Source organism: Haemaphysalis longicornis, unplaced genomic scaffold (assembly GCF_048455015.1).
Source record: "Haemaphysalis longicornis isolate Haplotype H1 unplaced genomic scaffold, Haemaphysalis longicornis Haplotype H1 scaffold_9, whole genome shotgun sequence".
Taxonomy (NCBI): domain Eukaryota; kingdom Metazoa; phylum Arthropoda; class Arachnida; order Ixodida; family Ixodidae; genus Haemaphysalis; species Haemaphysalis longicornis.
The window spans coordinates 92374212-92518390 of NW_027526460.1; positions in this window are offsets into that span (position 1 = coordinate 92374212).

Sequence of the window (144179 nt, forward strand, 5' to 3'; positions counted from 1 at the left end):
GGGGGGAAGGCGGTGGGGGCGGGGGCAGTGGGCCGACGGGGCTGCCATCGCCGCTGCGGTCGTCGTCCGGACGGTCGCTGCCGAGGGGGCTGCTCGGCCTCATGCACGTTCCGCCGATACCCCGGCACATGGATCCAGAAGTCAACGGTGAGCGCGGCCTTGCCAGGGCGAAAGCGCTCACGGCCGTGCACGCGGCCGACACGGACGCGTTCTACGTGGACGCGGCCACCTACCCGCACCGCAAGGGCACGTACGCTGTGGCCGTGGTCGCGGCGACCTCCGGGGAGCTGTACACGGCGGGCAGCGTACGGGCCCAGGACCCGAAGCAAGCGGAGGAGGTGGCCATTGCGCTGGCCCTCACAAACCCAAGGTGTGCCACCGTCCTGAGCGATTCGCGAGGGGCGGTGCTGAACTATGCCACGAACAGGGTGGGACCGTGCGCGCTCAGGGTGTGCGGGGCCCTGCCGCGGAGAACAATGCCGGTGACCATCAAGTGGTTTCCGGCGCACGTGGGCCCGGTCGGAACCGGAGCCAACCGCAACGAGGAGGCTGACCTAGCTGCGCGCGTGCTGACCAGACACGACAGCGCGGCACCTGGCTCGCCTCCCAGGCCTGCGGGAGGCGAAGGGGAGGACAAGGGTGAAGGGGAAGAAGAAGACGAAGAAGCTGAAACGGCGGTTCCAATCACCACCTACTGGGAGGTGCTCGAATGGTACAGGGAGGCCGCAGTGTCTACCCGCCACCGCACCGTAATCTCAAGCGCAGAGAGGCAGTGATCGTGCGACAGCTACATGTGCGGGCAATCTGGACACCGGTGTTCGCTAAGCACGTGTGCCCCGAACTCTACCAATCGGACGCGTATGTGTTGTGCGTGGGTGAGAGGGCCACCATGCAGCACATGCTATGGGGTTGCGGACAACAACCAAGGCAAGAGACTACTAATACGGACGAAGTGACCGTGCTTCCACCGCGCATTGAGTGCGCGATCATGAGTGCGGACTGTGGGTTACAGAAGATGGCTGTTCAGCTCGCGCTCGCGGCCATCGAAAGCCAGCGGCCGAAACCGACGCCTCCATCTCCCGCTAGGGGGGTGCGAAGTAATAGGCAGTAGGTTTGCCCATCCAACGGGGGCTTGAACGCAGGCCAATAAAGATGTTGTTTCTCTCTACCCGTTTCACTGACGTTGCGTAACCACGCGAGGCGTGGTCCACGTAAAGGTTACGTCGGACCGTAATGTTACCTGCTGCGCGCACAGGACACTGGTAGCCATCAGTAACGTCCCATCAGATACGTGATGCCAGCTACAGCGGCTAACACATTCGTACAGTGGCGGGACGGGTTCAGCGAGCGTGACTTCCATGCGCCTCTAAGGAGGGTTCGCTTTCACGCCTCCATACTTCTGCAGCCGTCAGATACGTTTTCCCGAGTCAGAAAAGAGCAGCAGTGACTGCGTGGAAAAACAACACTAATGGGACAGCCAGTGCCGTTTGTGCCAGTCACGCTAGCGCATTGGGTTTGAGAATAGACAGTTTTAGTTGATCGTTTTCTACGCTCCGCTCCAGTATCGGCGGCCCGCTCAGCGCAACCGCAGCCAATGCCGAACGCGGCCAAGCGCGCCACGCAAGCGCAATGGCGCTTCCGCTTGCTATCTGAGCGCGAGCGGATCGTGAAAGACTAAAACTCCCTATTATCGTGCCTTTGCAAATGGAACTTAAAAATAGTACTTTAATGTCGACCTTTCAACCGAGTGAAGTCGCGTTTGTATTGCGACTGTAGACAGTTTTAGTTCCGCGTGCGCACAGTTCACGTACGCAAACCTGAAAAGTATAGGAAGCCTTCACCCATGCAGTTTGAAATCCTTATGGTTACACGGATACAACGCAGCCCGCGAGTAGGGCGCCTGGATGCACACGCTCACCGCCCATTGCCGCGCGTTATTCCTAGCGCCATCTACTGAGAGTGGCATGCACTGCTGTAGCCACAAGTGATCTCGGTAGCCCGTTGTTACGCTACGTCGTCATAACGGGCCAGAAACGTTACGTCGTCAGGCTTAACAGCTGACATATTGCCCTTCCATCGACAAACTGTTTTTGATTGAAGCATTGAGTGAGGGTGAATACGAAAACTGAAAGCGAATTCAACAGCTTGGAACACGATATTGCACCTAGGGGGAACTGACAGTGCTGTCATGGCTGTGAGCGGGAGGGCTAGGCGCGACAATGTTGGTCAACTCCACGTACGAAAGCGACGTACAGACCAAAACGTCCAAATCCTAATCTCTCGTACGTTCGTGAGACTGGCGGCGAGAAGTTGCGTTTTGCGAATGTGCACTCGTAATTCGTTTACGTGAAGCTTCTACGTTTCTGAAACTAAAACTGTCTAGCATTTGGGCACGATACATGGCTCGGCCAGTTGATTCATAATATAGTTTTATAATTCTACGGTTTTATGATTTTAGGTTCATAATTCTGTAGCAACTCGGCTACCTCATCTTCCGCCAGTTTTCTGTTGATCCCATCACATGGAATACGGTATATTCGTGACTCTTACATCCGACGGCAAGATACCGTCAATTATTTGCTGTTTTTTTTGCAGCCACCACTTGTACCGGCTCTACCACATAAGGTAAGCTCCTTTGATCAGCCTTCTGAGGTTCCCTCACGCAGTGCAGTTCCGTACAGTCGCTTGTCGGAGTAGCTTCAAAGTACTAAGAGGAACATTTCTCTAAAAACTAGTCACCACTGGGATCGTAACAACTATGACCGAATGTGCGTGTGTTCTGAGGATGCACTCTGCAAGAACGCCGCTCGATTGTAAACCTACGCAGCTGCAATAAATCAGCACACAACGTATTGAAGCAGGCGCAAGCGAGGTGCTTCATTACATCAGGACATTACACCGTCTCTTTGGCATGCCATCTTGGGCTTCCACAATACCGAGCGTCCAATCAAGGTTTAGCTAAGTACGGGGTAAAGATTCTGTACCCTATATTATCAACCACCCATTGTCGACCACCAAAGTTTTGATGTGTTTTCTGCCTATTCATATAACCCCGTTGTGCAATCATTGATATTTCAAAGTTAAAATTTCGTACAACGTCAGTAGACTCTTTCTTGCACCAAGCAGGGCGTTCCAATTACCGTCCAAAACTGGCGGTGTGCAGGGGATATAAAGTTGGCTTAGAAGATTCGTGGAGGACATTGCTGCTACAAAAAATTTGTTTGCTATCCCTTGGACAATTTCTTGAAGGAACAAATTTTGCTTTTGTAGTAGTATCCCTCCGCATGGCTCTATTCTTAGAAGGGCAATTTCACGCCAAATGGTTTATCCTATCGTACGCTATGAGACATACTGAAATTCCCGTTTGGAAAGCACGCCAAGCTTTAGAAATGCGCAATAGCTGCACTAGTTGAGTGATTTAGGAATTCTCAGCAAACTTATGGACCCCCTTTCGGAGACAAATACTGGCAAAATTACAAGTGCTTGAGCCGCTTCAGTAGAAGCAGTAGTAGGTCGTTGACAGGTTTTGTAGAAGCTCTGAAGAGGCTTTGAAGAGGTCGAAAGTTAAAATTGAGATGTGATGTCTTTGGGAGTGAAATTTGTTTTAGATGCGACTGCATATCATTCACTCGACTTGTCCCTCCATGCGGCGTTGTTGTCCGTCCACACCTCTACCCCTACACTAAAAAAATAGTTAACGGCGCCAGGTTTCGATCCCTCGTCCCTGTGGGCGGAACGCGAGGTACATGGTGCTCTTCCCACTGCGCCACAAAACCGAAACAGAATCAAATGCTACGAACGCGCCTTATATCCTTGATTCATTCAAACTACGTCAAGATGCTACTGATACAACGCATGGTGGGGCAATGATTAATTGCTATAATAGACAACAAGCTCGCACTTACACCAACAATGATGGAGTAAAGGTCGTTGCGACAGCGAAGCCCGAAGCATACCGCTTAGAGAGATTGACCAAGATTGGCCAATAAAACATAATAATAATGATGAAACATAAAAATCATACATGTTCCCGACACGTTTCAAGCGATTTCAGAATCAATCGAACGGAAACACCAAGTGAACCCCACGATGCGTCGCATCTACACAGGGTTCCCCTCGCGGTGAGGTGGGCGCAATTTTATCCAAACTCCTTGAGGAAGGAAGATGATCTCGAGCATTACGCACAATATTCTTTCAAAGCCTGTATGTGTTGACTTGAGGGTATTGTCCCTTCGGTAGAGGATAAACTACATGGGCTGTTGTCTTGGTTTAAAGGGGCCATGAAGACAACAAAAAATACTTTGCTTAATTTGAAAGAACTGAACTTCGGTAACTTACCCAGCTGCATCAAAGCCACAAAATAAGTTTTTGAACCAGAAGGACAGAAGAAAATTCGGAGAGCGTTCAAATTTTGCGCTGAAGAGATTTCTTGTAGACAAGAGTGACATCATATGGGTCAGCATTAGAAACATTTTTATTGGTGGGTCCACTGCATGTTATCATTCAAGTGATGTGATGAAATGAAACTAGAGGCCCCACTACAATCGCCCAGTCATGTGTCTTGTGATGGTATAGACCGGCCGGCGGTGCCATTGGCCCAAACAAGACTCTGTGACGTTATACAAAACTGCCGGAAAGTGGCTAGGGAGTCGACACTGCTTCACATGTTTTCTCCATTATCTCCATTCTTTCATTGAATTTTGCGACAGGGTTTGTACCGTTGTCACCGCAACAAAGCAGTCTTTTTAATTAGCCAAACTTGCATTTTGAGTTCCTTCCCCCTTAATCTTGTAGCCAACTATGTTTTATTGATCCGCGAATGAAAAAAAAAAACAGTGCAAAAACTGGGACAACAAAAGAAAGACACAACGCAGGCACTAATGTCAACTACAGTAATTATTGCATCGACTACAATATGCACTTGACAAGAACAATGAAAAAAGGCGAAGGAGGGGTAATAGGAGGGAAGGGATGTGGGTAGGAAGAACAAGTTAAAGAGCGAAAGGTGAAATGGAAATGACCGAAATGAATGGTTGCATAAGCTGGGAAAATTCAGTACGGATAAACAGAAGCCAATAAGCGGAAACTTAGGTCCTTTAAATAAACAGAAAAAAAAATTTTCTGCCGCACACAAACTAAGGGTACCGACTTTTTTATTGTCGAGGACTTCTCGCGATATACGCGGTATTACAGAAAGAAACTTATCGAATTCGCTAAACGCCCAATCATAAATATATTAGCTAATTGGTTTGAAATATGTTATACTGAACGATTACTGCTAAACTTACCGGGAAAAGGAATACCTTTTACATAGCTATTTCATCTTTGAAATTTCGCATCAGTACCCCTTCGAACTCATGTGTAATCGATTGTTTTAATCATTTGGTCTTTAGTAATTTAGGCAGTTGAATGGTCTCTGTAGGATCAACGTGGTAGCTTGTTGGTCCATCTCATTGCAAAAGGGGCCGGGTAGGGGTGCCAAAAACAATAAAAAAACACCTACTCAGGGCGATTGGCCACTACGTTATTTCAAAACCGCAAAGCGCACGAATACTAAAAAATGACACTAAAGAAACCTAAGCTTTGACAAACAACTGAAAATCATAAGAGATAATGCAATATAAAAAGATGTCATGAACAAAATTGCTTTCAAGATGTTTTCTGTGCCGCTGTAGGAGTTGTTTTTACTGCAATACCTTAATTATCATCGTCATCGTGATCAGCACGTAAGCACTCAACAAGACGAAGGGGAGCTGGTGACGCCGCACAAATCACCGAAAAAGCTGTTTTGTGAGGGCGTACCCTATCCATAGCGACCAACCGAAGGTTTCTGAAGGGACCCAATTGTCTTTCTAGCCAAGCACATCCTAAGTCGTTTCACACGAACTACCAGGGACCGGGACGACAAACCCAGCGTTCTTGCAACAGCTGCCTTTAGGTGAGTGCCGAAAATATGTAGCACGATTGTTACATTCGCATCAGCTGTATCTGGGATTTCTAGCGTGGAGAACTCTTATATTTGATAAGAGCTAAGAATATGGCTTCACCAAACGGAAAAGCCTTGATTCATTTTTTTTTAATGGAGTGTTCTGAGCGAAAGATTGCTATTTGCGAAATACCAATCTTCCATCTGGCTTAGACGGACAGGCAACCTATTTTTGTAGAGTGTACGCACTCTTTCAGATGAAACGGCATCACTTGAAACACCATGAACGAAAACGGTTTCGTTCATAGAGCACTATAGCGTTTGAAAGCGGAACTTTTAGGTCTATGTGCCTCACGTATCTGCAGAAAGAATTCTGGCAACCGTGCAATGAGCCGTGCGGCAACGTAATTTTAACTGTACTCGAGATGACAAAGAGGAATTTGAAAACTTGTCCCCAACTAAAGCAAAAAAATCTCCGGCCGTCTCGACAAACTTGAAACCCGGGTAGGAGTGAAGCACGCAGTGTATAAGTGTATTCAAAGATTGTAAGACCCTCTCTTGCGACAAGGGTCGCGCTTATTGGGCGCCGGAGAAGCGCTGGTGGGAGGAGCGATTGCGCGCTTGCTCAGGCGATGGCGCCCTCTCTTCCGTTGAACCGGATTTAAGCAATTAACTGAGCGACATACTGACAGTAAGTGGTCTTCGTGTCACACGCCGCAGAATGCGTTCTAGCGCGAGGCGTTGGAAAGCGTATGTCCCGGTGTGTTCTTTTTGTACGCGTTTTTGCCCATGGAGATGAAATGTTGAAGCGGCGGGCGTGGAAAACGAGTGTCCCGGTGGTTTAGTACCGTGATTCTATGACACGCCAGGAGACGCCGACAGCCCGAGTCGTTAAGGTGTTCCCCATAAAATAAGGTGTGGTCTTTTTTACTTCTTTAAGCAGTTTTTAAATCGCACCTGGAGAACGACGAAATTGTTTGTATACTTACGGAAGTGTCGCGTAGACACTACTATGCCCCAACTTTGAGTTTAGTGTCGCAAAAAAAAATTACTTCTGGCTTTTTGTTTAGAAATTCCTTGTGGGTACTCCTCCATATATAACCTTGAATTTCAGATGCGCAAGAGGAAATGGGCTACAGAAAAACTGGTTGTCTGTCCCTTTTAAAGAACGAGTGTTCTACTGGCATGATCAAAATATTAGAAGTTTGTGCTTAGAAATCATTAAAGTTTTGTTGTCGAATGAGGAAAAACCGCAAAGGGATATACGTAGAAATACCCTGGCTACCTGTATCACAAGAAAAAGAAGTCGCCCTATACTGAATGATGCATTTGAGTAATCCAATATCGTAACATAACCCCTTCAAGGAACTGAAGCGCCAATTGCTGAATCGGCTCTCACTTCTTGGATGTTGCAAGTTGTGGATACTTTACTGACCCCATTGGCTTTTGCCATCATCGAGCGTTGTTTAAATTAGTAATCTATTACTTGCAGAAAGATTTGCCAATGGCGGGAATGCCCAAAAAGGTGGCTGGTGTCACTTTTCTTCCATGTGGATCTAATCAAGCTCTAATGAAACGTTTCCCCCACATAATGATCACAAGCTCACAGGATATTTCGGATGATCTCATTTTATACCGTTACTGGGGTCTCGTCACTCTGCGACGGCTTTGGAGCATGGATTCATTAAGCGGTAGTGATGCCAGCGTTATGGTCGACCCCAAGTATGTTCAACCTAATCTTGACTCGCAGATGCATTTGGGTGACTATCATCCTCAAATCTCCAGGCTGCATTAGGTTACTTTCCCACGACCTATTTGTGTCCTCCCCGAACTAAAAGTACCCCTCTCATGAACAAGTTATACCTTCAAGGTAATATCAGGACGTTTCTTGCCATGAAGTGAGAGGTAATCTTTTCGCAAGATAAAATGGCGTTTCTACCCGGTAGGTCGACGTTCTTGCACTCGGCAGCTCCGTGGAGTACACTGATTCGGACCAAACTGTTCATACGTTGCATTAGTTGAGAACGCGTTAAAAGAAATCTATAATTTGATATTCTGCTCTGAAAATTGCTTCTTTGTGGGACCGTGATAGTCAGCTAGTCAACCTGGAAAATACCGGAATGCTTACTCTATCCATCAGTCCGTATTTGATTGCAGCAGGTTTTGTTCGAACGAATTTCTCAAGTAGGCCTTGTATTCCTTTGCTTGTAGTCTCACGCCAGCGCCTCGTCGGCCGATTGCTGCATTTGTGGGGAAAGCATGCCAACCATGCAGTTTCTGGCGCTGTTCTTCTCGGTGGTGAGCCTGTCCCAAGCGTCGACAGTGAACAAAAGTAACAGTGGCCACGGAGGCCGCCGCGCAATCAAAGACGACCCCACACCGGACACCGCCTTCATCGACCCTCCCAAGGTGCCGCACACTCGCAGTGACTTTGCCGCGCGCTTCCGATCTAAACAACAGAAGCGCACACGGACTGTTACCAAGCGAAGCTGTATCATGGGCGTATTTGTTCCCTTTACGGAAATGCTTTCGGAACGGTGTAAACAAGCGCATCTAGCACTTCAAATAGTCCTAACAAAGTATTTCAGCAAAAAATTGCTGCTCTATGTGCGTAAAATAACTTAGAAACTTGCTCCAAATAATTTTCGCTTTCCTGCCTTAGTAGTCGTCGACCGACGGATTTACGTCATTACAGCGGTGTAGCCGCTGTTGGCGGGCTTTTCTTCATTAGCAGCAATGAATGCATTAGATAGAAACCTTAAAAAATCGCACAAGCAAAGCATAAACGGTAGGTGTATCTGCTGCGATGAGCGAATCACGCAGTTCCGCTGCGTGCTGGCGAGAACTATAGCTTCCGCATTGCCTCGAGTCCCGAAGGAAAAACATTTATCGAAAGTGTTGCAGCGTCCCTTTAAAAAAATCGCAACGAAGGCAAACACGGAAACTCAACGGCGTATCTGCCGCGATGTGCAAATCATGCAGTGCTGTTGTGCGTTCCCGATAACTATCTCTTTCTCAGCGTTTACACCCGGGAGGGAAAAGTGAAATCGTGTATTGGCAGGATTTCAGCGTTAGTTGATATGCCGGGAAATGCCGACAATTTTGACAAATCACAACGGGATCCGAGGAACAGGACCATTTTTTGCAAGAATGAAGCAAATTATTGCAGAGTGTAGGTAACCGCCTTTGGCGTTCCTTCACAGCCGTACTACTGTAGTTGTGTAGAATTCGGCTTTTTGCGCGTTGTAGCAGCACTTCGGCTGTGATTCGCCCCATGGTTGTTCCCCGTATATTAAATTACTACCAGGCGACACTGTAGGGGAAATAAGTAAACATGATGTACACAAGGGCGTGCTAAAGCCTGCATTGAATGTCAGGTTAAATTGATTGACTATGAGGTTTAAACGGGCCTTATAGGCTTCTGAACATCACAATTTCACTCGCGCAAAAGCTAGAGTGCTCCTCCAGGTATACCAAATATTACAGACCTTCGTAAAGCAAGGGCCCCACAAACACGTAAAAAATAATCATCGCCTTCTTTCCTTGCGTTCAACCCGATCGTCATCGCCATGCTGCCCCACTCTGACGTGCGGCAGAATCCTCTGACGCAGCCTGTATGACGCACGAAGCATTGCAGTACGGCGCCGCTATTGGAGGGCCCTTGAATGCTGTAGCCAATCACTGTTCCCGAATTTTGGGGAAACGCAAGTGCGGTTCCGGTGAGCGGCGCTACGGCACCGGCAGCCCTGCATACCTTAGTATGTATGAATGTCGATCGTCGCCATCGGTCACCTTAGCTTAGCAAAGTTTGTAGATATGGCGCGTCCTTTACAAGGTACGAATGACGCAGAAAAACACGCAGGGTCTCCGAAGCCGGGAACGCCGCTACATGCATGACATCGGCAAGCATTCGCCTGCACCGTTGACAAGCAGACCACTGTGCAGTGTATGCACGATACAGCATACACAAGAGCAGCTAAAACCTGTAACCGCCCGCCACGGCTGGACTGTTACAGAAAAACAGTTTCAAAATGCGTGAAAGGGGTGATAGTTCCATGAAAGACTGCGCAGGTGATCGTCGTCGGAGAAGCCTCGAAAAGCGGTGTCTGCATAACGGCGGCGAATCCAAACCTTTTCTCCGATGTCGAAGGAACCAGCTAGCCATTACAGCGCCGCATGCACAAACATTAGCGGGCCGCTAGTCATCGGTGGCAATCTTCAACTACTGTCGTTAATGAGCATGTTGTGTTTGAAACCACCTTATCTGGCCTTTAAGTGCTCGTTTCCATTATTATGAAACTGACGTGCCGACGCGAGGGCCACGGCTGTACTGCGGTTCCATGCGGGCCGACCACCGACTTACCCCGCTGAGCGGTATGCGGCTGTAGTAGGTACAGCTTGGCCGTCGTCTGCTAAAAAACAAGCGTAATGTAACGCCGAGCGGAGCCAGCGGCTCCGCGCATCTCGATCGAGCCGTGTTTCTCTAGGTGGTCTTGGGCGTCGTCAGTGACGTCATAGCTTCCACAGTGCCTTGGAGGAACGGTGAGAGGGTAAATGCTCCAGGCCTTCTTGTAGGCCCTTTTTATTGAACGATAACTCGGCTCATACTCAATGCTTTTAAACCATTTTTGCGGCAGGACGTTCCTTGGACAGTACTACAGCGATTGCACACGTAAAATCGCAACCTGTGCAACCCTGTTTAGGCACCCTTTAATGCACCGATGCTGCACAGGTGATGAGGGGTACTGTAGAGGAGGTCTCCGAAAATTTTGACCACCTGGGAATCTTTAATATGAGCCGAAAACTCGAACACAGGGGCCTTTCTTTTGCTCTCATTTTGCTCTCGTTATGGCCTTTGTCCGACATAAGCAATACGTGGTTGCCGCAGCTGCCTGTTATAAAAGTGATGTCATATAAGGCCCAGGAGGATAAAGAAATACTAAGCGTTTTAGTGAACGTGTTTTGTGAAAATTGGGGCGTGTTTGAACGACGTGCGAAAGGACATTGCACTACTATCAGACCATTGTCTCGCGTGGTAAGACAGGCACAGCGGCCGGACGTGGCCCACTGACGTGTCATTTTCGCAGTAAGGGTATAACATGTGGCCCCAAGCCTATAAAGAAGCCGCACAATAGGGAACTTTTAATAATGGAACGCGCACCGCTTGATTCGATGCAAAGTCTTTAAGGAGAGAGGGAGAGAGAGAAACAACTTTATTGAATAGTCTCCTGCAGAGAGAGCAATCAAGGGCTCCGCGGAGCCAGCCTTCTCTCCGAGGCGGCCGCTCACGTCTGTAAGGCTGTGCCCGTTCGGCGTCCGCCGGTTCGGCGCGCGGCTGGTCTCCGGCGAAGTCCCATCGGACCCCACGTTCTCGCCTACCCCCGCTTCTGCCTGGCAAGTGCTGCCTCGACCTGCTGGCCGCCTCCGCCGGATTGCGAGTACAGTCCCACAGAATGTGAGTCAAAGTTGCGTTCGTAACCGCGCACACACTGCACAAGGCACTCTCATAAGCATCCGGGCACACGTGTCGCCCGCCAGCGCCGGCGTGATCACCGAGTTGGTCTGGATCTGGCGGTAGAGCACTGCCTCCTTTCTAGCTTCGGGTGTGGTGGTGGCCTGGTCCGACGGCATTGCCGGTACCATTTCAGGATCTCGGTGTATTCGACGAGAGGTTCCTGGTGAATGCTGTCTTTGCTCGGTCGCCGGCGATCCGCTGGAGAGACGAGGGAAGTGGGAGGGGCCGCCGCGCGGTGGGTGAGCGCGCGCGCGGCGGCGTCCGCTGTCTCGTTTCGGCTGGGGTGACCGCCCTTATAGTTGTTATTGCCTTCCCGTGTGTCCGTGTGCGCCGGGAACCACCGCAATTATGTGGCCGGCACCGCTTTGTTCACTGCACTGCACCGCACATTCACAGCACTAGCACCGACGCTATTACGCGTGTAATTCACAATCGCCGAGCGGGAGTCACTCAACCCTGTCGTGCATCCGGGGTCCGTGAGGGCCAGAGCAATTGCGGTCTCTTCCGCGTGCCGTGCCAACGGTACGCGTACACTGCAAGCACTGTACACCTCCCCACTGGTGGCTCGCACCGCCACCGCGACGCAGCCTCCGGGTCTGCCGGGGTACTCCGCTGCGTCCACGAAGAGGGCGCCGGTGTCGCCGGCGTACAACTCCATGCGGACCTGGGCTCTAGCAATTCTCCGGGCTCTGTTGTGCTCCGGGTGCACGTTCCGGGGAACCGGAGTGATCCCGAGTCTCTGTAGGACACCTTCTGGCAGTTTCTTCGAGTCGGCGTGCCGGGCCGCACGGTCCGCGAAACACAGCCGTGCGAGAATGATACGACCGGTTCGTGTGGTTGTAAGATGTTCGAGCTGGGCCGTGCGCTGCGCCTCGCTGATTTCATCGAGCGTGTTGCACTCCGAGTGCCAGGAGTTGCTCCGTGCTGGTACTGTTCAGGAGTCCCAGTGCCGCCTTATACGTTTTCCGGATGGCCGCATCGATCTTGTTCCGTTCTTGCGTCTTCCAGTAATGGTACGCTCCGATGTAGGTTACATGGCTGACCGCGAATGACTGGACCAGCCGGAGCAGGCTGGCTTCCTTCATTCCTTGGTGTCGCGTTGCCACCCGCTTGATGAGGCGAGTGGCCGTCCCGAGTTTGGTGACGAGGTGGTCTGCTGTGGCGCCGTTGCACCGGCTGCTTTCCAACGTCATCCCGAGGACGTGGAGCGCGCTCACCTTGGGTATGATCGTGTCGTTCTTCGTCCGTATTGTAATTGCCGCAGAGTCCGCCTGTCTTCTGCCTCTCATGCCACGTGAAACCCTGTATCTTAGCTCCTACGAACCTTTTGTTTCTTTTGGTCTTGGCGCATCTCGAGCTCTTTTGTTTTAGCGTTTGCTTTTTATCTCGCGTTCCTTCGGCTGAGTTATCGGACGCTTATTGGATCGTTTGCTATTGTAAAAACGAATCCAACTTGTATTTTTATCAGAAGTACTCTGGCAAAATAGTTTTGGACTCAAATATGCTGGAATAATGGTGACTTAGTCTTCTGCCGGCTATGCCACCTAACACCCTTTCTCCTTTTTACACATCACGTTCTTCCCCTTCCTTGTTACTCCTATCATGATTAATACAATGGAATCTTCTCAATTCAAATAATTTATCGACCGAGGGGTATAACGGGTAGAAATGATCCCGGGTGGCCTAGTCGTTACTCTATCAGAAAACTGTTACCGAATCAACACGCTCGAGTTTAGAAGGGGTTCAATTGTCAAGGCTTGCTTTTCTGTGGCGCACGGTCTACGCGCCAAACCTACCTTGTTTAATTCGCATGCGTGCTGATGTTAAGCCGAGAGGTTTAATTTGGCCGGAGGTTTACGCAGTTGAAGGATCCAAACAGTGGAAACGTGCATTAAACCTAGAGGTTAAACTGGGTAATATTAAAATGGGTCAAAATGGTCGTAGCGAGGATTTTGCAAGCGGATGTTTCCTTCAACAGTCTTGGACATCGCAATTTTCAATTCCAAAACGCATACGTGTGCCTCCGACTTGGCTATGCGTTCTTAATACGTACCCTTTGGATCCACATATACAGTGTTTTAGTAACGTCATACTCATACAATACATACTTTATTACATCGATTTAATGAACTCACAGTATTGGCTTTGTGCACATTGGCCATTAAAGCGATCGCGCCATAAATATCTAGATAGTACTACTACTAGTTTGGCGTATGAATTTAAAGGAGGGTTGGAAAGTGGGTTTAAACCCCGTTTCTGGAATACGCCACTGGCATGCGGCAAATAGGTAATCTACCCCGATATCGCAAAAAGCGAGCCTAGTTTTCTTACGGCCCTCTCTGTTCGTATCCTCAGGTGGCCGAATTCAATGTTCATGGAGAACTGTCGAGAGCTGTTCGACAGTCGGACCCCTGTTATCGAGGAGAGGACGCCGCAGAAGTGCTTTTAGACTATGACACCTTTATTTACACATTCGATCAGGCCATCTTCAAAGCCACAATTAGGCGGCAAAATGTAAGTGACTGCAGGATCATCAACGCCGAAGTCTACGCTCGGTTCCTCTTTGCCGATTCAGCGGACGCTGAGTACTCGTATCTTCCCCTTCTCGACCGGGGACAAGGTGAGTACTGTCACTCCATGGGATATACAGTAGATTAGAGTAGAAAAGACATTTGATCGGCCGAAGCTACAGGCCGAGCATGTCGACTGCCTGGGCGAACAGTATGCGCTTTTCTTCTTCCCTTTATAGCCAAAGCAGTCGGTCCAGGCGGTGATCAAAAGGGACAGGGAGGGATACGAGTCGGAGAGCTGAACCACCGGGCAGTGAATAGGCAATGAGGTAAATCAGGGTAGACAGTGGAGCAGTTTGGAAAAGAGGGGTCGGATCTATAGCGATACAGGAATAGGCAGCAGGGAGTGATCAGGGCATTTATTTGGATGTGCCGGAGGAGTCGAGCTTCCGTTACGGAGAGTGATGGGTGAGGACGCGACGCGTGTAGAGGCGTTTGTGTAGACGGAGATGAAGGTAGACCTCCTTGATGGTACGGCGAAGGGAGAGCCTTCCATCGCCCTCTGAGGGCGCGGCGAGGGGATCAACGGTGTCCGGTAAAGAGAGTTCGGGCGGAATGATGCGCCAACTCATTGCCGTCCATCCCGGAATGTCCATGGACCCAAGGAAAACGATGGATGGCAGTAGAGCGAAGGCTCCTCGTTAGATCTCCTGTTGAAGGACAGAAGGTTGTCGGCGATTTTGTCTTGGTATAATAGGGGCGTGAGAGTCAAAAAAGACTGTATTCTGGGACGGGAAGAAGAGAAGAAAAGGAGTGAAGTGCATGGGAATGTCGAGAAACTCAAGAGACATTGATTCAGGAGGGTGAAGGTAAGGGCTGCTAGTGTAGGTTTATGCTTCAGCAAGGTGAGGTTTTTACAGAGCGTAACCGAACGAGTCTCGAGGCGCCACAAGAAGGCATCTGTGCAAGCAATTCTATGGGTCAAAAAAAGGGAAGAATGATGCTGCGAGCCGCATGACGACGACCTGGATGAAGGGCAGGGGATATGTTTGAGGGGAGAGGGATAATACAAAGGTTGGGCGCCGAAATTGCATTGGGTTGAGCAATGGGGGAGACGGGAATAGCAGATATACCCGCGTTAACCAGTAACCATTGCCCATGACGTGTAAGAGAAAGCGGAGAAAGCTGGGAATCTCGATGGAGATTGAGGAGAGAGCGAAGGGAATGAAAGAGGCCGTGGCAAAAAGCTTATCTGTAAAAGTGGTGAGAGGGAGGTTCAGAGCGGCCGTGTATAGTCCCAACAGGGCGGTTTGAAGGGTATTGAGTTGCGTGTTGGTAAAGGAGATGTAAGGGATAAAGTACAAGAAGGTTTTGAGGGCCAGCCCATGAGCAACCCTGCAGGCATTAGCTTCATGAAGACCCGCTCGTGGAGTGACCATACGACGCAGAAGGTGGGTTACCGAGTGGCACGTCGCGATGCCGCTGTGTAGGGCTTGTATGTTCTTGGCTGCATGCTTAGGAAGCCAAGAACGTTGCATTTGGTGGGGATGGGAATGGTAGAACCAGAAATATGGAGAGATGAGGGAATTGTGGGCGTGCTCGTAAGAGGAAGGATTGAGAAGGAGAAGCTTGAACTTTTCCGGAGCAGTGGAAAGACCAACCGCGGTGAGAAAAGAGTCGACGAGATCCAAGCCAAGTTGCTGAGTACTCTGCACGTGACCCGAATAGCCAGACTAACACCAAAGGGTGATGTTGTCGGCATAAAGGATGTGATCAAGATCAGGGATTTAAGCTAGTTAGAAAGCGAGAGCAGTCATAGCAACATCGAAAAGGGTGGGGAGAAGAAAAGCACCCTGAGAAGTACCTCGACTGATGTGGTGGGGGTCGGACAGATGGGTGTCGACTTGAAAGTGACCCACTCGGTGAGAGAGGAAGGAGCAGAGATAGGAGAAAATGCGGGAGCCGCAGGACATTGTTGCAAGTTGTGACAGGATATGGTCATGGCACACACCGTCAAAGGCTTTCTGGAAATCGGCGGTCACCAGAGCTGGATTTGGGTGGGGGTGGAAGATAGAAAGGTGTGCTGGAGAGGCAAAAGACATCCTGAGCACAGACACGGCGACAGAATTCGATGAGGAAATTACAGAAGAAGTCCTTCTTTTTGAGAAATTGAGGGAGGTGAGTCAGAGCCATACGCTCAAGGGTCTTACCAATGCATGACGTGAAGGGTATAGGTCGAAGGTTAGCGATGGAAGGAGGTTTTGCAGGTTTGGGAGTCATGTTAATAAAGGAAGAAGTCCAGGAGCTAAGTAGGGATTTGCTGTCCCAGGCTTGATTAAAAATCTGTGGGAAGAACTCTTTCGCATTATCGGGGCGCTTGTGGAGAGCCGTGAGTGCGATGGTGTCTTCCCCCAGAGCAGAACGCCTGGCATTTGCAACCAGGGCCACCTCGACCTCCTGGAGAGTGAAAGAATTAGGTTCACCCGAGTAGTCTACATAGCAAGGAGTAAGAGGGGAGGGTAGATAAAGAGGCTAGTTGGTTAAAGAGGTCGGAGGCTGTTCCTACAGCACGAGCTTTAGCTAAAGTGGGAGCAAGCGTGGGCATTGTGCCTTTGAAGGATTTAAAAAGAGACCATGTCGATCATGAGTGCAAAGCAGTGTCAAGATTGTCGCAGAGAGCAATCCATCGCGAACGTTCGGGAGAAGCGCAGTGGGCAACTATCTCGTCTCGCGGAGCAGTGATTCTGGTAGTGAGCTCAGTATTTTTGGGTTGGGAGCGAAATGAGCGCTGCAGTCGTTTATCACGGCCCCAAAAACGGAGAACGTGAGGGTCAGGGTCATGCACTGGGTGACGGATGTGAGCACAGCGACTGCTGCTCGAAAGGGCCGTGGCAATGCCCTACGTCCAGTCGTCATGCGACTCAAAGGGGTGAGAGGCCAGAGCCGTGCGGAAGGCCTCCCAGTCAATATTAGTGACGGTGAGAACCTGCGGGATGTGGGAAACGGAGATGGAAAGGTGAATCAGGAAGTGGTCGCTGAGGAGGATTCCTGCTGAGACCGGCAACTGAACTGAAAGGGGCCCCCGAGTGAAAGAAAGGTCGTGTGTCGTGGGCCGCTGTGAGGTAGTGCGGGTTCTAGTAGGGAAGCCAGAAGTATTAATAACGGCTAGGTGGCGCTCCTGGACAAGACATTGGGGAAAGTGGCCGGATTTGAGGGTCGGTGGGTAGCCCTAAATAGTGTGAGGGGCATTCAAGTCACCCCAAAGGAGCCAATTGGTGGTGGACGGAAGTGAGTGCAGGATCTTGCCTTGCACGCTTAAAAAAGAGGAAGGTATTGAGGGGGCTGTAGAAAAAGAGGAGGGCTGTGATTTCAGAAGGAGGATGATAGTAGACCACGCTGAAAACATCTTTGAGAAGGGTACAGGGTATGTCGAGTGGTTCCACGAGAATGTCGCAACACTCAGCGTGGTGCGCGTACCGGCATGATAGGTGCGGTAAGCTGGGATCCTAGGCGTGGCCCGGGCCTCTTGTGTCAGAATAAAATGAGGCAAAAAGTGGTTATTAAGGAGGTACTGATGGAGAGAAGTCTTATTGCGTAAGTTTCGCCAGTTCCGCTACACCACCGCCAGACGCTCAGCACTGGTCATCTATGTAAAGGTGGATGTAGAAACGCGGTCCCTTTTCTTAGCCGAGAAGATTGATTCTTGTGAAAAAGTAGCAATGGAACCAAAGGACTTGAGTTGCTCGAATTGGGCATTCAGCGAGGCAAGAACTTTGAGGATGGAGGTTTCAAGCTGAACCAGTCGAGTCGGCGTTGCGGTGGACGGGATTTCGACTAAGTCTACCAAAGGCATGAATTGGGTGGTAGAGGGAGCTGTGGTGAACGTGGCAAGGGGGCTCATTGAGCTGCGTAAGTTGGGAGGTAAGAGAGGTGGTGGTTGTTTGGAGTGTTTTCGTAAGAGACCTAATTTGCTGTTGCAATTCCTGGGAAATGCGCTGCTGCTTACGCTGCGAGCGTTCAAGCATCGTGAGCCGGAGATCGAACGAGTGACGGCTCTTCTCAATCAAGCACGGTGAGGGTATAGCATTGGAGGAAGCGGGTGGTGGCACCGGCGGTCCCTTCAGTTTAGCAGCACACGAGCCCGGTGGGGATGTGACCGGTGAGTCAGATGCAGGTTTAGAAGACGGAAGAAAAGGTTGTCCTGCGTGATCCGGCGCAATTCTATGCAGCGTTCAAACGCAGGTTTAAGCACATTCGCGTTGCTTTTCAGCGTTGAAACCAATTCTTAGATGGAATTTAAGGAATTTATGGCATAACGCAATTAAATCCTGATTTTTCCTGTATTTTAAATTCGTTTAAATGCTGTTACGTAAATTTGAACCGGTTTTATCTATCATATACGAGTTTCCTGACCATTGTTTCACAACTTTATCCACCGTGACTTCATGATACGATATGATACGCCGGCAACCCGATCCCCTAAGGTGCTTCACACCTAAAACGATAGTTTTTCTGGGGCAGCCCAAAGAAAAGAATTTCAGTCTCTTTGTCTGTCGGCCCGTCCTTCGATTAAGCCGCTTGACAAAAAGTTAGAATGGAATGTTGGGAAAGGTTATATAGGCAAAACTTTTCCAAACCCACCAAATCCCAAAACACGTCATGGTGTCAAGATCGCTCAGCAAAAAGAACATATTAAGGTGTATTTGAGGCAGAACATAAATAAATAAATAGTATTTTATTGTTCTTTTAATTAAAAATACATGGCTGATTGTTTTTTGTGGTAGGAATTAAGGAAAAAAAGACGCGTTGAAGCGTTGAAACTGATATTTACCCCGAAAATACATTGAGAACATTCGACGGGTATGAACGTGTTGTGGCTCTTCAGGTTCTTTAGTAACGAAAGTTTTCATTAGATTGTGCACGAGCTATGTAACACGCGAAAATGGAATTGACTTCAGCCAGCTTCTGACGTGTGTGTCGGGAGACAAACCAAACAGGAGAGGTAAGAGCATAAAAATGGGCGGGGTAGAGTGGATGTATTTATGTGGCAGGGGCAGCAAAAGACTATTATCTTTCGACAATATTTGTGGCGAAATGAGCAGTAATGCCACCAATTTCTTTTTGGTTCATGTTGTTCGTGCTGAAGATCGGCTTGGAATGCCTCACTGACCCAAGCCAACAAACAATGCAGCGGCGGTCATGTATAAACCTGAAGCTGTCAGAGAAACTTTCATTGTTTAGGATATTACGCAGTGTAAATTATAGTGACCACAATTGTGCCGTGATGTTAATTAGCAAGGGATGAATGATGCTCGTTAATTAATAAGCAAGGGATGAATGAAGCCCTCCTACCAGCATGTCTGATCACAGTTACGCAGCTTTGCTGACCAACCACCTTGCAAGGGCGGAATGGCCATGCATTTTTTGAAAGTCACCGAGGTGTCTTACAAAAGAGGCCGTTGTAACGAAATATAATTAAAACGATTACACAAAAATGGCATGTGAAAATAAATGCATAAAACCTGGACTACAAAGGCACCCAGGTTACTAAAAAATAAATAATGGTGAGATAAAATCAGACAGACGGTGTTATTTAGAACCATAGTTTTCCATTATTAGGCCGCGCGCAAAAAAAAAACCAGTCATCATCATCATCGACCTAAAAAAAGCACTGCAGGACTCTGGTAGAACATAACAGCTGATGCCAGAATTCAATTTACTTGGTGGCAGCGAATTAGTAGGGTAGTGTTTATAGCTTATGTATTAATGACCCTCCTGAAAAGTTCCGTACATATGGAAATATGGGAATACGGAAAACTTTCCTACAAGAACACAAAGACGCAATAAAACACGGAATATTTTTGAGAAACACACGTGAACAAAATAGTGCATACTTATCCAAACATTTGACACCGATTTTATGTCTGTAAGTTTACTAGAACCGCCAAATCATTGTCCGTATGAATTCCATATATACGGAGTATACGGAAAACATACGGAGGATCATTCTGCGTATTGTTGGTGATAGAAACACGAAACCTGTGCCAAACGTTTTTATAGCGCACACTAATGTGAGTCCTGTTTTTTATACTAACATCTACTTTCGGTGTGCTTGGGGACGGCATAATCTGTATGAACTCCGTATTCCCATAATTCCGTACATACCGAACGTTTCAGTACGAGGGTATGACGTCATAATGGCACAGAGGTGGCAAAAACATCAATACTTATGTTATTAGGCAATCTATAAATGTGAATGAAACATATGCCAGCGTCCGCATGGTGAGGCAGACGCAGGTAGCAGGGAGGGTAGAGGAAGACGCAGAAGAGAATAATTGTAGAGTTCGTCTACACCCCAAGAGTACTAAGCGCGTACACACAAAATAAGCCTAGGGCCTATTCCTAGTGTTTTACACCGTGCGTGAGGCCATAGGCGCTTTTTTTCGATAATAACAGTGGGCGTGATGCAGTTCAAGCCTGTTCGACCGTCTGCTGCTGAAGGTTGTGCGCCACACAGCGGTGGGAGCAGGTTCCCAGAGCCTCCGTTGGCCTCGCAGAAATCGCTTCCCATGCCAACCGTAACAGGGCTGAATGGTCGCGCAGAACGGGTTCCTCTCGCTTTCGTTAGGAGAAGGAGGCTGACGTTTAGATGCCGATTCCCGTGAACGAACTTCATGATTTGCGCAACGACGGCGCCGCCGTTATTCGACCAGCGGCGCCCGTTGACGTTCAAACCGACACAAGGGAGCCACTGCTGTGGTGTTCCAGCACATTTCACAATATGTGGAACTGCACTTTTTTATTGTAAGTGTTCTTGACTCTGCATGTGTGTGAAATTTGCGTCCAATCGCACAGTGTTCAAATCCGTTTTTGAAGAGGGCATGATTTAATGAGATTTTTTGCTCTCAAGGTGTCGACCAGGTCCCGTTTGACGGTGTTTACACGGGGCAGTTCACGAAGTTTCGTGGTCCGGGCAGATACCAGCTTTGTGTATCCTCCAACGGCTCGCCCAGAACTATCATGACGAGCGATCCCATCCCACAGCCATACCATCTGTGGTCTTGGCAAATAGAAGGTAAACACAACGCACTTATCTTATTGGTTCACTACGAGTGAATTGCCTCTCATGTCTGATGATTAGAAATACTCATCGCGCCAGGCCATGCGAAGTAACCCTAAGTAATGAAACGAAAGCAAAGTGGCCTAACAGTGTTCAGACGAGGCCAAATGAACATAAACATGGGAGAGATCCAATCTTAACCAAGTAAATGCCTTAGGCTTAACACATCTAAGCCTAGTTATGATGAGCGAATGCTGAAGCTATGCACACGGTGTCCGGGGAAAGTTTGTCTGTGCTGAAGCTTTCGCAGGCCGCTGGATAGCAATATTTACTGCACGATTGGAATCCGCCTTTCGCTTACGCTGAAAGGCACGCACAGACAGTCTAGCCGGTGGGCCACCGATGGATAGCCTGACGGTCCGAGCGGCGACAAAGCAGTCGTTCACTTGATTGATTGCGGGTTTAGCGCGCCGACGCTACTCAGGCGATGAAGGGCTCCGTAGTGGAGTGCTCCGGATCAATTTTGGGAACCTGAGGATCCTTAAGAGGCACCGAATCCTCGAACACACGCGGGTTTTTGCTTTTTGTTTCTATCAGAAAAGCGGCCGCCGCGGCCGGGAATCGAACCCGCGTCCGACAAGGCAGTCGTTACATTCTCAATAGTCACGTGGTCCAGTTGCGCTGACACGCATGCACAGATCGCCCAGTCGGCGCTGATCCGTGTGATCGAAGCGATAAAAAAAGCAGCTTCCGCGCCGGGGGTTGGAGGTCACTAGCGATGCGATGAATCACCTTGAAACATACAGCGTTGTTTCGCTCTAGAAATAAGCTAAATTGTTGTGACGCTAACTCAGACCAATAGTGAAAATGTAACCAGTAAAGTAGTATTAAATTTCAAAGCAATTATTAAGGCAACGAATCCAGTAACTGCACCTACAGATCGTTTGGAATAGTAACCGAACTGCAATGCCAAAACTATCCGACAAATTAATAGAAGCTAAACCAGACGAAACCTATAAATAAATTGGACAGCCAACTACCAATCGAAGGAGAGAGAGAGTGTGTTGCGGGGTCGAAGGGAAGACGAGCTGTTTCTTCCTGCACCTCTCAAGTGGCTGTTTTATTTCGCTGGCGAATAACCTGATGCAGTTCGTGTGCCGACTCAGCTGCGTGAACGGGCGAAGCCGAGCGGGCAAAAGATGAAATGTGACATGCAAGGTGTTTTCGGTCGCATGATGAATTGTTGCGGTCGCTGCTAACATAATTCCGATGACGAGCAACCACAGAGCTCACTTTTAGGCCACCTCTGGTTTCCGTAGTTTTGGCGGTTTTACGCGTCGAAGCTACACCTGGGTTCTAGGCGAGGTGTAGTTGAAAGCTCGAGAATACTTTTCACCATCTGGGAATCTTCAGCGTGGGCCGATATTTCGATACATGTGCGTTTTTGCTTTTCGCTCCACCTGAAAAGTGGTCGCCGTGAAGCGAACGTGCGTCCTTGCGCTCAGCAGTACAATATGCCTTACACCATGAGCCACCGAAGCCCGTCCTTTGTTTTGCGCCCATGCGAAGATAAGGAAGAACTTTTTTTAGTCTTCCTGAATGAAGTAAAGGAATTAAGGAAAGGAAAGGAATATCCTCGCACTTTGCTGAAGGTCTAGTTAGCATCGCCTGAAAGAAAGGGCACACGCGTGTTTCCGGCAGATAAGGATATCGGTATAGCACAGTAACGCTATACCGATCACTGTTGAGCACTGCATGATTGTAACTCCGCGCAGCAAGTCGCTGCAGCGTGGTGTAAACAAGCCAGGGTTGTGAGCAGAATCAAGGTAGTTCGATGAGAGTTGTACAGAGCCGGACCAAAATTCGTTATTAGAGAGTTTTAGCATGTCGCATAGCGTACGCTACGTTAGCGGTGACACCTACCGGGACCCGACTGCGGATGCACGCGTTCGTTCCGGGGACGTTCCACCCATACTGGAGCGAATGTGTAATGGCGCATTCATACTGGATGGGCGGCCGACCGTGCTTAGATTCTAACTGGGATTCCAACCAGCGCCGCTATCGTAGCGTTCTCAACCCGCAATGCTGAAAATCTTGAACGCGGCAGTGTTGTTATACTCATTGGGCAATTTTCGGTGGGCAGAAGGCCTTCACAGCTCCCCTTGTCCTCAAGCGGTTCTATCGCGGCCGCACTAATCAAGCGTTCCCGAGATGACGTCATCACCGCTAACCAGAAACGATGATTGGCGATGCCAAATGCGAGCGCCCGGCTGGAGCTAGAATCGGGTTCAGCGGCAACTGGAGAGTTGTAATGCGAATGCGTTCCGGAAGACTTGCCTGCAGGAATACGACGGTGAAGAATAAAGACAGCATGCGCCTCAAGCTCCCGACCTACACAACAAATGGCTGCGGCTTAGCTCCGATAACCTTGGATATGCAAAGCAAAAGCTTGGATTAGTCTGGTTGAGTCTTGGTTTCGGTTTCTTAACCTTTGATTTAGCTGTATTGCCGACCACGTCTGAAAGCCGTTCTGTTTCGTGCAACGCTCACAGAAAAAAGGCGGGCGAACGCGGCGTTCATTCATGGTGAATGCACCGTTATCTTCGCGGGGCGTGATACGAGTCACGTTGCCCGGAATTACATAGCGCCGTATGCATGGGAGACTTCTTGGGGTGGTCGGCTGCCTCGGCCATAGCGGCGGTGGCGACCGCTGTGGGCGCCCGCAGGCGCCAAAAGCGGGCCCTGTGAATCACGCGATGCACTTCGAGGGGTGTGACGCCGGGAATGTGTCTACGGTCAAGAGGCCATTTGCGCATCTGTCACGAAATCGCTCGAAGAAAGTAGTGAAGATTTGCTTTAAAAGAAAACATCTATGTTAACATTGTGGTAACAAATGGTGCGGGAAGAAAGCGTGCCTTCCGGAACGTGTCGGTGATAAGCTACAAAGCCGGTCAGCTGACTGGACCAATCGGGGTCAGGCGAGGAAATTCGGCCGCTATGGTCGGTTATCGTGACCACGGCTAAAACCTACCGGGCGACTTCGGCTGTACTGGAGAAATGTGATGAGAGACAGAGAGAGAGAAAGAGGAGCACGCACTATCACGGCAGCCTTGGGTATCTGGACTGGCTTTAGAATTTTAAACGCGCATCTTCATGCTCAGCCCATATGAAATCCTCGATCCAATCGAACTTCTATCGCAAGGTGAATACGGACGCCTTTGTGAGCCAACCGAAACCTATCAGAGTGCGATTCTGGCGAAATCTCAATGCCTTCATTACTAAATTGCTGAATTTGGTGCCACGACCCTTTACTTCGTTGGAATTAATTCGATGCACAAAAAGATTAAAAAGTTGGTTGCGTGACTTGTTTTTGCTTTTTTGTTTCGCCTGGATACAGACTTTGAGAAGACACACAGCTCCAGGAATGGACCACATTTCTAATAGGATGCTTGTTAACCTTGACGACCCGTCGCTCTTGGAGCTTACCAATTACTTCAATAATATCTGGAAGGAAGGAACAATACCTGAGGACTGGAAGACCGCGGAAGTTCGGCTGATCCCGAAACCAGGAAAACCACCCAGTATAGAGAACCTCCGGCCCATATCTCTTACTTCGTGCATGGGAAAACTCCTGGAGCATATCATCCTCAAAAGACTTCAATCCTTCCTCGAAGACACGGGAAAACTGCCCCCAGAAATGGTGGGCTTCCGACCCCATTTATCAACGCAGGATATACTGCTCCAGCTCAAAGAAGAAGCAATGAGACCCGCAACTCGTAATTCTCCGACGGCTATATTGGCACTGGATTTAAAGGGCGCTTTCGATAATGTAAAACACACGGCCATCCTGGAGAAGCTGAACACCCTGGACTGCGGAGTCAAGACCTACCAGTATGTCAAGTCTTTCCTCACAGATCGGAAAGCCATACTCAAAGTAGGGGACCACACCACGGACCCCTTTTCAATAGGAGGACGTGGAACTCCCCAGGGGGCTGTACTATCTCCCCTCCTCTTTAACATTGCTCTCATAGGACTCCCTGCACTACTTAATTCTATTCAGGGTATAAATCATGGTCTCTACGCGGACGACATTACCATCTGGTCCACCACGGGTTCAGTGGGAGCAATGGAGGAGCGCCTACAGGAAGCAGCGGACGTAGTAAATGGCTACGCAAGGTCATGCGGGCTGAGCTGCGCCCCTCAAAAATGCGAACTATTGCTCGTGTCTCCAACTAAACAGAAAGCTTCAGAGACACCCACCATCGCCATACACATAGATGGGCACATTATCACCCCTGCTCAAAGCATCAAGATACTGGGCGTCACCTTTCAGGCGGACAAGAAAAATATCATAACAATCAACAAGCTCGATACCATGACCGAGCAAGTCACACACATGCTCAAGCGCATAACAACTAAGGCAAGGGGCATGGGTGAATCCGATACACTCCGACTCGTGCAGGCGTTCGTCATCTCGCGGATCACTTACGCAATACCCTATGCTCTGCTCTCAACAACGGAATTGAAGAAACTGGACACCATTATACGAAAAGCCTACAAGCAGGCTCTGAGCCTACCAGTCAGCACCTCGACAGACAAACTGCTTCGTCTCGGACTCAACAATACAGCTGATGAACTCATAGAGGCACACCTATCCCATCAGAGGGCAAGATTAGGCACTACAGAAACCGGCAGATCCATCCTTTCGAGACTTGGACTATCGATTCCGCTTCAACACCCAACACCCGAAGTCACAGACATCCCGCATGATATCAGGCGCCACATTACAGTACCTGTGCTACCGCGAAACATGCACCCAGTGCATCACGCCGACCGCAGAGAAGCAAGAGCCCGTGCTATCTCAAAGCGGTATGGAAGCCATCCTGCCGTGGCGTACACGGACGCGGCCCTCTATCCCGGAAGGCGGGCCTCAGTAGCAACAGTTATTATAGGCCAAGAGCACCGCACCAGCGTATCACTGGACCGAGCCAACCCTCTACTCGCCGAGGAAGCGGCCATTGCCTTAGCGCTTACCCAAACTCAGGTTGAGACCGTAATTACTGACTCTCAACAGGCTTGTCGCAACTTTTCCAGCGGGAGAATACACAAAATTGCACTTAAAATACTTCAACAGAAGCCACTAAGAAGACCCGCCAAGATAATCTGGGCGCCTGCGCACATTGGACTCTCAGGGAACGAGATTGCCCATCTCACAGCTCGAGAATTGACCGGCCGAGCACCTGAAGAAGAAGATCTGCGTCCGCTTCCTCTAGTCTCGTTTCATGACATTACAACGCACTATCGGCTCCAAAGACAAACGTACGCCCTACCGCACAAACAACTACCCAAGGGTCACGATAGAATACTTCGTGCCCTGCAAACTAATACTTACCCCCACCCTAGCAGAAACCACCACATAGCCCCCACCCTGTATCCCCATTTGTGCCTCTTCTGCGGGGAGTTTGGAACACTTTTTCACATGGTCGGCGGCTGTACACAAAGCCCACCTGACCCACCCAATCCCTTCCACACCTATGAGCTTTGGGAGAGCGCCTTGGCCAGCTATTCCCTCGACGTCCAACGCAAGTTGGTATGGAGGGCAGAAGACGCGGCCCGTGCCAATGGACTCCTGGAATGAGGAGGCCACCCTAAGGACTCTTTAATAAGAAACAATAAAAATGTTTAGTCTCTCTCTCGCCTGGTTTAGTAGTAAGTGATCTCATATTGAGATGGAATCAAATGTGCGAGGATACATCTTGGGAAAAACCCTACGCAAAGTTTGCCAGTAGAAGAGCTTTGGGAAATTATTACAACGGGTGCTAGGCTTCTCAGCACAGCGCTAATGTTACCGATAGTACGGGTGTTCCTTTGGAAACTTAGGGGCTCTTGTAAAATTTATTATGAGTAGGAACGGCTCGTTATGTTTTTTGTGGCTAGAATATAGAAACTGTGCAATATCAGTTACATTCATTTTTCCCCAGAACTTTCTGCATCCAAACCTTTATTTGCCTTCTCACTCATGATGGTAACAGTCCTTGTAGTTCGGAAACTATCATTTGATTATAATGGAAGTTCTATGCCAAAAAAGAAACGTAAACCCTAAACTCATTATGGCTCGTGAGTCTTCACGCAGACCTCCTTTGACGTGAACTAAAGCAGAGTTTCTTAAGAAAACTCGGTAAACGCGGTTAATCTTTCCATAAACATAGCACTACAAGCTTTCCCATAAGTGATAAAATACAAAATGATGTTTATTATTAGTACTTGCGGTATATGACCTAGCATTTCATTCAGTAAATCGTTAAGTCTGTAGGCGGTATAGCGGAAAGTTGGTTCACGATAAAGACGCAAAAATATGATGTAAGCATTGTTTGCCGTTTTTGATCGACATTAACCATATAATGCCCCAGTTGCACACAGCGCAGATGCAAATAAGCTAGTTGTTAACCGATGGAAATAGCTGCCGTAATGTCGCAGCACCGAGTATGTTTCTCTCAGGGGATAAGCACACGTTGTTGCGCAGTCTTCTCGGTAGCAATCACCCCAAGTTGCGGAGTTTTATCGCGAATATGGACCAAACCACTGAATATCCGTTCTTATTCCGCTTGGATTACTGCGAACATTCTATTGTACAAAAAATGCACGCATGCAAATCGTTAACATGGTTAACAAGTGAACCTGTAACGTGCCGCCGGTGTTTTTGTGTGACGCGTCTGCTACCCATTTCGATGTAACGTGCTGCAGGTGTGTTCTATCGCCACGTTGAAACTGGACCTTCCTCGCAATGCTACGAGAGGGAGTCTTTTTCGTTCCCTCAGGAGCTCTGATCCCACTTGCCAGTGTCGGTAGATGCGCTAGCGTAGCTACGTCATCTAAAAACCCAGCCAGTCTCCCTTCTCTCACGTATAACGCATCTCCAACCTGGGTTTTTTTTTGCGCATGCGCGTCGGGTCGCTCCGGACGAAATTTCTGCGTACACGGGACCGCTGGATTTGCCTTTTGCCTTGCCGCAAAGAGTTCTGCTTTAATAGCGTGGTGCGCGGACAGTGATAGGGTTTCAGAATGGCCAAGGTACTTGCACGTCAAGAACATTGAGCACGTAGGAGTTGAAAAGAGGGCTGTGAGGGCATCGTGGCGAGCATATGGGATTTTATCAGGCGAATAACAAAGCGACATCATTTTTCAGGAACCGGGGTGATGGGAGAACTGGTGCACGGGAGAAAGGCAAGGCCTCGCCATGTAGGGCCCGCTCTTCGACAGCATGTCTTCTCTGGGCGGCCCACAGGGAATTTCACTTTGGATCTGGACATAATTGCATTTAGAGTTGAAGCGGATCTGTACGAGGATGATGTTCCGCCTGCGCGAATCAAAGACTTGAGGGCGACACCGAAGACGAAATGGAGCGCCGACGGCCGACCGACTGTCACCTTCCAATGGACCTGTGGGGGAAACCACGGCTATGACGGCACAGGTCGGTGGCGGCCCGTTTTTATTATGGTGGAAAATAAGTTTTGCATTTTAACAACGTGGTGTGCACTTTTAAGTATCAGAGACCGAGTTTGCGCTATGCGCTGCTCAACGGTTGCTTGTATAAACGGTCCTGGGAAAATCCCCCGAGAAGTTAAGTTTGCTTGTGTTTTCTGAAGGCTCCGGATCGTGTATCACTCGTGTTAGCGTATCTTTCTCCGCGTGGGTTTTTTCGTCTTGTGACGCGAACTACTGCGACAGGATGGTCACCATTCATGCGGTGACTTCCGCACATAGTCAAAGCTCTTCTCAGCCTACACCTGTTCTACTCCCGTGGCGTCGCTTGCACCTGTCACGCGGCACTCACGAGTCTGATCCTCGTTACATTCTGACAGAGGGCCGGGTCGTAGCTGAAGTTCCCATCAAAGCCACTTCAAGGAGCGGCGATGGGTGCACCCGTTTCGGGGACAGTCGCCAATTTGACGATGGGGGCAATCGATGTGCCTTCCCTTTTATCTTTTGCACCGCAACCTGGAACGTTCTTACGCTTGCAAAAGAATAGAGTGCTAGAGTCGTTCCACATACAAAAGACAAAGCATGCGCTTAATTGGAGCGCTGGAAATCTAGCATGACACTACGCAAGTACTAACTATTTAACCATCTGCAAACTGCTGGCTGTCCGGAATAACTGCGCATTGTACGACATTTTTAAAGTTTGAATTATTCCTTGCCTACGTACCAAGGATTTGACATCGCGATGAGGGATTCCTGCCGGATCGGCTACTACTGTCTGTCAGGCCAAGTTGAATCAATGCCCTACACTTACAAACGTGAATATTGGGGGAGTGAAAATAACATCCTCTCCAAACCTCATAGGGACATGAAGGTTTATGTTATTTTTTAAGAATGACGATCATGGATGACGAAATGCTATGTCCTTCGCGCCAAATCATGTCTTTGAGCAACCGCCGGGGTAAACATTGCATTATTGCGGCGAAACGTTTCTCGGAAAAATTTAACGGGACAGAAACGATTTTGGATGAGTGCACATCCTCTGGCTCATAAAAAAGCCAGCTTTTGATTTAGAGGGTAACCACAATAAATTTCAAAATAAATATCTGGAAATAGTTTTAATTTTGCACTAAACTTTCAGAAGTCTGAAACTTCCATGGTAGCGGACACTACCGTACGTATGCAAATAGCAAATTGGGTTTCAACGCGTCGTTCAGGATCAGCATAAGGGGGTTTGAAGAGTGCACTTTCCTGTTGTTTTAGCTTGGGAAAGTTTTTGAATGCATAATTTCACGTCACGTGACCCTAAAAGTGTTATCGCTGGGCTTACTGTCATGGTTGGTAGCATTTTTTCTGGCAGCGTGCTCATGGGTAGCAGCTCTGAAAGTTCCGCTTTCAAGCGTTCTATGGCCCTATCAGGGAAACCGTTTCAGTTGAAGGTGTTGTTAGTGATGCCCTTGTATTTGGAATAGAGAACCAATACTCCACAATAATTGGTCGTCTGTCATTTTAAATTCCTGCTACTTGCTTTTAAATGCAGAGCATTTATTTAAAATACCTTACAGGCCCCTGTTCAGGGCATTGAGTAAGGGGGGTAACAAAGGAAAAAGTTACAGATCAATCATCACAAAATCACGAGTTAAAAAAAACATCAGAACAACTTATGACAAGGTTCGCAATACACGTGCAAGTTCGAAAACGATAAGAAAAGGAAAAGTCAATATCATATCGCACACACGTAAACTGCGCACAAACATTGCAAGTATACTGAATGCTAACACGCTAGTAGGTAAACAGGAGAACAACCAAAGATACCCAAATATGCGCAGACGAATAGCACCAATCAGTTTCTGCAGTCTCGAGTATGCACAAGGGAAAGATAACAGGAAAAAACGCAGAACAATACTTGCGCACGTAAAGAGACATTGTCGGCATGAAATGTTCGTACTCAGGCACAAAGTGCGACACTGGCAAAAAAAAGAAAGAAAGAAAGAAAAATAGAAAGCCCAAGCTAAGACAGATTGTTTTGATCTTCCAGCAGAGAAAAAAAAAATTGGAGGAAAAAAAAAGGGATACAGGACACGGCAGAAAAAAAAATGCGAAAACAGTGGCAAGACCTTATTGCAAAAAGTGAGTGAGCAGTAATTGACGGAAAGTATTGTTGTCTGATACTGATGCGATGCTGTCTGGAAGATCATTCCACAAACGTATGGCGCGAGGGAGAGCAGATGAGTTGAACGAATCAGTTGAGCCATATAACCGCGTGAAACTGAGGTGATTATGCAACCTACGTGAAGTAACGGAAGGAACATCAAGGTGAAGTGGGGTTTGTCTATTGCTGTATACGTATTTGTGAAAGAGGCAGAGAAGGGAAATGTCGCGGCGAGTGCTGAGCGGTTGAAGTGAAAGGTTGTGCTTAATTTGAGTTACGCTGCTGTGGTAGTCATGATTGCGTGAAATGAAACGGGCCGCCCTATTCTGAATCGCTTCTAGCATATTAATTAAGTAGTTGTGGGGAGGGGACCATATAGAAGCGGCAAATTCTAGCTGTGGGCGGACGAAGGTTTGATACGCTAGTTGACGGACGTGAGGGGGACAGCTATGTAAATTACGGCGAAGATATCCTAAAGATTTGGAAGCTTTTGCGCTTATGGTGGCAATGTGGTGAGACCAGGAGAGATTGGGAGTGAGATAGATACCAAGGTACTTATAGGAAGATGCCTGTGACAGTGGGTGGTTATTGATAGTATAGCGATAGTTAGAAATGTTTTGCTTGCGCGTAAAGGAGATTATTTGGCATTTTTCCTTATTCAGTGACATTAGCCATTTTTTACACCAGTCATTAATTTGATGAAGGTCGTTTTGCAGTGCTAAGTGGTCATCGGGGGAGGATATAGGACGATAAATTATGCAATCGTCTGCAAAAATTCGCATGCAGGATGAAGCGTTACTTGGCAGATCATTTATATAGATTAAGAACAGAAGAGGGCCGAGAACGCACCCTTGTGGTACGCCAGAAGTTACGGGGGAAAGAGAGGAGGGGGAATTGTTAATTACAGTAAACTGATGTCGAAATAAAAGAAAGTTACGAAGCCAAGATAGGGTTAAAGAGTCCAATCGGAGGGCAGACAATTTAGAAATTAGACGGAAATGCGCTACACGATCGAAGGCTTTGGAAAAATCGAGGAAAATACAGTCAGTCTGAAGGTTATTGTTCATGTTGGAGTGCAATTCTGTTGTTAGTTCTAGAAGCTGCGTTTCGCAAGAGAAACCTTTCCTAAATCCGTGTTGGTTGTGAAAGAAGAACTTATTAGATTCTAAGTGTCGGAAAACATGCGAAGCAATTATATGTTCAAGAATTTTGCAGCAGATACAAGTTAGAGAAATTGGACGGTAACTTTCGGGTGAATGCTTATTACCAGATTTAAAAACAGGCACTATTTTACCAATTTTCCAGTCGGAGGGGAGTTGACCTGTCGCTAAGGATTGCTTGAAAAGGTGATACAAAATGTTAACAGAAACAGAGGCGGTGTTTTTAAGAATTTTAGAATTTATATTGTCAACACCTGCTGAAGTGGACAGTTTGAGGTTATTAACTAGATGCGAAATACCTTCGGCAGTTATTTCAATTGGTTCCATGTATGCGGTGTCAAGTTCTGGAACGTATGGTACGTTAGTATGGTCTTCGAGGGTGAAAACAGATGAGAAAAATGCGTTAAATGCTGATGTGCAATGACTATCTGAGAGGGGAACATAGTCATCGTCTAGCAGGGATATTTCTTGGCCATCATGTTTAGGGGAAATAAGGGACCAGAACTTTTTAGAATTTGATTTCAAAATGGACGGTAAATCGACAGAGTAATATTTATGTTTGGCAGCCTGTACGGAGGAACAGTAGTTTTTCATGAAGTTTCTATATGCTTGCCATGCAGAAGGCGTGTTATGGCATTTAGCTGCGCGGTATAAACGTTTCTTTTTATTTCTAAGCTGCCGGAGAGATTTCGTGAACCAGGGGTTCGATTTATCATTTTTTACTTTGATGAGCGGCACATACTGATTAGTCAAAGCACATAATTTATCTCTGTACAGCACCCAGTTATCATTTACTGAACGATGGTCGAAAAATGGTAGGAATGTGTCAGTGTAAAATGTTTCGAGTTCGGCGTTAATTTGGTTGTAGTTGGCTTTGCTATAATCGCGAATTTTTTTGTGGTCAGTACCGGAGAACGGTAGCGGAATGTTGAGGGTTACTTGAAGGAGGCTGTGGTCGCTGAAACCATCTATGTGCTGTACGGGACCTACCGTTTCAGGAGCCGTCGTAAGAATTAGGTCGAGGATGTTGGAACCACGCGTAGGTTGATTCACAATTTGAAATAAGTTAAAATCTAAGGCAAGATTGATGAATTCTGTAGAAGAGCTGCAAGAGGAAGACAACTGATTCCAATCTATTGCGGGAAAATTGAAGTCACCGAAAATGTAAATGGCACCGGAGCGACATAACTTTGTGGCCTCGGTTAAGCTACTGCGCAAGTCGTCAACAAATGAATGGCTACAATCAGGTGGACGGTAGCAATTGCCGATAAGTAAGGTGGTGAACTTGGTAACACAGGCTACCCAGATAATTTCTATGTCAGAGTGTACATTTATTGCATATGATTGCACAGTCTTTTTTATTGCAAGAAGTACACCTCCGCCACGTCGATTTTTACGGTCGTTTCGGTAAATGTGGAAGTCATTATGGTCAGGAAAAATTTCATTATCAGTGATATCAGGGTAAAGCCATGTTTCGGTAAGGGCAAGAATGTCGCATTCACTGTCGTCTAGGAACGAACAGACTAGATCCCGTTTCGGCATTAGACTACGTATATTAGTAGATGATATCGATAATGTTGGAACGGTTTGAAGTGGAATTTCATTCGGATCTTGCATGCACTTGTTCAGATCTAGCTATCTACTTGTTAGTACAACTGCATCAGTGTTGATGTCATAGACGTAAGTTTTTTTATCAATGTGCAGGCGGTCAACTTTTACTATGAATGGCTTGTTTTGAGTCTTGGCAAACCCCACCAATTTGCGCCTAGCCTGTCGCGTCGCCAGCGAAAAATCTTCGCCTATGGAAAAAGTCGTTCCTTTTAGTTTTTTTGCAGAGGACAATATCTGTTGTTTGTCTTTGAAGAAAGTTAGTTTTGCGATAATGGGTCTAGTTTTACCCTCTGTAAACTTGCCGAGCCTGTGGACGCGTTCAAACTGCTGACTGGTCGTCTGAACTTCCAGTCGTTCAGAGCAGAAGGTAATTATTTTCTCCTCTGCCTCGTCCCATTCCTCCGCATCGCTATCGTCAATCCCAAAGAAAAGAAGATTTGAACGACGTTGCCTATTTTCAGCATCGTCACATCTAGAAGTGATTTCAGTCAGCCGATCGGACACTTTAAGCAGAGCATTTTCACTGGGTCCTTCGCTGTTCTTTCGCAAAGCTAGCATTGCCTCGAGGGCAGCGATTTTAGCGTTCAGTAATTTGATTTCATTTTTAGCAGTTTCTTGCTCGCCGCTTAGCCGCTTCATATCAGCTGACATCGCAGCGTGGTCAGTTTCAAGTTTTTTCAATGATTCTAATGCTGAAGTAAAGGCATCAGCTTCGGCTTTGCTCATTGGCCCCGGGTTCGATTCGACATCGCCCGAAAGCATGAGCAATGTTTTCAAGACGTCAGAACACAGGTAAGATACACGCAGTAATCGCTTCAAAATGTCGCAAAACTCTGGTGGGCACGACACCGCAATAAGACATGGATGACTACACTTGGTACAGGAAGCACCCTTCATGTAACTAACCTGCAACATCAGTGGGCGTAAGTGATCCATCCCAGATGCGGCGCCGTACCCAAAGTAGGCGGCTGATGGCTGGCGTTTATATGCTTCCCCGGTGACGTCACGTGCTGATATGGACGTTCCGCGTTGCCAGATTGAAGCGCTCGTTTCGTCGAAGTTTGGCATCGGGAGGGTTGAAGTCGGCCAAGCAAGAGGCAGGCGGTCGGAAGCAGTCAGCTCGCAGGATCCGGGGACCCAGGAGCAGACAGCCCAGGTGACCGCAGCCTGCAACATCAGTGGGCGTAAGTGATCCATCCCAGATGCGGCGCCGTACCCAAAGTAGGCGGCTGATGGCTGGCGTTTATATGCTTCCCCGGTGACGTCACGTGCTGATATGGACGTTCCGCGTTGCCAGATTGAAGCGCTCGTTTCGTCGAAGTTTGGCATCGGGAGGGTTGAAGTCGGCCAAGCAAGAGGCAGGCGGTCGGAAGCAGTCAGCTCGCAGGATCCGGGGACCCAGGAGCAGACAGCCCAGGTGACCGCAGCCTGCAACATCAGTGGGCGTAAGTGATCCATCCCAGATGCGGCGCCGTTCAGTAACTCACGATGTCACCCGCGTTGGCGTCCGTAGTCCGTACGCTCACTGCGCATGCGCGTCGAGTCGAGGCGATAGCGAACACTCTGTCGTGAGGGGGATTGGATTGGATTCGAACACTCTCTCCCGAGGGGCATTGGATTGGATTCGATTGGATTGGCTTGGATTGGATTGGCTTAGCTTAGATTGGATTGGATTTGGATTGGATTGGATTAAAGTGGATTGTGTTGGATTGTGTTGCATCATAGCCGCGGCACGTTGCGTATAGCCGCGGCAGACGCGCTGGGGCCGGCGCATGTGCAGTACTCTCTCTTCCGCGGTTTCCTCTCCTTCGGGCGCGCTGCGCATTTAACCGCTATGCCGTTCTCCGGCGAAGCAACATTCGCGCTTGGCTCAAACACCTAGAGTCCACGCCGCTTTACAAGTACGCCAACGTCGTCGACTGGGACCGGCATACGCAGTCCCCTCAACGTATATAGCGGCGGAGCGCGCGTTCGGAATTCAGTCAAGGGCGTCTTTGCTTGGCTTTCGCTCGACGTGACGCTTTGCTTGACTCAAGTAGATGCGACGCATTTACTCGAGTTTCCCCCGTGGGAAGATGCGGGCGGCTTTTCTGCAATTTATTTGCTCCCACAGCTGCAGCCTTGGAGCTTCGCGGTGCCATCGACACAGACGAATTAGACCTGGAGTTCCAGAACGCTCCTCTGGTGGACGCCAAGTATGACGTGGTGAACGGATCGCTGACGCCCCAGCCCGCTCTCACGGAACAGGAGGTCGAAGTGGCCGTGCCCTACGCTCTACTGAAGGAGGCCATCACTGCCGGAAAAAACTTGATAGAACTGCACTTCTCCATTTGCACCAAATCATCCACGAACATTTATTCAATGGTACGTGCACCGACCAAAATTGGTGTTGTTTCAATTCCCTTATTTAAAGTGCATCTCTATTAGCACCTCTGTTTCTGCCCAGACTGGATATTTTGTTTAAATTTAGAGAAATCCTATTTCGTGAAATTTGCCCAAAGTTGGCCTTGCGCCGAAAAACACCAGCTATTATATCATCATCGTCATCATCAAATCTAGGCAAATGTGCCCTACGTAGAGAACCTTTTACTAGAGCCAGCCATGGAACTGTTAATGTTTCAGTCTTCGCATAGTCAGCGCGCATTGCAACCAGAAGGTGCTATTTACTGTCAGCGGTATCGCGTAATGAAAATGTTTCGTCTCTATCTGAAGATGCAATTGCCCGACTGAATAAATGTCTCAGAGATTCATCAATGCCCAGTCGGAGCTGATGCAGCTAGAGACGTTGTATTTAGGGACCACATTCCGATCAAGCTGTATACATAGTAGCGCACTAAGGTTACACTTTAGGAGTGTTTACACCGAAAGAAGTAAACGAGGCTCAAATGTGTTTTCAAAAGTTTGTGATTATCTCTCCGCCATATATCGATATCGATTTGGTTTTCTTCTGCCAAATGTTAATCCATACGAATGCTACCCATACAAATAACAAACCACTAAGATGCAAATGTAGACTTTTGTGTTAGCCTGGTGTTTTTACGGATTCTTCTGTATACGTCCGGGATATACGGAGTAATTTTTACTTACAAATGTCACCCATACAAAAGCGCAAAACTCAACACAGGCAAAAAGGCTGTAGACAAATGTAAGAAAGTCGACAGGACGAGCGCATTGGCGCCTTTCCCTTTTTATACAGTATTTTCGCGTTGTAAGCTAGGAATCTTTACCAACTAGCGCCCAGTTTCAGTTCCATTGACATGATGAAAAATTTTAAGGATTTCACAATAAGACGCCTTTAAAACAGGCAACGGAACTATTTGCATTTACATCTCTAACTTAGCAGAAAGGTATGGAAGGTTATACCAACGTCCAGCCAAGCTTCCAACACTCTAGAGACTTGAAATTCAAAATGGAAGAAATTTTTTTATATACGCTGCTAAGTGACCGAAAAGGCTTAACTTTCCTGAATGATTTTCTAATCTCCTTCGAACGATAAAGATACCTGGCTGCCCTTTTCTGATGTATTTAGGTTACTAAATATCCTAAACATAGCTTGAAGTTTCTGCCTAGTCAACACCCATTGGGCGAGCCCAAATTTGGGAGTAGCAGTAGAAAACTTTATTATAAAGCAGGCTATCTAGCCCTCAGAGGGTGGTTCCCTTAGTCCAGGGCCCCATTTGCTGCTGCGATCCGTCTTGCCCGGTCGATTAGTCCGCGCTGGTCGTCCAAGGCTGAGCAAGAAAGAACGGCTTCCCATCGGAGGGGGAGGGAATGAGTATAGGCAATTGGGTTGGGGGTATGGGGCATTCCCATGTGGAATGGTACAGGTTCGGGTGTCCCCCACAGGATGGGCATCTGTCTGGGTACATGGTAGGGTAGAATTTGTGCCGGAGCGAGAGGCTAGGAAACGTGTTACATTGTATCTGGCGCCATGCAGCGGCTTCCTCACGGGTGAGTTGCGCGTGTGCGGAGCAAGTGTCCTGCAGGAGAGTCTGTAGTGTTGTAGTATATGTGTGTATGTGAGTGGGATACTTTCTGTCTTGTCTGGTTTGGGTTGGTCTTCCACTGGCGCCCGGAGAGTGAGGCTCGGGCTACCGCATGAACGCGTTCATTGCCAGGGAAACATGCATGTCCAGGTGTCCAGATTAGACGGACCGGTGGAATCAGTCGGTTTCGTTGCAGGATGTGATAGGCGGTCGGGGTGATATGTCCTTGCGCATAATTTTGGCATGCCTCTTGTGAGTCGGATATAATATTTATTGGGTTCCCTGAAGGGCGAGTGCTGATAGCCAGTGCTATTCCACACTCTTCCGCTTCTGTGCTGTTCCCGGTGCGTATGGTGGCTGACGTTACCGCCTCGCCCCTCCAGTCGGCTATCGCTGCCACCTTGGCATTTATGGCTGGATAGTCTGCTGCATCTGTATAGAGGGTGTCGGGGTTATTGCCGTATATGCGATGCAAGGCCTTAGCCCGCGCGGCACGCCTGCCGGCATGATGTTCCTGATGCATATTCCTGGGTATGGGTGATACTGTTATTCTCGCTCTAACTTCCGGGGGTATTGGTTTGAGTTCGCGAGGGGCAAGTTCAGACGTCGAGTACCCTAGTTGTCGGAGGACGTGTCTCCCTGTTGGGATGCGTTTCAATCTTTCTAATTGACTGATTTTTTGTGCTTCGATTAATTCCATCGTGGTATTATGTAGGCCCAATCGTAATAACAGGTTCGTTGAGGCGTAAACAGGGATGCCTGTCGCGCCTTTACGGCGGTGTGATTAGGGTGTCCAGCTGCTTAGTCTCTGCCTGGGTAAGTCGGTGGTAAGGTACATGATAGGTTATGCGGCTCATGATCAGAGCCTTCACTATCCGTATTACGTCCGCTTCTTTAAGGCTGTCGCGGCGGTTGGTTATCCTTCGGATCATGTTGATTATTTGATTAATTTGTTTTTTCAGTAGTCCCAAGGTGTACGTGGCCTTCGCCTTCGTTTGCACATGCAGCCCTAGCAACCGTAGCCTGCCTACTCTGTTAACTGGCTCGCCTTCGACAGTGACCGTAATGTCGGGCGGTGGGTCAGTTTTCCCGGCCTTTTCTGACTATGAGCAGTTCTGATTTTTGTGGGCTGCAGGTTAGTCCCCCTGCCCTTGCATACTGTTGGGTGGCATTTGCTGCTTCCTGTAACACGTCTTGTATTTCTCCATCAGAGCCGCTGGTGGCCAAGATGGTAATATCATTCGTGTACAGCGCGTGTCTGATTCCTGGAATGGCATCTAGAAGGGGTGGCAGTCGGCTCATTGCTAAGTTAAACAGCATCGGAGAAAGAACTGACCCTTGTGGCGTGCCTTTTCCTGCTAGAGAGATGGTGTCTGAGCGAATGTTTCCCACCCCTATTGTTGCTGTGCGATATTTGAGGAATGCTCGTACGTAGTTGTATGTTTTTCGGCCACACTTGGTTCCTGCGAGGTTGTCGAGTATAAGATCGTGGGCCACATTGACGAAAGCGCACTTAAGATCTAAAACTAGTATGGCTTTCGTTTGTGTGCTGTTAATTCTATCAATAACTTCTTCTTTAATTTGTATTAGTACGTCCTGTGTGGACAACCCCGGTCGAAACCCAAACATTGTGTGCGGCAGTGGCGCGTGTTCGTCTAGGTATGGTTGCAGTCTGGCTAAGACGATAGACTCAAATAACTTTCCCACGCACGACGTGAGGGAGATGGGCCGCAGTTGTTTTAGGGACGGTGGTTTGCCCGGTTTCGGTATCATGGTTATATCGGCGTGGCGCAACTCTTGTGGTAGCGTTCCCTCCTGCCAGTGGTATTGATAATAGGCGGTTAGTTCTTGTATTGACTTGTCGTCGAGATTTTTTAGAAGACGATATTGTATGCCGTCTGCCCCCGGCGTAGTGTTTCTTGTTATCCGGTGGAGTGCCGCTCTGACGTCTTGCTCTGTTATGTCCCTGTCTAATTCCGTGGTCTCCGCGTGTGGATAGTCTTTGTAGGACGGAGTGGCGCCAGCGCCTAAGTAGGTGATCCTTAGCTTCTCGATAATGGCTGCTTCGTCCCCGGGTGTCTGTCTCAGACCCTTTTGAAGAGTTTTGCTGATCGTTGCTTTTGGTTTGATTGGGATCAATAAGGGTTCTAAGCAGCGCCCACGTTTTAGCCGTGCCGAGGGATCCCTGCATGCGATCGCAGAAGTTTTTCCAATTATTTCTGGTCAGTTCCATTGCGTAATTTTCTGCTTGTGCTGTTATTGCGGCTATTCGCTGCTTGAGCTTTCTGTTATGTTTTTGCCTTCGCCATCGTTTTTTCAGGCTGTTTCGGGCATCCCAGAGGTGAATCAAGTGCCGGTCTACATCCAGGTGCTCTGGGGACGTGTCTATGACTTTGGTTGTTTCGTTTATGTCTGTTTGGAGCTGACGGACCGATTCCTGAAGAGTTACTCCATTTGTTTCATCTTCGCCGGTCTCGTTATCACGTTGGAGCTCGCGCAGTTCCCGGAATTTGTCCCAGTCGGTTATTTTAAAGACGATAGTCTTTCTTGGGCTACTTAAACCCAGAAATGTTGGTCTGTCTGTATGTCTGTATGTCTGTATGTCTGTCCGTCTGTCTGTCTGTGACTCGATTCAGCCACCCGGCCAAAGCAAAACAATGCCTGCGCAATAGTATTATACAGTCACAGCTAAATCTACCCGTCTATGTCCGGTGTAATGTTCATACTTATCAACATTGTGGAAGAAGAACAAGACATTAAGCAAATATGAGACAACAGGTCAATACAGAAGTGATATTTACAGTGTTCCTTTATGATAAATCAAACATGCTTGACTTTTGCGAAATTAAATACTTCATAAACTGCAGAAAAAGAATTCACTCCGCCGTCGCCTGCTGTCGCCCGCGCCAGCATAGCTTCTGGCGCCATTTTAAGAAATCAACCGGCAACAGTTACGCAAGGTTCCACTAGATAGGTTCCACGTTCTGCTTGCAACGCACGTGGAGTAGGGAAACGCGGTTCTATAAACGTTGAAGTAGGGCTCCTCAATTAACGCGCGTCTTCGCCGTACGGCAGCGTTCGCATCGAGACACCCGGTTTGTAGCAGTGGAACGCGGGAAATTTAAAATGATTTAAGCAAACCTTTGGCGTATTTACCTTGGGAGGAGCGCGACGCAAGAGGAACAACATGAGAGGTGAGCGGTGAAGCGAAGGGAGGCATTTACTTCGCAAAAGCCGATAAAGACTATCGTCTTTTGATGGCATTTGCAACGAAAGGAGCAGATACTCGGCCAATTTTTTACTTTGCGCTCTTTGATTTTCGTTCGCGCTGCAGTAAGTGCAGTTTCCATAATATTATGGTCACTGCCTAGGGTCTCGCCTAGGTTGCGCCATCCCTGGTACCTTATATCTTTGACGAGTGTCAGGTCCGGGCAGGGACTCACACTTTTGCCCACCCTTGTCGGCTGTGTGGGGTCAGTTAGGATGGTCAAGCCTTGCTGTGCAATCGTTAGAGCTAGCCGCCGGCCCTTTGGGTTTTGTGTCTGATAACCCCATGTAGGATGGGCTGCCATAAAGTCTCCTAAAATAATTAGCCTTTCCTTTGCTTCCTTTAGAGCATATTTGAAAAGTCGTTCAAAAGAGTCTGTCCGTTTTTTGGGCGCACTATAGACGTTGAGTACAAAGAAGCTGGACTTATTCCTATCCGCACGTAAGATTTCAGTCAGCATGTGCGGTAGACGTTCGGTGCTGAGCGTGTGGTCTATTACCGGTAAATTGTTTGAAACCAGTGTCGCCGCTTTAATAGGAGTGTTGTGGGAGCCTGTGTAGACGAAACTGGTGTAACCTTGTAATTTTGGTTCCACATATGTTTCTTGTAATGCCAATATATCCGGTATGTGTGCTTGTGCCTGTATGAATTGCGTGAGACCTCCGCGTTTCTGTCTATAACTGCGACAGTTCCTCTGCCAGAGTCGGAACGGTTCTGTCTGTACTTCCTTTTTATGTGTAGGCATGGTTTATTGCATGCTAGTTTGAGGGTGAGGGCGTGTGTATGGGTGTACTCGGGTATCCTCACGTGTATCCAGCGTGTTCGTCCGGCTGCGACTATTGGTGCTGGCGTAGGGGATTGTTTGCTTTTCGTCTCGTCGCTATTGCTTAAGTTCTTTGGCGAGATCTACGAACATAGATTGGATGGTATTTTTGAGTTCTTCCTGAAACTCCTGCCTGTATTGTTGAAGTTCTTGTTTCAGTTGCTCTCTGTCATGTTGCATATTGTTTTTGAACCGTTGCCTATCTTGTTGCGGCTCGCCCTTAAGTTGATGCAATTCCTCTCTTAGCGAGCGTGCCACTTCGTCGACCAATGTCCTCATCTCATGTCTAAGTGTTCGGGCTTTGTCGTCGATCATTTATCGTACCTGCGCAGTAGTGGCGAAGTTGCTCTTAGCAGGGAGCTGATCTGTGGGTGAGTTGCGCGTCGGTGTTGTAGGGAGTGGGGGAAAGGTGGGTATGTGGGTATGTGAGGGAGGAGGGATGGAAAGCCGCGCAGCCCAGCTTACCTTCGGCGCTTGCGTTTCAGGTCCGCCCGTGACAGTAGTCCCTCTGGTCTTCGCTGTCTCCAATGCCTGGGTTGGTGAGCTGAGTTTCAGTTCGTGGCCGCTTGGGGCTGGCTCATTCCCATCATGCCTGGGTGTCTTCGCGCGGGGGAAGCTTTGTGATCTGGACCTGGACTTGTCCCTGGACTTGTCCCTGGATTTGTATCTGGATTTGTCTCTTTTTCTCAGAGATTGTCGGGGTGATTGTCCTTGTTCTGCGCTAGCCGTCTTAGCAACTTGCGATGACATTGGCTGTTGGGGACGACGGTAGCCGTTAGTCGTGGCGCCGCTGTCATTATAGTTGGTGATATTTCTGGCGTTTTGGAGCAGGCGTGACTTGTTATACGGCTTGCGCTGTCTGGCTGGGCAGGTGGGGTCCATGGCCGGGTGTGCGTCTCCACACAACACACATTTTGGTTGGCAGTCGTGGGCCTCCTGTCGGTTTTCGTGTCCGCACCTTGCGCATCGGGTTTTCTCCGGCGTGGGGCAGACGTCCGCTCTGTGTCCCGTCTTGAGGCAGAGGCTGCATATCTGGCATAGTGGGCGGTAGGGCCTACATCGAAGTTCTCCTCCGTAATAATAAATTGCTCTCTGGACTTCCAGACCGTCGAAGGTGATCAAAGCGGCCTTGGACTTTCCCAGCATGCGTGCGTAAAGTATGGGTACTCTCGGGGAGCGTAAATTGGCCATCAGTTCGTCGGAATGAGTTCCACTGTCGATGCCGGTGACAACACTCTTGCATGACTCGTCGGGGGCTGCTACGTACGCGGTCACTTGATACATCTTATCGCCTAGTTGAATGGACTTTATTGGCCGGATGCTGTCCGCCAGCTCTTCGTTTGGCGTGCTGGCCATGGCTATATTCTGATCGTCTCGAATTCTCAGCGTAAGTGCCTGAAATTCGGTTGCGATGATGCGGGCCGATTGGCCTACTGCTCGAGCGACGTGGTTGGTTTGCCACTTTCCGAAGTTCAGGCCCTCTCGGGGACGCAAGACGACCTTGTAATCCGACGTGGGAAGCGGTGGAAGTCGCGGTTTTCGTGCCTGTTCCTGGTGGCTGGAGCGCGCAGAACCCGCGGTCATGGTTGTTGCCATCGCTGACTGACGGGCGGGTTGTCGGCGTTTGCGGGCCACGGTGAACCAATCTCCCCCGTCGTCGTCTTCGGTGTCGTCTCTTTCGCCTTCGGAGAGGGGTGAAGCGTTCGTTTCCATTTCGTCTGCATTGGTTGTCTTCATGGTTGGTGTCCTCTCGGGCGGTTTCGCTGGGCTCCATGTCGGCCATGCTTAGGCTTAGCTCGAGTACGGCAGGCAGCAGGGTGCCAGTCCGCGCTGTGTGCCGGCAGCGCTGCGATCGCTCCCGTAGTCGTCAGTTGTTCCAAATAGGCCTAGCCACCTGGGGTCTTCAGAAGGCGATACTTTGATGAAAAATCGATGCCCGGGTGTTTGCCAGGTATCAATGTGATCGCGTTCCGGCGGGAAGTCGATTGATTTCACTCACTGCTCGCTGCGTGGTCGAAATCCAGAGTTTGAGATCGATGAGTCGGGAGCCCATCCGGAGCACGTCTGTTCAGGTAGGCCCCCTGGCGGTCTCCCCAAATTTGAGAGGAATTGGGTGTTTTTACGGACTCTTCAAAATTCCTTTAGTCTGTTGATACATTCAATAGACTTTCGCTAACAAACATTACCCGTGCCAATGCTTTTTTTTTACACCTGAGCGGATAGATTTGTTAGATCTGAGCGGATAGATCTGTCGAAATTACACTCCTAAAGTAATAAAAACTGGCTAGGATGTGGATTTAGTGCCAAGCCTTATATGCTGCCCCTTGAGGCTTGAAATTTCGGAAGCACATGATCATTATGGCGTTGGATCTCAAAGAGGCTACATAGTTTGAATCCAGGCCTCCTTGGCATTGGAAAACGGCTATCGTGCTTTTATGAGAAGTCCATCATCTCACAGGCCCCTTCGGATACCCAAAACTTTTTCGCTGATACAAGGAACCCGTAGATATGTATAAAACCTCTTCTACAATATTTCCTCAAATAAAACCTGTAGTGGTGCTAACCCGAATTGCACTTGAAATTTTCAGAGCACATGATGATTATCGCATCGTATCTCAGAGATGCTCATTACTGCAATCCAGGCCTCTTTGGTAGTGAAAAATGATATCATCTGTTTATCAGAAATTTAAGATCTCGCAGGCCCCTTGGGATACCAAAGCGTTTTTGCTGATATAGGGAACTGGTAGACATGTTTAAAAACTCTTCTACAACTTTTTCCTCAAATGAAATCCCCAATTGTGCTAACTTGGATTGGACCAAGTCATAGATATTTACGGTTTGGTCAATATGTGTTCAGACTGTCGAGATATCCAGTTGACGGTTTGCTTGCGAACGCTACCCATGCCAATGACCTCAGAGCTGTTTCACAATGTCTTCAAGAAGGAACATGTAAAGAGGCGAGCAGAGTTCTGAAAAAAGCGTTTCTAGGGAAGTGAATCAGGCCAATTTGGTATAAGAAAGACCAGCTGAAAGTGCAGTACCCAGAAACTCGAGATTGCGGAGTACATTGCTATCCATCAAGACCTAAATGCTTAATAACGTTTCGTTCTGTTAGATAATACACCCTTAACGGGTTAAAGGGCATAAAAGCTTTTGTTGAAAGTTTTTAATTATCTTCCAAGACCGTTCAGATATGCAACTACCGTTTCTTTATAAAACTCACGAATGTCGAGAACAAAATTTTAGTGTTGGTCTCAAAACAACAGCTGAGTAATTAAAGCTGGATTCGGGGCCGAATTAGCCACTTTTACGATTGCGGGTTCCTCAACAAGTGTAAGACACGTTGATGTATTAACGAGCTTGGACATTGCGTGAGTAGTGCTAGCAGATATGGCGCGTACTGGAAATGCTCGTTTGCAAGTGACTTTAGGCTTTACGTAAGATTTACGAATACCAGAAATGACGTTGAAGAACGACCCCCCTCGGTGGCTCAGTGGCTAAGGCGTTTCGCTGCTGAGCACAGACGACGCGGGTGCGATTCCCGGCCGCGGCGGCCGTGTTTCTGGTGGAGGCGAAAAGCAAAGAGTCCTGTGTGTATGATATTTCTACGCACGCTAATTGTCCCCAGGTGGTCACAATAAATCCGGAGCCGTCCACTCATGGCGCCCCTCATCGCGTGCATTTCGTCAGTGCGTTAAAAACAACAATCAATCACTCAATCACAATCAAAGCTTAACAACGGTCTTAACCATGAAGTGCTCTAGCTGCTAGAACAACCCAATCGCACGCGATTTAGTGATGATGGCGCGTGCTGGGTAGCGCTCCATCGTCGTAGTCTTGGCTGCGGAATCTCGCATCAACACTTCATTCACATGCCTGTTGTATTTGCGATCTTCAACCGTTCCCGTTAACACACAAGTGGCAACATGTCTTGGTCACAGGGAAACATATAGATATTTATTCCGATGTTTTAGCCGAGATATAGGTCATAGCTGAATATCAAAGTTTCAGGTGGCGAAGTTGTTTTACTGCGTTTAGTTTAAGCGGGCTCAACAAATGCACCCTGTTTATGCACACTTTACTGAAGCCAATGGTGTTAAAAATTATGACACTATGCAATGATGAGTCTTTCTGGCTACTCAAGTAGGTCTCATTTAGAGTATTTTTTGTCATTTAGCGGAGCTAAATCAATCTTTCTTTTTTTTGTAATGCGCATGTATAAAAACGTAGCATGAATTGCTGCTTTTAAATCGTTGTTTCATGCACCTCTACTAATGTGGTTATATAGCTTTGTGGTTATGTAGCTTAGTGCTAGGCCTCAGGGTGCGTGCACATTTTTCTTGTCAATGACCTTGCAGTACCTACGTACTAATTTATGGTGCCATTCATAAACTTTATTGACTGACTCTTCGGCCATATAATGACCTCGTTGTCTGAATGAAGTGGTTGAAGTTGCTTTGGCTTTTGTCCAATATTGTGTGAGTGCGAACCTTGTGCTAGGAATCTGACTCAATTGTCTTTGACCACGTAGTAACGTCTGTTTCCATTTATTTCTGTGGAACTGAGTAAATAAGTTTCCTGGGAATTTAAATAACCACAAATTGACGCTTTACCATTGATATCAACTGCACAAGGAAACTTTACAGACGAACCGACTTTGCAGCGATTGTTTTGGAAAACACGTGCTGTGTCGAGGGAATAAACACGAACGTCAAATGTATGATGGTGCAGGACTTTTTTCCCATTTTATCTTGCAGCTGTCCAACTTTGTGACCGTCACCGTGCAAATACCACCCGACATCAACCTGCCGACGTCCACGAATCCTCCACTGACTTCATCGACATCCAAGAAAAAAGAGACTAAACTCACGGTGAAGAAAACTGCTCCACCGACACCGGCGACCACCACGAGAAGAGGGACTACATCCATACAGGAGAAGGAAGACCGCGATGACGGGAAAGGAAAAGATGGGGGAGGAAAAGGGAGTGATGATACTACTGCCAAGGAGGAGTACTCGTCAGACTGCATGATTTACGCGCTCTCCTTTGCCATTCTTGCGGCATTCGGATTGATGCTGTGTTTTGGCATGGTGCTCTCCATGTCGACATGAGAAGAGGAGACGGCGGTTCCTTGAGGTTTGCGTTACCCGGTCGAGTGTTCCCGTGCTTTTGTTCAGTTTTCAACACGGCAAGCAACTCTTTCGCCGCTTGGTCAATATTTTGCAATGAATGGAATAAACATTTATTTCCTCCAGAGACTGGCTGGGAGCTGGTCCGTACCGGTCCGAGGCGCTAGTTCTCCTCAGTCCTGCAAACCTCTAGCGGTGGCTTCTGTCTTCATGCGGTTCACCAGATTCTTCTGTCTCTCCGGATAATCGTGGACACGCAGTGCCCCGCACTTTTTACCGGCGTCGTGTTCGCGGGTTATATAAAAAACCTCGCACTTTGAAATTTTCCGACTTCCGATGAATGTCCAAGTTGTATCGTAGTTTTTCAACCCCCCTTGCCGGCTTCAGCAAAATCGGGTTCAGAAAAATATTGATAACGTTTTGTTAATTTTATTATTTCAACATTTGTCGCTACAAACACGCGCATACACGCAATAAACATATACCGTATCTGCCCCGCGCAATTGCCGTTTCGCTACCCTTACTGTCACATACGGTACATGTTTCCGCGCATGATTTTGGAGTTCCCTTGCGAGGACCGCCACCCAGACCGAACAAACGATATATAAGACTCCTTACAAACTAACGTGAGTTTTTGGGCGAGTTGATACTACATTAAATTCTTTGCTTACAGCGTAACTAACAAGATGAAGGACGAAGAGTGGCTACACGGACAAGCGCTCACTTCCAACTAATAATTTATTTTGGAAAACACAAATTTAATTATTCACAAATGAGCCGGGCGGTGCGAACAAAGCCAGGAAACCAGCAGGTACTGCACATAATAAACATAACCACCGTATCTATACAAAAATAGCACACACGAAAGGCGCGATTTAGCGCGTGGGGAACGTAAATGTGCTATGTCGGACAACCTAACAGACAACATCATGGTTGCTCCTTTTCCTAAAAACGTACACCCGCAACACCATGCCGCTAGACGCAGAGCACGGGCTGTGGTACTGCTCGGGACAATTAAGGACTCCCCTCACACGGTCAGCATCGTGGATCCGGCTCACTATGGGCGCACATCCAGCTTCGTCGCATCGGTAGTCAATCGCGAAAGCCATGTCACTTGTGCTGTCACTATCAGAGGCTCCACCCCGGCTAGTGCGGAGCATGCAGCGACCTCTATGCCTCTCCTAGACGAAGAGAGAACTCAAATCTTCACTTATTCGAGGGCGGTGGTAACAGCATTTGCCTCTGGCTCCGTTGCCGAAGAATCATATAGAATCCTCCACGGTAGAGTACTCCATCCACGTGCTATCACGTGGTTCCCAGGACATCTCGACTCCCAGCTTGATTCTCTCCCCAACCTCAACGACATCGCACACGTCAAAGTGCGCGCATTAATCCACCGCGCGAAAGCGAATGCGAGTCGAGGTTTTCTTGAACCTAGGCTTCTCGAGTTCCCAGACGTTTTTTACACGTTTTATGAGGCAACTAAGCACTACTACCATCACAGGAGATTCTACTCTCCCCTCCGCCCGCGTTTAACTAAACAGTCCACAGGCTAACAGACTGCGCATGCTTCAGACAGGATCCTACGAAAACTTGGCTTTACTTCGCTCCATCAATCCAGACGGGTTTAGACCAGACTGCCGGAGACGTGGACAGAGAAGCAATTTAGAACACATGCGCTGGGGATTGCTCTCGGTACAGAGAGGCCCGAACAGCTGCCCCGAAGGAACGTGGAGCTCTGCGATACGAAGCTCCGAGCCTTCACGTCAGGTATAGGCTGTCCAGAAAGCCCATGATGCAGCGGTGAAGCTTCGCCTTTCCGTCCCAACGTGGGAGCGCACCGCGGCTTCATCCACCGGTTCCACCTGTAATCGTTACGTATCGGAAATGGAGATAATTGGTCGAACGAAGTTTTGCAATGCCAAAAAAAGACGGGAAACAACAAAAATTACATGAAATTGCGAACCGTGTATTGTCCTGCCTTTTCCACAATAAGGCAGATTTTGCGGAAGTTCAACCTGTAATCCCAATAATAGAATAAATAAAGATAATTGTTCTAACAAAATTTTGAAAAATTTGAAATCAGCAAATATAAAAACAATATGGAAAACGGCAAACCGTATAATACCCTCTTTCGCACAATATTGCCGATGCTGTGAAATATCCACCTTTAGTGGTTATAATAGCTTAAATGGAGATAATTAGTCGAACAGTCTAGTGGAAAATAAAAAAAAGATATAAAAGCTTGCAATATGTGAAATTCCCCTGCATTTCCACAATATTGCGAATTTCGAAAATTAATCGTTATAGTAGCGTAAGTAGAGATAATTGGTTTAACAAAATTTTGAGACTCGAAAAAAAGAAAAATATAAAACAATTACTGAAAATGGCTAACTTAATAAGGCCTTGCATTTCCACAATAATGCAGATTTCACGGAAGTTCCATCTGTAATAGTTATGATAGCGTAAATGAACATAATTCGTGTGACAGGATTTAGAAAAAAAACCCATAAAAATAGACAATACGGAATTCCCACTCACGACAAGTGGCATTGGAATACTACGCATTAGTAGACAATTCTTGAAATTCCTGCAGATTTTTAGATAAGCCTTCATTATTGAGCGCATCATTGTCATCATAAGAATCACCATTACTGTATCAATTTCGTTTCTTCTGATACATCTGGTGTAGCAACCTAGGTGCGTTTGCCAGGCCAACTTCACCAGTACCATTAAATTCTATTTTCTCTCTCTGTATCTCTTTTGAACTGAACGATGTTGCATTTTGTCTTCAAGGCCCCTTTAAAGAGCAATGGTAGAAGCAGTGAACGGTGGCTGCCGTTGCCTCAGTTAAGCTCGAGCCGACGGGCTCTGTCTACCTGACAGGGAAGGAGCTCCAGGACAGTTATGGGCATCAGGAAGACCTCAGTAAACAGTGTACGTACCGTGCGTTCTCAAATACCGTCAGATATTTCTATCGCCCGCGAAATATGAATGGGCCTAAGAAAAGAGGCGCACGACATCATTTCTTGAACCTTACCGAACAAAAACTTGGAACGCTTTTAACAGTGTTTTTTGTTGTGCTATGGGGAACCCCTTCAGAGTAGAACCCGCCCCACCCCCTTTTCGAACGCAACAGCAGTGATGATGATGATGATGAGAGTGGTGGTTGTGGTATTTTTAATGATGCAAGAAAGCAAGTTTGAAAGATACCAATACTCGTATGTGCGACGCTCGTCTGAATACATATTTAGAATGTAAACAAGCTGCGTAAAAATACTGAGAGTTAAAGATAGCTCGTGTAAAGGAACAAGTTGAAAACACTGTGTCTTTGAGGTGGATTACAATAGGTACATGGGTGGATGTTTAAAAAGTCCGTACCGAAAGACGTCCTGGCTTCGGCAAGGCCAACAGGGTGACGTTCCCATCCCCTATTAATGCCCTGCACTACCTCTGTGCAGCAAGCGCCATCAATTGCTTCACTTTTAATGCTCCTGGCCTTTTTATGGGGTATGTGCTTTGTAGTTGCCGCAGTATTCATCAAAACTTCTTTGTTGGCTGCCAATTTCAGCAGATTACTGCTGGCTCAGCACCGACAGCAGGAATGTGTCCAGTTCTACATTCTAGTATTGGGAACTAAGTTTCCAATTTGATTTGGTTCAGTATTCGTTGAGATCTGTTGATGCATTGAAAATGTCTGTCAGACGGGGCACATTGGTGTCCACTCACAGATATCAGTTTTAATCAATGCCGACGGTATGGCTGCGTCCTCTCATCATCATTTGCATAACGTTTTCATTAAATTATCTCCGTCATTATCATATTCACAATTATTTTCCTATTGCATCGTTTTCTGCTTGTCTCTCTAACTACGACAGAGAGGCCTGATCAAATATCTTCGTTGGCCCCGCATATACGCTATTAACATAAAAGTGACAGAGTACGTTTTTCTTTGCATGCTTAAATTGTGATGACAGAACCGCATGCGCGGTTCTGTCATCACATAACCGTCGTCATCCTCCTTTTCTCCTTCAGTCGTTTTCAACTTCTTATGTCCGACCAGAAAGAGGGCTGTAAACATTTTCTGTACGGAAGAGTAAACCGTGGCGTACACCAACACCCTGAGCACCAACCTAATAACCAACACCAGATGCTCTGGGCCGCGACGCACTTGGGAATAGAATTGAACATAGAGGCGGGACAGGGTACCCTGAGGCTATACTAAAAACCAAGAACCCGACGATTCCGACTCCGAAGAACCCTCGTCGGTCCCCAGGGAACACTCGGCCACACTTGCATATTACCGAGGTATAAGGAAAAGATACCGTTCTCCGTACGAATCCCTGACGAGGGCACAAGCCTCCGACTGGAGACAGATGCAGACACGCACGTCCACAATTTTAATAAACTCAGCAAAATTGTTGCCAGAACCTTGCTGGTAGAACTGAAAAGAAGAAAGGATGACTATAATAGCCCTTCATTATTCTATGGTATAAATATGAAGCCAGCAGTAATCTCATTCGTGCACAAAATGTTACATGCGTAGAAAAAAAGGTTAGTTTGAGCTACGATGTGAAGGTTCCTTTTTATTCTACTAACTAGGCTGGCAGAGTGAGTTCTTTGGTTGAGAGGAAGGTGTCCCGTGATCATTAAGGCGGCACGAATGTGTGCACTGTGAAACATGAAAGAAGGTTTGCTGTGTGCACTCTTGGCGATGTGTATGTGCTTTCCCTTTCATGCTGCAAGGAGCACGTTGCAAAAACCTGCACGTGCATAAAAGTGAGCCTTAGATATTAGGAATTGACCTAAACACCGCTGTTATCGTCCCATCCCGCGACGCATTGCAGCTCGTGCCGGTACCGGCATGGTTGCAGCCCGATTTTAAGGGCTGAAGACCCCTTAGCGGCTGGGGCTGTTGGCATCTCCTGAGGTCCTCGTTGTCGTAAACATCGTCGTAATCGTCATGTCATGTCGTCACGGTACTAAAACATCGGGAAACTCGTTTGAGCCTCGTGCTAGAACGTAACGCGTTCTGAAAAAACACCGCGATACGCGTTTACGCCTCGCGCTAGAGAACTTCGCGTTTCTAAGACAAGAGACTTTTGCGGCAAACCTGTATACCTCTACCTCCCAACGGTTTCATCTGCGTAGGCAAAAACACCAAAGGCACCAAGAATACACTTATACACTGCGTGCTACGCCCCTCCCCCGGTTTAACGTTACTGAAAATGGCCCGGGATTTCTTGCGACAAAAAGTTTGCTTCAGCATGCGCACCAAATTAGTAGGGAGATAGCCAAAGGGTTCCAGATAAGCCAGAGAGCTGACAATTGTTTCGATCAGGCTGCTATCTCCTTATGCGCGAAAGAGATTGCCTCTGTTGGCAGCTAGTCAGTCGCACACTTTGCAGTAGTTGTATTTGTTTTTATTTTGGTTGCCCTTGTCTCATTGCGACGCATGCGTTCTCTGGTCACTGGGAGGCAATATTTCCTTCGTTTCTCCTGATTAAGCTTCTGTTGACAGGAAGCCTCGTTCTGTGTTTCTCTTTGTCCTGTGTTTTCAGCGTCGCGCTTTTTGAACGTTTCTTCATTTTCTTTTCTAATGCCGCCGCTTCTTGCCGGCTAGACGGTTGGTTTTGTAGGGCCCAATCAACCGTATGAGCCTGCCCTTCCCTTCGCCACTAATTGTTTTTGCGGCCGCAGGTCTGGGTTACGTAAAAATACTAAGGGGAAAGCCTTAAAAGCCCAGTTTTGCGTAAAAGTTGTAGTCCGTAGAAAATGACCGCCGCTGTAAAAAGTACATGAATAAAAACACGTGTGCGATCCCACTGAATCTGTAAGCAGGTCTGCACAGTAGTAGTCCAATGATCTCCCAACTTTCGCAGCGAGAGCTACACCAGCCGAGGTTGAGCAGTTTTGCGTGGCTCCTGGAGAGCCGTGCTGCGGATGCGCGAGGAGCAGTGACGTCACACCGCGCACAGAACGTTGCTGGCTGCCCGGCGCGCCCAGCTTCTTCGCCGACTTTTGTTCCGCACGTTGCGGCCCGGTCCGCTTGATGATCATGTGAGAGGTGGCTGGGTGTGCAGCAGATGGCTCGTGCATCGCAGCAACACCGGCGTGCGCCTGTGAAATCAGCTTAGCTCTGAGGCAATTGGTGACGCTGCGCCGGTTCCGATTGATAAATGTCCATGTGTCACATAATGCGTATACTGTGTGTGTGTTACAGAAACAGCAGCAAGCATGGTAATCCAGCTAATCCTCGGAAACGAGTAAAGCTACGAATAACCAGCTGAACCTTCGCTCACACTACGTATAACCCAGCATAGCCGAGCTAACCCACTGGTAATTTTTTATTTGCAAAAGTTCTGTGACCGCTTTTTAATTACCTGTTTCTGATGTCGCGCCCAACACAACAGAACCAAACAATATTTACAGTTTGAACATGTTAATACACCATAAACACAACCAAAAAATATTTACCGATGATACATGATTAGAGGGCCGGCTTTGTCATGAAAATTCTTTAGGTGTGGTAGCCAATCTGGGAGCCATTCAGGAACGAGGTCTTTTGCACCCTGCACTTCAACAACCTTCCTTACGCTATATCGGAAGCACTATCGTGTCGAACTCGCGTCCACATCATTGTGGAAGCAGGCCTTGAGGGAACTCCAAATACTATGGAGGCCAATCAACATTACCACATGAAAGGGTACATTTTCCTCATTTTCAACAGAGAGAATCTTTATGCTATATTGGTGTAGTTGCTACTCTTTAGGGATCGTTCACTGGACGATGTCCCAAAGGAAAAGCGCCACGCAGCGAAGAAAAACGTGCGCGATGGTATCAGTCTATTTAAAAATATAGAACTCTAACCCCCACCGCACACACAGCCCCCTTTCATCATCGTGGGCTAACAGACACCGTACCTGAGTGTATACTTCATTCCAGGGGGTACTTCCATACGCTTCACTCGCTAGAAGACATTTAGGTGTCGGCCAACTGAATATAATGATCTGAACAAAGGTACTGGAGAGCTAATATTGCAGACATCCTTATACAGTAAAAGCTCTTAAATTCACCAGTCAATTCGAATTTTCGGATATTTCGAAATAAGTGGCGTGGTACAGCCACGTATTAAAAAAGCTGATTAATTCAAACGCCAATTCAGTACACCGCGGTTAATTCGAACAGAGCGCCGCCGTAACTATCTTGCAGTCGCTCTCGGAAGATGGCACTGGGTTGATTAAAAACTCGATTCGAACGCCAATTTAGTCAGCCGCGGATAACTGGAACTGCGCGCCGCCATAACAATCTTGCAGTCGCTGTTGAAAGATGGCACTGGGTGGATAAAAATTGCGAATTGTTTACGTCACTGCGCCTACGGTGACGCTGACACTGACACCGGTGAACTTCTGGAGGAGGAGGAGGATAAACATCTTTATTGTGTAGTAAATTTGTATGGCGTCTTCAGGAGGTGGAGTACTGTTCTCGTTCATGCGCGTGCATTGGTCGGGTATACGGACGTCGGCGACTACGTCAATGTAGACAACTGCGCCGCTAACTGCGGGGCCGTCACGGATGAAATTATCACCCCAGTCTTTGGCGAGGACGAACCTGCCGTGGACGATGACGACACGAGTGAAAAGGATGAATCGCCGGTACGACCTTGATTGTCAACAGAAGGACGCAGTCACGCCAGGCTGTTCTTCATTTTCGAGAATGGGAAAGAAGACCATTTCCGGCACGTTAGAGGTCTCGAAGGTCGACCAATGACGATCGCTTTTACAAAGATAGAGAGGAGAATAATAACCGATTTGTTTTGTCGCGTGAGCTACAATGGCCGAGGTTGAGCAGTTTCGTGTGACTCCTGGAGAGCCGTGCTGCTTATGCGCGAGGAGCAATGCCGCCTCACGCCACACAGCTGGCGCACCGGAGCCGCCTCTTCCGCTACCGGATCAAATTTTATTAGACTGAATTGGATTGGAAATCGTTTCAGGTAATCATAATAATCAGCTAATCCTAGACAACCAGGAAACCTAAGAGTAACCAGCTGAACCTCAGCTCACGCTACGTATATCCTGGCATAGCTAAGGCACTACTAATTTTTTTAAATAAAAGCAGCACCTCGAGGTGCTCCTAATTACTTTTTCGTCGAATATTGCTCTTTTTAATCTCTTTCGATACATATAATTTCGGTTAATCTAAACTAGTTAGATTCTCCCGTGAATTTCGAATTAACGAGCTTTTAGTGTACGATTTTTATCTTGTCACAGTAATCGAATATTTCACAGAAAATCCCACAGTTAAAGACTTCGTGAGCCCAACAATCTGCTTACTGCACCCGTAAACACCACCTGGCAAGTCAGCAGACGACACCACCAGTTCGGGCAACGCCCGAGATAGCCTCAGCGGAATCATACAGCTCAGAAAATGGTCATGTTTACCAAGAAAAAACAGAAATCGGGTCACAAACTGCCTCACGTACATGTGAAAACCCTGAACTACCATCACGAATTTGTCTAAACACATTTGTTTGACTGCAGCTTTCCCAGTTACATGCCTAGGCAAGGCCGTGAATGCGCTATGAAATTTCTACACCTTAATTCTAGAACAATGCAGAGCTTTCATTACATACCAAATTTTTGCTACGAAAACTGGCCTACATGCTGTGGCCCTCGAATAAATTGACGTATTGGCCATTTCTATTTCTCCGCCCTATCCTTCATATTCTGCACTACGCTTCCCCACTAGGGTTCACTATCCCGGTAGCGTGTTTCCAAACGCTTGGCAGCACAGCGCCCCACGTGACATGCTTCTTCGCGCGATAAAGAACGTTTATTAAACGTGGTCTTAGGCTGCGCCCCGAAACTAAAGTGACCTCAAACATGCCCATTTCACCATGTACAACAATAACAACCTGAAGAATTCACTTCTACCGCAATAAAAAAACTGAGTTAAGAATTTCCCTTCTAAATTTCATCATTAAAAAAACTGAGCTTAGAGTTTTCCTTCTAAACTTAATTTTCCTTCGAGTAAAAATAGTCGTCCCGTGAAAGCTCGAACCCAGGCCGTCAGTGCAAGTACCCAGAGCTCCAGACCTCAAAGCCACAGAGCCCGAAAGGCGGTATCGTTTCAGCCGCAGCTCATACAGTAGCACCCGCAGGTGCTCCACGCGTTTCCCGTGGGGCGCTGTTCAAGCGTTTGGAAATACGTATCCCGGTGGTACTCGAGTGGAGAAATCAAATCTTTCAGGCAGTGCCTATTATGTAGACCAGACCACAGTATAATATGCAACATTTTCCGGTGGACGAGATAACATGGTTTAATGTAAGCTTTATTCTGCGGAATGTACCATATATACTTGTGCAATAAATACTTGTGCCTGGATCAGAATTAACGGCACCAAGCACCCCTTTTTTCTAAAATACGGAGTTGATTTAGGAATCTTTTTACAGTAAAAACCCAACTTTTAAAAAAATTCAAAAAATGGATGGGGCTTTAACCCAGTCGTTCAGCGCCAAAACCCGAAACTTTACCCTTGGGCCACGAGAGCCGACTAGCGGGACCCTTTTAGCAGAGAGAGAGAAAAAAAAATATTGTACCATCTTCCCCTGGGGAACCCTTATGAGGATGCGAAGCATCGTGGCGGTTCCGTGTGGTTCCATTGTGTTGCCGTTATGTTGAGTGATCGTGTTTTTACTTGCGCCAGAGGGAATTCCGCGTCCGGGTCCACACCGGTGGCAAAGGCACGAAAGTACTGTTGTGTTACGGTGAGCAGGCGGTGGTTCTCGAGGCGCCGAAAATCGTCCATCATGATCTTGTCGATGTTGTCTCTGTGGTAAAATCGGTAGTCTCCGTCAATGTTGGTGAGGTAAAGGTTGTTGACATTGGTGCACCGGCTGAAAGCAATGTGCACGCCCTCCTCTTCGCAGCTTTGTCTGCTCCTTGTTCTTCTTCGGCGGTCCCCCTACCTGAAGATGACGATGGTGGTTGAACGCGAACCTATCTCATGATGGATTCTTTGGTTGGCCAATGCCTAGGGGCATCCTGCCACAATCAGCATCCGAGGCGCTGCGGACGGGGCTGGTCGAGCTGCAAGGCACGTGGCCCTTCCCGCCACAGCTTTCCCACGGGAAATTAAACATCCTCCTCTAAGGTTTTCAGTTCGTCGTTTCCGTTGGCGTTCAGCTTCGCGTGCCTTCGTTGTATCAGCAGCTTCTTGACCTAGTTTGAATGAGTCAAGGACATAAGGCGCGTTCGTAGCACTTGCTCCTGTCCCGGATTTGTAGCGTAGTGGGAAGAGCACCGCGTTCCTCCAGTTGCGGCCAGAGAGTCGTGGGATCGAAACCGGGCGCCGCTAACTATTTGGTCCTGCCCCGGATTTGTAGCGTAGTGGGAAGAGCACCGTGTACCTCCCGTCGCGGCCAGAGAGTTGTGGGATCGAAACCGGGCGCCGCTAACTATTTGTTTTTTTTTTTATAGTGTAGTATCGCGCAGCTGTGGGTGTAAAGAGGACGGTTGCGCGTGCGCAGTGTGATTGCGGATGCCGACGCGGGACATGCCGAGACCATAAAATGCTTTTGCATCTAAAAAACGTTTAATGAGCGACTGGGGTTAGAAAAGCGCGGTAGCCGCCGCTTGGAGGTCGGCGGTGGTGATGGCAGCTCGTTCCACCAAGGCAATCTGAACGTCCGGGTCGGAGCTACCTAGCGCACCCTCCCATTGCTTGTAACGGGTGATTGGAAGGACAGGCCCATATAGAGTGGGCAAGTGTGGCGCACTCGCCACATGCGGGGCAGTGAGGTGAGGGATAGAGGGAATGGTGGATTTGATGGAGCACCACCCTGCATGGAAAGGAGTGAACCTGCAGAAGTTGCCAGTTGCGCGCTTGCTCATGGCTCAGCTGGGGATGCGAGGGGGGGTATTTCCGGCGGGCGAGGCGGTAATGTGTGAGTATGTCATTGTACGCAATTAGGCGGTCTCTGGCGGATTGGGCCCCGTGGTAAGGAACTAGGCTGGCTCCCGCTCGGATTGTGAATCCTCGATCCGCGTCATGGGCCACCTCGTTCCCCCCGAGTCCCAAGTGCGCCGGGCTCCATAGCAGTTCTACCGGGGAACTTGGAGGATTTTGAGCGATAATTTTGAGTTCCATTGGCGAAATGAGACCACGGGCGAAATTTTGAACGGCCGTCTTTGAATCAGAGATTACGATCGTAGGGGTGGCCTTTGTGACCGGGCGGGCGCAATTGCCGCCTCTTCCACCGTGGCAGAGCAAGGGGTGCGAACTGTAATGGAGCGTAATGGGGGGTTGTGCGGCCGATTCCCGACGGCCAGAGCATAAGCATCATGGTGACGGTATTCTGCCACGTCCATGTATAAAATATCTGGTCTTATAGGTAGGCGTCGGTGAATAGCCTGCCCTCGTCGAATTCTGCGACCCGCATGATACACAGGGTGCATGTTGCGTAGTACAGGACGGACGACATGTCGAGCGTGAATAGCCGAGGAATGGGGAATTTAAGAGCGGGCAAAGTAGGGGCATGAATCCTGAGCCGGTTTAGGATGTGCAGACCTGTTGAGATAGTGGATAATCGTGCTTTTTGTCCTGTCAGGTTCGCCTCCACAAGTTCCTCAGCATTATTATGGATACCCAGACGGTCTAATTTGGCAGTTCGAGAGTACAGGAATATTTAAAGTGCCACTTTGTAGGCTTTTCTGATGAGGCAATTCAGTTTCTGAAACTCAGCAGCTCTGGCATGAAGGTAGGGGCGGGAGTATGTTATCCTGCTGATCACGAAGGCCTGAATGAGTCGCGATCTCTCCCTCGCAGAGCCCATGCCGGTGGTTGGCAACCCTTTTTATGAGACTAATTGTTCTGACAACATGCTTTGTTAACTGGGTAACGAATTGTGTATTGGTTCGATACCGTTGTATAAGGACCCCCAGAAATTTTAGTCTTTGAACTTCCGGTACTGAATAACCACTAATAGAGATGGAGATATCTGACGTTGTGCGGGCTGTTCTTTTGGGTGGCAAAACGAGAAGCTCTGACTTGTTAGGAGATCATGTAAGGCCTGCTAACTCTGCTTGTGTAACTACAATATTTGCACCAGTTTGTAAGGTCTCTTCAATGGGCGCATCACTGCCACCTGCCACCCACAGAGTGATGTCATCGGCGTACATACTGAAGCGCAGACGGGGAACTTTCTGTAATTGTTTGGTGATATTTAGCAAGGCCAGATTAAAGAGCATGCGTAATCACACAGCTCCTTGCGGTGGAACTATCGATGTCAAATTCAAGGTGTCTCATGAGATGTGTCCGATTTGGAGGATTGCCGTGCGTGCCGTGAGAAAGCTGCGAACGTAGTTGTACGTGCGCTGTCCCGGGTTTAGAGATTCTAATCCACGCAGAATGGCAGCGTGTGAAACTCTATAAAAAGCCTTAGTGAGATCCAAGGCCAGGATGGCCGCCGAATCGATCTTACTGGGGGGAGTTATCACTTCGCGGGATAGCTGAAAGAGGACGTCGTGTGGGGATAAGCCGGGGCGAAAGCCAATCATAGAATGCGGTAGCGCGTCTGTGGAATTGAGGTGATTTGTGAGACGCGTGAGGATGACGTGTTCGAGGACTTTTCCCAAACATGAGGTGAGGGAAATGGGCCAGAGATGTTCGATGGAATGTGGCTTTCCCGGCTTGGGGATGAGGGGAATTTTAGCGCGCCTCCAATTGCTTGCAACAATGATTAAATAATGCTGTAACAGCGGAAATTTAGCTATCGTCAAGGTTGCGAAGCATTTTGTTAGTGATACAGTATGGCCCCGGTGCCGAGCCGGTTCTGAGTTGGAGAAGAGCCCACCGCACCTCCGACTCAGTAATATCAAAATCCAGACTGTCATTGGTGAGACCTGTATACTCAGGTAGGGGCTGTTTTCGACCGGTAGTTACGTATAGGGAACAAATTTTGTCTAGGAGTCCCCCATCTAATTATCGTGGTGAGGCGGTAATTTTGTTCTGTTTTAGAACTACCATGGGCAAGCAGGTGTTTAAAGGAGCCATGAAGAGAAAACACAAGTTTGGTTCATTCAAAAGATTGTCTCATTAGAATCATACTGACACCACTTTTATCGTAAACTTCGTTCAACTAAGCTACATAATTAGGAAAAACGGGAATGGTCATGCGACCCACCAGCTCATTTCCCGCAACAGAACCTATGATGTCACATGAGCTAAGCTCTGCGATTGACGGAGGCTGGCAGAAGCAGACGAAAATTAGGTAGAGCTTACAAACTAGACGAACGAGCGATTTGCGCTTAAATTTAGGGCACATTCTTTACAAAGCAATAAGAATGATGGGACAAACAAAGGAAGTTACGAAAGCCCATGTAAACATAGAAGTACTGATGAGTTCTGCTGTTCGTAATGCGCACAGCATGCTTGGTTTAGCTGCCCAGCACTACGGGGCTTGGGGTTGTCTCAGACGAACTGGCCGATTGACGCAAGCAACGGTGTCTTACGTGACCCCATTTTTCGAGCGAGCACTGTTTCAGGGAACGAATATTTCTCCCAGAACAAAAACAAGCCAGGTTTAAATGCGGGCACAAACAAACCAAACGCTTGCCACGGTATGGTGGCGCCATCTAGGTTACGGAACGTAAAGAAACGCGGGAACAAACCAACACCACTGTACATGGTGGAGACAACCTTTGAACGGTCCCGTGCCGCCGCAGTTGGGCCAACGGGCTCAACGCGTTATTCTTTTCGTTTCCCACGAGACCTAGGAACGTGAAACAGACAATATGATTGAAACGTCTTCAGTAAACCGCGTTGCGGCGATAATTTTAACGCGGTTTTGACACAATTACTTGCTTCTGCGGCAAGCGAGCAACCGGAAATGGCGGCGCCAGCGTATACGTGTCTCTACCCTGTACGGCGGATGCGTGAATGAAGGTACTCTAGGCTGCAGAGCGGTCGGTTCCTGTGATGTCATTTGGGACCACGAAAACGCACGATTGAGCGGGAAAATCAAAATTTTAACCTAAATTGTTTAATTTCTCAGTGAATAAAGCACCGTTTGTATCCGGACAAGCGCCGGGGGCACTATAAAACAAGAAATCTTTCGAATAAAACCAATTTGCATTTTCTCTTCATGGCTCCTTTAAGTAGAACCCATGTTCTCTTCATGCCTAGGTTCCCTCTCATTTTGGTCGCATACTTGTTCCGACTGATAGCGGGCTAGACGGTCCGCGTGATCGCGGATTTTGTTGTCTAATTCTGCTAATTTGCGGCGAAGTTTGCGATTGCGCTTTTTTTTTTGCTTTTAACCGGCGCTGTATGCTCCCGTATGCCGCCCACAAGTATTGCAGACGGGAGTCCACAGCGTCCCATGGAAGGTTAGGATCCACCTGTTTGGTGGCGTTGCGCGCGTCCGTCAGTAACAGGTGAACCCAGCCTTGGAGGTTATTAGCATCTACTTCAACTGCGGTATTCTCACCATGCGTGCGAATCCGCCTGAATTCATCCCAGTCGGCGATGTATGAATGCTTGTGGTGCGGTTTCATACGCGTAGCCAGAGTGAGCTCAATCTGAACTATATAATGTTCACTACCAAGCAAATGGTCGGTGCATTGCGAATGAACATTGGTGACGTGATGAGTGAAGGTGAGGTCAGGAGTGGAATCGCGTTGGACGGTGTTGCTTACACTGTTCGGGGCGAGGGAATCCATTTCTAGAGTGAGACGATGCGCTTGTACTTGATCCCACAAGAGGCGGCCGTTCTTGGTGCAGTGCGAGTATCCCCATGCAGTATGAGGCGTGTTGAAATCACCCAAAATATGAAGCATATGCTTTAGAGGTTCTTTTTTATCAAGGGAAAATATGAGATTAAAATTGTGACTGTGGGCCTTAGGATTGCGGTATACGTTCAGTATGTAAACTCTGGTTGCGGAACGCTTAGTGGGGTACAGAACAACAAAATCGTGAGGGATATTAATACTCTCGAATTCAAGCCTTTCGGCCGGAATATTTTGTTGAATTAAAACTACTGTTTTGGGGTCATGAGAGCTTTGGTAAGCTTATTACCCGGGGAGTTTAACGTTCTTGCCGGTTTCCTGCAATGCTATGATGTCCTATATTTTCTCTAGTGTTTGGGGATGCATTTGCAAGGTACTGCGTTTTTGTTTGTAGCCCTGCAGTTCCACTGCCAGACGAGTAGAGACTGTGTGGTGTTATTCAAGGGTCTCGTCATATTTCTGGGCCACAACGGGGGCATACGGAATTGGATTATTAACTCCATTGACCATCCCGCGAATGCACGAGTGCATTTCTTAGATGTTCGCCTGCAGCGTCGAGAACCTGGTCTGGAGGGTTTGACAGATATTGGTGTACTCAATATTTTGCTCGAGTAACGACGTCCGGCAAGAATTCTCGATAGCTTCAAATCAAGCATCTGTTTGCTCGCCTTGCGGGGGATCGCAGGGGCGGAATGGGAGTCGTCCGTTGTAGCCTTGCGTTTCGGCGGAGGTGTGTTCCTGATTGAGGATGCAGCGCCGTGAGCGTCGAGCTTAAGTGAGAGAGACGCATTTTCTCGGCGAAGCACCGCGTTTTCCTGTCCGAGTAGGGTGATTTCTGCTCGTATGGCAGCGATTTCCTTTATTATATCTGGAGAGGGGGCAAGGGGCGAGAAGGATGATCGTGACGAGCTCTGAGAGAGTGCGCTAGAGTAGCTCACCTTCTTGATTTCTTTGTCAGAGTTCACTTGTTCTGGTGGTGGCTGCTTTCGAATCTTGGAGCTCCCAGGCGGGCTGTATATCGGGCCCCGCACCGTGGTGACCCAGCTGACGTTGACGAAAGTCGCAGGAGCTGATGCCCATACGCCGTACCATAATCACTGGTATTTGTCCCAGTTAACAAAACACCCGGAAACAACACAATGAATTGCTTTACGGTTTCAACTACCAATACGATGCTTCCCTTTTCAGAAAAAAAAAAACAGCCACATTGTCGGCATAAGCAGGCACTTGAACTTGTGCCACATGTAGTTTAATTTCCTCCACGGCGTCATTCTGGATTAGATTCTGGCGTAAAGCTTCAATATATATAAACGACACAATAGGGCGCTGAGGGTGCAGCCTTGAAGTATAGAACGACGAACATCGATGGGTGCACCCAACTGCTTATTTAAGATCCGACGAGCAGTGCAATTCCTACATGTGAGCGGCACGCCCTCTTTAATGACATTACCGACGTTAACAGGTTCAAGTATCGAAGACAGAATCTGGTGGGACACGCAGTCAAACGCCTTTTTCAGGTCAAGCTGTATACCCGCGACTTCGGTGTTCATGTCCTAAAAGCACTACTGCACAGATATCGCCCTGTGTGTGTATATCAATATGCTGCGCCTCTAACTGCGCATGTTTGATTTTGATAAAGGCCGACTATTCAATCAATACCTGTTTGAAGCCTGATTGAAAGAACCTTCATAAATATTGAGTAATCCCCGCTGCTTAGAGGAATCTGCCAGCAGGACTTCACATTCATTAGCTTTTTGATTTCATTTGTTTTGGAGATTATGACTCTATACGGAGCAGCGGATGACGGAGTCAGGGCTCTGATGTTATATACTTCATTACACATTTTGAAAAGAACTAAGGATAGCTCGTATCTAAATATTCTCTAAAAGGCTCAGCTGAGTCCATCTGGTCCGGACGACTTGCCCGAGTTTAGGCTCCGCGCGCTGATATGTTGGCGACAGCGGTGCCTGAACAACTAGCGCCACCTACGGCCACTGGCGTCATTTGTCGGATGTTGTCGAAATCGCTTGCACGCAGCCCGGGACGGCCCACGCTACACTGCGATAAATGATTGCTCAAACCAACGCGCTCATTTTCATGGTTTTAGATAGGTAGGCTATAAGAAAACCTCAAACCATGGTCGCCAGACACAAACCGCAAACGATGTTTATTGCGTTGGGAGGAGCTAGCGAGCCCAATGAAGCCGTCCGATGTTTCAAGCGGTGGCGTTGGCCGCATTACAGGCGTGGCCCTAGGCTACGACTTTTGGTTGAAGCGGGTGCAGCGAACGGTTGTGAGTTCTGTTGTAAACACGCGGTTCCCGCATTACTGCACTTTATTAGGAGCAGTAAATTCAAGCGAAGTAGTCGGGGCAACCTGCCCACGACTCGCGAAAACATGCTGATGCAGTTGCTATGTTCGTCAACTGCACCGGTATCAACGCCAGTGTTCCCTCTGTCTGTGTCAATGAAATGTTTGTCGTGTGGAGTTGGCCGCGATATCTGCGTCGAAGCAGCCGCCGAGGCGGCCGGGCAGGAGCTCCGCGCGTTCACGTAGGAAGCGGTAAGCAGCGATGAGCACCGTAATACAGAAGAGGTATAAACCATAGAGATTGTTAAAGCATAATCGAAACGTAATAATAAAATGCCAGGGTAGGCATAAGCTCAGCGACAAAAAAAAACGACAGACTCCGTCACAGCTTCAGGATGACTGACGCGCATATTAATGGCCCATTCGTTTAGCAGCGGTGGTTGCCTGTGAAATCCCTGCAGTTTCGTGTGAACCGTTACTCCTCGTCATATTCCATAGCACTGTAGGAAGATTGCTGGGGTGTATGCTGGCGCGCTGTTTTTGTTCGCGGCGAAGTTAATGTTGCCTCGAGCTTCGCGATCGCTGCGGCGCCTGCCGCCGCTTCTCTGTGGTGTTTGCGGGATTTGCGCTGCGTGGCTGATAGGGGCTCGTGCAGTGTTTTGGTTCTGTTTCGCTTCTTTTCGCATTTCCGCGCCCTATAAAACTTGTTATGGTGATGCCTATAAGCAAGGAGTACGTTTAGGTCATTTAAAAACTAGCTGCGTCTTCGTGGAGTACTCGAACGCCAACAACAGCCACCAGAGGACGCGGTTCTGCGCGCTTCGTCGCCACGATTCCGGGCGTCGGCGACGGCGGCAGCATATCACCACTGTCACCTCCGAATACATCATGCACAAGTGATTTCTACTGTCGTCTCGTTTAGACCTGATACTGGCACAGTGAGAGGTGGGTTTCATTTTGCAGCACGGATAACGAATGCGGCTTCGTTTCGCATATATACGTCGTAGAAAAATATGTTTCGGAGATGTGATTACCGAATCCAGGGCAATAACTTTTGCCTTTTATAAAAATATAAGCCATGCAAAATGTTAGTATAGTATAAAGCTCTGCTTCGTTAAAAAGTGCCCACTCACGCCTTATAAAAGAAAGTTAATGAAACTACCAAACATAAACGCTGTGCCGGTCCGGAAGAAACAGGATAGCTATACCGAGAATGAAAGAACCCGGCGCAGCTTCTGATATGCTAAAGACGTTCGCGAAACTTAAGCCAGGTAGGGGTCTCACCAGACCAAATAGACGTTAAATGCACTGCTATTTCGAGAGACATGGGCGGGTGGGACGCTGTGTACAAATGCGCAGAACAAAATCAAGCAATGTTCGTTTTATTAATCATGCACACAGTTATCGCATTCACTTTCCTTTTGTTTTTCAACTTCAACTAACAGCTGATCGTTGGGCGGACGCATTTTTGGAAGTATACAGGGTAGTCAGTTCACAAGCTATGAGAGGTGTCGTTGGAAGAGGGTGGTACCTTATAAGGCACTCTAATTTTAGTTTGTGCTTTATTCTACAGGCTCCCTTTTCCATATGACGACGTGGACGCGGATTATATTCTAAGCCCGTCTCCGCGCTGCTCGAGATGGATATATGTCACAGATGAATTTTTACTGGCGCTCACCTCACGACAAGACGACCCTTTGTCGTGTGCTGATCCACGACTGTACTTCTGCATTATCCATCGTGCTTTGGTTGAATGTTCGCGAAATTAAGGCCCACTGGCTTGTAAATGGTGGTGATCAATATGTGAGGTATGATATTGGCAAACGTAACTGGTGTGGTGTCAGGTAGGAGTGCTCCACTCGAATATGTAAGCGCGTAAAACCGATTTACAGTGTAGTGTATAGCCGTAGCATGAACATCTGAGGAAACGCCGGTTACGGAGACACTGTTAGTAAATTTCAGGACAGTGTAATTACAATCAGTTCCCTGCCAATGCCGGTTCCGCGACGCTGGCCTGTGAAACACACCACGCGCTCATACAGACCGAATGTAGCACTCTAAGTTCTCGTCAGAAATATTTAAACTATCGTAAACACCCCCCATTTGCGAACAGAGTGACTGCTCCACATAAAAATTGACTTCCAACGCCCACAAATGGTAAATCTAAGTCGTGAACGCGTCCCGAAAGCTTCGGCGACAGTGGAGAGAGGGACGGAGACTCCCATGGCTGGTTTCCAAACGGGCCGCTAGTGGAATTTAAGTGGCGCCCGTAGAGGCAGCGCTCGTGGCGTATACAAATTTTGCGGGGCACCGGCTGTCACAGGCCTGATAGCGGGTGTGCACGGAAAGCAGATCCCCGAGTATAAACCACATTCACACAAAACAGCAAAACGAACCTTTATGGCCACAGGTCGATCGGCGTTGTTTAGATTGCACGTCGCACTGCGCGGAATCATCGATTTCGCCTTTCTGCTTCATTTCAAGAGAACCGAGGTAAACTATTTTTTGGCAGCCTGTTTGCGACTTTTAATGTTGCCAGAGCCGTAGACCCAGCAATACACAGAAATGCGCACTACTGCTAGACTTTCTCTCAACGACTGCGGGATCTGTGCCCCGTACAGCCACTCCTTCGGGCTAACCAACATCCTGTTTTTGACGGCGCCACAGTTCGGCGGCGCTGCTGTCGCACTCGAAACACCAACGCACGGAGCCTTTACCTTCTGCCGATATAGGCCTTTCTAGCCATTTTTTGTTTCATGATCCAGGCAAAGTAAAACGTCGATAAAGCTTCCGTTGCATGCCTGGAAGTCAGCTGCTTATCACTAAGTGCCTGATAATTGTGGTTCCGCCTTTGGTTAGCAGCTTCGTGTAGTCGGGTTCGAATACACCTTATATCTACATCTATTTTTATTAATGGCTATTCTTGAAGCATATAACTTATCATGCTTGAAATCTATGGTGCCTTGCGTGCACTCCAAACAGGATTTCGGGTAATTATTTCTCATTGCGACAGCCTAAGCACATGTTATTTGCACATTTTTGTGGTTTGGGCTGATTTCCGCTGTTATGTTGATTAAAGATTATTCTCCATATACGTCAGAAAAGGGCTGGCCGAACTCGAAGCTGCATTTACATGCTGGGTTCATGTTAGGCTTGTTTTTGCCAGTATTTTTTTTTTTCAGTTTGTGTGGGTTTGTTTCCTAAGATAGGTTTCTGCTGTGAAATATCCCCAACAGCTAGCTAACACGACGGGTGGCTGTGCTCACTGGGTACCGCATATTCCCGAAGGGAAGGTCGCCTGAAAATATAGCTACAATGCGAGTAAGTTGGCAGGGACGCATAGCACTATACTAACTCGATGAAAACAAAGGTTATAGAATGGGGCATAGCCCGAGTGTTGGTGCTGTCATGGCTGGCATCGCCTGCAAATGGCAGCAACGTAACAACATCCGGTTGTCTACTCTGGAGATGGCGTGGATGGGAGTGGATATGCCGGCATTGGGGGCCCCGTAATTTAAGAGGAGCTACCGCCACGCCGGCAGTGATTTCGGCGGCCCGCTGCGAAGGCTTGCTGGCGACTGCTGTGCCAATGGGTGAAGCCAGCGCGTAGCACGTGCCCCTCCCTACCGCAGCGCTGCAGTGCTTGGAACGCGATGAGCGTCGCAGCCACAGGGAATATAGCTGCCGTTTCGCTACTACAGAAAACGCCAATGCCGCTTTTTCACCGAATGAATCATTTATGCTTTCCCACTAACATATTACACAGGTTGGCACTGAGAAGTCAGAATTCGCTTGACCCGAGACACGGGAATAATATAGTTATAGAAAACGGCTATAAGTCTTCTTTTATGGGAACCCATACAAAAATGCCTTATAGGCGTCTATAGAAAAATGTATGGTGAGCTATGGCCACCTATGGGTCCCTATAGTCACCCATAAAAGTGCATAAATTAGGCTATAGCCAGCTATTGAAGATTTTATGCATCCTGCACTAAAGAATGTAAACCATACAATTCTCTTTAGGCGACTATAGAACATCATAGTGTGTTTAGTCTACAGAGTCACAGCCATTCAGGCTACTGTAGCCAGCTAAAGAAAAATCAATGGCTTTAGTTCTATACACCAGCCGCGACAAAGCTCTTTTGGCTGGCTATAGACCATTATTTAGCTTTAGGTCTACAGACTTGAAACCATTCAGCTGTCTTTTGCCAGCTATTGAAAAGAGTTCACCCTAAAGCTAAGGAGAGAAAGCCCTACCAGCTCATATGGCTGGCTATAGGCCGTTGTTTAGCTCTAACTCTACAGACTCAAAACCATTAAGCTGTCTTTTGCCAGCTATTGAAAAGAATTCGTCCTAAAGCTAAAGAGAGAAAGCCATAATAGCTCCTTTGGCTGGCTATAGGCCGTTGTTTAGCTTTAACTCTACAGACTCAAAACCATTGAGTTGCCTTTTGCCAGCTATTGAAAAGAATTCGTCCTAAAGCTAAAGGGAGAAAGCCATAAAAGCTCATTTGGCTGGATATAGGCCGTTGTCTAGCTCTAAAAGTACATACTTGGAACCATTCAGCTGTCTTCTGCCAGCTATTGGAGAGAATCTGCCCTAAAGCTAAGGAGAGACACCCATAAAAGCTTCTGCCGCTGGCTACAGCGCAATATATAACTGTAAACCTTTAGACGTTTGACAATTAGGCAACATTTAGCCGGAATTAGGAAAGCGTTTGGCACAGAATTTACAGGCCTGCATCCATAAAAGCTTCCTTAGCTAACTACATAGTGACATAAGGCTCCAAGTCTCCAGCCGCTAATAAAAAAGTGTTAGCCTATAAAGGTATTATTCGAGCACCCACTAAATCCTATTCCGCTGGTTTTAATATGACTTATGACGCGTAATTTATACACTCATGATTTACCTAGCTACATCTACAACACATACTGAATAACGATGATGAGGTTCATTGGCTGGTTATATGAAAGTTTTTGTTCAATAACGTTAGGTACTTATTATACCAACAATACAAGAAAAGTACAATTAAAGGCAGCTACAGACAGATTAACGCTCAAATTCAGGTTGCAACTTTGGATACTGTGCTTCGGCAAAGCTTGCAAATGAACTTCGACCGAAAGACGTATAAATTGTGAGAATTCTTCCTCTGCGGCCCTTCGCTGCCGCGGGCAAGTAAATAAGCGGGCTTCTCTGAAAACGGCCCTCTCAGCGTCGAAGCAAATTGGAATCAACTTTTGCGGCCCCCGGTACGGTCAATCTAGGTGGTGTTGGTACGGTACGTGCGGGCGCAGTCAGAAATGTGGTGGCATCTGCAAACAACAGCATTCCTTCTCCCGCGGAGCCCACTTTGAAATTAGTCATTGAGAAAGGGGGAGAGCGACCCAAGCCTGACCGAAGGAGACACAGAAAGGAAATTCTGGGAAGCGTTGAAAAGATAGAGGGGACAACGACCAGCCGGGGAGGGGTGGCGTGAGTGCCGCGCCCGTCGACTCTGTAGCCCGGTCGTGCGAAGGGAAGTTTTCATTGAAAAGAGGGTCAGGCGTTCCGTGCTGTGCTAGTATTCGTGCGCGCAGCAATGATAGTGACTTACAATTTTCCCTGAGTACTGATCACAGATATAGTTTTTTCGGATGAAGAAAACAAAACGTTAAGCGATGTTGTATTTGTCAAATAAAATAATTACCAGAAAACAAGTTAGAAAAAGGTCGAAAGATGGGCACATATCTCCGCACTATTTGCGAGCGCGATGGACCTGCTTATACCAGGATGTACTCACTCAGCCACATCTTGTCTCCTTGCTCATGTGCGCGGGTATGGCACGTGTTGCCTAATGCTGGAAATTTACGACTCGACTGCAATGTGTTCGTGTTGATGGTGTGACGCCAAGCAAATGTGCCGCTTTTCGGTGTCGGAAATTTCAGTGTTTACGATGACAGTGTTATGATTAATTCAACATCAACTCGAAGTCATTAGAAAATGGACCTGCGATACCACGACAGGAATTTCATCGTACGCAAAACACCAGGGTGAGTGATCTTACGAACTGAAGAGGCTGTATTGTGCGAGGAATGTAGGACTTTTTTTGGGGTTCCAGAATACGTTGTCAAGCTACCCTGCACCACATGGGCATTGCAATGTACACAGAAGTGAAGATTTCGCCGCGGTGATGAGACAAAGATAATTATTTTTTCGCGAACTGAGAAAACTTACAAGGAAATTATTGAACGGACTTGGAAAACGTTTTTTTATTATTGCATTGTGTGCGACCGTCTTCATTGTTTAATTAAGAGTGCATTTCCATTTTAGCCCCCATACTTGCAACTTTGTGCATTGAGTAGTGAGTGAAATGAACGACTTCTGAGTGTTCTATTTTCTGTGGACTACCCAGCACCTGTAGGTATATGTGTCTCGGTGGGCGTTCGTGGAAAATGTGCCACGTAGTGCGGTTGTCGAGCGAATGACGTAAGCGTGCGACAGAGTGTTAGAATGCGTGTGCTGTGTGTTTCGATCGGCGTATGTGAACAACATTTTACTGGCGGCGAAGTAGCGTAGATAGTAGCCCTTTATGTAATGAATGGGATGAATAAACCCCTTGGTTTTGCTTTCCTTGTTTGCCTGTGTTTAAGCCTTTTGTGAATGAAAACTGGCGACGTGTTTACAATCGCAACCTTGCACTCCCCCTATATTGCTGAAGTGTTCATGGAGCATATATTACAGAATGCAGATAGACACACAACCTAAGTACCACAGAAGTTCTAGAGATCCGCAAGGCTATATGGCAGCATTGCCGCGTGTTAATAATTTCTCAGAGGCTGCTGCTGTCGCGGTGTTTCAAGTAGCGGTGATTCTCTTCTGGCTGCAGCCCATGCAAAAATATCGTATGGTCGGCTATTGAAAATCCTTCTTATGGTTGTCTCTAGCTATTTGGCCCAATTATCTTTAGACGTTTCTATGGCTGTCTTTAGCCATTCCTATGGATATTCCTATGGGTGTCTTTAGCTTCTTCTATAGCCATAGCGATATCGAAAGAAGACCTAAAGAAAGCCATTGGACCGGCTATAGACGAAGCTAAAGACACCCATAGAAATGTCGATACGACTAAAGACAACCATAGAACCGCTATAGAAGACGCTAAAGACACCCATAGGAATAGCGATACGAATCGCTAAAGAGAACCATAGAACCTGCTATAGAAGAAGCTAAAGAAACCCATAGGAATGTCGATACGAATATCTAAAGACAACCACAGAACTGGCTATAGAAGAAGCTAAAGACACCCATGAGAATGGCAATACGTTTCGCTAAAGACATCCATAAAAACGTCTAAAGAATATTGGGCGAAATAGCTAAAGCCGACCATAAAAAGGATTTTCTATAGCCGAACAGACAATATTTTTGTATGGGAACTATTAAACAAGCTATATGAGCAATTATTTAGAATTAAATCCAAGAAACGCAAGTTTATTTGTCTTTTCGATCAGCATGATAAGCCATCATATTATAACTAACTGTAGTAATCCACTTCCACAACCGGCTTAACTTCGCTGTGGAGCAATAATTTTTGTAGTGCCTTTAAGGAGCGAGCGCTATTTTTTGTCACAGTTGGCGGACGGTCAACAGCAGCAAGCGACCCAGCCAATAAATCGAGTGAACTGGGGGGGGGGGAGAGAGTCATCGCAATACATTAATTCAGCATATTTCCATTGTTAAAAGTGAACCCGTTGAACCCCGTCCCCATTGTCACCGGTTGCACGACAACAGTGGGCCGAACACCCCTTTACAAATTCCATTGGCCTCTCCCTTGCTTCAGCCAAATCCATTTTTCACCTCAGCAAGACCAATTGCCAGCGACACTTGTATACTGATTCTGCGTCGTAACGTTTGTGACCTTCCTCTCAATGATGGCAGACCCCTTTCATGCGTAGCGGGTCCTTCCTCTGACTCACTGGCCCTACACCCTCGATCTCGTTTCAGACGTTGCGTCAGTGGCCTAGGAAGAGTGAGAAAGCTATTATTAAAATAAAGACGCTCTCGTGCTTGAAGTCCCGCAGAGGGTCGCGAAGCTGAGTGTCATCCTGTTGGAGCTGGCTAGTTTTTTTCTCCTGATGCTCGTGCGAAGGGTTGATCTTTGGACAAAATTCCAGATTTCTGTGCAGGCCTTTTCTCGGGTGCAGGGCACAGATCTTAATGCATTGCGTGTTTTTGAAGCGACAGACCATTTGATTGATGGCGTGGTGTTCAGACAGGGAGAGGGGTAGGTAATACGGAGACGTGGTCGTTCCAACTAGCATCATTTTATACTCTTTGTTCTTGATGAGTGGCGTCTAGGCAAAGGATAGTGTTTCCTGATGTTTTATGCTTGCTTAGGTAAGTAGGGCTGAGCTACATACTAACTGCTAGAGAACACGCTGTGCGCTGTCGGTTACTACTGCGATGTTTTACCGTATTTCTCCCTTCGTTCAAAGTTCCCGCCAACCGCTTTGCGTGCTCTCGACTGCATTATATGCACCTTGCCGAGTCTTTACGGACAATATGATACGTGAATAGGGACCAGATTTTCATCACACCCACTGACATGTTTTCTGAGGCATTTTTATTATTTTTCAAACAACGAATTCACAGACCACTCTTTAACAGGTTTAGAAATTAACCCTAAAATTTCCGCAAATACGGTATTGTTTGTCGCACCTGCCGTGTGCGCACTCGGCGCTGTTATTTTCGCCATAAAGAGTGGGGCGTGCTCCCCGTGAGATTACCGCATTCACTTGCGTATGGCAGGACGGATAACGCCTGCTCTCACTTGAAAGACAAATAAGCTGCCTTTAAATCTACCTCGTGTAATGTCTGAAAAAATTGCGTTCGTCAAATCATGCGAATTTCGCAGATGGGAAACTATAACATCGAGATTGCATGTGGCAGAGAAAAATAATTATGATTGAAACATGAAGCCGACGGCGAATGCACTGACGAATGAAGCGGCGTGCCGATGGCATGAACGGTGGCGACGCAAAAGAGCGGCTGTTCTACGACAGCAGATCCCTAATTCGCTTGAGAAGAACGTGCTTCTCGCCGCAGTGGCTGTTCCTGTCATCTCCTTCCACGTCGAAGACCGCCAGACCACGGATCGAGCCTTTAAAGTCGAGCTGCAGGCAGAGTGATAAGGACGTTATTATGTAGAAACTGATATGGAAAAAAATGGAACTATAGTGTGTGATACAGACGCACCCACAGTGTCGCAAGCAATTTTATTACGGGAGGGGGGGGGGATAGACAAAAAGGAAGAGGAAAGCATGGAAGGAGACAAAAGTGAAAATGAAAACAAAAATTGCAGCATCTCCACTCCCTGGATGATGGCGAAGGTGCGGAGTACGGGGACTCGAAATGACATCCAAGTTGCGCCCCGAGTGACATCCCATTAGGGCCCCGACCGTCATTCGATTTGAGCCGCGAGGTGCACCTTGATTATTCCCTAAATAAATCTGCAGCTCACGGCTAAAATCGAATTTCGCTTGATTTTCGCTTGATGGCGGTGTGCGCACGGATGGACGCGGACGGACATTGGCAGGTCCTAAGGTAACCCGCACCGTTACAGGCGAGGGAGTAAGCCTCTTGGCTATAGGGTACTAACTCACGGTCGTAGCCCAAATGGGTAAGACGACTGACTGTAAGGCCCTGTTCAGAATGTGGCCGCAACATTCGTAATATTTTTAAAGAATGACGTGATTTCAAGTCTCAGCCAACCAAAGTGAGTGACACGCCGTTTTTTACGTCAGTAGCTCACGATATGGCTGTTACGTCGGTAGTCTGAACATAGCCTCACCCTGTCTGGTCTACAACACACAGGCTCGAATCCTGCCGGTGGCTCTGCGATTTTTTGCGATTGTAAATGCTTTCCGCACGGACGCGGACAGACATTCTAGACAGACGGACAGAAGAGAACAATACAAAGCCAAACCAAGAAATGTACACACACTTCGATATGACGCCGTACTCCCCATATCTTTTGATTGAGGGCTGATTTATTTGGTTAAACATGCCGAAGCTACACCCGGCGTATAAGGTGCGCCCTATAGCAACAGCCTCCGGATTAATTTTCACCACGTGGAAAATTTTAACTGTCCAAAATCTTGACACACGGGTGCTTTCCATTTTCGCCTCCACTATAAAAACCTCCACAGCGGCCGGCATCGAACCCCTGTTTTTGGGCTCAGCAACACAACGCCATAGCACTGAGACACCGCGGCCGCTAAAAAATGGCTGATCTTCGTGGCGAGAGTACGCAGGGAAGCGGCACGGGGCTGGTGCGTAGCTCATCCACACAAGAAATATCGGTAGCCGTTAATTGTTGACAGGTATAACCTGTTTCCTCTTGCAGTACACCTACCCAGGGTTCAACGTTTCGGGGGAATGGGGGCTCTGCCATTTCGGCAGCCGCTTCCGTCCCATGCGAATGCGAGTACCCAGAGCGATAATTCAAGCCCCTAGAATACCCTTAATGACTCTGTCGAATGCATCTATACTGAAAATAAAACTATAAAACAAATACAGTAGGTCTAGGTGTACAATGGCAACAACAAGGCTAGAAACGCGTAGCTTGTGCTCCCTTTTTGACTTCCTTCGAGTAGTATCGGCGACCAAGTGGGAAGTAAAAGGAATGTAAATTCTTATTGAAGAGGAGCTAGTTGGTTCATACTGATGGTTCATAAGAGGCAAAAAACACAATTAAGGCAGATGTTGGACCTGTTGGCATAAGGGTTTTTATTCCTCGTTCATACCGGACTCCCCGGAATACCGAGAATGCCTCATTGGAACCTAAAACACACTCAGACAACGCACCCAGACTTGCCGAGCACACCCCGATACTGTAGTTGATTGATTGATCGTATGGTTTAACGCGCCGACGCAACGCAGGCGATGAGGCGCGCCGTAGTGGAAGGCTCCGGATTAATTTTGACCACCTGGGGATCTTTATGGTGCGCCGAAATCTCGAACACACGGAAGTTTTTGCTTTTCGCCTCCATCAGAAAAGCGGCCGCCGTGGCCGCGAATCGAACCCGCGACCTTGTGCTCAGCAGCTCAACGCCTTAGCCACTGAGCCACCGCGGCGGGTACGATACTGTAGTTCCCAACGAAGTCCTCATATATAAAATAAAAATAATGTTTTCGTTATTCTTGGAACACGGATCAGGCCGCCGCAGTGGATGGCTTCCAAAATCATAATATGCAAAGTGTGTCGGAATGCAAATAATTTTACGCGTTCCTGTCCCATCCTATCAGCAGCTGGTGCCCACGTTGGAATCAATACAAACGAGAGGCTCTGTATGTGCCGGGGAACGAAGAGGACTAAAAGCAGGCTTCGTTTCATCGTATCGTGGTTCTGAGCGCTCTACAACGTACAGTCGGCCGCAAAAGTCGCTGGGATCTGCAGTGCGTGCCGGAGAGGCGCAAAACCATAGTTTCTCGCGAGCTCACCATTTAAAAAGTGCATGCGCAAAACTGAATTGCCAACCCGTCGCGGTGGCTCAGTGGCTAAGGCGTTGCGCTGCTGAGCACGAGGTCGCGGGTTCGATTCCCGGCCGCGGCGGCCGCTTTTCTGATGGAGGCGAAAAGCAAAAACGCCCGTGTGTACGAGATTTCGGCGCACGTTAAAGATCCCCAGGTGGTCAAAATTATTCCAGAGCCCTCCACTACGGCGCGCCTCATCGCCTGCGTTGCGTCGGCGCGTTGAACCGTAAAATCAATCATCAAAACTGAATTGCTGCGCCACCTGCCCAAGCAGACCGCCCGATCGAGGCGCACAAAACTTGCGAGCCAGGCGCGCTTTGCGCATGCCTGTCCATTTTTGTGATCATGCACCTGTGGTCCCTCGCTTCCTCTTCACGTGCTTCCGACATTGGCGGCAACATCTGCTGCGCCGCGTGACCATCGCCGCGGGTCTGCCTTTCTTCAATAGTGCAGTAAAAGGCGTTGCTGCCACAGGCCTTTCAGGCGGAGATAAAAGTAGTCTGAATAGAATGCCGAATGCTAGAGGCAGGCGAGTACCGCCTGTAGGCATGCGCCGTGCGGTTTCATTAAAGGGAAATCACCTGGTCGCCTATCATTCCATAATCGCGGCGTTGATCCCGTTCATCTACGAGATGTTGTTATCTTGAACAGGCTGTCGCAGGCATCAATTGCGAGCGCTTGCTGCTACGCCTTGAAATCAATATGGCCGGAGTGTATCCGCATCTCCAGTGCTCGTTACGTCGGGACTTTTTAAACCCTGCTGTCTCTCCCAGTCCACACCACTTGTACAATATCCCCCACTTTGACGACGTATCTTCGGGTCTCTGAGACAGGCTGCAGCTGGCATGGATAAGAGAAACTCTGTGGCATCAGTTCAGTGTCAGCCAATGAAATGAAGGGGGTATTTTTCACGCTGTTCCTCCCTGTTTAGCACTTGAAAAACAAAGTGTGTCTTGTATAGTAAAAGCATTATGAGAGTAAACACGGGAGCGAGTGCCTCTTAGTAGGACGACAGCGCTCTAGCTACGGCCTTGCACACCAGCGTAGATTGTACGTTCGGCGGACCCACTCCTTGATATTACTCGATTGTGAAGTTGTTTACAGCAGCGGTTAAGTCACGATATCTAGAAGTGATTTTGGAGAGCACGCGTGGAGATGAGGTGAGTTAGTTCAACCAGGAAAATGCAGAGAACCTTCTCGAATGATGGATTATACCTGTCCAATAGGGTCGTAAAAAGGGCCTTACCATAGGGTCTTCAGATTTTGAGATGTCGTCACGTTATTAGCGCAGCAGGAAATCGCGCCATCAAGCGTAAACAGGCAGTCGGTCCGCTGAACGTACGAACTATGAAAGTGCGCCAGCTTCTCGCCAGAGCAGTCTGTACTAAGATTCATTTTTTTTTTGGAGCTTTAAAGCACTGACGCTACACACGCGATAAGGCGCGTCGTGGTGGAGGGCTTCGGATTATTTATGGCCCCATGGGGTTCTCTAATGTTTGCCGAAATCTTGAACATGCACTTTGAATCGGCGGAAGAGGTTCCCGCGAGTACTGTCAGAACGTTTGGGCTGAGGCTCTGTCTCGCCGCAAGATCCGTCTAGTTTCCCGGTACGGCGCTGCACCCTAAACCCCCGACGCGATTTAACCTCTAAGCTAGGGGGCTCACAAATCCCAACCTAGATTCAACGATCGAGACTCCTTGTCCCGCCGGGAACTGCCCAGCTCGGCGCTCAGACAAGAACGATTTGCAACGGCCAAAGTCGGCCTTATAAAACCTCGATATCACACTCTCTCAGGAACGCCCCTATAGCGTTCGTACACGCGTAAGGGAGTGCCCAAATTCACGTAGACAGCTATCACTCAGCACGCCACGTAATATTCAATGAGGCGCCGCCATCTTTGGGTGAACGGCACGCTCGCAGACGAGCAGGTGCGCACGACACCACGGGGTGAGAGCGAAACACGGCGACAGTGCACTGTGCCGGCCAGGGCGCGTGAAGAATGGGGTCTCGCGCGGCGCGCGCTTCGACACAGGTAATCCCACCACCTCCGCACGTCACGCAGACGGTTCCCAGAATCCGGCGGCGTCATCTACTTTCTCAATGGGGGATTATCCCTGTGGTATGCGGTGGGCCAGACAATCCGTCTCCCGTGCGAGGCGTGACGAATTGGCGACGGCTGCAGCGTAGAGTCTACAGTGCTGGGCCACCAGACAGAGCGGCGGATTCTCACGCGCAGCCCGGGCGCCTGGCCGCTTATCTCATAAGTGGACCTTACAGAAGCCATGTGGCTAACCAAGCCAAGGAAGCGATGAACGTCGCTAGCTGCAATGACGCCGCCCAATAGCAGATTTCCCTCTAGTGTACATTTGTATGAAACCCTATGGCTGGGCGTATTGGCTCACAACGGCATTAGTGAGGACACTAAAGCTTCGCTGTAATATTTCCACACCAGGGAGCGCGCGCTGCAGCCTTTTCCGCAACTTTGCGCGGATGTGCTGACGTTTCTACTTTTTGGGACCCTGCCGGCGTTTTACATCCGCTGTTGCCTCCTGTGCCTCCTTTAAGGCTGAGACATGGCATCGTGTACAAAGAAATCGCCGCAGCGTTCTTCGCCCCTTGGCTAACCCCGAGGAATTATAACACCGTCTGCCCAGTACACACTGGAATGTATAGGACGTACTTCTACGTCGACCCCCCACTGGTCACGTTATCTCCTCAGCGCAGTTAATCCGCCCCACACATGACCCCACATCGCCCATCATGCCCTGCAAAAGGCTCGACCGAGCATCTCCTGTGGAGCGGCCCTCCTTCTACAGCGCTCCTGGAAAGAGCGCTTCCCTCCCTCGTCGGACATCGACCTCGCGTATTGTAAGAGTGGATCGATCCGCCATCGCACATAGGTCCATCGGACGCACTTCGGCTTCGGCAGGCCTTTCTTCAAAACTTTAAGGGAAAATATGCACCTGGCTGGTTTTTGGCAGAGCCCGCCTCGGGACCAACCCACCTCGAAGAAGTGGACACCGGTCCCCGTCCGCCACCACTATAAACCACGACATTTTTGCCTCAATGGTTTTAACGTGTTACATGCATAAATAAAGACGTACAAAACTTATTGGCTTCCTTAGTTGCATGCGTCAAATAAAATGTCTTCTGCGAGTAGGTAATGTCATGTCTTTTAGACCCACGTTCTAGAATTGGCATCAAATTCTTTTTTTTTCAAATGTTCGTACCTATCTTACCTGCGCTTAACAAGTGGGGGCGCGTTAGAATTGTGCAGTTAGGGTGCATGGACACAAAAATTTTACGTGACACCGTATTCGTCATTTCAATTAAGAAAGCAAAATCATGCTAGCACGGATATAGATTTTCTCTCTCCCGCTCTCTTCAATACGACCTCCATAGGAACGGAGAAGCCTATTCCGCCCCCCGGCCACTTTCCCCCCGCTGGCGACTGGCCTTCCTTTCCAGTACAGCTCGCAACAATAGATCGAGTTCTGCAGTTTCCAAAATGAGTACGTGCCTAGAGCAAAGGCGGCTGTAGCCATCTGCAACAAATGTCTGGGGATACCTCTTTTTTTTCGGCCTCTTCCTGGTGAAGTAGCGATGGAGAAGTCGAAGCTAGGATTGTCACAAATTTCACGCTGCTAAAATTTTACGGGAATATGGGTAAGTAGTAAGAAACTGTGATTTAATTATCGTGGTAAATGCGTGCAAACGATGAACATCAATAGAGTAGAGACTGCCACTACCCGTAGCCCTATTTTGTCGCGTTGCAGTTCTTATTTTATTTGCGAAAGAAAATTAGCCCAGTTTTACTGACTCCACGTCGCAAACACTGATGTTAATAGCCAAGCCGCCTGGCGTTCACTAGTCGCAAGGCTAACCTTCGCAGAACCTCCCAAAGCCAGAACATCGATTCCCGTCCACTCGAATCCTTTTTTTACCATGCTGCACTGTTTCCGTCATCTGCTGGGACATTTGGTACTTTCTAACTTGGAACACTACTACAAGGCGGCCAGAGAGCGCCTTTTTCTTTTTGAACAGCGTATCTGTTTTATTTTCCTTTGCATAAATCAAGCTGCCGAGTATTTTAATTAAAAGAACAAGGCAAGTACCACCTATGAATGAATGAGTTGCCCTATATTTGCCGTATGTTTTCTTTTGACCCCTTGATGTCAACATTGCCACTAGGCTAAGTGGTTTCAAGCATTTCAAGTTCAAGAATTCTCTCAACTTGATTAATCAATGGTTGGCTGTTGCTGTCCTCATCGCTAGGCGACACCCTGTCCACATCGCTGTGACCACGTTAGCACATGTCGTCCCATGAAAGCCTCGACATAGTACAGCTTCACTGTTACAGAACACTTGCCCAGATCTCTTCGAGGCACCTCCTTGGGCCCTGGCTTACAATAGGCATAGCAACTCGCGCAACAAATGTGCTCTTAACTTGCCTCCGGAGCACTGGACTTGTCAGTGAGCTATGAACTCTCGGACAAATGACTATATGTCCTGATTGTGTGTGTGCTTTTTGCGTGCGTCTGTGTGTTTGAGTATTCAAGTGCAAGTAAGAGATTTCATTCATTTTCATCACACCTTCAGTCCCATTTGGTGCAGCAAGTCAGGCGCCCCGCCTGGCTGACCTCACTTGCCCATTAAAGATGTTTCTCTATCTCTCTCTTGTAAAGCCCTTTAAAAATGGCAGCATCCCCACTCCGTGGATGATGGCGAGGGTTGGGAGTACGGGGACTCGAAATGACATCTAAGTTGCGTTCAAGTGACATCCGATTTGCGCCCCGACCGTCATTCTATTTGAGCCGTGAGGTGAACCTTGATTATTCCCTATATGAAACTGCTACTCCCCGCTCATATTTAATTTCGCTTGATTATCGCTCGATGGTGGTGTGCGCACGGATGCACGCGGACGGACATTGGGAGGTCCAAAGGTACTGGCCACCGTTACAGGCGGGGGAGTAAGCCATTTGACTCTTGGGTACTAACTCACGGTTGTAGCCCAATGAGTAAGACGACTATCACTAACTCTCTCTGGTCTACCAGACGCAGGCTCAAATCCTGCTGGTGCCTATGGGGTATTTTGCGATTGTTAATGCTATGCGCATGGACGCGGACGGACATGGTGCGGTCCTAAGGTACTCCGCGCATAAACACTGCACTCGTGGCTGCATTTTTCCGTAGCTCGCGCATTGGATTTGGAAACACCAGTGTTAAGCCACAAAACCTCGCACATTTCAGCAATGTGCTGTGCTCTTTGGTAACATATTGTTTTACCTTTCTTATAAATTCCCGAATCTAAAGTAAATTAGCGTAACCTAATCACTTTCCTCTCATTAAGTCGCCGTCCACACCATCGAATTGGTTGGTTGGTTGCCTCAGACCATGGCACATACCCACGCGGGGGATTGGCCAAGAAGCTTTGTACCTAATGAGAATGTGACCTATATTATTTTAGATCCTAAAATTTAGAAAAGGAAATACCGAACAGAATTTTTTTAAATATGTATATGAAAGTAGATTCAGGAAGAAGAATGAGATAAGTGTGAACGTTTAGCAGGCTAGCAGGAAAACCAGCCTGTCGCTGGAACATAAGAATGGAGGCCAGACACAACATCCTTGTGGCAGGCTCCTAGGGCTGAAGCGTCTAGTGACAGGATCTCGGAACTAGATAGCGGAAGGTTAAGGCGTCTAAAGGTTGACTCCAGATGCGTGCGTCGCATTGGGGAGAAGCTGCGGCAATTAAATAGGAAATGTTCTATATTTTCCAGTTCGTCGCAGAAAGGGCATTGCGGAGATGGAGCCAGACGAGATTTGTAAAGATAAAAATTTAGTGGGGGAATTTTGCACCGAAGTTTAGTGATTGCTACCTCGCATAGCCTCGTTTCACAAAACATCGGCTTCCATGCATGACGAAGGTGGCTATAATCTCTAGAAGGTAGAAGGGCGTCATATTTATAAGCCTGGAGTAGCTGTAAACGTTTAAACCTCGCCCCCAATAGAAAACTATCATTTGGACATTGTACGACCACAGGGCCACCAAGAGACATGCTGGCTAATTGATCAGCCACTTGATTGTATGAGATTCCTGCATGTCCTCGAACCCACACTAGCCGAACTTCACAAAGCTTTTTTTTTATTGTAGGGTTTAACGCGCCGACGCAACGCAGGCGATGAGGCGCGCCGTAGTGGAGGACTCCGGATTAATTTTGACCACCTGAGGATCTTTAACGTGCACCGAAATCTCGTACACACGGGCGTTTTTGCTTTTCGCCTCCATCAGAAAAGCGGCCGCCGCGGCCGTGAATCGAACCCACGACCTCGTGCACAGCAGCGCAACGCCTTAGCCACTGAGCCACCGCGGCGGGTGAACTTCACAAAGCTGATGAGGCAATTCCCTTCTGCTTTATCAACGCTTCGTCCTCTTCTTCATCCCTTCTCATTACCTTTCACATTTCTGGCCTTAATTGTTTCTGTTTTTGTGTGTTTTCTTTTTATAATGTGTAGTAGTCTATCTTATATCTCTCGTGTTCTCCTGTTCCGCCATATTTCTTGGGTTGAGTGCAGTTACCCTGGCCACTGCCCACGAAGGGGTATCAGCCATCTTTCCCCTTGCCACAACTGTCTCGACCGCGTTCAGCTCGCGCCCGCAGGCCCTTTCAGCCGGAATTTCGTTTGGTCTGTACTGCGCTCCAGAGGTCCCACAGCGGCGCTTGGCAGCAGGTGACGACAACTGGCTCCCAGCTTTCCTACAGGACCCACAAGAACGAACCCGGCGACCGGCAAGCCGCGCCATTTCTTACCTACCGAGGTCACCAGACATCGACCCTCTTCAGTCTTCGAGCAGCTAATCAACCTGAGTGTGTTCACACCCAACCGTCCGAAGCCCGTCGAAAGTGATTCTTCTGTGTAGATACAAACAGGTGTCTCGAATAATTCCCTTTAAAAGTGTGACCAGCCGGAGTAAGTCAGAAGCTGAGGCGTTGTGCCGCTGAGCCTATTGCTTTTATTCCCTGGCGAGGCCCGTATGCAGGCAAACGTGTGAGTGCGCTGTCACTCGTTACGTCGGGCTCCGCGGGATGGCGGTACTTGACCGTGCAAATCACATGACTGTGTTTGACGTTAACAAACTCTACCTCAACGAACGTAAATTATGGCCTCGAGTCCACTGTGAGTTCGATTAACAACATCTATGTTGAAACAATCGTTGACAATCGAGTTGAAACGCAGGAGACGACGCAAGCCGGTAGTTTATTTTTCTTCAGCCTTCGTTCCTAGTGGCCCAAGCCATGCCATGTCCGTGGTGCGTCGGGTATGTCTGTGGCCGTATTCATTGTTGCAGAGCGAAGAAATTGACGGCTAAACTTTTCAACGAATGCCACCTATAGAAGCGGCCGGTCTGGGCGACGATGGCTGCTTTCAGATGAAGGCGAAAAGCAAAAACGCCCGCGTTTTTGGACTCCGATGCATGTTAAAGATGTTCAGATGACCAAACTTAACCTTCCGATAGAGGAAGTGCAGCTTTGGCGCATCGGACGCAATAATCGTATCAAACATTTCTAAGTGTAGGCACCCCTTCCTCTTAGCACGTCAATGTTTGGCTAACCTAACCTGGCTATACCGGGTGTTCTACTGTCTTTTGCATTACCTGTGAGGCGAAGAAGAAACCCTCCGACATTGCCTCTACCCGCCTTTTGCTTGCTATTTCACTCATCATTATATGTGAGCCCCTTTTAAAAGTGGCGGCACCATGGAGACTGCGGCACCAGAGGTTTGTAGCAATTTATAGCCTTAACAATTTCCCTTGAAGAGTCAATTTACCTCGTAGATTGGCATTGCTCAAGAAATTTTGTTTTGACACTTGAAGATTTTGTGGCGACTATTCTTTTTTGAGAAGTAAGAACATTTAGCACCTATCGTTTCCATTTTCTTTTGTTTTGTGGCTCACTTCAGCAGTGCCATCAGGCTTTGAGTGAGGTGTCCGGGTGGGGAAAACCGTACTAGGTACATTGATAAGCATATTTGCCTACTAATAGTAGTGTCTATTATCCCGGCAACCATGAGAATTGCCGTCAGAAATTTCTCGCGCCAGTCGCCTCCCCTTGGCTATGCACGCTGAGCGGAGATTCTATCGGATAAATATACCGTAAAAAGTCGTAATTGCAGCTGCCCCTGCAGCTGTGTAGTGTAGTACTTGGTGTTAAACGAGAAGGCTCAGGTTCGAATCCGTCATAGCGATGTTTTCTTTTTTTAGCTTTCACAATTTTTTAGTGATCATGACTTTGTTAATTTTTTACACTGGTTTTTACTATATCAAGAGATCGACGCACAGGACTTCTAGAATGCGTTGAATTACGTTTAATATAGCTTTTGTTGTGTGTCGTTGGGCTGGGTTACATTTGTTTTGTTGCAGTTGGGCTGGATTTGCGTAAGTTATGACGCGTTTGGCAGGTTATGCTAGGTTCGGTAAGGTTGTTAGGTTATGTTACGTTGAGACGTAATATTATTCAGCAAATTTTAGGCCGGCCAGCTTTTATGGCCACTGCCGTGAGAATTTCCCCGGGGTAATTCTCACGGCTGCCGTGAGATTAGACGCTGCACTTATTAATAAAAGGTGTGTTTGGGCTTCAAACGAAAAACCAGTCACGCACAATAGAACACAGTAAGAAGAGCATACAGAAAAAAAATATTGTAACAACCGTTCACCTTTTCGTTCTTTTTTTCCGTTCTGTGCATGTCTGCACTGATGTTTTAACCGGAACATTTAGGGAGTCGGTCATGAGGGAAGACGAGCAACCCTGGCGTGGCAGAGAGTCAGCATTCTGTTGATCACAAAAATGCGTAGAAAACTGGCAAAAACACCAGGTGCTTCGTAGCATGATTCATAGTTTGCGCGCTTCCATTCGAGATCCTCACTCTGCACACTGGACATCGAGAAATTTCGCGCGAACTTCTCACGATCCTGCATTAGCCATACGCAAGTGATAAGTGGTGCAATAAAACAAGTGGGTTGGAGGTTTTAAGTGTAATATGCAATAAAAATGATCACGCGCCTGCCTAGTTCTTGGCAGGGGAGATACGGGTACATTTGCTTCATGAAGATGGTGATAAAGGGAGAAATATCTGAAGAATAAAGGCATTCTTTCATTCCAACTTCGAGCCTCTCGAACAATTTGACTTCAAAACTTCGCTACATATTGACTAAATACTTACTGCACGGCATTTTGAGTGCTAAAATTGTCTACTGTGCGTTGAAAGTGCAACGTCGCTGTCGCGCAAGTGAAGTTGGTAGCCGTACGTCAGCTGGAATATTCAACTTTTTTCACAAGTACTGCTCGTCAGACTCTCTTTCCACAGCATGCACTTATAAGAACAAGCTCGTTCAAGCATTCGTCGTCACAAGGTTCACCTATGTGACGTCCTATGCTTTACTAAGACTGAGAAGAACAAATTGGATACGCTCTTGCGAAAGGTGTACAAACAGGTGCTGGGTTTGCCATCCTACACCTCCAACGGCTGCTTTTTCAAGGGTGGGCTACACAACACTGCGGACGAGCTGATTAAGGGCCACCTGCTCAGTCCGTGCTACCGGCTATCAAGGACGGATGCGGGCAGGGCCCATCTTCTGAGACTGGGCATGAACATCCATGATCGCCCTCTAGAATCCATGAAAAATATCCCTGGCGAGCAACACCGAAACGTCCAAGTGGCCTCCTTGCAAAGAAACATGCACCTGCAGTTCCACGAGGGAGGGACAGAGGCCCGAGTTAGAGCCCTCGAGAAAAAAAAAAATTCCCCCGCATTTCCCCGAGGGGGAGAATGTGAAAGTGCGAATGCACGGTTGTCGTCCCGCTTGCGGCGCTTGCGCTCGGCCCCCGCAGCCCACCGCCTCGCCGCCTTCTCTTCCATCTCTTCCATCGGGTTTGTAGTATCACGTGTACACCATGGTTATCAAGCCGCTATAACGCCGCTGAGTCGCCAACGCACGCCGCTGACGACGTAGTTTGAATGCGTTAAAGATATAAGGCGCGTTACTGACAATATCAGCGTCGCGTCCGTGGCTTATTCGGTAGAGCGTCGGGCTGCGGCCCGCAAAGTCCTCGGATCGAAACCTGGCGACGGACGCTGTTTCTTCTTTAAAGAGCGCTGCGGACGCCGCCGACGCCGCCGACGCCGGCGGTGGATGGTTTGGGGTCGCTTATAAAGTGTATTCACACTTAATATGGCTTCAACGAAGAAGTTTACTAGACGGACGCCGCAGATTATCCAAGGCGCGGAGCCATGGTGGTGACAGCAACGAAGATAGATAGCACGTAACGAGCCTCACTCTCACGAAAGTAACGACGCTACAGGCCGAAGAGGTAGCTACAGTGCTGGCGATAACGCAAACACCTGCGGAAGTAGTCATAACGGATTCTCAGTCAGCGTGTAGGAGCTAGCTCCAAGGCCACATCTCACCAACCGCAATGAAGATCTTGAGCCAGAACCGTCTAAAGAAAAGGGTATCGGTTGTCTGGACACCGGCTCACACTTCTCTCCGTGGAGATGTCTTTGCCCACGAGACTGCTCGAGGTCTATCCAGCCGATCGCCGCGAGAGAGTTGGCTAGAGGCGGCCATCCCTTTGACATCATTCCAGGAGGTGACGCAATACTACAGGCTAGCCCGGCCTAAGCATCCTCCTGCACACCCCTCTCTCAGCAAGAAAGAGGAGCGCTACTGGCGTCTCCTGCTGAGGAACACCTTTCCACATCTGAGCCAGCTTCACTTCATCTGGCCGCGGGATACGACCTGCAGTGTCGATTCTGCAAAGCGCCCTGCACTCTATACCACATGGGGTGGGAGTGCCAGCTTAACCGCTCACTTTCCGCGATTTATAACCCCTCGGTTCAGCAGTGGGAGAGAGAACTAGGCAGCTCGAGCGCCGACGAAAAAACAGCTCCGGCTTATTCAGGTGACTGATGCGGCTGGACGCTGGATGCGGCTGGACTGAGGAAACCGACCACTTGGCTTTTTTTAAATGCGGAGCATTTCTTAGGCTCGCCTGGTCCTCCGTCGTTGATGGCGGCACCGTCCACACGCTCACTGCGCATGCGCAACTCTCCTCCTTACATCCACAGCTCCGCTATACTACACTATAAAAAAAGAAATAGTTAGCGGCGCTCGGTTTCGATCCCACGACTCTCTGGCCGCAACGGGAGGTACGCGGTGCTCTTCACACTACGCTACAAATCCGGGACAGGAGCAAGTGCTACGAACGCGCCTTATGTCATTGACTCTTCAAACTACATCAAGAAGCTACTGATACAACGAAGGCACGCGAAGCTGAACGTCAACGGAAACGACGAACTGAAAACTTTAGAGGGGGATGCTGAATTTCCCGTAGGAAAGCTGTGGCGGGAAGCGCCAAGCACCTTGCAGCTCAACCAGCCCCGTCCGCAGCGCCTCTGATGCTGATTGTGGCAGGATGTCCCTCGGGATTGGCCAACCAAAGAATCCATCACAAGATAGGTTCGCGTTCAACCACCGTCGTCATCTTCCCGTAGGGGAACAGCCGAAGAAGAAGAACAACGACAAGACAAAGCTGCGGAGAGGAGGGCGTGCACATTTCTCTCAGCCGGTGCACCAATGTCCACAACCTTTACCTCACCAAAGCTGATGGAGACTACTGATTCCACCACACAGACAACATCGACAAGAACATGATGGGCGAGTTTCGGCGCCTCGAGAACCACCACCTACTCACCGTAACACAACCGCACTTGCGTGCCTTTGCCACCGGTGTGGACCCGGACGTGGAATTCCCTCTGGCGCTAGTTAAAACCAGGTCACTCAACATAACGACACAATGGACCCACACGGAACCGCCACGACGCTTCGCATCCTCATCAGGGTTCCCCACGGGAAGATAGTGTATTTTTTTTCTTTAGTAAAGTTTACTCGCTCGCTCTCAGTCGTAGGGCTAGCCTCTTTCGCGCCTGGCTACTTCTGAAAAAATCCGCTGACATTTGTCGCTTTCAACTAGACGAGTAATAGATTTCATGGAAAACAACCAGACCGCGACTGACGCAACCGGTCACGTCTGTTACGCTGTCGGTTCAGGTTCCGAATGTCGTGATTTCGCTAAGGGAACGCAAAACGCGCTCAAGCGCCACCTAATAGCCCTTTGACTGACGTTGCGCCACCGCGCGAGGCGTGGTCCAAGTGAAGGCTACGTCGGACTTCAAAGTTACCTGCCGCGCCACAGGACATTGGTAGCCATCAGTAACGTCCCACCAGATACGTGATGTCAGCTACAGCGGCTAACACATTCGTACAATGGCCGAGCGGGCTCAGCGAGCGTAACTTCCATGCGCCTGTAAGGAGGGTTTGCTTTCACGTCTCGATACTTCTGCAGCCATCAGACACGTTTTCCCGAGTCAGAAAAGAGCAGCAGTGACTGCGTGGAATAACAGCACTAACGGAACTGCCAGTGCCGGTTGTGCCGGTCACGCTAGCGCATTGGGGTTGAAAATAACGTGCTTTTGCAAATAGAACTTAAAATAGTACTACAACGTCAACCTTTCAACCCAGTGAAGTCGCCTTTGCAGTGTGATTGTAGACAGTTTTAGTTCTGCGTGCGCACAGTTCAGGTACGCAAACGTGAAAAGTATACGAAGCCCACACCGATGTACTTTGAAATCCTTATAGTTACACGGATACAACGCAGCTCGCGAGTAGGGCGCCTGGATGTACACGCTCACCGCCCGTTGCCGCGCGTTATTCCTTGCGCCATCTACTGAGAGTGACATGCACTGCTGTAGCCACAAGTGATCTCGGTAGCCCGTTGTTACACTACGTCGTCATAACGGGCCAGAGACGCTACGTCGTCAGGCTTAACAGCCGACATATTGCCTTTGTGAGGACAAACTGTTTTTCGATTGAAACTTTGAGTGAGGGTGAGTAGGAAAATTGAAAGCGATATCAACAGCTTGAAACACGATATTGCACCTAGGGAGAACTGACAGTGCTATCATTGTTGTGAGCGGGAGTGCTGGGCGCGACTTTGTTGGTCAACTCTACGTACGGAAGCGACGTAAAGACCGCAACGTCAAAATCCTAATCTCACGTACGTTCGTGAGACTGACGGTGACACATTGCGTTTTGCGCATGTGCGCTCGTAATCCGTTTACGTGAAGCTTCTACGTTTGTGAAACTAAAACTGTCTAGCATTAGGGCACGATACATCACTCGACTAGTTGATTCATAATATAGTTTTATAATTCTACAGTTTTATAATTTTACAGTTGGTTCATAATTTTGCAGCTACTCGGCTGCCTAAATTTTCCACCAGTTCTCAGTTGATCAAATCACATGGAATACGGAATATTCGTGACTTTTAGATCCGACGACAACATACCGTCAATTTTTTTTATGAACAATTATTTGCTGTTTTTTTTGCAGCCACGACTTATACCGGCTCTACCACATAAGGTAAGCTCCTTTGATCAGCCTTCTGAGGTTCCCTGACGCAGTGCAGTTCCGTACAGTCGCTTATCGTAGCAGCTTCAAAGTACTAAGAGGTACCATTCTCCAAAAACTTGTTACCACTGTGATCGTAACAACTATGAACAAATGTGCGTGTGTTCGGAGGGTGCACTCTGCAAGAACGCAGCTTACCTCTAAACCTACGCAGCTGCAATAAATCAGCACACAATGTATTGAAGCAAGAGCAAGCGAGGTGCTCCATTACATCATGACATTACACCGTCTCTTTGGCGTGCCATCTTAGGCTTACACAAAACCAAGCGTCCAATCCAGGTTTAGCTAACTCCGGGGTAAAGATTCTGTACCCTATCATATCAACCACCCATCGTCGACCCCCAAAGTTTTTAAGTGTTTTCTGCCTGTTCATATAACCCCGTTGTGCAATTATTGATATTTCAACGTTAAAATTTCGTAAAACGTCAGTAGACTCTTTCTTGCACCCAGCAGGGCGTTCCAATTAACGTTCAAAACTGGCGGTGCGCAGGGGATATAAAGCTGGCTTAGAAGATTCGTGGAGGACATCGCTGCTACAAAAAATTTGTTTGCTATCCCTTGGGCAATTCCTTGAAGGAACAAATTTTGCGTTTGTAGTAGTATCCTTCCGTATGGCTCTATTCTTAGCAGGGCAATTTCACGCTAAATGGTTTATGCTATCGTACGCCATGAGACATACTGAAATTCCCGTTTGGTGAGCACGCCAAGCTTTAGAAATGCGCAATAGCTGGACTAGTTGAGTGATTTAGGAATTCCCAACAAACTTATGGACACCCTTTCGGAGACAAATATGGGCAAAATGAGCCGCTTCTGTAGAAGCAGGAGTAGGTCGTTGATAGGTTTTGTAGAAGCTTTGAAGAGGCTTTGAAGAAGTCGAAAGTTAAAATTGAGTTGTGATGTCGTTGGGAGTGAAATTTGTTTCAGATGCAACTGCATATCATTCACTCGACTTGTCCCTCCATGCGGCGTTGTTGTCCGTCCACACCTCTCCCCCTACACTAAAAAAAAATAATAGTTAACGGCGCCAGGTTTCGATCCCTCGTCCCTGAGGGCGGAACGCGAGGTACATGGTGCTCTTCCCACTGCGCCACAAAACCGAGACAGAGTCAAATGCTACGAACGCGCCTTATATCCTTGACTCATTCAAACTACATCAAGATGCTACTGATACAACGCATGGTGGGGCAATGATTAACACTTGCAATAAAAGACAACAAGCTCGCACTTACACCAACAAAGATGGAGTAAAAGTCGTTGCGACAGCGAAGCCCCAAACATACTGCTTAGAGAGCTTGACCAAGATAGGCCAATTAAACATAATAATAATGATGAAACATAATAATCATACACGTTCCCGACACGTTTCACGCGATTTCAGAATCAATCGAACGGAAACACCAAGTGAACCCCACGATGCGTCGCATCTACACAGGGTTCCCCTCGCGGTAAGGTGGGTGCAATTTTACCCAAACTCTATGAGGAAGGAAGATGATCTCGAGCATTACGCGCAATATTCATTCAAAGCCTGTATGTGTTGACTTGAGGGTATTGTCCCTTCGGTAGAGGATAAACTACATGGGCTGTTGTCTTGGTTTAAAGGGGCCATGAAGACAACAAAAAATACTTTGCTTAATTTGAAAGAACTAAACTTCGGTAACTTACCCAGCTGCATCAAAGCCACAAAATAAGTTTTTGAACCGGAAGGACAGAAGAAAATTCGGAGAGCGTTCTAATTTTGCGCTGAAGAGATTTCTTGTAGACAAGAGTGACGTCATATGGGTCAGCATTAGAAACATTTTTATTGGTGGGTCCACTGCATGTTATCATTTAAGTGATGTGAGGAAATGAAACTAGAGGCCCCGCTACAATTGCCCAGTCATGTGTCTTGTTATGTTATAGGCCGGCCGGCGGTGCCATTGGCCCAAACAAGACTCTGTGACGTTATACAAAACTGCCGGAAAGTGGCTAGGGAGTCGACACTGCTTCACATGTTTTCTCCATTATCTCCATTCTTTCATTGAATTTTGCGACAGGGTTTGTACCGTTGTCACCGCAACAAAGCAGTCTTTTTAATTAGCCAAACTTGCATTTTGAGTTCCTTCCCCCTTAATCTTGTAGCCAACTATGTTTGATTCATGCGCGAATGAAAAAAAAACAGTGCGAAAACTGGGACAGCAAAAGAAAGACACAACGCAGGCGCTAATGTCAACTACAGTAATTATTGCATCGACCACAATATACACTTGACAAAAACAATAAAAAAGGGGGAGGGAGGGGTAATAGGAGGGAAGGGGTGATGGTAGGAAAAACAAGGTAAAGATGGAAAGGTGAAATAGAAATGACCAATTTGAACGGGTGCATAAGCTTGGAAAATTCAATACGGATAAACAGAAGCAACTAAGCGGAAACTTAGGTCCTCTAAGTAAACAGAAACAAATTCTGTCCCCCGCACACAAACTGAGGGTACCGGCTTTTTTATTTTCGAGGACTTCTCGCGATGTACGCGGTATTACAGAAAGAAACTTACTGAATTCGCGAAAAGCCCAATCATAAATATATTAGTTCATTGGTTTGAAATATGTTATACTTAACGATTACGGCTAAACCTGCCGGGAAGTATCTCCCTATACAAGGAATGCCTTTTACATAGCTGTTTCTTCTTTGAAATTTCGCATCAGTACTCCTTCGAACTCATGTGTAATCGATTGTTTTATTCATTTGGTGTTTATAATTTAGGCATTTGAATGGTCTGTGTAGGATCAACATGGTAGTTTGTTGGTCCATTTCATTGCAAAAGGGGCCGAGTAGGGGTGCCAAAAACCATAAAAAAACACCTACTCAGGGCGATTCGCCACTACGTTATTTCAAAACCACTAACGGCACGAATATTAAAAAATGACAATAAACAAATCTAAGCTTTGACGAACAATTGAAAATCATAAGAGATAATGCAATATAAAATGATGTCATGAACGAAATTGCCTTCAAGATGTTCCCTGTGCCGCTGTAGGGATTGTTTTCACTGCAATACCTTAATTATCATCGTCATCGTGATCAGCACATAAGCACTCAACAAGACGAAGGGGAGCTGGTGACGCTCAAATCACCGAAAAAGCTGTTATGTGAGGGCATACCCTATCCATAGCAAACAACCGAAGGTTTCTAAAGGGACCTAATTGTCTTTCTAGCCAAGCACATCCTCAGTCCTTTCACAAGAACTACCGGGGACCTGGACGACAAACCCAGTGTTCTGTCAGCAGCTGTCTTTAGGTGAGCGCCGAAAATTTCTAGCACGATTGTTTTATTCGCTTCAGCTGTCTCTGGGCTGTCTAGCGTTGAGAACTCTTATATTCGATAAGAGCAAAAAATATGGTTTTACCAGATGGAAATGGTTTGATTCATTTTTTTACATTTTAACGGAGTGTTGTGAGCGAAAGATTGCTATTCGCGAAATACCAACCTTCCATCTGGCTTAGACGGACAGGCAACCTATTTTTGTAGAGTGTACGCACTATTTCCAATGAAAGGGCATCACTTGAAACACCATGGACCAAAACGGTTTCGTTCATAGAGCACTATAGCGTTTGAGAGCCCTATAGCGTTTGAAAGCGGAACTTTTAGGTCTATGTGCCTCACGTATCGGCAGAAAGAATGCTGGCAACTGTGCAATGAGCCGTGCGGCAACGTAATTTTAACTTTACTCGAGATGACAAAAATTGAAAACTTGTCCCCAACTAAAGCAAAAAAATATCCGGCCGTCTCGACTAACGTGAAACCCGGGTAGGAGTGAAGCACGCAGTGTATAAGTGTATTCAAAGATTGTAAGTCCCTCTCTTGCCACACGGGGCGCGCTGATTGGGCGCCGGAGAAGCGCTGGTGGGAGGAGCAATCGCGTGCTTGCTCAGGTGGTGGCGCCCTCTCTTTCGTTGAACCGGATTTAGGCAATTAACTGAGCGAAAGACTGACAGTAAGTTGTCTTCGTGTCACACGCCACGGCATGCGTTCTACCGTGAGGCGTTGGAAAGCGAGTGTTCCGGTGTGTTCTTTTAGTACGCGTTTTTGCCCATGGAGATGAAATGTTGAAGCGGGGGGGCGTTGGAAAACGAGTGTCCCGGTGGTTTAGTACCGTGATTATATGACACGCCAGGAGACGCCGACAGCCCAAGTCGTTAAGGTGTTCCCCATAAAATAAGCTGCGGTCTTTTTTACTTCTTTAAGCCGTTTTTAAATCGCACCTGGAGAACGACGAAATTGTTTGTATACGTACGGAAGTGTCGCGTAGACACTACTATGCACCAACTTTGAGATTTCAGGAAGTTTAGTGTCACAAAAAAGTTACTTCTGGCTATTTCTTTAGAAATTCCTTGTGGGTACTCCTCGATATATAACGTTGACTTTCAGATGCGCAAGAGGAAATGGGCTCTAGAAAAATTGGTTGTCTGTCCCTTTAAAAGAACGAGTGTTTTACTGGCATGATCCAAATATTAGAAGTTCATGATTTTAAATCATTATTGTTTTGATGTCGAATGAGGAAAAACCGCAAAGGGATATACGTAGAAATACCCTGGCTACCAGTATCACAAGAAAAAGAAGTCGCCCTATACTGAATGAATGCATTTGAGTAATCCAATATGGTAACATAACCCCTTCAAGAAACTGAAGCGCCATTTGCTGAATCGGCTCTCACTTCTTGGATGTTGCAAGTTGTGGATACTTTACTGACCCCATTGGCTTTTGCCATCATCGAGCGTTGTTTAAATTAGTCATGTATTACTTGCAGAGAGATTTGCGAATGGCGGGAATGCCCAAAAAGGTGGCTGGTGTCACTTTTCTTCCAAGTGGATATAATCATTCTCTAATGAAACGTTTCCCCCACATATTGATCCCAAGCTCACAGGCTATTTCGGATGATCTCATTTTATACCGTTAGTGGGGTCTCGTCACTCTGCGACGGCTTTGGAGCATGGATTCATTAAGCGGTAATGATGCCAGCGTTATGGTCGACCCCAAGTATGTTCAACCTTATCTTGACTCGCAGATGCATTTGGGTGACTATCATCCTAAAATCTCCAGGCTGAATTAGGTTACTTTCCCACGACTTACTTGTGTCCCCCCCAAACTAGAAGTACCCCTCTCATGAACAAGTTATACCTTCAAGGGAATATCAGGACGTTTCTTCCAATGAAGTGAGACGTAATCTCTTCGCACGATAAAATGGCGTTTCTACTCGGTAGGTCGAAGATCTTGCACTCGGCAGCTCCATGGAGTACACTGATTCAGGCCAAACTGTTCATACGATGCATTAGTTCAAAACGCGTGAAAAGCAATCTATAATTTGATATTCTGCTCTCAAAATCGCTTCTTTGTGGGACCGTGATAGTCAGCTTGCCAACCTGGAAAATGCCGAAATGCTTACTCTATCCATCAGTCCGCATTTAATTGCCGCACCTTGTATTCCTTTGCTTGTAGTCTCACGCCAGCGCTTCGTCGGCCGACTGCCGCATTGGTGGGGAAAGCATGCCAACCATGCAGTTTCTGGCGCTGTTCTTCTCGGTTGTGACCCTGTCACAAGCGTCGACAGTGACCGAGAGTAACAGTGGCCCCGGAGGCCGCCGCGCCATCAAAAACGACCCCACACCGGACACCGCCGTCATCGACCCTGCCAAGGTGCCGCACACTCGCAGTGACTTTGCCGCGCGCTTCTGATCTAAACAACAGAAGCGCACACGGATTGTTACCCAGCGAAGCTGTATCACGGGCGTATTTTTTATTTTTAGGGAAATGCTTTCGGAACGGGGTAAACAAGCGCATCTAGCACTTCAAATAGGAATAACAAAGTATTTCAGCGAAGAATTACTGCTCTATGCACATGAAATAACTTAGAAACTTGCTCGAGATAATTTTCGATTTCCTGACTTAGCAGTCGTCGACCACCGGATTTACGTCATTACAGTGGTGTAGTGGCTGTTGCCGGGCTTTTCTTCATCAATGAATGCATTCGATAGACACTTACAAAATCACAGAAGCAAAGGATAAACGGTAGGTGCATCCGCTGCGACGAGCGAATCATGCAGTTCCGCTGCGTGCTGGCGAGAACTATAGCTTCCGCAATGCCTCGAGGACCGAAGGGAAAACGTTTATCGGAACTGTTGCAGCGTCCCTTTAAAGAAAATCGCAACGAAGGCAAACACGGAAATTCAACGGCGTATCTGCCGTGATGTGGAATTCATGCAGTGCTGTTGTGCGTTCCCGGTAACTATCTGTTTCACAGTGTTTACACCAAGGAGAGAAAGAGTGAAATCATGTATTGGCAGGATTTCAGCGTTAGTTAATATGCCGTGAAATGCCGACCATTCTCACAAATCATAAGAGGGTCCGAGGAACAGGAACATTTTTTGCAAGAATGAAACAAATTATTGCAAAGCGTAGGTAACCGCCTTTGGCGTTTCTTTACAGTCGTACTACTGTAGTTGTGTAGGATTCGGGTTTTTGCGCGTTGTTGTAGCACTTTGGCTGTGATTCGCCCCATGGTCGTTGCCCATATATTGAAAAAACTACCAGGCGACACTGTAGGGGAAATAAGTAAACATGATGTACACATGGGCGTGCTAAAGCCTGCGTTGAATGTCAGGTTAAATTGATTGACTATGAGGTTTAAATGGGCCTTATAGACTTCCGAAGGTCACCATTTCACTCGCGCAAAAGCTGGAGTGCCCCTCCAGGTATACCAAATATTGCAGATCTTCGTAAAGCAGGGGCCGCACAAACACGCAAAAAAAAAACATTTCTTTCTTTCCATGCGTTCAACCCGAACCTTGTCGCCATGCTGCCCCACTCTGACGTGCGGCAGAATCCTCTGACGCAGCCCCTATGACGCACGAAGCATTGAACAGTACGGCGCCGGTATTGGAGGGCCCTTAAATGCTGTAGCCAATCACTGTTCCCGAATTTGGGGGAAACGCAAGTGCGGTTCTACTGAGCAGCGCTACGGCACCGGCAGTCCTGCATACCTTAGTATGTATGAATGTCGATCGTCGCCATCGCTCACACGAGCTTAGCCATGTTTGTAGATATAGCGCGTCATTTACAAGGTACGAATAACACAGAAAAACACTCAGGGTCTCCGAAGGCGCGAACGCCGCTACATGCGTGACATCGGCAAGCATTCGCCTACACGGTTGACAAGAAGACCACTGTGCACCGTATGCACGATACGGCATACACAGGACGCGGCCAGGCTGGAGGAGCGGCGGGAGCGCACTTTGCGCGCTCGCCGCTCCTCCAGTCCAGCCGAGCACAGGAGCAGCTAAAACCTGTCACCGCCCGCCAGGGCGGGATTGTTACTGAAAAACAGTTTCAAAATGCGTGAAAGGGGTGATAGTTCCCTGAAAGATTGCGCAGGTGATCGTCGTCGGAGAGGCCTCGAAAAGCGGTGTCTGCATAACGGCGGCGATGCCAAACCTTTTCTCCGATCTCGAAGGAACCAGTTAGCCGTTACAGCGCCGCATGCACAAACATTAACGGGGCGGTAGTCATCGGTGGCAATCTTCAATTACTGTCGTTAATGAGCATGTTGTGTATGAAACCACCTTATCTGGCCTGTAAGTGCTCGTTTCCATTATTATAAAACTGACGTGCCGACGCGAAGGACACGGCCGCACTGCGGTGCCACGCGGGCCGACCACCGACTGATCCCGCTGAGCGGTATGCGGCTGTAGTAGGTGCAGCTTGGCCGTTGTCTTCTAAAAAACAAGCGTGATGTAATGAAGAGCGGAGCCAGTGTCTCCACCCATCTCGACCGAGCCGTGTTTCTCTAGGTGGTCTTGGGCCTACTCAGTGACGTCATAGCTTCCACAGTGCCTTGGAGGCACGGTGAGAGGGTAAATGCTCCAGGCCTTCTTGCAGGATCTCTTTTTTGAACCATAAGTCGGCTCATGCTGAATGCTTATAAACCGATTTTGCGGCAGGACGTTCCTTGGATAGTACTACAGCGATTCCGCACGTAAAGGCGCAACCTGTGCAACCCTGTTTAGGAACCCTTTAATGCACCGATCCTGCACCAGCGATGAGGCGCGCCGTAGTGGAGGTCTCCCGAAATTTTGACCACCTGGGAATCTTTAATATGAGCCGAAATCTCGAACACAGGGGCCTTTTTTTTCTTTTAGCCACCATTCAGTGGCCAAATGGGCCACATCGAAAAGATAAATAGAAGTGAGAGAGCGGAAGCAATATCACAATAAGAGCATATTCACTTCGCCATCTGTGTGTCTGCGTGCGGTGGGGGGGGGGGCGGGGGAGTGCTAAATGTGTACGCTGTATAGTGGTTAGGGTCTTCTAGGCCGTTCGCCGAACATAAAGACATGCCGTTTTACGTGAATTTGAATAACATTTTACAAGCTTCAAAAGTATGCGTACTCTGCCGAGTTACCCATCTGAGCGCACATTTTGCTCTCATTATGGCCTTGAGTCCGACATAAGCAATACGTGGCTGCCGCAGCTGCCTGTTGTAAAAGATGTCGTATAAGGCCCAGGAGGATAAAGAAACCACTAAGCGTTTTAGTGAACGTGTTTTGTGAAAATGGGTCTTGTTTGAACGACGTGTGAACGAGCATTGCACCACTATCAGACCATTGTCTGGCGTGGTAAGACAGGCACAGCTAGCGGACGTGACCCACTAAGGTGTCATTTCCGCGGTAAGGGTATAACATATGGCCCCAAGCCTATAAAGAAGCCGCACAATAGGTAACTCTTAATAATTGAACGCGCACTGCTTGATTCGATGCAAAGTTTTTTAAAGTGTCTTCTGCCTCTCATGCCACGTGAAACCCTGTATCTTAGCTCCTACGAACCTTTTGTTTCTTTTGGGCTTGGCGCATCTCGAGCTCGTTTGTTTTAGCGTTTGTTTTTTTATCTCGCGTTCCTTCGCCTGCGTTATCAGACGCTTATTGGATCATTTGCTATTGTAAAAACGAATCCAACTTGTAATTTTATTAGAAGTACTCTGGCAAAATAGTTTTGGCCTCAAATATGCTTGAATAGTGGTGATTTATTTTTCTTCCCGCCATGCCGCTAAACACCCTATGTCCTTCTCACCCATCACGTTCTTCCCCTTCCTTGTTGCTCCTATCATGATTATTACAATGAATTTTCCCGCGTTTGACCGAGGTGTACAACAGGTACAAATGATCCCGTGTGGCTCAGGGGTTACTCTATCAGAAAACTGTTACCGAATCAACCCGCTCGTGTTTAGAAGGGGTTGAAAAGTCAAGGCTTGCTCTTCTGTAGCCCACGGTGTTTGGGCCAAACCTACGCTGTTTAATTCGCAGGCGTGCTGATGTTAGGCCGAGAGGTTTAATTGGGCCAGAGGATTATACAGTTGAAGGATCCAAACAGTGGAAACGTGCATTGAACCTAGAGATTAAACTGGGTTAAGATTAAAATCGGTCCAAACGGTCATAGCGAGGATTTTGCATGCGGATGTTTCCTTCAACAGTCTTGGACATCGCAATTTCCAGTTCCGAAACGCATACATGCGTCTCCCACTTGGTTATGCGTTCTTTATAAGGGCCCTTTGCACCCACATATACAGTGTTTTAGTATCGTCATACTCATCCAATACATACTTTATTACATCGATTTAATGAACTCACAGTATAGGTTTTGTGCACATTGGCCATTAAAGCGATCGCGCCATAAATATCTAGATAGTACTACTAGTAGGTTGGCGTATGAATTTAAAGGAGGGTTGGAAAGTGGGTTTAAACCCCGTTTCTGGAATACGCCACTGGCCGGCGGCAAATAGGTAATCTACCCCGATATCGCAAAAAGCGCGCCTGGTTTTCTTACGGCCCTCTCTGTTCGTATCCTCAGGTGGCCGAATTCAATGTTCATGGAGAACTGTCAAGAGCTGTTCAACACTCGGACCCCTGTTATCGAGGATACGACGCCGTAGAAGTGCTTCTAGACTATGAAGTCTTTATTTACACATTCGATCAGGCCGTCTTCAAAGCCAATATTACGCGGTACAACCAAAGTGACTGCAGGGTCATCAACGCCGTGGTCATTGCTCGGTTCAGCTTCCTCGGTACAGTGAACACTGAGTACTGGTACCTGCCCCTTCTCGACCGGGGACAAGGTGAGTACTGTCACTCCATGGGATATATAGTAGAGTAGAGTAGAATAGACCTTTGATCGGCCGAAGCTACAGGCCGAGCATGTCGACTGCCTGGGCGAACAGTCTGCGCTTTTCTTCTTCCCTTCATAGCCAATGCAGTAGGTCCAGGCGGTGATCAAAAGGGATAGGGAGGCATACGAGTCGCAGAGCTGAACCGCCGGGCAGTAGAATAGGCAATGAGGTAAATCAGGGTAGACAGTGGGGCAGTTGGGAAAAGAGGGGTCGGATCTATAGCGATACAGGAATACGCAGCAGGGAGTGATCAGGGCATTTATTTGGATGTGCCGGAGGAGTCGAGCTTCCGTTACGGAGAGTGATAGGTGAGGACGCGACGCGTGTAGAGGCGTTTGTGTAGACGGAGCTGAAGGTAAACCTCGTTGATGGTATGGCGACGGGAGAGCCTTCCACCGACCTCCGAGGGCGCAGCCAGGGGATCAACGGTGTCCAGTAAAGAGATTCGCGGGTGGGATGATGCGCCAACTCATTGCCGTCCATCCCGGAATGTCCCGGGACCCAACGGAGGAAAACGATGGATGGCAGTAGACCGAAGACTGCTCGATAGACCTCCTGTTGAAGGACAGAAGGTCTTGGTATAATAGGGGCGTGAGAGTCAGAAAAGACTGTATTCTGGGACGGGAAGAAGAGAAGGAATGGAGTGAAGTGCATGGGAATGTCGAGAACCTCAATAGACATTGCTTCAGGAGGGTGAAGGTAGGGGCCGGTAGTGTAGGTTTATGCTTCAGCAAGGTGAGGTTTTTACAGAGCGTATCCGAACGGCTCTCGAGGCGCCACAAGAAGGCATCTGCGCAAGCAATTCCATGGGTCAAGAAAAGGGAAGAATGAAGCTGGTAGCCGCATGACGACGACCTGCATGAAGGGCAGGGGACATGTTTGAGGGGAGAGGGATGATACAAAGGTTGGGCGCCGAAATTGCATTGGGTGGAGCAATGGGGGAGACGGAAATCGCAGATATACCCGCGTTAACCAGTAACCATTGCCCATGACGTGTAAGAGAAAGCGGAGAAAGCTGGGAATCTCGATGGAGATTGAGGAGAGAGCGAAGGGAATGAAAGAGGCCGTGGCAAAAAGCTTATCTGTAAAAGAGGTGAGAGGGAGGTTCAGAGCTGCCATGTAGACTCCCACCAGGGCAGTTTAAAGGGTATTGAGTTGCGTGTTGGTAAAGGAGATGTAAGGGATAAAGTACAAGAACTTGTTGAGGGCCAGCCCATGAGCAACCCTGCAGGCATTAGCTTCATGAAGACCCGCTCGTGGAGTGACCATACGACGGAGAAGGTGGGTTACCGAGTGGCAGGTCGCGATGCCGCTGTGTAGGGCTTGCATGTTCTTGGCTGCATGCTTAGGAAGCCAAGAACCTTGCATTTGGTGAGGATAGGAATGGTAGAACCAGAAATATGGAGAGATGAGGGAATTGTGGGCGCGCTCGTAAGAGGAAGGATTGAGAAGGAGAAGCTTGGACTTTTCCGGAGCAGTGGAAAGACCAACCCCGGTGAGAAAAGAGTCGACGAGATCCAAGCCACGTTGCTGAGTACTCTGCACGTGACCCGAATAGCCAGACTAACACCAAAGGGTGATGTTGTCGGCATAAAGGATGTGATCAAGATCATAGATTTCAGCTAGTTAGGAAGCGAGAGCAGTCATAGCAACATCGAAAACGGTGGGGAAAAGAAAAGCACCCTGAGAAGTACCTCGACTGATGTGGTGGGGGTCGGACAGATGGGTGTCGACTTAAAGTGAGCCACTCGGTGAGAGAGGAAGGAGCAGAGATAGGAGTAAATGCGGGAGCCGCAGGACATTGTTGCAAGTTGTGACAGGATATGGTCATGGCACACACCATCAAAGGCTTTCTGGAAATCGGCGGTGACCAGAGCGTGGATTTGGGTGGGGGTGGAAGATAGAACGGTGTGCTGGAGAGGCAAAAGACATCCTGAGCACAGACACGGCGACAGAATTCGATGAGAAAATTACAGAATAAGTCCTTCTTTTTGAGAAATTCAGGGAGGTGAGTCAGAGCCATATGCTCAAGGGTCTTACCAACGCATGACGTTAAGGATATAGGTCGAAGGTTAGCGATGGAACGAGGTTTTGCAGGTTTGGGAGTCATGTTAATAAAGGAAGCAGTCCAGGAGCTAAGGCTTGATTGAAAATCTGTAGGAAGAACTCTTTCGCATTATCGGGGAGGTTGTGGAGAGCCGTGAGTGTGATGGTGTCTTCCCCCTGAGCAGAACGCCTGGCATTTGAAACCAGGGCCGCCTCGAGCTCCTGGAGAGTGAAAGGGCGGTCCAGATCAGAATTAGGTTCACCCGAGTAGTCTACATAGCAAGGAGTAAGAGGGGAGGGCAGATAAATAGGCTAGTTGGTCAAAGAGGTCGGAAACTGTTCCTTCAGCACGAGCTTTAGCTATAGTGGGAGCAAGCGTGGGCATTGTGCCTAGGAGGGATTTAAAAAGAGACCATGTCGATCATGAGTGCAAAGCAGTGTCAAGATAGTCGCAGAGAGCAATCCATCGCGAACGTTCGGGAGAAGCGCAGTGGGCAACTGTCTCGTCTCGCAGAGCAGTGATTCTGGAAGTGAGCTCAGTATTTTGGGGTTGGGGGCGAAAGGAGCGCTGCAGTCGTTTATGATGGCCCCATAAACGGAGAAAGTGAGGGTCAGGATCATGCACTGGGTGACGGATGTGAGCACAGCGACTGCTGCTCGAAAGGGCCGTGGCAATGCCCTACGTCCAGTCGTCATACGACTCAAAGGTGTGAGAGGCCAGAGCCGTGCGGAAGGCGTCCCAGTCAATATTAGTGACGGTGAGACCCTGCGGGATGTGGGAAACGGAGATGGAAAGTTGAATCAGGAAGTGGTCGCTGAGGAGGATTCCTGCTGAAACTGGCAACTGAACTGAAAGGGGTCCCCGAGTGAAAGTAAGGTCGTGTGTCGTGGGCCGCTGTGAGGTAGTGCGGGTTCTAGTAGGGAAGTCAGAAGTATTAATAACGGCTAGGTGGCGCTCCTGGACAAGACAATGGGGAAGGTGGCTGGGTTTCAGGGTCGGTGGGTAGCCCTAAATAGTGTGAGGGGCATTCAAGTCACCCCAAAGGAGCCAATTGGTGGTGGACGGAAGTGAGTGCAGGAACTTGCCTTGCACGCTTAATAAAGAGGAAGGTGTTGGGGGGGTTGTAGAAAAAGAGGAGGGCTGTGATTTCAGAAGGAGGATGATAGTAGACAACGCTAAAAACATCTTTGACAAGGGTACAGGGTATGTCGAGTGGTTCCACGAGAATGTCGCAACACTCATTAGCATGGTGCGCGTACCGGCATGATAGGTGCGGTAAGCTGGGATCCTAGATGTGGCCCGGGCCTCTTGTATCAGAATAAAATGAGGGAAAAAGTGGTGGCTAAGGAGGTACTGATGGAGAGAAGTCTTATTGCGTAAGTTTCGCCAGTTCCGCTACACCACTTCCAGAAGCTCAGCACTGTTCATCTATGTAAAGGTGGATGTAGAAACGCGGTCCTTTTTCTTTGCCGAGAAGATTGATTCTTGTGAAAAAATAGCAATGAAACCAAAGGACTTGAGTTGCTCGAATTGGGCATTCAGCGAGGCAAGAACTTTGAGGATGGAGGTTTCAAGCTGAACCAATCGAGTCGGCGTTGTGGTGGACGGGATTTCGACTAAGTCTACCAAAGGCATGAATTGGGTGGTAGAGGGAGCTGTGTTGAACGTGGCAAGGCGGCTCATTGAGCTGCGTAAGGTGGAAGGTAAGAGGTGGTGGTTGTTTGGAGTGTTTTGGTAAGAGACTTAATTTGCTGTTGCAATTCCTGGGAAATGCGCTGCTGCTTACGCTGCGGGCTTTCAAGCATCGCGAGATGGAGGTCGAAAGAGTGACGGCTCTTCTCAATCAAGTACGGTGAGGGTATAGCATTGGAGGAAGAGGGCGGTGGCACCGACGGTCCCTTCAGTTTAGTAGCATACGAGCTCGGTGGGGATGTGACTGGTGGGTCAGATGCAGGTTTAGGGGACGGAAGGGAAGGGTTGTCCTGCGTGATCCGGCGCAATGCTATGCAGCGTTCAAACGCAGGTTTAAGCACATGCGTGTTGCTTTTCGGCGTTGAAACCAATTCTTAGATGGAATTTAAGGAATTTATGGCATAACGGAAATAAACCCTGATTTTTCCTGTATTTTATATTCGTTTAAATGCTGTTAGGTAAGTTTGAACCGGTTTTATCTATCATATACGGGTTTCCTGACCATCGTTTCACAACTTTATTTACCCTGACTTCATGAGACGATAGGATACGCCAGCAACCCGATCCCCTAAGGTGCTTCACACCTAAAATTTCTTGGGCAGCCCAAAGAAAAGAATTTCAGTCTCTTTGTCTGTCGGTCCGTCCTTCGATTAAGCCGCTTGACCAAAAGTTAGAATGGAATGTTGGGAAAGTTTATATAGGCAAAACTTTTTCAAAACCAATAAATCCAAAAACACGTCACGGTGTCAAGATCGCTCAGCAAAAAAAACATATTAAGGCGTATTTGAGGCAAAACATCAATAAATAGTATTTTATTGTTCTTTTAATTAAAATACATGGCTGATTGTTTTTTGTGGTAGGAATTTAAGAAAAAAGACGCGTTGAAGCGTTGAAACTGATATTTACCCCAAAAATACAATGAGAAAATTCGACGGGTATGACCCTGTTGTGGCTCTTCAGGTTCTTTAGTAACGAAAGTTTTCATGACATTGCCCACGGGCTATGTAACGCGCGAAAGTGGAATTGACTTCAGCCAGCTTCTGATGTGTGTGTCGGGGGACAAACCAAACAGGAGAGGTAAGAGAATAAAAGTGGGCGGGGTAGTGTGGATGTATTTACGTGGCAGGGGCAGCAAAAGACTATTATCTTTCGACGATATTTGTAGAGTGTTGCGTCCGCACAGCCGTGGAAGGCTGCCGACGATTTATTACAACCCAAGAGGTAGGAACATTGGCAGTAGTTCGGGCGTTGGAGACAGCACTGGCCAGCGTTCGACACGTGAGGCGCGCTCGTGCCACAGAACCCAGTGCCTCTCTCGCGCGCACATCATCGTTGTCGTCTTCTGGCGACATATCAATTCTTCCCCCCTTAGAGACAACAGTAAACAAAGTCTCCATAGCGGTCTGGAGGCCGCCTAGCCTCGGCTGGTCGCAGTTGCCGGGTGGTCCCTGCTTGAGAAGTTGAGGTCGATGGTTGGGAGGAAACATCTGGAGTATCCAGCGAGTCCGGTAACAGTGGAACAGCAGAACTCGACGGCATCTCTTGTGCTGTGTCAGCGAAATCGTCTGCTGTGCTCCAGTCCGTGGGCGTAGTTAAATTTCGCCTCTCCATCTTCTTGGCGAACTGATGGAGGCGAAATAGTGATGTTCTTTTGATGCGCGAGCCGAGAGGATGATCTCGACTCGCTCCGATGACCGACGACCGATGCTTGGAGCGGGTGAGGGATGAGGACTGCCTTCCTTGCTGGATATTAGGTTTATTTACATTATTTACAAAACTCCAACTTTACATCAGGTCAGAGTGACGGTTACATTGTCACTCCGACAGCAGCAGCCTGTTCGGCCGAGATCTATACTAAACTAGATCCCCTCTCGACCGACCCTCGACAAAACCCAACACTCTGGTTTTGATAGCAAAAACCCCGCCTCCAAAGAAGGGGGCGTTCAAGAAAGAGAGAAAAACCTTTCAAAACAATTATTACAAACCATTGATTGGCCACAGGAACCAGCCAATCACACACATGTCCCCACCTGCGGTCACGTGACCCAACCCTCTCTCTTATGCACTCAAAGTGCATTTCCTACGCACGCTGTTGCACCCGGCCAGAAAATACAGGACATCTGCGGCCTAAAGTGAACCATCCATTACGTTCAGCGGGCGGCATCTGCACAAACAACAGCCAAGCCGAGGGCCCGGAGCGGTCCCCGCGCTGCTGACCTCCCTCCGCGCGACGCCTCCCACGACGTCGGGCGTCTGCACGCGCGGCGTGACAATGAGGGTTGCTAATTCCCTCCCAGACTAAAGGGGCGCCGCCGGCCACCTGAACAGACCACGGGGAGAGACGCTGCCAGCCGAGGCGACCATCGTCGAGGCGAACGACCCGTCGACGAAGAGCGCCCGCCGCCGGAGTCGAATATTTTCCAAACTTACACCGCGCGCGCTTTCAACACTAAGAGATACGATCATCTGGCCGCCCGTCAGCTTGTTATGCCGAATGACCCCGCCACCCTCGACGCGACAGAGGCACTCAGGCTAATCGCCCCCATCCTTTGACACACAAAAGGACGGGCACAACAGCTCTCCGCGACTCCGAACTTGGCGTCCGCGCGGCTACATGAAAGGGACACGGGAAAGTAGCCACCAGCGGAGGCGACGCCAATACATGGGCCACCGGCGGCCTTCATTAATTACATGCGGAGCCCGAACTTAACACCTCCGCACTAAGAATGTTATCCGTACACTAGCTGTACGTACAACATTAACTCTCCTGCAGGTTATGTCTTACGGCAGAGTCAGAACTAAAAAAAACGCACTCAAGCCGTTACGCAAGTACAATACAACGCGGGTACAATACAGTACAACAAACAAAATTAACCCGCTTCACACCAACCCAAACAGCACAACGCGCCGGCCAACTGCACCAAAAACGGATACAACACGGCATACTCAGTGCCTTTGCCTAGCCATGGCTTGCGCAACATCAAACAATGAACGGAGGCGCTCAACTACAGGGCCCGTGAGAACAAACTCGTGGCACCCTCTACCATTTAAGGCAACCAACCCCACGAAGGGTATAAATGTTACAACTTGACAACTGGATGAATGGCACCATCCATCCTTAACCGTTCAGCGCATGTAGGAACATTCTTTCACTCTAATGAAAGAAAAAAAAAAACAACATCCGAACAAACCCAAACGTACCAAACGAGGCTACTCCTGTACCAATAACAAAACGTTAAAAGAAAGTTCTCTTCACGCACTCGCGGACGCCGGTTCTTTCGGGATGCGACACAGATTGTTCGTCCCTGTTGCGGTTCACTTGCTGTCCACATTCGATGCACTGAAAGTTCATTTCTCAGTACTTGAAACACTAGTTCGCACACACGCGCCACAAGGGGGCCCTACTTGCACATTCCATGGCCCACCATGACCACATGCCAACGGGCGCAAATAAAGGAATGCACTCGCCATTGTACCCAGAGGTAAACTCCCTACCGTGCTGTAACCGCGGCTCTGCTTCACAAGAAGACAGCGTTAAAACCGCCAAACTACGCTGCTCGCAAATTACACGCCTTACGACAGCTGAACGCAACCAACACATGTACACAGCAACAAATAACAACAAGGGGGAGACCGACAGTAGAGGTAAAACTAACAATAATCCTCATCTCGGTGAACCCTACACACCTAGAAAAAAAAAAACAAAAAAAAAACGCTAACAACTACGTGTGCGGCAAACAACACTGAACCGTTCTGTCTAGCACTGTACACTATTCAGCGCAACCCCCCTTCCACGGCGGCACACACCGACCGTCGCACGGAAACTGATTCCGTTTCGTGCGCCACCAGCTGATTCTACACGAACCCTGGTTTGGCTCGCGGTGTCCTCTGCTCCCGGGAGAGAAGGAACACCCTACCCGGCGGTAACGCGTACGACGATGTCGCACCTGCGCCGCCACACCTGCCCCCGCGTTCCGCGTTCTTGGGCCCGTCTGAATTGCCCTACGCGCAAGACGCCGCGGGCCGCCTGCACTTTCATGCTTTGCGCACAGAAGCTCAACAATTGGGCGCGCCGTTCCGCTGCCCTTGCATGCCCCTTGTGCTGCCTCGGCGACAGACGGCTGCTCATTGTCCGCCTCAACAGAAAGAAGTTCGGCAGCTAAGACATCTGCCGCGCGAGATTCCACGATCTCATCGGTAGCAGTGGGAATGCTACGGTGTCGCTCAACAACTGGGGTGGCTTCGGCCACCTCCACTACATTCCCACTCTCCTCATCCTGTGGCGCTCGAAGCGCCCACGAGGGAACAAACACTGTAAAACCATTGGTATCGTCTTCGAGTCTACCAATCCTGCGAAGCTTCGCTTTTTCGTAAGCGATCTCCGCTCTTCCTTGCGCTAATTGAGCACTGAGCTCCTCACCCGTCCACACGGACGGGCTACCCGCGCCCCTGCTACCCGCTAGCCTTGCTTTTTCCAAAGCGTGCTGGGCATTTTTGAGAGCTAATTCAGCTCTCAACTCCTCGATCTCGAGCACAATGGCACTAACCTTCCGGTCGGTGCCGCGACATCCCGTTAGCATAGTGGCCATGGTAAACCCGGAGAAAACAAATCAGGGCCCACCTGTGCTCGCTCCGGGTTCGGTCGGGTCGCAGTGTCGCTGGTGTAGCAACTCGTGGACCCGATGCGCCGCTCTCGCCGCTGGGATGGGGCCGCGCTCCCTGGGCCAGAGCCCACGAGGCCTCCCGCTGAGGTGTCGCCCCGTTCAACCGCGGCTTACGCCGCCCTGGGCCAGAGCCCACGAGGCCTCCCGCTGAGGTGTCGCCCCGTTGAACCGCGGCTTACGCCGCCCTGGGCCGGAGCCCGCGAGGCCTCCCACTGAGGTGTCGCCCCGTTGAACCGCGGCTTACGCCGCCCTGGGCCGGAGCCCACGAGGCCTCCCGCTGAGGTGTCGCCCCGTTGAACCGCGGCTTACGCCGCCCTGGGCCGGAGCCCGCGAGGCCTCCCACTGAGGTGTCGCCCCGTTGCCGTTGAATCGCGGCTGCTGCCGCACTGAGCCGGAACTCACGAGGCCTCCCGCTGAGGTGTCGCCCCGTCGATGCTTGGAGTCTGGCTCGTCGTTGGTCGGAGCCGAACCTTGCGTTGAAGGAGTCTCTCCGGAATGCCCCACCAGCTCCAGCCCATGGTCGTGGTCATCCTGTCGACTGCGCCAGTTAAATTTCGCCTCTCCATCTTCTTGGCGAACTGATGGAGGCGAAATAGTGATGTTCTTTTGATGCGCGAGCCGAGAGGATGATCTCGACTCGCTCCGATGACCGACGACCGATGCTTGGAGCGGGTGAGGGATGAGGACTGCCTTCCTTGCTGGATATTAGGTTTATTTACATTATTTACAAAACTCCAACTTTACATCAGGTCAGAGTGACGGTTACATTGTCACTCCGACAGCAGCAGCCTGTTCGGCCGAGATCTATACTAAACTAGATCCCCTCTCGACCGACCCTCGACAAAACCCAACACTCTGGTTTTGATAGCAAAAACCCCGCCTCCAAAGAAGGGGGCGTTCAAGAAAGAGAGAAAAACCTTTCAAAACAATTATTACAAACCATTGATTGGCCACAGGAACCAGCCAATCACACACATGTCCCCACCTGCGGTCACGTGACCCAACCCTCTCTCTTATGCACTCAAAGTGCATTTCCTACGCACGCTGTTGCACCCGGCCAGAAAATACAGGACATCTGCGGCCTAAAGTGAACCATCCATTACGTTCAGCGGGCGGCATCTGCACAAACAACAGCCAAGCCGAGGGCCCGGAGCGGTCCCCGCGCTGCTGACCTCCCTCCGCGCGACGCCTCCCACGACGTCGGGCGTCTGCACGCGCGGCGTGACAATGAGGGTTGCTAATTCCCTCCCAGACTAAAGGGGCGCCGCCGGCCACCTGAACAGACCACGGGGAGAGACGCTGCCAGCCGAGGCGACCATCGTCGAGGCGAACGACCCGTCGACGAAGAGCGCCCGCCGCCGGAGTCGAATATTTTCCAAACTTACACCGCGCGCGCTTTCAACACTAAGAGATACGATCATCTGGCCGCCCGTCAGCTTGTTATGCCGAATGACCCCGCCACCCTCGACGCGACAGAGGCACTCAGGCTAATCGCCCCCATCCTTTGACACACAAAAGGACGGGCACAACAGCTCTCCGCGACTCCGAACTTGGCGTCCGCGCGGCTACATGAAAGGGACACGGGAAAGTAGCCACCAGCGGAGGCGACGCCAATACATGGGCCACCGGCGGCCTTCATTAATTACATGCGGAGCCCGAACTTAACAGGCGTCCTGCTCTGGCTCGCTTTCCTGATGTGGTTCAGATGACGGCGAACCTTCCCAAGGGCGCTTTTTACCACCCAGGATCGTGGTCCCACGCGGCGCAGAATTTCGTCTTCAATCCAATCTGGCTTTCTTAAGAACTGTCGTATGAGCACCCTTTCCCCTTCTTCGAAACGACGTGATTGTTTCAGCGTCGGCTGGTGATCACAGGTCTGCGGTTCCTTCTCTGGCTTGAGCAGATCGAGGGGACATAAAAGTTCGCGGCCAAACATCGCTCTCGCCGGTGTCATTCCTGTGGCTGTGTGCACCGTCGTGTGCTGCCGATACAGGAACCTTGCAAGTCTGCACTGTATGGAGTAGTGTTTATCCATTAATAGGGCTCTCTTCAGTTCTGCCACGTATCGTTCTGCTTGCCCATTTGTTGCAGGATGATACGCTGGTGACGTCATAGCTTGTATGCCATTTGATGCGTAGAACTGCTTTATCTCGGTTGAAATAAAGGCTCTTCCGTTGTCCGAGACGACTTTTCGTGGAATGCCGAACGTAGCGAAGAGGCTCCGGAGTACGTCAATGACAACCGCGGATGTTGTCTGGGTGACCTGACGAATTTCTACCCACTTGGTGTACGCGTCCACAACAACCAAGTAGGTGCGCCCGAGTAGTGGTCCCGCGAAGTCAACATGCAGGGTGTGCCATGGTGTCTGGGGACGGTCCCATGTGGGAATAGGAGCTTTTGGTGGGCTCTTCTGCATTGATTGGCATTCAGAGCACTGTCGCACCGTTTCTTCAATCATCTTGTCCATTCCGGTTATCTCTATTCCCAAATGAGGAAACCAGTTTCGTCCGAGGAGGTTACATCCTGGTCCCTTGATTACCACAAGCGGTAATGTAAAAGTCTTGCCCCTGCGCGTTACTTCTACCGTTGCACAGCCGAGCACTGGAAGAGACTGGCCTGACCATGTGCGTAGGAGAATGTTGTTCGTCTGGAGCCGAGGTGGGTCATTCGTCCACGTGGATCTGAACGTTGTCTCACTGATAAGAGTGCAGGCTGCACCTGAGTCGACTTCGAAGGTCAACGATTTGCCATGTACACGTAGCTGCATCATGACCTTCTGGGTGCTGGATATGTCCATTAAGGTGTTGAGCTCATAAAGCGCCTTGCTTGGCGACTCTTGAGAAGTCGTGTCCTGGGCTGATGCTGTTGTCGAAATTCCTTCACATGGATATTCGATGCTGTTGTTCCCCTTAGTTCTTGCTTCTTTCCGCTTTTTGATACATGCTTTTTCGATGTGTCCGCGTTTCTTGCAGTAGTTGCAGGAAGCTGTCTCGAACTTGCAAGTGTCCGGACTATGTTGTGCGTCACAACGCCAACAACGTTGGTTCTTCTTCTCGGCGTAGCTGCTGGAGCGGCCTGTCCTTCCCGTATGGCAGGTACTTGTACTGGCTTTGTGGATCTCTCTCCATTCCGCCTTCACGTTTTTCTTGTCTTCAACGGCGTTTTCAGCTCTCAATGCGAAGTCAAAAGCTTTCTTGAACGTCAAGTCCTTTTCTGCAAATAGCCGTTGTTGGACCTGCTCATTCCGAAGACCACAGACAAAACGATCTCGCAACATTACGTCCAGTGGTAGCATAGACGGATTCGCAGCCATATCTGTGCTGGTGCCAAAATTACAATCCGCTGCTAGTTTTTTGAGCGCAGCCACGTAATCACTGACCGTTTCGTGATGCCTTTGGTCCCGTCGTTGGAAGCGTGCCCTGCAGAAGACTTCAGAAGGTTGCGGATCAAAGTGAGCCTTGAGCACCTCAACGATGTCATCATAGTCCACTTCGCTGGGCTGCTTGGGTTGAACGAGGGCGCAGACGATGTCGTAAGTCTGTTCCCCGCACAGCGTTAGCAGGTGAGCGCGTTTCTTGGAAGCGTCCTTGATGTCGTTAGCTTCGAAGAAGAATTGAAGCCTTCCATACCAGGATCTCCAGGAGCCGGAGCTGCCGCTGAATTCGGGTAGCCGACCGAACTCGCGCGTCGCCATGTCGTTCCGTTTCTTGACGTCAGTGACCTGCCGGTGAAGTGCCGGTGAGTCCGCAGTCTTCCTCGTCGCCAAATTGTTGCGTCCGCACAGCCGTGGATGGCTGCCGACGATTTATTACAACCCAAGAGGTAGGAACATTGGCAGTAGTTCGGGCGTTGGAGACAGCACTGGCCAGCGTTCGACACGTGAGGCGCGCTCGTGCCACAGAACCCAGTGCCTCTCTCGCGCGCACATCATCGTTGTCGTCTTCTGGCGACATATCATAGAGAAATGAGCAGTAATGCCACCAATTTCTTTTTGGTTCATCTGTTTCGTGATGAAGATCGACTTGGAATGCCTCACTGACCCAAGCCAATAAACAACGCAGCGGCGGTCGTGTATAAACCTGAAGCTGTCAGAGAAGCTTTCATTGTTTAGGACATTACGCAGTGTAAATTATAGTGACCACAATTGTGCCGTGATGCTAATTAGCAAGGGATGAATGATGCTCGTTAATTAATTAGCAAGGGATGAATGAAGCCCTCCTACCAGCATGTCTGATCACAGTTACGCAGCTTTGCTGACCAACCACCTTGCAAGGGCGGAATGGCCATGCATTTTTTGAAAGTCACCGAGGTGTCTTACAAAAGAGGCCGTTGTAACGAAATATAATTAAAATGATTACACAAAAGTGGCATGTGAAAATAAATGCATAAAAACTGGACTACAAAGGCACCGAGGTTACTAAAAAATAAATAATGGTGAGATAAAATCAGACAGACGGTGTGATTTAGAACCATAGTTTTCGATTAATAGGCCTCGCGCAAAAAAATCCAGTCATCATCATCATCGCCCTCAAAAAAGCACTGCAGTACTCTCGTAGAACATAACAGCTGATGCCAGAATTCAATTTACTTGGTGGCAGCGAATTAGTAGGGTAGTGTTTATAGCTTATGTTTAATGGCCCTCCTGAAAAGTTCCATATATATGGAAATATGGGAATACGGAGTACTTTCGTACAAGAACACAAAGACGCAATAAAACGCGGAATATTTTTGAGAAACACACGTGAACAAAATAGTGCATACTTATCCAAAAATGTGACACCGATTTCATGTCTAAGTTTACTAGAACCGCCAAATCATTGTCCGTATGAATTCCATATATACGGAGTATACGGAAAACATACGGAGGATCATTCTGCGTATTGTTGGTGATAAAAACACAAAACCTGTGCCAAACGTTTTTATAGCGCACACTAATGTGACTCCTGTTTTTTATATTAACATGTACTTTCGGTGTGCTTGGGGACGGCATAATCTGTATGAACACCGTATTCCCATAATTCCGTACATACCGAACGTTTCAGTAGGGGGGTATGACGTCATAATGGCACATAGGTGGCAAAAACATCAATGCATATGTTATTAGGCAATCTATAAATGTGAATGAAACATATGGCAGCGTCCGCACGGTCAGGCAGACGCAGGTAGCAGGGAGGGTAGAGGAAGACGCAGAAGAGAATAATTGTAGAATTCGTCTACACCCCAAGAGTACTAAGTGCGTACATACAAAATAAGCCTAGGGCCTATTCCTAGTGTTTTACACCGTGCGTGAGGCCATAGGCGCTTTTTTTCCCTAATAACAGTGGGCGTGATGCAGTTCAAGCCTGTTCGACCGTCTGCTTAAGGTTGTGCGCCAAACAGCGGTGGGAGCAGGTTCCCAGAGCCTCCGTTGGCCTCGCAGAAATCGCTTCCCATGCCAACCGTAACAGGGCTGAAGAGTCGCGCAGAATGGGTTCCTCTCGCTTCCGTTAGGAGAAGGAGGCTAACGTTTAGATGCCGATGCCCGTGAACGAACTTCAGGATTTGCGCAACGACGGCGCTGCGGTTATTCGACCAGCGGCGCCCGTTGACGTTAAAACCGACACATGAGAGCCACTGCTGCGGTGTTCCAGCACATTTCACAATATGTGGAACTGCACTTTTTTTATTGTAAGTGTTCTTGATTCTGCATGTGTGTGAAATTTGCATCCAATCGCACGGTGTTCAAATCCGTTTTTGAAGAGGGCACGATTTAATGAGATTTTTTGCTCTCAAGGTGTCGACCAGGTCCCGTTTGACGGTGTCTACACGGGGCAGTTCACGAAGTTTCGTGGTCGGGGCAGATACCAACTTTGTGTATCCTCCAGCAACTCGCCCACATCTATCATGACGAGCGATCCCATCCCACAGCCATACCATCTGTGGTCTTGGCAAATCGAAGGTAAACACAACGCACTTATCTTATTGGTTCACTACGAGTGAATTACCTCTCATGTCTGATGATTAGAAATACTCATCGCGCCAGGCCATGCGAAGTAACCCTAAGTAATAAAACGAAAGCAAAGTAGCCTAACAGTGTTCAGACGATACCAAATCAACATAAACATGGGAGAGATCGAACCTTAACCAAGTAAATGCCTCAGGCTTAACACTTCTAAGCCTAGTTATCATGAGCGAATGCAGAGGCTATGGAAAGTTTGTCTGTGCTGAAGTTTTCGCAGCCCGCTGGACAGCAATATTTACTGCACGATTGGAATCCGCCTTTCTCTTACGCTGAAAGGCACGCACAGACAGTCCAGCCGGTGGGCCACCGATGGATAGCCTGGCGGTCCGAGCGGCGACAAAGCAGTCGTTCACTTGATTGATCGCGGAGCGCCTCAGGCGATGAGGCGCTCCGTAGTGGAGTGCTCCGGATCAATTTTCACAACCTGAGGATCCTTAACAGGCACCGAATTCTCGAACACACGGGGGTTTTGCTTTTTGTTTCTATCAGAAAAGCGGCCGCCGCGGCCGGGAATCGAACACGCGTCCGACAAGGCAGTCGTTACATTCTCAACAGTCACGTGGTCCACTTGCGCTGACACGCATGCACAGATCGCCCAGTCGGCGCTGATAGCATCCGTGTGATCGAAGCGATAAAAAAAGCAGCTTCCGCGCCGGGGGTTCGAGGTCACTAGCGATGCGATGAATCACCTTGAAACATACAGCGTTGTTTCGCTCTAGAAATAAGCTAAATTGTTGTGACGCTAACTCAGACCAATAGTGAAAATGTAACCAGTAAAGCAGTATTGAATTTCAAAGCAATTATTAAGGCAACGAATCCAGTAACTGCACCTACAGATCGTCTGGGATAGTAACCGAACTGCAATGCCAAAACTATCCGACAAATTAATAGAAGCTAAACCAGACCAACCCTATAAATAAATTGGACAGCCAACTACCAACCGAAGGAGAGATAGAGTGTGTTGCGGGGTCGAAGGGAAGACGAGCTGTTTCTTCCTGCACCTCTAAAGTGGCTGTTTTAATTCACTGGCGAAAGACCTGATGCAGTTCGTGTGCCGACTCAGCTGCGTGAACGGGCGAAGCCGAGCGGGCAAAAGATGAAATGTGACATGCAAGGTGTTTTCGGTCGCATGATGAATTGTTGTGTGCGCTGCTAACATATATCCGATGACGAGCAACCACAGAGCTCACTTTTAGGCCACCTCTGGTTTCCGAAGTTTTGGCGGTTTTACGCGTCGAAGCTACACCTGGGTTCTAAGCGAGGTGTAGTTGAAAGCTCGAGAATACTTTTCAAAATCTGGGAATCTTCAGCTTGGGCCGATATTTCGATACTAGTGAGTTTTTGCTTTTCGCTCCACCTGAAAAGCGGTCGCCTTGAAGCGAACGTGCGTCCTTGCGCTCAGCAGTAAAATATGCCTTACACCATGAGCCACCGAAGCACGTCCTTTGTTTTGCGCCCATACGAAGATAAGGAAGAACTTTTTTTGATCTTCCGGAATTAAGGAAAGTACTTAAGGAAAGGAATAAAGGAATTAAGGAAAGGAAAGGAATACGCTCGCACTTTGCTGAAGCTCTAGTTAGCATCGCCTGAAAGAAAGGGCACACGTGTGTTTCCGGCAGATAAGGATATCGGTATAGCACAGTAACGCTATACCGATCACTGTTGAGCACTGCATGATTGTACCTCCGCGCAGCAAGTCGCTGGAGCGTGGTGTAAACAAGCCAGGGTTGTGGGCAGAATCGAGGTAGTTCGATGAGAGTCGTTCAGAGCCGGACCAAAATTCGCTATTAGAGAGTTTTAGCGTGTCTCATAGCGTACGCTACGTTAGCGGTGACACGTACCGGGACCCGACTGCGAATGCACGCGTTCGTTCCGGGGACATTCCAGCCATACTGGAGCGAATGTGTAATGGCGCATTCATTCTAAATTGGCGGCCGACCGTGCCTAGATTCTAACTGGGGTCTCTGTTCCTAGCGCCGCTATCGTAGCGTTCTCTACCCGCAATGCTGAAAATCTTGAACGGGGACCACCAGGGGGCCAAGCATGGCGGCCGCATCTCTCATCTGCTCCCGAAAAGTTTCCGTATAATTCGGCGAAATAGTGCTTCTTACCCCCCCGCGGCTGCGGTATCGCAAGCCATGAACCCGGGCGACTCGCGCTCGAGCTCTCCCGAGCGCGTGGGCACCACGGAGAGCGGCGACGGACGCGCCGGCGCACCGGCGAGCGTGGAGCCTGACGACGAGCTACAGCGGGCCGGCGCGGTGCCCACGCTGGCCGAGATCGAGGGCACCCCAGACGACTCCGAGGTGAGCACGAGCCCCACAACTGAACCGGCCGTCACGGAGTTCCCCTCGGGGGATTTTGGGACCTCACCGAGCCCCCCAACGACCGTGGAACGCGCGCCGGGGTACGACGAGCGGCAGCACGCCGACGCCGCAGTGAGGGCGACGCTGCAAATGCTTCGCCGGCAGCTCGAGAACTTGCGGAACCTGGACGGGCGTCGGACGGCGCAGGGCGAGCGCGGCCAACTGGTCATCGCGCTTGCCGCATTCGTCATCGACGAACTGGACGCCGTCCACATCGAGCGTGAGCGATGCTGGCGGAGAGACGGCGAGGCGACCAGCGGCGCCATGTTGGACGGAGCGGGGGAGGATGTCGCTGTAGCGGCGGCCATTCGGCCCCTCCTCGCAGCTGCAGCGGCGGAGGAGCGCAGCCCGGCCCCGGCGGCGACAGTCGCCGCGCGGCCTGAGGACGTTCCGAGAAACCAGCGAGCTGCCGGCAGCTACGCGGACGCCCTGCGGGAAAAGCCACGCCGGCGGCCGCGGGGGAAAGGACGGCCACCATCACAAGGGAGAAACGGCAAGGTGGCCAGCGCCCGTCGAGACCCTTCCGCTACCGTCGGAGGAGAAAAAATTCCCGTCGGAGCGAGTCGGGAGGATGTGATAGGCGGCGCTGTGAGCGCTAAGAGCTGCCCACGCGAGGACGCGAGTGCAGCGCAGCCTCCTGCCCTGGCGGCCAGCGGCGACAGCCGCAACCACACCGCACAGGACGGCTGGCAGGAGGTCGTGTCGCTTTCTAAACGTAAGAGAGCGGCACGTAGGCTTCGCAACGAGGGGAAAAAGCTTCCCCCACGCCCCACAACCCTCGGGACAGTCCTTTTTCGCCCGAAGGATCCGAGGTCAACGTTCGCGAAGCTGGCGCGCGACGCAATCGCTGGGCAGCTCACGGCGCGGCCTGGCGTGGTGGACGTGCGTGTGAACGCGCAGCGTACCGTCGTGGCGGCGGACGCGGGTACCGAGGAGGCCATGGAGGTGCTACTGGCCATCACCACCATCTGTGGCATCGACGTGAGCCCGCGAGAGCCGTCGTCGAGCAGCACGGGTGTCATCGTGGTCGACGACATAGCGATCACCGCCGAGGCAGTCGCCTCCAGCCTCGAAACGCCCGTGCCGGTGCAGTCAGCTGTTCGCAGGGGGACTGCAATATACCTGCGCTTTTCGGCGTCGATCCCCCCTGCGGAGGTAGCGCTGCACAAGCTCCGACGGCCGGTGAGAGTGTGCCGACCGCGACCACTGCAGTGCGGCAGGTGTGGCAGGCTGGACCACGCCACAGCGAGCTGCAACCGCGAGAGGAGGTGCTGGCGATGCGGGGGTTCCCACCTGAAGGCAGCGTGCAAGGCCGCGAAGCCTTATTGCACCAACTGCGGGGGCCCCCACGTCGTGCTCGACCACTCCTGCCCGCGCTGGCAGGAGGAACGTCGTGTGTGTGCGGAACTGGTACGAGCCCCGGCGCCTGCCTCTCGCATGGGCGTCCGAGCAGCCCTGCGAGCGGCCACGCAGCCCCAGCCGCCCCCTGTCGCACCCGTTACGATGCGCCAGCAGCCAGGCAGCAGCAGTGTTGCATCCGGGACGGAGCGGCAGCAGCACACAGCCCAGCGACAGCCCAGCAGCCAGGCGGCCCCTGTGCGGTCGAAGCGAGGACGGAAGAGCTTGTGCAAGCAGCCGGCCTCACAAGAACGGCCACACCCCGAGCCCCGCCATGGCTAGGAGCCGCCGCACACAGCCCCTGGTGCCTACAGTGCTGCAGTGGAACGTCAACTCGCTGCGACCGCGTCGGGCGGAGCTGAGTACGTTTCTGCTGCAGCACGAGCCCCATGTCGTGGCTCTACAGGAGAGCTATGTGCGAGTGGGAAGGGACGGCTCGGGGGGGACTCGCCTGCCGGGCTACACCGGCTATCACAGCCCTACGGCGTGTGACAGTGCCCAGTGCTCGGAGGTGGTGTGTGGCGACCCGTCCCACCCCCCAGGCACCTCGCGTGCCTCACTGTTTGTGAGGAACGATGTGCAGCACGCAGAGCTGGATACCAGTGCGGTGACGACAGTGGTGCAAGAGTGCGCGGCAGTGACGTTGCGGCTCAGTGCGGGTGGTGCAGACTTTACAGTGTGCAGTGTGTACGTGCGCCCTGGACGGCCTTGGGACGCGTGCCTCCTGGATGGGCTGGTGTCCCTGTGTGCAGTCCGCCATCTCCTCTGTGGTGACTTCAACGCACACCACACTGCCTGGGGAGACGGCCGGATAGACGCTCGCGGAGAGCATCTGTGGGACGCCATGCTGCGCCTCAACCTGTCCGTGCTGAACACTGGTGAGAGCACCTTCCGGCGGGGCAATTGCGCAGCCACCGCCATTGATCTCACCCTAGTGTCAGCCGGGGTTGAGGCCACCTGGAGGAGGGAGACCAGCACGTGGGGATTCGACCATTACCCGCTGCACATCGCACCACCCGACAGGAGAGCCAAGCGAGCCGCACTGCACCACGTCACCCACTGGGACCTGTTCTGGCGCCGCCTTGCCGAGCAGGACCTGGGGGAAGGAGCCGAGCTGTTCCGGGGCCTGGTTTGCTGCGCCAGACAAGCCACGCAGAGCTGCACAGTAGCCGAGGGGGCCACCACGCCGGACCTGAAGCTGCTGCAGCTGCGGGCGGTGCGCAACCGTGCGGAGAGGAAGGCCCAGCGCTCGGGGGAGCGGGCGGACTGGACAGCATACCGGCGAGTGGATGCGGCTTGCCGCCGTCACGCCAACCGCCTGAGCCGGCAGCGCTGGGCCGAGGTATGCGTCAGCTCTGAGGCCGACCCACGCTGCCACCGCCTCTGGGGCATCTTCAACGCCGTCCGGAAGCCCCAGAGAAACCGCAACCCCCTGGCTGCCATGGCCATCCGCAAGCAGGCCAGCTTTGCGGAGTTGGCCAACCTCTTCGCTGCACACTTCCTGCCGCCACACCAGGCGGAACCAGGGCCCGCTGCTGCTGTTGCTGAGACGGGGGAGGTACTTCACCCCCTCAACAACGCCCCTATCACGGAGACTGAGCTCCGCAGTGCCCTCCGCAGCTGCAAGCGTAAGTCGGCGCCAGGGGCGGACGGCCTCACCTACCAGATGATGCGCAATCTGGATGAGGTGGGGTTCGGCCGGCTCCTGGCCGCCTACAACGTCATTTGGGACGCGGGCCGGCTGCCACCAGAGTGGCTGCTAGCCATCTTGCGGCCCATCCCAAAGCCAGGCAAGGGCCTTGTGGCAGTCACGGCGTACCGGCCTGTGGCCCTCACATCCTGTGGCTGCAAGCTGCTCGAACGGGTGGCACTGCGGAGGATGGAGGCCATCGCAGCGGAGGAAGAGGCCATCCCCGAGCAGCTAACGGGCTTCAGGAGGCAACGGGCAGCCACCGACTCCATCGCCGACGTCGTGGCGGCCCTTGAACACGCCATGGCCTCCAATCAGGTGGCGGCCTTGGTGCTGCTGGACGTGAAGGGCGCCTTCGACAACCTGCAGCGTCGTGCCATCTCCCTGGCCATGGAGGAGGCTGGCATTGGGGGCAAGCTGCGGGGCTTTGTCGAGGCGTTCCTGACGGGCCGCACGGCGCAGGTGCAGGTGGGAGACGCCCTGTCGGCCCTCCAGCCGGTGGACGTGGGCACCCCACAGGGCTCCGTCGCCAGGCTTCCGTCGCCAGGATGGTCGCCCTGCCAGGCTTCCTGCCCAGAGGAGGGGGCCACCGAGTGTACATTTCGGTGTACGCCGACGACATCGCCCTGTGGGGGCTGGGGCCCAAGGGTCAGGGCCGAGCCATTGTGCGGCAGCTGCAGGCGGCCATGGAGGCAGTCCGGGCCAAGCTGGCGGGCGTCGGCCTACAGGTGTCGGCGTCAAAGACAGACGCCATGCTGGTGCATCCAGACGCCGCCGCCCCTGCACGAACCCGGCGCCTGACCATCGATGGTGAGGAGCTCCAGTGGAAGACCAGGGTGCGGTACCTGGGACTCACCCTGGACCACCGGCTGAACTTCCGGCAGGCAGCCAAGGAGCTCCGAGCCAGGGCGCAGCTGGCCACCACGGCGGTGCACAAGATGGTGGCGCGGGACAGGGGTTGCTCACAGCGGACGGCTCTCCGGCTGTACAACGCCTCCGCTGTGGGTCTCCTCATGTATGCGCTGCCGCTGGTGAGCCTGCGGAAACGGACCTGGCGGCAGCTGGAAAGGGATCACCGCAAGGGGGTCCGCGCTTGCCTCGGCCTGCCCCAGAGCTCGTCGTGCGAGAAGACGCTGGCCGAGGCGGGGGCGTGGACCCTCGAGATGACGGCTGACCGGCGGGCGCTTGGCCAAATTGACCGGCTGCGGCGCGCCGAGGGGGGCGGCCCGCTGCTGCAGCGACTGAGGGGCCACCACCGCTCGCGCATGGGGCGCATGCTCGCGCTCTACGAAGAGGTGGTGGCCCCCGTGGATGCGCAACCTGGTGGCCCGGCTCCTGCTCTGACAGCTGAAGTGAGGCTGGACATCCCACGTCTGCGCAGCAAGCGGCTGACGCCCCCATGCGGACAACTGCAGCTGACACGGGGCGTCGTCTGGGGCGACCTCGAAAGCCACACCCTTGTCTACACGGACGGCTCGGTGCGGCAGCAGCAGGGGTCGGTCGCAGCGGCCGCCGTGCTGGGAGAGGCCACCCGGCAGGCGCGGCTGCCCTATGCCTCATCTTCGGCCACAGCCGAGCTTGTGGGTGTCGGACTGGGCCTGGACCTGCTGCTGGAGGTGGAGCCCTTGCCCGAGCGCTGTGCCCTGCTGTGCGACTCCCGGGTGGCCCTGGCGCGTCTACGGGACGGCGACTCGCTCTCCCTGTTGGTGCGGGGCATCCGGGAGAAAGCGGCGCAGCTGGCGGACCGGGGCACTTGGCTGTGCCTTCAGTGGGTCCCCGCCCACATCGGCCTGGACGGAAACGAGCGGGCAGACGAGCTGGCCGCCGGGGCTCACGCGCTGCCTCCCTCGGACATGTTGGCCCAGGCGGCAGCGGACGACGCCCGTCTGCTCATCCAGCGACACCTCCGCACCGGGCATCCAGACCCGCGGCTGCGTGTCGGAGGGGGTCTGCCGCCTGTGCGGGCATCACGCCTGCCTCGTCGACTGCGCTCGGCCGTCCTGCGCCTCCGCGTGGGGGCCGCGTGGACGTCAGAGCGGAAGCACCGACTGGGGCGGGTGGCCAGTCCCGCCTGCACTCACTGCCAAGCGCCCTTGCAGTCCCTGCCGCATGTACTGTACGAGTGCCCCAAGTTTGCGGCAGGGCGGGCGGAGCTTCTGGCCGTGCTCCGAGGGGTGCGGCCACTCGAGGAACTGCTTTGGCCCCCAGGAAATGCCAGGGAGCGGGACAAAGTGCTCGAGGCCCTGGGAGCATACCTGGGGGCCTCGGGGCTCCACAATGCACTAAGCTACAACTCTACGTAACTGCCCGGGTCGCAGTGGAGAGTAGCTGTTAGGGTAGAATTCCTGTGTGTGTGTGCGTGTGTGCAAGTGTGCAGGTGTCCTACTCCTTCGTGTCCTGTATTTTGATATTTTTTTTTATTTGTCTAGTGTTTCGTTTCTTTTTTTTTCTATCACCTAACGTTGTATATAGGTTATTCTTGCCCATGTTTTATATATTTATGTTAGCCCTCTACCCTATCCCCTTATTCCTATGTACTCTTTCCTCCCTATCCCACCTCCCCTACACCAGCAGGCGTTCCGGTGTCCGCCCCTAGGCGAGACAATTTACGCCTGTTGGTGGACCTTCCTTTCTTGTTTTTGCGCAATAAATACATACATACATACATGTTGTTATACTCATTGGGCAATTTTCGGTGGGCAGAAGGCCTTCACAGCTCCCGTTGTCCTCAAGCGGTTCTATCGCGGCCGCACTAATCAAGCGTTCCCGAGATGACGTCATCACCGCTAACCAGAAACGACGATTGGCGATGACAAATTCGAGCGCCCGGCTGAAGCTAGAATCGGGTTCAGCGGCAACTGGAGAGTTGTAAGGCGAATGCGTTCCGGAAGACTTGCCTGCAGGAATGCTACGGTGAAGAATAAAGACAGCACGCGCCTCAAGCTCCCGACCTACACAACAAATGGCTGCGGCTTAGCTCCGCTAACCTTGAATATGCAAAGCAAAAGCTTGGATTAGTCTGGTTGAGTCTTGGTTTCGCTTTCTTAACCTTTGGTTTAGCTGTATTGCCGACCACGTCTGAAAGCCCTTCGGTTTCGTGCAACGCTCACAGAAAAAAGGCGGGCGAACGCGGCGTTCATTCATGGTGAATGCACCCTTATCTTCGCGGGGTGTGATACTAGTCACGTTGCCCGGAATTACTTAGCGCCGTATGCATGGGAGACTTCTTGGAGTGGTCGGCTGCCTCGGCCACAACGGCGGTGGCGACCGCTGTGGGCGCCCGCAGGCGCCAAAAGCGGGCCCTGTGAAACACGCGATGCACTTTGAGGGGTGTGACGCCGGGAATGTGTCTCCGGTCAAGAGGTCATTTCCGCATCTGTCACGAAATCGCTCGACGAAAGTTGTGAAGATTTGCTCTAAAAGAAAACATCTATGTTAGCATTGTGGTAACAAATGGCGCGGGAAGAAAGCGTGTCTTCCGGAACGTGTCGGTAATAAGCTACAAAGCCAGTCAGCTGATTGGAACAATCGGGGTCAGGCGAGGAAAGTCGGCCGCTATGGTCGGTTATCGTGACCACGGCTAAAACCTACCGGGCGACTTCGGCTGTACTGGATAAATGTAATGAGAGACAGAGAGAGAGAAAGAGAAGCACGCACTATCACGGCAGCCTTGGATATCTGGACTGGCTTTAGAATTTTAAACGCGCATCTTCATGCTCAGCCCTTATGAAATCCTCGATCCAATCGAACTTCTATCGCAAGGTGAATACGGACGCCTTTGTGAGCGAACCGAAACCTATCAGAGTGCGATTCGAGCGAAATCTCAATGCCTTCATTACTAAATTGCTGAATTTGGTGCCACGACCCTTTACTTCTTTGGAATTGATTCGATGCAGAAAAAAGATTAAAAAAAAGTTGGTTGCGTGACTTGTTTTTGCTTCGCCTGGTTTTGTAGTAAGTGATCTCATATTGAGATGGAATCGAATGTGCGAGAATACATCTCGGAGAAAACCCTAGGCAAGGATTACCAGTAGAAGAGCTTTGGAAAATGATTACATCGGGTGCTAGGCTTCTCAGCACAGCGCTAATGTTACCGATAGTACGGGTGTTCCTTTGGAAACGTAGGGGCTCTTGTCAGATTTATTATGAGTAGGAACGGCTCATTATGTTTTTTGTGGCTACAATATAGAAACTGTGCAATATCAGTTACATTCTTCATTTTTTCCCAGAACTTTCTGCATCCAAACCTTTATTTGCCTTCTAACTCATGATAGTAACAGTCCTTGTACTTCGGAAACTATCAGTTGATTATAATGGAAGTTCTAAGCCAAAAAAGAAACGTAAACCCTAAACTCATTATGGCTCGTGAGTCTCCACGCAGACCGAATATGCCGTGAACTAAATCAGAGTTTCTTAAGGGAACTCGGTAAACGCGGTTAATCTGTCCATAAACATAGCACTACAAGCTTTCGCATAAGTGATAAAATACAAAATGATGTTTGTAATTAGTACTTGCGGTACATGACTCAGCATTTCATTCAGTAAATCCATAAGTCTGTACGTGGAAAGTTGGTTCACGATAAAGACGAAAAAGATAATGTAAACATTGTTTGCCATTTTTGATCGACATAAACCATAGAATGCCCCAGTTGCACACACCGCAGATGCAAATAAGCTAGTTGTTAACCGATGGAAATAGCTGCTGTAATGTCGCACCACCGATTATGTTTCTCTCAGGCCCTGAATGGATCAGCACACGTTGTTGCGCAGTCTTCTCGTTAGCAATCACCCCAGGTTGCGGAGTTTTATCGCGAATATGGACCAAACCACTGAATATCCGTTCTTATTCCGCTTGGATAACTGCGAACATTCTATTGTACGAAAAATGCACGCATGCAAATCGTTCAGATGGTTAACAAGCGAACCTGTAACGTGCCGCCGGTGTTTTTGTGTGACGCGTCTCCTACCCATTTCGATGTAACGTGCTGCCGGTGTGTTCTATGGCCACGTTGAAACTGCTCCTTCCTCGCAATGCTGCGAGAGGGACTCTTTTTCGATCCCTCAGGTGCTCTGCTCCCACTTGCCAGTGTCGGTAGATACGCTAGCGTAGCTACGTCATCTAAAAACCCAGCCAGTCTCTCTTCTCTCACTTATAACGCATCTCCAACCTGGGTTTTTTTTTGCGCATGCGCGTCGGGTCGCTCCGGGCGAAATTTCTGCGTACTAGGGTCCGTACGGTCTGCCTTTTGCCTTGCCGCAAAGAGTTCTGCTTTAATAGCGTTGTGCGCGGACAGTGATAGGGTTTTAGAATGGCCAAGGTACTTGCACGTCAAGAACCTTGAGCACATAGGAGTTCAAAAGAGGGTTGTGAGGGCATCGTGGCGAGCATATAGGATTTTATCAGGAGAATAATAAAGCGACCTCATTTTCAGGAACCGGGGTGATGGGAGAACTGGTGCACAGGAGAAAGGCAAGGCCTCGCCATGTAGGGCCCGCTGTTCGACAGCATGTTTTCTCTGGGCGGCCCATAGGGAATTTCACTTTGGATCTGGACTTTCGTAGCTTTAGAGTTGAAGCGGATCTGTACGAGGATGATGTTCCGCCTGGGCGTATCAAGGACTTGAGGGCGACACCAAAGACGAAATTGAGCGCCGACGGCCGACCGACTGTCACCTTCCAATGGACCTGTGGGGGAAACCACGGCTATGACGACACAGGTCGGTAGCGGCCCGTTGTTATTATGGTGGAAAATGAGTTTAGCAGTATAACAACGCGGTGTGCACTTTTAAGTATAAGAGGCGGAGTTCGCGCTATGGGCTGCTCAACGGTTGCTTGTATAAACGCTCCCGGGAAAATCCCCCAAGAACTTAAGTCTGCTTATGTTTTCTGAAGGCTCGGGATCGTGTATCACTCGTTTTTGCGTATCTTTCTTCGCGTGTGTTTCCATGTCTTGTGACGCGAACTACTGCGACAGGCTGGCCACCATTCATGCGGTGACTTCCGCACATAGTCAAAGCTCTTCTCCGACTATACCTGTTCTACTCACGTGGCGTCGTTTGCACCTGTCACGCGGCACTCACGAGTCTGATCCTCGTTATATTCTGACAGAGGGCCGGGTCGTAGCTGAAGTTCCGATAAAAGCCACTTCAGAGAGCGGCGATGGGTGCACCCATTTCTGGGACAGTCGCCAATCTGACGATGGGGGCAATCGAGGTGCCTTCCCTTTTCTCTTTTGCACCGCAACCTGGAACGTTCCTACGCTTGCAAAAGAAATGAGTGCTAGAGTCGTTCCACATAAAAAAGACAAAGCATGCGCTTAATTGGAGCGCTAAAAATCTAGCAGGAGACTACGCAAGATGCCTAAGCACCTATATTATTGACGGGAACGGTTTCGCACCTCGTTCTTAAGTGCTGTGGTAGGTATTTTACTAACCATCTGCAAACTGCTGGCTGTCCACAATACCTGCGCATTGTAAGACAATTTTAAAGTTTGAATTATTCCTTGCCTACGTACCAAGGATTTGACATCGCGATGAGGGATTCCTGCCGGATAGGCTACTACTATCTGTCAGGCCAAGTTGAATCAATGGCCTACACTTCACAAACGTGAATATTGGGGTGTGAATATAACGTCCTCACCAAACCTCATAAGGGACATGAAGGTTTATGCTATTTTTAAAGAATGAAGATCATTGATAACGAAATGCTGTGTCCTTCACGCCTAATCATGTCTTTCAGCAACAGCTGGTGTAAACATTGCATTATTGCGGCACAAAGTTTCTCGGAAAAATTTAACGGGACAGAAACGATTTTAGATGAGTGCACATCGTCTGGCTCATAAAAAAGCCAGCATTTGATTTAGAGAGTAACCACAATAAATTTCAAAATAAATATCTGGAAATAGTTTTAATTTGGCACTAAACTTTCAGAAGTCTGAAACTTCCATGGTAGCGGACACTACCGTACGTATGCAAGTAGTACCTTTTGCTTCAACGCGTCATTCAGAAACAGCATAAAGGGGTTTTAAGAGTGCACTTTCCTATTGTTATAGCTTGGCAAAGGTTTTGAATGCATAACTTCAGGTCACGTGACCCTAAATGTGTTTTCGCTGGGCCTACTGCCATGCTTGGCAGCATTTTTTCTGGCAGCGTGCTTATGGGTACCAGCTCTAAAAGTTCTGCTTTCAAGCGTTCTATGGTCCTATCAGGGAAACCGTTTCAGTTGAAGGTGTTCTTAGTGATGCCCTTTTATTTGGCATAGAGAAGCACTACTCCACAATAATTGGTTGTCTGTCCCTCTAAATCCCTGCTACTTGCTTTCTGCAATTTATTTGCTCCCACAGCTGCGGCCTTGGAGCTTCGCGGTGCCATCAACACAGACCAATTAGACCTGAAGTTCGACACCGCTCCTCTGGTGGACGCCAAGTCTGACGTGGTTAACGGATCGCTGGCGCCACAGCCCGCTCTCACGGAACAGGAGGCCGAAGTGGCCGTGCCCTACGCTCTACTGAAGGAGGCCATCACTGCTGGGAAAAACGTGGTAGAACTGCACTTCTCCATTTGCACCAAATCATCCACGAACATTTATTCAATGGTACGTGCACCGACCAAAATCGGTTTTGTTTCGATTCCCTTATTTGAAGTGCATCTCTATTAGCACCTCTGTTTCTGCCCGGACTGGATATTTTGTTTAAATTTAGAGAAAGCTTATTTCGTGAAATTTGTCCATAGTTGGCCTTGCGCCGAAAAACACCAGCCATTATATCATCATCGTCATCATAAAGTCTAGGCAAATGTGCCCTACGTAGAGAACCTTTTACTAGTGCCAGCCATGGAACTGTTAATGTTTCAGTCTTCGCATAGTCAGTGCGCATCGCAACCAGAAGGTGCTATTTACTGTCAGCGCTTTCACGCAATGAAAATGTTTCGTCTCTATCTGAAGATGGAATTGCCCGACTGAATAAATGGCTGAGAGATTCATCATTGTCCAGTCGGAGCTGCTGCAGCTAGAGACGTTATACTTAGGGACCACATTCCGATCAATCTGTATACATAGTAGCGCACTAATGTTAGTCTTTAGGAGTCAATTACACCGAAAGAAGTAAACAAGGCTTAAATGTGTTTTCAAAAGTTTGTGATTATCTCTCCGGCAGCTAAGATATCGATTTCCTTTTCTTCTGCCAAATGTTAATTCATACGAATGCTACCCATACAAATAACAAACCAGTAAGATGCAAATGTAGACTTTTGTGTTAGCCTGGTGTTTTTACGAATTCTTCAGTATACGTGCGGGATATACGGAGTAATGTTTACTTACAAATGTCACCCATACAAAAGCGCAACACTCAACACAGGCAAAAAGGCAACAGACAAATGTAAGAAAGGCGACAGGACGAGCGCATTGGCGCCTTTCCCTTTCTATACAGTATTTTCGCGTTGTAAGCTAGGAATCCTTACCAACTAGTGCCCAGTTTCAATTCCATGGACATGATGGAAAATTTTAAGCATTTCACCATAAGACGCCTTAAAACAGGCAACGGAACTATTTGCATTTACTCCTCTAACTTAGAAGAAAGGTATAGGACGTTATACCAACGTCCAGCCAAGCTTCCAGCACTCTAGAGACATGAAATTCAAAATGGCAGAAATATTTTTATATACGCTGCTAAGTGATTGAAAAGGCTTAACTTTGATGAATAATTTTCTAATCACCCTCGAACGATAAAGATACCTGGCGGCCCTTTTCTGATATATTTAAGTTACTAAATATCCTAACATACCTTGAAGTTTCCGCCTAGTCAACACCCATTTAGCGAGCCCAAAATTGGGAGGAATTGAGTGTTTTTACGAACTCTTCAAAATTCGTTTATTCTGTTGATACATTCAATAGACTTTCGCTTACAAATATTACCCGTGCCAATGCTTTTGTTTACACCTGAGCGGAGAGATTTGTCGAAATTACACTCCAAAAGAAATAAACACTGGCTAGAATGTGGATTCTGGGCCAAGACTTATAAGCTGCCCCTTGAGGCTTGAAATTTCGGAAGCTCACGATCATTATGAGGTTGGATCTCAAAGATGCTTCATTGTTTGAATCCAGGCCTTCTTGGCATTGGAAAACGGCTATCGTGCTTTCATCAGAAATCCATCATCTCGCAGGCCCGTTCGGATACCCAAAACATTTTTGCTGATACAAGGAACCCATAGATATGTATTAAACCTCGTCTACAATGTTTCCTCAAATAAAATCTCTAGCGGTGCTAACCCGAATTGCACTTGAAATTTTCAGAGCACATGATAATTATGGCATCGTATCTCAGAGATGCTCATTATTGGAATCCAGGCCTCCTTGGTAGTGAAAAACGTTATCTTTTTATCAGAAATTTAAGATCTCGCAGGCCCCTTCGGATACCTGAAACGTTTTTGCTGATATAGGGAACTGGTAGACATGTTTAAAAACTCTTCTACAATTTTTTCCTCAAATGAAACCCCCAATCGTGCTAACTTGGATTAGACCAAGTCATAGATATTTACGGTTTGGTCAATATGTGATCAGCCCGTCGATATACCCAGTTGACGGTTTGCTTTCAAACGCTACCCATGCCAATGACCTCGGAGCAGTTTCACAATGTCGTGCACAGGAACATGTAAAGAGGCGAGCAGCTTTCTGAAAAAAAAGCGTTTCTAGGGAAGTGAATCAGGCCAATTTGTGATAATAAAGACGAACCAAACGTGCAGCACCCAGAGACTCCAAATTGCGGAGTACATTCCTATCCATCAAGACCTAAATGCCTAATAACGTTTCGTTCTGTTAGATATTACACCCTAAACGGGTTAAAGGGCATAAAAGCTTTTGTTGAAAGTTTTTAATTTTCTTTCAAGACCGTTCAGATATGAAACTACCGTTTGTTTGTAAAACTCAGGAATGTCCAGAACAAAATTTTAGGGTTGGTTTTAAAACAACTGCTGAGTAATTAGAGCTGGATTGGAGGCCGAAATACCCGCTTTCACGAGTGCCGGTTCCTCAACAAGTGTAAGACACGCTGATGTATTAACGAACTTGGACATTGCGTGACTACTGCTAGCAGGTATGCATGTTCGCGTGTACTGGAAATGCTCGTTTGCGAGTGACTTGAGGCTTTACTTAAGATTTACGAATAGCAGAAATGACGTTGAAGAACACCCCCCCGCGGTGGATCACTGGCTGAGACGTGGGACTGCTGAGCACAGACGACGCGGGTGCGATTCCCGGCCGCGGCGGCCGCGTTTCTGGTGGAGGCGAAAAGCAAAGAGGCCTGAGTGTACGAGATTTCTTCGCACGCTAATGGTCCCCAGGTGGTCACAATAAATCCGGAGCCCTCCACTATGGCGCCCCTCATCGCGTGCATTTCGTCGGTGCGTTAACAACAACAATCAATCACCCAATCACAATCAACGTTGAACGACGGTCTTAACCATGAAGTGCTCTAGCTGCTAGAAGAACCCACTCGCACGCAATTTAGTGATGATGGCGCGTGCTGCGTAGTGCTCCATCGTCGTCGTCTTGGCTGCGGAATCTCGCATCAACAGTTCATTCACATGCGTGTTGTCTTTGTGATCTTCAACCGTTCCCGTTACAAAACCAGTGGCAATATGTCTTGTTCACAGGGAAACATACAGATATTTATTCCGATGTTTTAGCCGAGATATAGGTCATAGCTGAAGGTCAAATTTTAAGGTGGCGAAGTTGTTTAACTGCCTTTAGTTTAAGCGGGCTCAACATATGCACCCTGTTTATGCACACTTTACTAAAGCCAATGGTATTAAAAATTGTGACACTATGCAATGATGAGTCTTTCTGGCTACTCAAGTAGGTCTCATTTAGAGTATTTTTTGTCATTTAGCGGACCTAAATTTATCTTTACGCCCATGCATAAAACGTAGCATGAATTTCTGCTTTTAAATCGTTGTTTCATGGACCTCTACGAATGTTATTATATAGCTTTGCGGTTATGTAGCTTAGTGCTAGGCCTCAGAGTGCGCGCACATTTTTCTTGTCAACGACCTTGCAGTACCTACGTACTAATTCATTGTGCCATTCATAAACTTTGTTGACTGACTATTGGGCCATTTAATGACCTCGTTGTCTGAATGAAGTGGTTGATGTTGCTTTGGCTTTTGTCCAGTATTGTGTGAGTGCGAACCTTGTGCTAGGAATCTGACTCAATTGTCTTTGACCACGTAGTTCCGTCTGTTGCCCTTAATTTCTGTGAAACTGAGTAAATAAGTTTCCTGGGAATTTAAATAACCACAAAATGACGCTTTTCCATTGATATCAACTGCACAAGGAAACTTTGCAGACGAACCGTCTTTCAATTGTTTTGGAAAACACGTGCTGTCTCGAGGGAATAAACACGAAAGTCAAACGTATGATGGTGCAGGACTTTTTTCCTATTTTATCTTGCAGCTGTCCAACATTGTGACCGTCAACGTGCAAATACCACCCGACATCAAGGTGCCGACATCCACGAATCCTCCTCTGACTCCATCGACATCCAAGGAAGAAGAGACTAAACTCACGCTGAAGAAAACTCCTCCACCGCCACCGGCGACCATCACGAGAAGAGGGACTACATCCACCCAGGTGAAAGAAGACCGCGATGCCGAGAAAGGAAAAGATGGGGGAGGGAAAGGGAGTGATGATACTACTGACAAGGAGGGGAACTCCCCAGACAGCATGACTTACGCGGTCCTGTTTGCCATTCTTGCGGCATTCGGATTGATGCTGTGTTTAGGCATGGCGCTGTGCATGCCGACACGAGAAGAGCAGACGGCGTTTCCTTGAGATTTGCGTTACCCGGCCAAGTGTCCCCGTGCTTTTGTTCAGTTTTCAACACGGCAAGCAACTCTTTCGCCGCCTGGTCAATATGTTGCAATGAATGGATTAAACATTTATTTCCTCCAGAGACTGGCTTGTAGCTGGCCCTTGCCGGTCCGACGCAGTAGTTCTCAGTCCTGCAAACCTCTAGCGGTGGCTTCTGTCTTCACGCGGTTCACCAGATTCTTCTGTCTCTCCGGATAATCGTGGACACGAAGTTCCGCGCACTTTTTACCGGCGTCGTGTTCGCGGGCTATATAAAAAACCTCGCACTTTGAAATTTTTCGACTTCCAATGAATGTCCAAGTTGTGTCGTATTTTTCAACCCCCCTTACCGATTTCAGAAAAATTAGGTTCGGAAAAATATTGATAACGTTTTGTAATTTTATTATCTGAACATTGGTCGCTACAAACACGCGCATACACGCAATAATCATATACCGATCTGCCCCGCGCAATTGCCGTTTCGCTACCCTTAGTGCAACTTACCCGAGATGTTTCCGCGCATGATTTTGGAGTTCCCTCGCGAGGACCGCCACCCAGACCCAACAAACGATATATAAGACTCCTTACAAATTAACGTGAGTTTTTGGGCGAGTTGATACTACATTCAATTCTTTGCTTTCAGCGTAACTAACAAGATGAAGGACGAAGAGTGGCTACAGGGACAACGCTCACTTCCAACTAAAAATTTATTTCGGAAAACACAAATTTAAGTATTCACACATGAGCCGGGCAGTGCCAACAAAGCCTGGAAACCAGCAGCCGCTGCACATAATGAATGTAACCACCGTATCTATACAAAAACAGCACACACGAAAGGCGTGATTTAGCACGTGGGGAACACCTTCGCAGAGAACAGACGACCCAGTTCATTTTCTCAAAGGCTGCGGGAAGGCATGCTCGCGAAGGCGCCGCCAAGGCGTGCCATTTCAGAGGTTTCCGGTTGGGCCGTGCGTAAGGATTGTGCCCTGTTTACAATGACTGAGTGGTTGTTTTTAGGAGCACTCAATACGAGAGATAGTAGAAGCACGTCTTGGCGTCGCACCCGTGATCATTCCGTCACTCATCAGAAAAATATCTGGGTTATCTGTTCTCCGCGACGGTTCTCCCCACGCGCTAAATCGCTCCTTTCTTGTGTGTTGTTTTTATCACGAAAGTGTTTACCCACCTTGTTGGCTCTTTGGCTAAGGTGTTGCACTGCTGAGTACAATGTCGAGGGTTCGATTCCCGGCTTCTGCTGCCGCTTTTCTGAGGGAGGCGAAAAGCAAAAACGGCCATGTGCACGAGATTTCGGCTCACGTTAAAGATCCCCAGGTGGTCAATATTAATCCGGAGCCCACCACTACGGCGAGCCTCATCGCCTGCATTGCGCCGGCGCGCTCTACCATACAATCAATCAACGCGAAAGTGTTTTATGCCGGGGTGCACAAAGATCTCACGACGTCATATTCGTCACGGAAATGAGGTCGCCGGTAAACTTCGACTGATGTAACTGCGCTGCGATTCGAGCCACGAACTCTTTCGCCATGGCGGGAGGTTGGAAACGCTCTCCTGACTGCGCTATGAACACGCGTGAATAGGACGACAAAGGCGCCCTATATCTTTCGATGATGATTGTGCCATCTAGGAGAGGCGAAGCGAAGTAGCGCACCACGACGCTAAGGAGCGCCGCGCGTTGGCGCCCTGATGCCAGCGACTACGTGTACAGGAGACGGGCAGCATAAGCTGCGGGGAAGCTGACTTGCATCGGACCAGCGGACCGTGACACGGACCTTAACCGTAAATGAGCAGCGGAGCATCAGGCGGTCCGCTGCTCATTTACTGTTCGCTGCTCATTTCGCTGCAGCGGACCGTGTGATCACCAAACGATTCGCTGACAACCCGTTTGGTTTCGTTCGCACGGATGGTTTGCGAGCACCTGTGGTTTCAGTAGAATTTACGCAATGTTAAGGAGAGTGCAATCCAGTGTCGACGCTGATGCGTATAAGGGTGCCATACAGACAAAATATAAATAGCGACGTGCTTAGTTCATATCGATGTACAATAAACATTCAACTGCTCCTGTGCAGGCACATTTTACTTTCGTGTTTTACCTGTTTCTATGAAAGAGGGCACAACCACATTTCTTCTATAGATACCGGGGTTAGGTTAATGTGTGCAGTGCCTGCTGACTTCAAGGCTTGTGCGCACAGCCCGCCCGATGTGTAAATACTTAAATTTATGTTTTCCGAGATAAACTATAATTGGGAAATCAGCACTTGCCCGGGTAGCCACACTCTTCGTCCTTCGTCTTGTTATTCGCGCTGTAAGCAATAACGGCGTAACAACCCTGACTGCCGCATCACAAGATAATGCCTCTGCTTTAACAGAACAGCTTCGAGGTGCTCCTATAGGCGTGAGGGTTTTGGAACTTTTGCGGGCAGAAAGTTTAAAAAAAATCCCGGGTCATCTGCACTAACGTGAAACCTGGGGAGAACCAAATCATTCAGTGTACGATTGTATTGTTGGAGCGTTGGCGTTTTTACCCACGGATATGATACCGTAACGTTGAAACCTAGGGAGGAGCGAAGCATGCAGTGTAGTAGTGTATTCTTGGCGTCCTGGTGTTTTTGCTCAGAAATGAAACTATTGGGGGTATACAGCTAGCGTGTTTCCAAACGCTTCGCTGCACAGAGCACCCACGTGACATGTGGGATGTCAATGCGCGTGCGATTCTTTTGAGTACCTGCTAAAAGGATCCCAATGTTTGGGCTCTGTGGCCTCGATGTAGAGTACTGAATACTGGATCTGATGGCGTGGGTTCGAGCCCCAGTAGGTGTACTTCTTAGCTGTTTTTTTTCATTGCTTACCTTTTTTTCTAACTTAATTTTTTTCTAAATGCAAATTTACGTGTTGTTTTTTTTACTAGTATTTATTCTGTATGTTTTAGGTTGCTTTAGGTTTCCGGCGCAGGCAATGACAAAATTCAATTACTGTTCTGCATCACTCGAACAGACATGTTACGTGGATGCTCTGTGCAGCGAAGCGTTTGGAAATACGCATACAGGTATACAGCTTTGCTGTAGGTCTCATGTCTTTGAAGCACGAAGAGGTCTAGCGTGAAGGGCTGGAAGACTAGGGTCAAGGTGTTTTAGTACCGTGACTACAGGATACTACGACGACATGAGACGACGGCGACATGATACGCCGACAGACAGAACCCCTATGTGACGCCCCTAAAAGACTTTTTCAGGGGTTTAGGGGGCTCAGAGCAGCTGCGCAATCGTGGAAGCAGTGTCAAACGGCATTCAGTATCTAAGACAATATCCTTTCGTTGGGGGAACTGCGCTCTTCTATGCAACTCCACCGGTGAGAAACAACGGATAGTGTTTGTCTGACCTCCGCCGACCCCCCCTCCTCCACTGCCCTGGTAACCTTTTGCGAACTTCTGGAAGCTCAGAGGCAACACCAGTGATCCAGAGCCCCTGTTCACCAGCTATGTCCACCGGTGGCGAGGGGTTTAAAGGGGCCATGAAGCAAAATACAAGTTTAGTTCAATATGAAGGCAGTTTTGTACCCACAACGAGATCAAGTTTACCACAAACCTCAAATATTCGCAATACAATAACAACATATGGAACACTGGCGCCTCCCTAAGCATTTTCCGGCAATTTGTCTGTGACGTCACATCATCTTGTTTGGGCGATTGGTGGCCGCCGAGTGAAGCCAGCGCCAAAAAAGGCACTGGAAAAGATTTTATTATGGCCTACATTTCTGTTTGATCGTTCTACTTGAATGTGCAGCGTTAAATTAACGCACTGATTACATATTTTTTATGTCGCTCATAACACGTCCCTTCCGTCCATATTACGTCCCTATCGCGCGAACATCTGAGTTTCTTCCATATAATGCGCCTTTTTTGGTAAAAAAAAACCGTTTTTGTAGCTGGAACGGAGCTGAGTAATCTACAATGTTACCGTTCTCCAGGGGAGATGCTTCTGCTCTTTCGCCCAAGATTCACTGGAGTTTTCAGCGATCTACGTGGGCTACTGCGCCGCAAAATTACGTTCCGCTTCACTGCATAGAGCAGCACGGGAACCTTAGGGTGTCTCGACGGACTCTCCAAGAATGATGAGGCGGCTCTTCTCTGTGTGCGGCTAAATGTCGGTTGCACAAGTTATTTTCTCTTCAACATGGAACACGCCGCTTCCACCTCTGCACTCTTTGTGGCGTGCCTAATTACTTCAACCACGTACTATGTAAATGTGCTTGGTATTCAGCAGCTTGGACGTCTCTTTTAGTGCCCTTGGGCCAGCGCCTTTCTACAGGACTAACGCTAAGTGACATGTTACATTCTTGGTCTAGCTCAACGCGAGCAACTCGAGCGACAAAAGCTCCATCAACTTTCCTGCGAAGCACAGGACTCTATCAGACTATTAAAGGGACCCTACAATACTTTCCATAAGTTATTTCACTCTTTCCTTCCCGTTTGTAACCACTACGAAAGGTATAGTTATCGCCGGTACGGAGCGGCACTGCGTGATTTGCTGCTCGCGCCAGATACGCCTTCCATTTCTGCTCTATTTTTGTCGCTTTTTAAAGCTGCATCGCAAAGCGTTCATTGCTGCAACTTAAGGAAAACCGGCCAAGAACCGCTACATGGCGTCAGTGACGTAATTCGAGCCGTCGAAGAACGTGAAGACCGGGAAAGAAAGGAAAATCTGTTGAGTGAGTTTACAAGTCATCAGATGGGCATAGAGCAGTAATTTTTGGATCAGGTACGTTGTGACCGGATAATCAAAGTACTCGGCCGTGTTGAAGGAGTACGTTCTGCAAGTATACATGATTAACTAAGTTGAAGAAAGTGTTGCAGAGTCTCTTTAATGCGTTGCATTTTTTTTCTCAAGGGTACTCGCTCGGGCCGAGAGGGATGCCGCGGCAAGCCGCGATATCCCCTATATGTTCAATCTGAAAATGAGGCAACTATTTGTATCCCTTTCAGGGATCGAGAGCGTTAATCATACGATATATGGAGACGACATCACCATATATTGTGCCGGAGTCAGCGAAGGGGACGTGAAATTGAATCGACTGAAGGCGGTAGACCGAACCAAAACTTTTCTCGAGGGCACAGGGCTAAGCTGACGAAGAACAAGTCTCAGATACTTCTCTACAGATCGGTTTTAAAAGGCCCCAGCCGCCATCGGTGAAAGCCGCTGAGAGAGGTAAACATCAAGCTTCCCAGCAGGAGTAGTGCCAACATTCCTAGGGTAGACACTCTAAGAGTCCTCAGAATGTCCATGTAACCTAACAGAGTTAACAATACCACACTCCGCGAAATCACAACTAAGACGGAGTGCATGATCGGCCTGATATCTAGAAGCTCCAATAAGAGGGGAGGTCTGAAGGAGGATAACGTTTTTAGACTCTTCCACACATTCCGCACGAGCCACACGGTCTACGTGGCTGCAATGCACATGTGGTACGCCTCCGAAATGAATAAATTGGAAACTGTAATTCAAAGGAGCACCAAGAAAGTGTTGCGAGTTCCGGGAAATGCCAGCACAGAACGTTTTCTCCAGCTGGGTGCACATAGCACACTCGAAGAAATCATTGACGCCCAGGAAACGGCCAAGTATCACGCCTTTCTAGCGCACCCATAAGGTGGGAGACCCTCGCGTTCTGCGGAGTCGGCCCCACCGTAGTTGAGGAACGTAAATGTGCTATGTGGGACAACCTAACAGACAACATCATGGTTGCTCCTTTTCCTAAGAACGTACACCCGCAACACAATGCCGCTAGACGCAGAGCATGGGCTGTGGTACTGCTCGGGACAATTAAGGACTCCCCTCACACGGTCAGCATCGTGGATCCGGCTCACTATGGGCGCACATCTAGCTTCGTCGCAACGGTAGTCAATCTCGAAAGCCATGTCACTTGTGCTGTCACTATCAGAGGCTCCACCCCGGATAGGGCGGAGCATGCAGCGACCTTTATGCCTCTCCTAGACGGAGAGAACTCAAATCTTCACTTATTCTAGGGCGGTTGACACGGCATTTGCCTCTGGCTCCGTCGCCGAAGATCGACTTCTCGACTTCCAGCTCGATTCTCTCGCCAACCTGAGCGACATCGCACACATCCAAGCGCGCGCATTAACCCACCGCGCGGAGGCGAATGCGAGTCGAGGTTTACTTCAACCTAGGATTCTCGAGTTCCCAGACATTCTTTACACCTTTGATGAGGTAACTAAGCACTATTTGATGTGATAGGGTGTAAAAATCAAAAGACTATGGACACTCCACTAGAGGTGTGCGGCGCAACAAAGACATGATGGTTGAATGGTATCGTGATGACGAAGAGGAAAGCGGAGGAGGGGAAAGAAGACGTTGAGAATCGGAGGGCAGCGCAGCGCAGTCACTGTTAGTGATGAAGTCGTAAGGTTCTGCGGCCTGTCGACCGGACGGCCAGAACCACGCTGTCCTGCGTCTGTCGACCGGACAGTCAGGCACCACGTTCGCACCCTCCACAACAGGCCGAGGAAGCATCGTGCCGCAGCTCTCTGCATCCGCTGCTTCACCTGACAACACAGATGTCTCCACTTCGCCTCTGCAACCACAGCGAGACTTGTTGAATCGTAAGACTGCACCCGTTCCACTTCGTTTATCGGTTACGAATTGGACTGTTCCGTTGTCCGCATCATTTCCGCCACCTGAACATTTCAACCGTACTTTGTATCCGTTTGTGTTGCACCTCCCGGCATCTTTATTGTCAGTCATAAATGTTCTTCCTCGCATAGTTACGAAACCCCGTGCTGCAGTCTCTGATCGGTACATCCGAGTACCTCGTCTCGAGTCTCCGAAACCTCATAACATCACAAGTGGCGTTCGCGACAGGACTCTCCCATAAAACCTTGGAGAGTCAGGCTCAGAGAAGTGGAAAGGATCTACAGGGTTGAGATTGTTAACACGGGGCTCGAGGAACTGGAAAAGCTTATTGCTGATGGAGTCCAACTGGGACTCAAAGGGCCGGAACTTCGCATGTGGGTCGAAAGTGAGCATTCGAGATTGAAAGCGCAGCGTGAAGAGAAAAAGGAAAGGTTAAAGCACAGCGCGAAGCTGAAATGCAGGCGTTGAAGGATGCCCACGAAAAACACCTTGCAGAGCTGAACCACCAGTTAGCAATTCTCGAAAACTTGTATACGAGAAAGGTGCCTGAAGCCTCTCTGGTTACGAACATGGTTGCCGGACATAACAAGTTGGAAGATGTTCGCGAAGGAGGCAGTAAAGTACATCTTCCCAGGCCAGAAAGTGACAAAAGTTCTTCTCAAGGAACCTTTGGAGGAGGCCTCCATAATGGTGGCAAAATACTGCCTAATGAGAAACCCAGTTTCAAGTTCGAAACAAAAATAGTCCCTCAAGAGGTCCAAGCTAGGTGTCCAAAAAGCAGATCTCTGAATGTTGATGACTCCGAATCATCAGGCATTGCGGTGAAAGAAGCTGCAGCTATAGGCGCAGCGATCACTCAAATAGACACAGCGTTTTTCTCAGTGTACAAAAGAGCTGAAGCTTCCAAAACTGAGTGCTCTGACATTCAATACAGCCAGCCCCGGAGGGAGCCCCAACTTTCTCCAGAGGTGAAGAAAATGCGGGAAGGCAAACACAAGCCCAAAAAATAGAAGAGGCCTTCCTTCACCACGGGTTCCGCCAACCCCGAGAGCCGTGAAGTACAGCTGAGCCTAAAACGCACCAGGAGGAAATTGCGCATACCTTTCTTCTTGAAGCGGAGGGTACTCAAGCGCAAAGCTGGCATGCTAAATCGACGTGAGAAGCGCTCCGTCGGTGTAACAGAATGAGCGGTTCCAAGACAGCCGAGAGCTAAACGACGCCAAGTGAGAACTTTCAGCAGTTTCGGCCGCCAACCACTTTCATCTCAGAAGAAACCGGATGCGGAAGGGCGAACAAACAGTCCGCGTGAACAGAGAATTTATTATGGCCACAAATCTGTACCAGGAGCACATGGTAGCCCAAAGACAGACAAGTCACGAATGAGGACAGGACATGTGAAACTTCGTAGTCAGCTCCGTTGGAAGTACAGGACAAAGGAAGATGGGCTGAACCAATCGGCTTCCAACGGCACGACCCCTTTCCTGACTTCAGATTTGTATGCTGTTCTCTGATGCTTCCCTTCAGGATGAACTTGTGAACTTTAGCGCGAGTTTCAGTAGTTAGAAATGAGTGGGACGAGACTCCGAGACACTACTTAGAGTGTGATCTTGTTCTTTTGATTTTTATTTTTGAAAGTGTGTGTGGCTCTTCCCCAGCAACTTTCTTTGAGGGGGAGTATTGTGATGTGATAGGGTGTAAAAATCAAAAGACTATGGACACTCCACTAGAGGTGTGCGGCGCAACAAAGACAATGATGGTTGAATGGTATCGTGATGACGAAGAGGAAAGCGGAGGAGGGGAAAGAAGACATTGAGAATCGGAGGGCAGCGCAGCGTACTCGCTGTTAGTGATGAAGTCGTAAGGTTCTGCGGCCTGTCGACCGGACGGCCAGAACCACGGTGTCCTGCGTCTGTCGACCGGACAGTCAGGCACCAGTACGCACCCTCCACAACAGGCCGAGGAAGCATCGTGCCGCAGCTCTCTGCATCCGCTGCTTCACCTGACAACACAGATGTCTCCACTTCGCCTCTGCAACCACAGCGAGACTTGTTGAATCGTAAGACAGCACCCATTCCACTTTGTTTATCGGTTACGAATTGGACTGTTCCGTTGTCCGCATCATTTCCGCCACCTGAACATTTCAACCGTACTCTGTATCCGTTTGTGTTGCGCCTCCCGGCATCTTTATTGTCAGTCATAAATGTTCTTCCTCGCATAGTTACGAAACCCCGTGCTGCAGTATCTGATCTGTACCTCCGAGTACCTCGTCTCGAGTCTCTGAAACCTCATAACATCACACACTACTACCTTGACAGGAGAGTCTACTCTCCCCTCCGCCCACGTTTAACTAAACAAACCACAGGCTATCAGACTGCGCATGCTTCAGACAGGATCCTATCAAAACTTGGCTTTACTTCGCTCCACCAATCCAGACGGGTTTAGACTGGACTGCCGGAGATTAGGACAGAGAAGTAATTTAGAACACATGCGCTGGGGATGCCCCTCGTTACACAGAGGCCGAACAGCTACCCCGAAGGAAAGTGGAGCTCTGCGATACGAAGCTCCGAACCTTCACGTCAGCTATGGGCTGTCCAGAAAGCCCCTGATGCATCCGTGAAGCTTCGCCTTTCCGTCCCAACGTGGGGGCGCCCCGCGGCTTCATCCACCTGTTCCACCTGTAATCATTATGTATCGTAATGGAGATAATTGTTCGAACAGAAATTCGATACTGACAACGGAAGAAAAATATAAAAAAAATTATGGAGAATGGCGAACCATATAACGCCCTGCCCTCCGACGATAATGCAGATTTCTCGGAAGTACCATCTGTGATCGTTATAGTAGCATAAATGGAGATAATTGGTCGAACGAAGTTTTGAAAAGCCAAAAAAAGAAGGGAAACAAAAAATTACCTGAAATTGCGAACCGTGTAATGACCTACCTTTCCACGATAAGGCAGATTTTGCGGAAGTTCAACCTGTACTCCAAAGAATAGCGTAAATGAAGATAATTGTTCTAACAAAATTTTGGAAAATTCGAAATCAGCAAATATAAAATGAGTACGCAAAACGGCAAACCGTATTTTACCCTCTTTCGCACAATATTGCCGATGTCGCGAAAGTTACACCTGTAGTCGTTATAGTAGCCTAAGTAGAGATAATTGGTTGAACAAAATTTTAAGACACGGAAATAAGGAAAATATAAAAAATTACTGAAAATGGCTAACTTAAAAGGCCTTGCATTTCCACAATAATGCAGATTTCGTGCAAGTTTCACCTGTAGTCTTTATGATAGCGTAAATGGACATAATTCGGGTGACAAGATTTAGAAAATACCATAAAAAGCGACTGTACAGAATTCCCACTCACGACAAGCGGCATTGGAATATTATTGATTAGCAGACAATTCTCGGAATGACTGCAGATTTTTGAATAAGGCTTCATTAAAGGAAAGTTTGACATCCACCTAAATGCAGCCATACGGCTACAAAGGAAAGCTATACAGCTTTGTCGGAAACTTCGCAGTTGAAGAAGAATTCGTCCTGGTCCCGAAAGAATTTTTCTTCAACTGCAAAGTTTCCGAGAAAGCTGTATAGCTTTTCTTTGTAGCCGTATGGCTGCATTTAGGTGGATGTCAAACTTTCCTTTACAGAAACTTACTCCACCTTGGGGATTTCCCCTAAAATCTGGTCGATAAGGCTTCATTATTGAGCGCATCATTTTCATTATAGCGATCACCATTACTTTATCAATTTCGTTTCTTCTCAAACATCTGATGTTGCAACCTACGTGTGTTTGCCAGGACAACTTCACCAGTACCATTAAATTCTTTTTTCTCTCTCTGTATCTCTTTTGAACTGAACGATGTTGCATTTTGTCTTCAAGGCCCCTTTAAAGGGCAATGGTAGAAGCAGTGAACGGTGGGTGCCGTTGCCTCAGTTAAGCTCGAGCCGACGGGCTCTGTCTACCTGACATGGAGGGAGCTCCAGGACCGTTATGGGCATCAGGAAGGCCTCAGTAAACAGTATACGTACCGTGCGTTCTGAAATACCGTGAGATATTTCTGTCGCTCGCAAACTATAAATGGGCCTAAAAAAGGGGGCCACCGACATCATTTCTTGAACCTTACGGAACAAAAACTTGAAAAGATTTTAACACTGTTTTTTTTTTTGTTTTGCTATGGGGAAACCTTCCAGAGTAGAACCTGCCCCCCCCCCCCCTTTTCGAACGCAACAGCAGTGATGATGATTATGATGAGAGTGATGGTTGTGGTAGCTTTTAATGACGCAAGAAAGTAAGTTGGAAAGAGGCCAATACTCGATCGTATGTGTGACGTCAGTCTGAATATATATTTAGAATGTAAACGAGCTGCGTAAAAATACTGAGTTAAAGCTAGCTCGTGTAAAGGAACAAGTTTACACAACGGTGTCTTTGACGTGGATTACGATAGGTACATGGGTGGATCTTTAAAAGGTCCGTACCGAAAGACGTCCTGCCTTTGGCAAGGCCACAAGGGTGACGTTCCCATCCCCTATTAACGCCCTGCACTACCTCTGTACAGCAAGCACCATCTATTGATTCACTTTCAATGCTCCTGGCTTTTTTAATGGGGCATGTGCTTTGTAGTTGCCGCAGTATTCATCGAAAGGTGTATGTTGGCTGCCGATCTCAGCAGATTACAGCTGGCTCAGCACCGACAGCACGAATGTATCCAGTGCTACATTCTAGTATTGAGAACTAAGTTTCCAATTTCAGTTGGTTCAGTATTCGTTGCGATCTGTTGATGCATTGAAAATGTCTCTCAGATGGGGGACATTGGTGTCCACTTACAGATATCAGTTATAATCAATGCCGACGGTATGGCTGCGTCCTCTCATCATTATTAGCATCGCCGTTTCCATTAAATTATCTCCGTCATTATCATCTTCACAATTATTTTCCTATTGCATCGTTTTCTCTTTCTCTCTGTAACTACGACAGAGAAGCCTGATGAAATATCTTCGTTGGCCCCGGATATACACTATTAACATAAATCTGACAGGGCACTTTTTTCTTAGCATGCTTAAATTGCCTGTGCAGGCGTCCAGTGGCGCGGTTCTGTAATCACATAACCGCCGTCATCCTCCTGTTCTCATGAGTCGTTTTTTACTTCTTATTGCCGACCAGCAAGAGGCCTGTAAACACTTCCTGTTGAGAAGAGTAAACTACCGCGCACTCAGTGTACTGCTAGAGGCTAAAAGTGGCGTACACCAACACCCTGAGCACCAACCCAATAACCAACACCGGATGCTGTGGGCCCCGGCGCACTCGGGAATAGAAGGGAACATAGAGGCGGGACAGGGTACGTTGAGGCTATACTAAAAACCAAGAACACGACTATTCCGACCTCGAAGAACCCGCGCTGGTCCCCAGGCAACACTCGGCCACACTTAGAAATTACCGAGGTATAAGGAAAAGATACCGTTCACCGCACGAATCCCTGACGAGGGCGGAAGCCTCCGACTGGTGACAGATGCAGACACGCACGTCCCCATTTTTAATGAGCTCAGCAAAATTGTTGACAGAACCTTTCTGGTAGAACTGAAAAGAAGAAAGGATGACGTTAATAGCCCTTCCTTATTCGGTGGTATAAAAAAGAAGCCAGCAGTAATCTCATTCCTGCAAAAAATGTCACATGCGTAGAAAACAGGTAGTTTGAGCTACGGTGTGAAGGTTCCTTTTTATTCTACAAACAAGGTTGGCAGGGTGAGTTCTTTGGTTGAGAGGAAGGTGTCCCGAGACCATTACGGCGGCACGAATGTGTGCAGTGTGAAACATGAAACAAGGTTTGCTGAGTGCAATGTTGGCGATTTGTAGTTTCTTTCCCTTTCATGCAGCAAGGAGCACGTTGCAAAAACCTGCACGTGCGTAAAAGTGAGCCTTAGATATTATGAAGTGACCTTAAAAGCAGCAGTTATCGTCCCATCCCGCGACGCATTGCAGCTCGTGCCGGTACCGGCATGGTTTCAAGCCGATTTTAAGGGCTGAAGACCCCTTAGCGGCTGGGGCTGTTGGCATCTCCTGAGTCCGTCGTTGTCGTAAACATCGTCGCAATCGTCGTGTCTTGTCGTCACGGTACTAAAACATCGGGAAACTCGTTTGAGCCTCGTGCTAGAACGTAACGCGTTCTGAAAAAACACCGCGATACGCGTTTACGCCTCGCGCTAGAGAGCTTCGCGTTTCAAAGACAAGAGACTTTTGCAGCAAACCTGTATACCTCTACCTCCCAATGGTTTCATCTCCGTATGCAAAAACACCAAATGCACCAAGAATACACCTATACACTCCCTGCTACGCCCCTCCCCAGGTTTAACGTTACTGGACGTGGCCCGGGATTTCTTGCGACAAAAAGTTTGCTTCAGCATGCGCACCAAATGAGTAGGGAGATAGCCAAAGGGTTCCAGATAAGCCAGAGAGGTGACGATTGTTTCAATCAGGCTGCTATCTCCTTATGCGCGAAAGAGATTGCCTCTATTGGCAGCTAGTCAGTCGCACACTTTGCAGTAGTAGTATTTGTTTTTATTTGGGTTGCCCTTGTCTCATTGTGACGCATGCGTTCTCTGGTCACTGGGAGGCAGTATGTCCTTCGTTTCTCCTGATTAAGCTTCTGTTGAGAGGAAGCCTCGTTCTGTGTTTCTATTTGTCCCGTGTGTTCAGCGTCGCGCTTTTTGAACATTCCTTCACTTTCTTTTCCAATGCCGCCGCTTCTTGCCAGCTACACGGTTGGTTTTTTTGTAGGGCCCAATCACCCGCATGAGGCTGCCCTTCCCTTCGCCATTTATTGTTTTTGCGGCCGCAGGTCTGGGTTACGTAAAAATACTAAGGAGAAAGCCTTAAAAG